Here is a 144,179-nt window from a genome sequence, read left to right on the forward strand (position 1 = left end):
GAACAGGGTCCATTCAGACTCCATGTCCCCAACCTCCTTCGGGACATGAGAAAAGCTCTCCCGGAGGTTGGAGTTGAAATCATTCCGGACAGGGGCCTCTGACAGTCGTTCCCAGCACACCCTCACTATTCACTTGGGCCTACCGGATCTGACCATCAGTCTTCCCTGCCATCTGATCCAACTCACTACCAGATGGTGATCAGTTGACAGCTCAGCACCTCTCTTCACCCTAGTGTCCAGAACATATGGTCCCAAGTCAGATGAAACGACAACAAAGTCGATCATTGACCTTTGACCCAAGGAGCTCTGGTACCATGTACACTTATGAACATCCTTGTGTTCGAACGTGGTGTTTGTTATGGACAATCCATGCCTGGCACAGAAGTCCAATAACAATTCACCATTCGGGTTTAGATCGGGCAGGCCGTTCTTCCCAATCATGCCTTTCCAGGTCTCCCAGTCATTGCCAACGTGAGCATTGAAGTCTCCCAGTAGGACTATGGAGTCTGTAGGCGGGACCCTTTCCAGAACCCTGCCCATTCACTCCAAGAAGGCAGAATACTCTGACCTGATGTTTGGTGCATAAGCACAGACAACAGTCATAGTTTTCCTCTCTGCAATTTTAATTCTCATTGAGGAGACCCTCTCGTCCACCAGGACAAACTCCAACTGCATGGTCACCATCTGGGGACTTGGGAGTATCCCCACACCCGCCCGGCGCCTCTCACCCTGTGCAACCACTGAGTAGGAGACAGACCAACCCCTATCCAGGAGTTTGGTTCCAGAGTCGACACTGTGGGTGGAGGTGAGCCCAACTATATCTAGTTGGTACCTCTCAACCTCCTGCACAAGTTCCGACTCTTTCCCCCCCAATGAAGTTACATTCCATGTACCAAGAGCTAGTTTCTGCTGCTGGGGCCTAGGACACCTAGGGCCTCCCCACAATCTCCCACTGCCAATATGGCACTGCACCGCTCCCCCATGCTGGATGGGTGGTGGGCCCACATGGCCCTGGAAGCAAAATCCAGGGCATGGGAGGAGTTTGGTGAGGCCTTGGAAAAAGACTTTCGTTCGGCCTCAAAGAGGTTCTGAACAACTGTCCGGCAACTCAGGAGTGGTATTCGGCAAGTTGTATTTGGCAAGGGTGGAGAAACTCTGACTTCGAATGAGGATATTGTCGGTCAGTGGAAAGAGCAATTTGAGGAACTTCTTAATCCGGGAGACGTGCCTCCATCACGGAAGTCAGGGCCAGAGACTTCTGGGGTGTCAAGTTCCATTTCCCTGGTGGAGGTCACTGAGGTAGTTGGTAAGCTCCTCAGTGGCAAGACACCAGGGCTGGATGAGATTCGTCCAGATATTGCTTAAGGCTCTGGATATTGTAGGGCTGTCATGGCTAACACACCTCTGCAATATTGCATGGACCTCGGGAACAGTACCCTTGGACTGGCAGACTGGGGTGGTGGTCCCTATTTTTAAAAAGGGGGACCGGAGGGTGTGTGCCAATTATCGGGGTATCACACTGCTCAGCCTCCCTGGGAAAGTCAATGCAAAGGTGCTGGAAAGGAGACTCCGACTTATAGTTGAACCTTAGATTGAGGAGGAACAATGTGGATTCCGTCCCGGCCGCAAGGGAGTTTGCCAACCCAGTCTACATGTGTTTTGTGAACTTGGAAAAGGCTTATGACCATGTTCCTCGAGATATCTTGTGGGAGGTCCTCCGGGAGTATGGGGTGCCGGGTCTACTACTCCGGGCTATCCAATCTCTGTACTCCCGGAGTGAGAGCTGTGTCTGTATACTCGGCATTAAGTCAGACTCTTTCAGTGTTAGCGTTGGACTCCGCCAGGGTAGTGCCCTGTCTCCACTCTTGTTCGTGATATTCATGCACAGAGTGTCAGGGCGTAGCTGGGGTCAGGAGGGCATTATGTGTCGGAGGGTGGCATCTCTGAATTTGCAGATGATGTTGTTCTTTTGGCAGAATCACATGGATGCCAGGTATGCGGATCAGCACCTCCAAGTCTGAGTCCATGATCTTGGCCCACTCCAGGTAAGGGGAAAGGACCTGCCCCAGGTGGAGGAGTTTAAGTATCTTGGGGTCTTGTTCACGAGTGATGGGAAGAGGGATCGTGAGATCGGCCGTAGGCTGGGACAGGCGGCAGCAGTAATGCGGTCACTGTACTGGACTGTAGTAATGAAGAGGGAGTTGAGCCAAAAGGCGAAGCTCTCTGTTTACTGGTCGATCTACATCCCAACCCTCACCTATGGTCATGAGCTGTGGGTAATGACTGAAAGAACGAGATCGCAAATACAAGTGGTGGAAATGAGCTTTCTTCATCGGGTGGCGGGCCACACGCTATGCGACAGAGTGAGGAGCTCGGTCATCCGGGAGGAGCTCAGAGTAGAGCCGCTACTCCTCTGCATTGAGAGGAGCCAGGTGAGGTGGTTCGGGCATCTGATCCTGGACTCCTCCTGGTGGGGGTGTTTCAGGCACGGCCTACCGGGACAAGACCCCGGGGTCGTCCTAGGACCCGCTGGAGGGATTATCTCTCCAAGTTGGCCTGGGAGCGCCTTGGGGTCCCCGGGAATGAGCTGGAGGAAGTTGCGGGGGACAGGGTCATCTGGGATTCTCTGCTCTCCCAACTGCTAACGCGACCCGGTCTGGACTAGCGGTCAATGATGATGGATGGATAATATTAAATGTATGAGAGACGCACATGTGAGACAAATTATTTTCAGATAGAAAACTACATTCAGGAGTGTTTTTACAAGGCTAGACTTAAGCTTCCTATTCAACACCTTAAATGGTGCAGGAGTTACAGGTGCCAGAATTTGACCACTACACCATTTAAGGTGAAAGGGGAAATCTGAAGAAGAAGCAGGCATATAGCTGACTTAAGCTTTGTATCATTGTTGCTGCAGTCAAAGAAGCTGCTGTGGGCTTCACACACACTCACCTATTATACACATCTAACTGTGTATATTGTTCATTTCTGTTTTTACTATTTCACCAAATAAAGACATTTTAGATTTACTTCAGTTGTTAAACATGATTTGTATTAAAGGTTAAAGGACATCCAGAATAATACGCCACTGTTAATCTACAAATAAGATTTACATAAGCATCCAAACATTACAGTGATGTACATTTTAGCACTACTAGTGGACTTAACGCAGAAAGGAGTATGAGGTGCAGGAAGTGGGCATATTTACAGGCAGTAATGATTACAGATTAATCAAGAAGTACTGACGTTAATACAATGTTTAAAGAATGTAATTTACACAGCCGATCAGCGTGCTCAGGTTTATCGGTTCACTAACACCAATTAGACCAATTAATGATTTTTAAAAAGTACTGAATCTGAATTAGATATCTGGTAATGTTGAAGTACAGGTCGATATCCAGTCCATAACCATCAATAAATCATCAACAATAGGCTGTACCATAGGCTGGGAATGCTGGTAGATTGGTTTGTGGCATATAGGATAGACTGGGAGTGCTGGTGGATTGATTTGTAGTGCAGGATAGATAACATGCTAGTTAGTGCATATAACTTTGGAGTCTGGTCATATTTGATGAACCCTATGTGATGCACACATAATCTGTTTACTTTATGGATTTGTGTGTTGATTTCTCATAACACTCTGTTCACCCCTAGACATGAACACACAAAATAGAGGGATAGGGCTGGGTGGTAGGGGTGAGAGATGAAATGAGATAAAAATCAGCAAGAGAAAACACACTTAAAAACACACACACACACACACACACACACACACACACACACACACACACACACACACACACACACACACTTAAACACACCAAAACAAACATAAATCACCCCAACACATACACACTCTCTCACACTGATGATCAGACTGTGTGATGTTTTCTCAGAATTCATCCTTATTATCATTATATATAATACTGAACACAGAGAGCTACATCAGCTCATAATCATCAATAACATCAATTACAGTATCGATAAGTCATCGGTGTCCCATTAATAATATCAGCTAAACCATCATCAATCAGATCATCGATAATGGCATCAATACTAGCATCAATGTCATTAGTAATGTCATCAATCATCAATACCATTGTCAATATCAGGAGTAATATCATCAATACCATCAGCAATCATACCTCCCTTAATACTGTCAATACCATCAGCAATCATACCGCCTTAATGCTGTCAATAACATCAGCAATAATATCATCAATAATATTAATATATCATCAATAAAGCATTACAAAAATTACAAAAATCAACAGGACCATTAATAAAGCATTAAAAAGCAACAAAAAAAACTCAATACATGGTCAATGTCATCAACAAAACAGTTAATATGATATCATGAATAATAATAATAATATATTAATAATCTTCTATAAATAGTGTGGTATTCACTCTGATTTTCATCCTCTGGCTCATTCATCCAGACTATTATTATTATTATTATTATGATTATTATCTGGTGATATATTCATACATTAATCATCATTATTACTTTTTTAAAACAGCGTGTTTGAATGAGCCTGTAGGTGAGGTGTGATATAATATCACACACTGAACAGGTCAGGTGGAGCTCAGAGTCATCAGTAATATCATTAATAATCAATAAGTGATCATTAAACAACTGGTTTAATAACACAGTCAGTCCAGCAGACCGAGTGACCAAAACACACACCACAACAACCCACAACCAGCACACACTCATACACACTACCAATACTATACACACTACACAGACATACACTCACTCACACACTACACACTACACACGCACTACACTGTTACTGATTAATACAGTCTGTCAATATAAACACAACCAGAGCAGCTACAACCAGAGAGAGAGAGAGAGAGAGAGAGAGAGAGAGAGAGAGTCTGAGAAATAAAGAGAGAGGTGAGGCTGGTAGAGATAAAGGGAGCGAGGTGGAGGAGAAGAAGAGCGAGAGCGTGTTTACCTTCTTTCCCTTCTTCTTCCTGTGAGTGGGTTTGGAGGAGCTCTTCTCTTTGGCTTCTTCGCTCATGATCTCTGAATCTCCTAAAATCCTCAGAACTGAAGCGCTCAACTCTCCACTCAGTCCAGCATGGAGCTACACACACTCACACACACGCACACACACACGCCCCGTACACACACACGCACACACTCCACTCCGCTCCGCTCGCAGAGCTCGCACGCCCGCGTGTGTGTGACACAGAGAGATGCTGTTAGACACACACACTCACACACACTTCAAAAACACACATACACACACTGCTTGCTTCTGCTCTCACCCAGAGAGAGAGAGAGGCGGGGGGGGGGGGGGGGGGGGGCGTGGAGAGAGAGGGGGGTGGAGGGGGGCGGAGGGGGGCGTGGAGGGAGAGAGAGAGAGAGAGAGAGAGAGAGAGAGAGAGAGAGAGAGAGAGAGAGAGAGAGAGAGAGATTTAATATTTAAAAATAAAAGAAGAGAAGCAAAAAAGAGAGAACAAGGTAAAAAAAAGGAGAAAGACAGAGAAAAATAAAGAGAGAATTTTAAAAAAGCGGATATAGAGAAAGAAGTAAAAGAAACAACGGGAAAAAGAAAGAAAGATGCAGAGAGAAAACAAAAATGAAAGGATATCAAGGAAGAAGCAAAGTCATAAGAGCTTATAAAGGAAGATGCAAAATAAAAAAGACAGAGAGAGAGAGAGAGAGAGAGAGAGAGAGAGAGAGAGAGAGATTAACTAAATCTTATATGTCTGAACCAAGAACTTAACAGGAGAAAGAAAAACCTAATAAACTCTCACCTGCATTATAAATTAGCAAGTATTAATGTGGAGAGTTAATATTTAGAGTAGGATCACTTCTATCCACCCATTCATCATGAATATTCACACAGTGTTAAAGGCAGCTGGAACCTTTACAAAATAAACAATAACAATAGCAAAGGTCTGAGGTTTGGCTATGATAGAGTGTGAGAGTAAGCTAAGAAAAGTGTGTGTGTGTGTGTGTGTTTCAGTTCCTTCCAGAAAAGGAAGTCTCCTCAGCCTGTGTGCCAACAGATCGACTTACAGTCAGAAAACACACACACACACACACACACACACACACACACACACACACACACACACACACACACACACACACACACACACAGTGTACCCCCCACCATTCTTTGCATGTACTTTCTCTCTCACACATATGCAGTTGTGAGCAGAAAACCACTCTGAGCTCCAGAGCTGTAAAGATCCAAAGTCACTCATCCTTCAGTTCACTGTGATATAGTCCCACATACAATACAGTTCCCACAATACTTACTTTGATGAGTCACCACGATGCACATCAAGACAGTACAAAACATCGCAATACAACATGTACCGCAATATATTACAATACCATGGTCTAATCTACACACACACAGTACTGTGTGAAAGTTTAAGGCATCTATATAAAAGCATTATTAATTAATATTCTAGAAATGTTGTTTATTCAAATATTAACACTTTTCTCAGCAAATAAACACAGACCACACAGATAAATAGATGTTGAAAAGATGTCTTGGGTGCCTAAGACTTTGACACAGTACTGAACATACATCTTTTAAGCCACTTATTCTTCTGGGTTGCAGAAGGAGCTGGAGTCTAACTCAGCAGTTATTGGCTAGACTACACCCTAGACAGGCCACCAGTCCATCACAGGGCACAATCTAATCTAATTGAAGTTACTTGATATAACATACTTGATACAACATACTGTATGATACACTACCATAAAGTACAATGTGCTACAATATGATACACTGTATTACAGTATATGATGCTATAAAATATAGCACAATATGATACACTAAAATATAATAAAACATGATATAATATGATACAATAAAATGTATAATTAATATAATACACTACAGTAGTGTAAGATACAATGTTATACATTTGAGACAATATAATGTAATATGACACACTACTATTCAACACAATACGACAGAATATTATATACTACAATACAACGCAGTTTAATACAGTATGGTACAATACGATATACTAGAGTATGATACAATAAAATACAACAAAATACAACACCATTTCCAAAAAAGTTGGGAGACTGCAATGATATGCAAATGATGTAAACCATATATATATATATATATATATATATATATATATATATATATACACACACACACACACACACACACACACACATATATATATATATATATATATATATATATATATATATATACACTCACACACACACACACATATATATATATATATATATAAAGGGAAATACTACAATGACAACATATCAAATATTGAAACTGAAAAATGTTTTTGTTTTTTGAAAAATATATGCCCATTTTCAATTTGATGCCAACAACACGTTCCCAAAAAGTTAGGATGAGCGCATGTTTACTACTGTGTTTCATCACCTCCTCTTTTAAAAAAACTCTGTGAGCATTTGGGAACTGAAGAGTCCAGTTAATGTAGTATTGAAAGTGGAAAGTTTTCCTGTTCTTATTTGATACAGGATTTCCGCTGCTCAACAGTTGGGGGTCATTTTTTCATTTCATAATGCGCCAAATGTTATTGGTGGGGATAGGTTTGGAATGCAGGCAGGTCAGTTTAGCACCAGGACTCTTTTAATAAGGAGCAATGCTGTTGTAATATATGCAGAATGTGGTTTGACACTTGCTGAAATAATGAAAGCCTTCCCTGAAAAAGACGTCATCTGGATGGCAGCATATGTTGCCAAAACATCATTCAGCGTTAATGGTGCCTTCACAGATGAGCATGTCACCCATGCCATGTGCACTGATGCACCCCTATACCATCATCTGGCTTTTGAACTGTACACTGATAAGTGAGTCTTTAGCCAGGAGAACACTTGTTCATGATTTCCAAAAATAATTTCAAATTTTTATTTGTCAGACCACAGAACACTTTCCCACTTCACCTCAGTCCATTTTAAATGAGCCCTGGTGGTAGGGTCTCTGGGTCCTGTTTATATGTACAGTTTTGTTGCATTTTAGAGTTTTAACTTGCATTTGTGGATGCAATGAGGGACTGTTTTCAGAGGCAGTCATTTTCAGAAGTGCGCCTGAGCGCATGCAATGATTTCCACTACAGAATCATGTCAGTTTTAATGCAGTGCTCCCTGTGGGCCCAAAGATCACAGCCAGCCTATACTGGTTTTTGCCTTTTCCCTTGCACACAGAGCTTTCTCCAAATTCTCTGAATTTTTTAATGTTATTATGTACCATGGATGACAAATAGCAAAACGTTATTCGCAAATTTTTGAATTATATGATTGTTCAGTCTTTCACAGACTGGTGAACCCCTCCTCATTTATGTAAGCTCTCTTTTTATGCCCAGTCATGTTACTGGTGGTGGCCAATTAACCAATAGGTGTTTTTTAGCATTACATGACTTTACCAGCCTTTGTTGCCCCTGTCAACTTTTTTGGAATGGCATCAAATTCAAAACGGGCAAATATTTTTCAAAAAACAATAACCTTTCTCAGTTTCAACATATGATATGTTGTCTTTGTTTTCAATTAAATATAGGGTTTAAATGCATATCATTACATTTAGTTTTTATTTACATTTTGTCCCAGCTTTTTTTTTGGAAATGGGGTTGTATAATACAACACACTATAATACAGTATGATACAAGACAACATATTTCAAGATGATACAATGCAATAAGAAAAATTTGAAATACAATATATAGTACAATATATTTCAGTATAAACTAATGCAATGGAATACAATATAACACGATACAGTATAATAAAATGTATACAGTAGAGTATCATATAATATAATATGATATACTGTACTGTAACACCCCTAGGATGGATCCCTGTCCCAGGTTGTGTGAGAGGGGGATTTTTTACTGTCTCAGACTATCTGTAAGCCTGCAGGGTTGCCAGGTTTCACAATTCATGTATAATAGCCCCCTAAAGAGATAAGCATAGTTGCCAGATATTATAAATTATAATGCATTCCTTTTCTCTCTCTCTCTCTCTCTCTCTCTCTCTCTCTCTCTCTCTCTCTCTCTCTCTCTCTCTCTCTCTGTGTCTTGCTCTCTGGCTCTCATTCCTTCTTTCTCTTTCCCATCACACACTATCTCTTTCTCACTCTCTCTCTCTCTCACTCTCTCTCTTTCTTTCTATCTATCTGTGAGGGGATTAGTGATGGAATATTTTTTAGGGAAACATCAGAGACCCCCCTCCATCTCAGAGGAGGATTTACTGTACAACTCACACACCAAACACTTCACAGACTGATACACAGCATTAGAGAGAGAGAGACACAGAGAGAGAGAGAGAGAGTGAGAAAGAGGTAGTGTGTGATGGGAAAGAGAAAGAAGGAATGAGAGCCAGAGAGCTAGAAAGAAAGAGAGCAAGACAGAAAGATAGAGAGAGAAAGAGAGAGAGAGAGAGGAATTGAAAGAGAGAGATCAGAGTGCTGGGCGTGGCCACATAGAAAAATAAAAGAAAACAACAAACTGTACAGACATATATAAATAAATACATAAGCACAGGTTGTTTATAAGCATCAGTGTGTGTGTGTGTGTGTGTGTGTGTGTGTGTGTGAAACAGAAAGAGAGACAGAGAGGGAGAGAGAGATGATGTTTATTTAGTCTGACAGACTCCACCACCATACACTATTCACACTGTCTCTGCTTGAGGGACGTGAGGGAGTACCACTCATCAATTACTCTCTCTCTCTCTCCCTCTCTCTCTCTCTCTCCCTCTCTCTCTCTCTCTCTCTCGCTGTACTGTGGTGGTCATTGTGGTTCCTCTGATCCAGTCCAGTAACAGCTCTTCTGTCCGCTTCTGTTTGAGTCTCAGTCCAAGAGAAGAGAGTAGCGTTGAGGCGTTTCGGCCCTCTTGGCAGTCACTAAAGACATCACGACTTCAGTGAGGTCTAAACGATTCTCCTCCCAGGTTATTCCGCGGTGTGTGTGGAGGGTCAAAATCCATTCTAAACCCCTCTGATGTAAACACAGTCCAATCACGGCCGATCTGAAAACAGACCAGGAGTGGCGAGACTGGGACAGGACCAAGACCAGACTGTTTTCAGAATATAAAAAAACAAACAAAAAAAACAAAAACAAATGAATTTGTAGTTTACTGTACATTCATTCTCATTCATTATATTCTGTATATATTAAAATATATTTGTATATACGAGTCTAAATGATGATGAAACTGAGATGAGATCGAGTTCAAATGATGATGAGACCTAGAGGAGACCAAGTCCAAACGATAATGAAACTGAGATGATACCGAGTCCAAATGATGAAGAGACCAAGACAAGACCAAGTCCAAATGATGTTAAGACTGAGATAAGACCAAGTCCAAATGATGATGAGACCTAGACAAGAGTAAGTCCAAATGATGTCAAGACCGAGATGAGACCGAGTCCAAATGATGATGAGACTGAGATGAGACCAAATCCAAATGATGATGAGACCTAGACAAGAGTAAGTCCAAATGATGTTAAGACCGAAATGAGACCGAGTCCAAATGATGATGAGACCTAGAGGAGACCAAGCCCAAATGATAATGAAGCTGAGATGAGACCAAGTCCAAATGATGATGAGACCTAGACAAGACCAAGTCCAAATCATGTAAAGACTGAGACGAGACCGAGTCCAGATGACGATGAGACCTAGATGATTCCGAGCCCAAACGACGTTGAGACCAAGATGAGACTGAGTCCAAATGATGATGAGACCTAGACAAGACCAAGTCCAAATGATGTTAAGACCGACATGAGACCGAGTCCAAATGATGATGAGACCTAGACAAGACCAAGTCCAAATGATGTTAAGACCAAGATGAGACCGAGTCCAAATGATGATGAAACCTAGACAAGACCAAGTCCAAATGATGTTAAGACCGAGATGAGACCGAGTCCAAATGATAATGAGACCTAGACAAAACCAAGTCCAAATGATGTAAAGACTGAGACGAGACCGAGTCCAAATGATGATGAGACCTAGACAAGACCAAGTCCAAATGATGTAAAGACTGAGACAAGACCGAGTCCAGATGTCGATGAGACCTAGATGATACCGAGCCCAAACGACGTTGAGACCAAGATGACACTGAGTCCTAATGATGATGAGACCTAGACAAGACCAAGTCCAAATGATGTAAAGACTGAGATGAGACCAAGTCCAAATGATGATGAGTCCTAGACAAGACCAAGTCCAAATCGTGTAAAGACTGAGACGAGACAGAGTCCAGATGACGATGAGACCTAGATGATACCGAGCCCAAACGACGTTGAGACCAAGATGACCTAATGATGATGAGACCTAGACGTGACCGAGTCCAAATGATGATGAGACAGAGACCCTTCATTTAACGCTTGTGAGGCTTGACTTCAGCACTTCAACACTACTACACATCTCACCGGAGATCAGTTTTGAGAAACTGCCTTTTTAAACTTGTGTAAATCTGCCGTCAGAGGAATTACAGCTCGTGGATGTTCATGTTCACAGTGAAAAGGTTGATTTGGTAACATCTATGCTGCAGGTCAGTGATTAGCTTGCTAACTCATTTCTGTTAATTTACTAAGATAATTATCTTTTTTTATCAAATTTAAGAAGTGTTCCATCACTTTCCAAATTACGGTTTACTCTCTATGGCTACTGTTTGCAGGTGCATTGTTCTTTCATATATCTAGAGTTCTGTTTAATATGCAATATGTGTAAAATGCTTCTTTAATTCATTCACAGTGAGGTATGTGTTGTTTACCTGATTAGCACAGTGAGTTGTCTGGTGTTAACATCAATTAATCTGAGTTACTGATGTGACTAGCGTGACTATGGAATGTAATTATAGCTTTTACTGCTGTTACCTGCTGAAAGCATAAAAATGCTGTGGATCTGGTTAGTCACCTGTTTCTGGCTGGGGCAGGTGTGGTGGAGCTGATCAGCAGCCAGAGCTCACCTGAACAGGTACAATGGCTAGCTAATTAACTCATGAAGAAAATGTGTTTAGCAACCCTAAACCAACACGTTAATCTTAATCCAACACTATAATCTCAAACTCTAATCCAATACTATAATCCGAAACACTAAACCAACACTGTAATCCTAACCCAACACTTTAACACTAATCCAACACTATAATTCCAAACTCTAAACAAACACTATAATCCCACACTCTAAAGCAACACCCAACCCCAAATCATTACTTTTATCCTAATTCAACACTATAGTCCTAAACTCTAAACCAACACATTGACTGTAATCCAACACTGTAATCCCAAACTCTAAACTCTACACATTGCACTGCAACCCCATTCATAATCATAGCTGAGCACTATTTGCACTTCTGATAAATGCATTTCACTGCCTTGTATTTATACTGTTGTTGTGGAACTACACAAAAAAATGCAAAAATTATGAATCACATATTTAAGAACAAATCATTTTTTTTTAACGACAAGCAAAGTTTCAGTTTAAGATTTATTTACAACTTAGTTCCAAGTTTAAGTTTAATAAAAACTTTAAACTCAGGATCACAAATGAGTTTCTGTTACTGTATTGCATCTGTAGGTCTCTGTTCACACGAAACACAAAGCAGCCCAAACTAATTTACTATAAAATGGAAGTGTTTGTATAAATTCAGAAAAAAGCCGCGTCAGTCACGACTGCATATGTGGACATATTTCAATATTGTGCTCTACTTACACAAAGTTAGGTTAGTTCATCATTTATGTTGAATAGACTCTCCCCAAATTTTACGCTGCTGCACTAATGTTGAACTGTGTGCTGCACTGGGTCGGTATGACCAACAGCTCAAAACAAGCTCAAAACAAAGTGAGCGCTGAACAAAAGAAACACTAGATTAGGCATAATGTAATGGAGTAAAAAGTAAAGTATTTGACTTTGAAATGTTGTGGAGTTAAAGTACAAAGTCGCCCAAAATGGAAACATTTCAGTAAAGTACAGGTACGCAAAAAAACTATTTAAGTACAGTAACAAATTACATTTACTTAGTTACTGTCCACCAATGGATTGTGAGATAATATAGTGATAGTTAAGATGTTTACAGTGATCAGGTACAGGATAACCTTTGCAAAAATGTCTTAAAATGAAATATAATGTTTTTGAATACAGATTTGTAACAGTACATTATATGCATTATATGCATTATAGATTTTAAATTGTATAAGAAAAATATAAGAAACTATAACCCAACACTGTAGTCCAAACCTGAACCTGCACCCTGCACCTCTAACCCGACCCCAGGGTAACTTGAGAATGTGGGCCTGTGTGCATTCAGAATGGTGTGTGAGGGTATTTAAAGCTCTGCGTTATGTGCAGCGCTTCTACAGCCGCTCAGAGAGGGGAGGCTGTTACCATGGCGGCACATCTGAGGAGAACACAGCTCAGCAGCAAGTGTGTAAGCATGTGTGTGTGTGTGGGAGGGAGATATGTTCAGCTCTCATCCAGTATGGCTGCCCAGCTCCCAGGACACTGGTCCAGCGGTTACCACGGCAACATGACTAATCTCTTACGGACTGGTCCATTTAGACTCACTCATAATAAAATGACTGACACTGAAACTGAACAGAAACAACAGATTCTTTAACTGCCACAAACTACAGCTTTTAGAAAGCTACAGACTCAAACTGAACTACACCATAAAACAACAGCAACATATCAAACTACAGATCTGAACTACAGCCTCAGACCAATCTACAGTACTGAACTACATCACCTCTCCAAACTACAGTACTGAACTACAGTCTCAGACCAAACTACAGTACTGAACTACAGTCTCAGACCAAGCTGCAGTACTGAATTACAGCCACAGACCAATCTACAGTACTGAACTAAATCACCTCTCCAAACTACAGCCTCAGACCCATCTACAGTGCTGAGCTACAGCCTCCGACCAAACTACAGTACTAACTATAGTACTGAACTACAGCCTCAGGCCAAACTATAGTATTGAACTACAGCCTCCATAATAAAATTGGAGTTATATAATAATGTATGGGTGTGTGTATGTGTGTCTGCTCTGTGATGGACTGACTGTCCAGGGTGTTTCCTTCTCTCTGCCCAGTGAGAGCTGGGATAGACTCCAGCTCCCCCCGCACCCAGGTGTAAAAAGTGGCTTAGACGAGAAATGAATACATGTATATGATAATATAACTGGAGCCGTATATGACGATTTAATTGGAGCTGTAGATGTTAATATAGTATAATGGAGATCTTGGCCTGGTCTGCTCTGTCAGACTTTACTGAGTCAGCAGGCTGAGACTGTGGAGGGAAAGCACTAATGTAATGGAATGTAACTGAATATAATGGAATTAAGTAATGAAACTGATCTGCAATCTGGCTCAGAGAACCTTTTGGTGATTTTTGGCCAAAACAAAATGTGTTAGAATTTCATATTGATTACTGTATAAAGATTAATGTTTTCCTATCTCTCTCTCTCTCTCTCTCTCTCTCTCTCTCTCTGTCGCTCTGTCTCTGGGGAGAGATGCTGATGTGCCACAGGGTCTGTATTGATTAGACCAGTGATTAGTGGGTAGTTAGACTCAGAATGTATATTGATTATGGCAGTGATTGGTTAGTGATTAGCTTTATTGATGGCAGTGATTGTTGAGGAGTGGTGTTTGTAACAGTCCTGGGATGATGTGTAATGTGTAATAACAGGATCTCCTCCCAAATACAGACTGTAGTAAACAGGTCAAAATACATAAACCATTCAGCAATAACATATTAGCAACCATGCTAATGTTAGCTCAATTACATGGCCAAAACAACTATCCCAACAGTGTGACCTTTCACATACATATGAAATAAATATCATTAGAAATGAATAACTCACTCTAGAGTCCATCACACCCTGGACATACAGCATTACGTAGCATAGCGTTATGTAGCATAGCGCTACGTAGCAGAGCACTATGACAACACTCCTATAGAGTCTGACACAGTCTGACTGTTTTTAAGCTGAAAGATAGGAGCTGAAAAAGGCTAGGCTAACTCACCATTAGCATCTGTCTGTTTTTCTAAAATCTGATCTACTGTGTCTTTCTGTGGCCTTCATATGGCTTTAATTGAATGTAGTAATGGTAAAAGCTGTGTGACGTGCTGAGAAACTGAGCAGTTCTCAGAGTCATGGAGTGCCGGCTTGCATCAACATGCTGTGTTGGAACTGGTGTGTATACCTCCATCAAAAACAAAGGGCCCAATTCTCCAATATCTTCCAATGTTCTTGAGAAAGTTCTTAAGAAAAAGTCTACGTCACATTCATGACAGGTTCTTCAGAACTGTTCTCACCTTTGTGCTCCTGAGTGTGTGTAGACTCTATTCTTACCTAAAAATACCAAATAAGTAGACATTGGTGAATGTCAGAATCTTCCTCAAAACTGCAGCTTTTAAGAAGAGATTTCTTCTTAAGAACAGTTGGTGAATGAGTTTTTTGTAGACTGTGTGGTGAGTATGGGACCTTTTTGCACTCTTGCCATTAAGAAACGTGACCAACCAACACATCTGGTCAACACATTTGGCCTGCCAAAACACAGTAAGAAGATTCACCAGTTGCCTTGAGGACCTTCCTCATATCCCAGACAGTGAAGTGGACTGACACACAACACACACCAAGTAGAATAAAGGATACAGGTTGTTCTTTGAAAATTACATTTTTATGTTTTTTAGTTAAACAATATACAGTACTTTTTTACATAAACATTATATGTAGCTCAATTACTCTCAATGTAATCCATGTTTCGTTTAATCAAGTTTTTCACCCTTGACAAATCATGGTTTTCTAACTTTTTGATTAAAAAAATGAGTGAAAAAAATGTAAACAGGGCCCATAGTGACATAAACTGTTCTACACGGTTTCTCATTAGGCTGTTCTACAGTTTCTCATTAGGTTGAATGAATAACTGGCTCTAAATGTAGGTATTGTGATATAAACTGAGTCTGTTCTACAGTTTCTTATTAGGTTGAATGAATAACAGGCTCTAAATGTAGGTATTGTGATATAAACTGAGTCTGTTCTACAGTTTCCCATTAGGTTGAATGAATAACTGGCTCTAAATGTAGGTATTGTGATATAAACTGAGTCTGTTCCACAGTTTCCCATTAGGTTGAGTAAATAACTGGCTCTAAATGTAGGTGTTGTGATATAAACTGAGTCTGTTCTACAGTTTCTCGTTATGTTGAATAGTATTGTTATCAGTGTTCTGTAAAGTCCAACTTCACAGCAGTAGCTGTGAAAGAAGATGTTTGTGGGTGGAGTCTGGGAGAACTGGGAAATCAGACAGAAGAACACATCCAGTCATACTCCTCAGTTCAGGTGTTTCTGAGTTTATTTGAAGGGAACCCTGGAGAGAATATTTCAGACTGGAGCAGCTGCCACCTCACTGCTAGAGAGAGAGAGGGGGAGGGAGGGAGGGAGAGAGAGAGGCAGAGAGAGAGGCAGAGAGAGAGGGAGAGAGAGAGAGAGAGAGAGAGAGAGAGAGAGAGAGGCAGAGAGAGAGAGAATAAAGAGAGAGAGGCAGAGGGAGCTAAAGATAGAGTGAGAGACAGAGAAAGATGAGAGAGAGACAGAGAGACAACGAAAAGGGAAAGAAAAAAGATAGAGTGAGAGACAGACAGAGAGAGAACGATTGAGAGAATGGGAGATAGTAAGAGAGAGAGAGAGGTGGAGTAAAAGAGAGACAAAAAGAGAGAAAAGAGATAAATAATGAGAGACTGTGAGAAAAGAAGAGAGAGAATAAAGAGAATAAGACAGAGAATGAGAGAGAGAGAGAGAGAGAGAGAGAAAAACACAAAAGAGTTACAGAAACACACAAAGGCTCATCAGCCACTCCTCCCACCCATCAAAAGACGTTGCCACGACGATCTCTCCTCTACCCCATCACCATGGTTACACTCTCTTCTGCCTGCTTACATGTTTCACACCATCACCAAGGAAAGGAGGGGGAGACGTATGACAGAGAGAGAGAGAGAGAGAGAGAGAGAGAGAGAGAGAGAGAGAGAGAGAGAGAGAGAGAGAGAGAGGGGTGAACAAGGGATAGATAGCACCTCCTGAAAAAGAAAGGAAAACAGTGACTGAGCTCTAGCTTTTCCAGGAATAGAGATGTCACGGTAACCGTAGCAACAAGCATCGCTAATGGAGGAAGAAAAAAACACATATATGTGCAAACACTCAGGCTGCCATGTAGAGCTAAGTATGACATCACTATGTGTAGTTACCGTAGAAACCGAGGCAACAACAGTCTGTAAACTGCTTCAACCTGATTCAGGTTCTAATCCCAGTCGCACCACATGCAGCCACTCCCTGGCCACTTTATCAGAAACCCACCTCATTGGTCAACAGAGACTATAGCTCAACAGTTGTGTTAGCCATCTTCTACCCTCTTGACAAAGATGGCTCTTCAAGAGTTCTTTAGTAAAGATAGTGGTTCTATACCGAACCATGAACACTCAAAGAACATTTGCGTGCTTCAGTGGTTCTCTGCATGGTGAAATGGTTCTTCAGATTGATGAATAATGTTTTGTATATGATTGTGTTCATATATATATATATATATATATATATATATATATATATATATATATATATATGTATATGTGTGTGTGTGTGTGTGTGTGTGTGTGTGTGTGTGACTTAATCAATCACATCATCACAGCAAACATCCCAGCAAATTTAACAGCATTCTAGAACATTTTACAGTGCTTTTGAAAAACGTCTCTGTACTCGCAGACAATCAGAAGAACACAGGAGTGAGTCCAGACTATGCCACTCTGTGAAACTGTTCTTTGATGTGCTTCCTGACTGCAGGAGCTGATTGAGTTCCGCTGTCTAACAGCACTAATGCTTTATTAAATCTCACCGCGCTGCTGAGACAGAGTCCTCTCACCAGGAGAACCGTGGAACAACTACTGCTGACCCCAGACTGCTGTGTGGAGGATAATAGAGTGGTCAGTGAGGAGCTGACCGCAGCACTGAAGAGAAAGAAGCTCATTTTTCTACAGTGACACACGCATACACAGACACACACACAGACACACACACAGACACACACACACACACACACACACAGTAAGTGAAGAAAGTGAGAGGGTAAAGGTCAGGAATGGAAACAGGAGAACGTACTAAAGGCCATTTTCAGTTTTTTGATATAACTTCATGTTCATTCAGCAGTGCTGTGTCTGTTTATAAGGATATAAAGTCATAACTGGTCCAGCAAAGGCAGTAAAACACATTTTAAACACTTTTTATTTTTTTATTACTATTTAATGTGTATTAACTGTATTGTTTTGATTTTATTTGATTTGTTGCTGTAGTGAGAATAAATGAAAGCTGAAATCTAAACGGCTGAGATTTTCCCCCCATTTTACTAGTGCCCCATCCCAAACTGCATACTAACTCACCAAATGAGTGTGTAAAAGTAGTGCATATCCCTTTAAAAATTAGGTAAATTAATGCCTTTCTTTAGGTAAATTATTGCATTTATTATTGTAGATGGTTCCTTTTGGAATGGGTCTATATAGCCCCCAAAATACTCTTCTGCTATTACAATGTCAAGCTTGTATACTATAGAAAAAACTTTTTGGTGCAGATTTCCATTTTTTCCATAATATTTGATATGAATATCATGTTTGACACAGGTTACAAAGTTAAAATGTGCAGAAGTGTGTTCCCGTACAGGCTGTGTCAATTCAACAAATACATGGAATTTGACCAGGGCGCCCAAACCCAAAATGCGTCAGCAGGTAGACAAAATTGATGTGTCTCAAAACTACGTCTCGTATCTCTCTCTCTTTTTTTGCTGACGTATTGGTGTGTATGGCAAAATGCTGCGCTACTGTAGATAGCAGTGTATGCTAAGATGTTAAAGGGGAACTCCGCCAATTTTTCGGTTTTTGAACGGTTAAAATGTAAACAGAGTGGTTCAGAGTGGTTTGGTGTGAAACGCTCCATTCTAGAGAAACATACTGAGTCAGAATAGCTCACAGTGGTGGGTGATAGGAACCAGGCGTCCACCTCTAAAAACTCCCTCACAGAAAGTCATTACATGTAATGATTATGACTTCACTGCCTGATGTCAGAGACACTGTTTTATGACAGTTTTAGAACTTTAAATCCATTCATGGTGGAGGGATAAATGCAGGATGCTGTGAGGCAAAATAGCCCCCAAAGAAAACTTGTAATTTCAGATTTTCCACTATTTTCTGAAATATGTAGGTTCAGTGGTGCTTTTGGATAGCAAATAAAATGGCTATATTTGTGTAGTAGTCATGGTGACCCCTGGTTCCTATCACCACCAAAATAGAAATCAAATAGAGTGACACTATTAGAATAAAAGTGAAAACAGTAAGACATCAAAAACAGAAAGAAAAAAGATGTCTGAACCATTTTAAACCAAACCACTCTGAATCACTCTGTTTACGTCTGTTTACAAACACTGGACTTTGCAGAAATTTTGAATAATCAGTTTAATTGCCCTTAAAGCTAGTAAGTAATTAGCAACTAGTTTATGATATGAAAGAGAAGGGAAGCAATGACCATTTCCTGCGGCATCACAGTGGAGTGAAGGAGCAGATCATCAGACTGGACAAAACAGCGGTCTGCAATATCACACAGATAAAGGTGGGTTTAATTTTAATATCTGTGATGCTGGGGGGCGTTCAGTAAGACAACCGTTGATGCATGGTTAGGGTTAGCATGATTACACTAGTGCATCCATATAATAAACAATAATAATAATATAATAATAATAACATTGAATATTAAACAATATTGCACAATTCAAACAGCCAGACTTCAGTAATGATATTATTGTAAGGTTAACATTACTAAATGCTTTATTATCAATATTATGTGTTTAATATTGTTTGTGTATGTGTGTAGCTGTGTATGCTGTGCATTGTGGCCTATAATGAGTTTATATTATGTTCAGATCTGGACTTAAAATCCATCTAATCAGGCTGAGCCTTATAATATCAAATATAACACTCAATTTTTACAACCAGACATTAAACTGCGCATGCAAAATGACCTGGAGCTGTATTACAGAACATCCTACAACGTCCTCTCTTTTTGTCTTAAGATCTGACAGGTCAAGATAAGATTTGTCACTGATTCATATTACAGAAGCAAATCTGATCTCGATTTAGAAATTTCATCTTACAGCATCTTAATTCCAGTTTAGAAATCTTCACTCACTCAATCGCATTCGACAATCGGCTGTCATGTGTGTGACCATGCGCACACATCTGAAATGTTAACATTTAAGTTAATCAAGCTTGTTAGCCAGGCAGCCAGCTACCATTACTGATGTACAAAAAAAGTCACGCAAAACTAAAGTTCAAAATTCTCGAACATTGACTTGTAACCTTTCTTTTTCACTTCAAGCCTCACTGTCCTACCGCCATGTTTGGCCACTTCATTCTAAATCTCTCCGAACACAGAGTTTTGATGAGTGTTGCTTGTAGAGAAGCATCAGCCTAAATGTTTATGAGGCCTCAGCTGCATGAAATGATGACAAATGTGGAGCTGGATTGACGGAAAAGTCTTTTGAATTCCTGTCTGGCTGTTCAGACAGAGGCTACATTAATATTACAAGCTTCATTCCTCAAATCTGATTTGTTCTGATCTCTCTGACGATTGACGATTCACACTCGTTAAGGTAAGAGATTCAAATCTATTATTAATGTAAACAAACCAGCCTCGTGAAATGACCCTGCACGAGCACGTCCTGACCAGAACAAATCTCAAGCGTCATTAACAGCAAACAAACTACCCACAGAACACTGAAGGTGAGAAGGTTGAGATGTGTTGCTTTTCCAACATAGAATAAAGTTACATGAATTCTGATTTAGACATACTCATTAAGGTTGCATAGCCACAAATTGGATATGTATCCAATCTGGGACCTCATATGAAAGTGGCTTAGGTTGGATTTAATAAGATCACATTTGTGCATCCACACAGCTCTAAAAACATCAGATCAAAATCACATTAGGGTAAAAAGAAGATTTGTGCCAAATTTACCCTGGCAATGTGAACGTAGCCTGAGTTGCACCACAGCACATCAAATATGGATCGGATCTCAGCACCATGTATGAAAGTGTGCCAGCTAAAAACATTCAAGTGTGTTTCTCTGTTCAGACTGACATACCTGTGTTACACATTAAGAAAAAGCTCAGATTTGGGCCACTTTTACCCGCTGAGTGAACGAAGCCAGCGAGAGAGAGGGAAACAAAGACAGAGAGAGACAGAGAAAGAAAGAGTGGGACAGAGAGGCAAAAGCAGAGAGAGAGAGACAGAGAAAGGTAAACGCAGAGAGAGAGACAGAGAGAGGTAAACGCAGAGAGGGGTAAACAGAGAAAGAGAGGGACTGAAGAGCATGGCTTGTATAAAGAGAAGAGCGAATGATTGCAAGGATGTTAGAGGAGGATGTTGTCTCCATGGCAACGCAACAAAAGCACATGCTTTCACCATGGCAACAGACCCAGTACAGGAATACTAATGTGGAGAGAGATAGAGAGAGAGAGCGAGAGAGAGAGAGAGAGAGAGAGCGAGAGAGAGAGAGAGAGAGAGGGATGGGTTATATAACAGTAGAGCTGTGATAAGTGAACGAAACGATAGAGTCACCTCACTACTCTTGTGTTATTATAATCAATTATTATAATAATTGCTGCACTCATTTTCAGCCAAAAATAAAATTTACAGCTTAGGTTCAAATTATGTTAAGATCCAAAAAAGCTTAATGCATTATTTAATTGTTTATAAAAATCAGTTTAGCCCCACCCATTCAGCCTACAAGAGTTTAGCCTCGCTCATTTATCCTACAAGAGTTTAGCCCTGCCATTCAGCCTACAGCAGTTTAGCCCCTCCCATTCAGTCAACAGCAGTTTAGCCCAACCCTTTTAACCTACAGCAATTTAGCCCCGCCCATTCAGCCTACAGTAGTTTAGCCGCACCCATTCAGTCTACAAGCATTTAGCCGCACCCATTCAACCTACAAGTGTTTAGCCCTGCCCGTTCAGGCTTCAGCAGTTTCAGCCCTGACTGCTTTTTAAATAATGCACAATACAGGACAGCCAATCAAAATAGAGCTCCTGATGTAAACTGTTTGATTGTAAAGGATGAAGAGACGTTAGAGGATGATCTTGTAGAAAATAATTATGACTGTTTTTGGTACATTAAACAACACAATATAAATAAATAAAATATAATTAAATGTAGGATGTGGACTCTTTAATGTCAGGTACCCTCTTTACTGCTGGCTGTTTCTGAATCTGGGTGAGAGAATCTCTAAGGTCCATTTGCCCCAAATTTAGCCCCCCTCACACACTATCCCCTCCCAGCCAAAACCCACCACTACCCCCACCCCCAACCCCCCCCCAAAAAAACCTCTGCTTCACCTTCACATCCCAGCGCACACCACTGCATCCGCACACATTTCACTACTCACTTTAATACACACACACACACACACACACACACACACAAGGAAATCTCACAGTAGACGGGCTTTAAACATCCAGTGTTACACTACACCCAATCACTTCCACAGAACATATACTGTCAAAAGACTACACTGTATAAAATGGCTCGTCAGAACTGTTTAAAAAATTACTTAATGTGGTAACAAACAATTGAACTACTTTTATTTTAACTCATCATTCATTCAAAGTATTTATTCACATTGAATAAAACTAGTTCATTTACTTGTTACTACGTGAAGTCATTTTTAAAAGTAGATCTGACTAGCCACTCTTTACAGTGCAGGCAAACTGTGACAGTGTGAATGATGCTCCACTGTTGAAAGAGGAGAACAGAGAGTTTTGCCTCATTCAGGAGCTGAAACTGTACGAGAGCTTCACTCACAGCTGGGATCTGAGCTGAGGCTAAGTTGATTTTGGAGATGCAGCTTCACATAACTAACAGACTGTAAATAAGATCCATCCATCCATCCATCCATTTTCTAAACCGCTCCTCCATCAGGGTCGCGGGCGGGTGCTGGAGCCTATCCCAGCAGTCTTCGGGTGGAAGGCAGGATACACCCTGGACAGGTCGCCAGTCCATCGCAGGGCTCGCCAGTCCATCACAGGGCTCGCCAGTCTATCGCAGGGCTAGGGTAATTGAGATCAGATTCTGTAATCACAGCTGCTCCATCAGCTTGGTTGCTGTCATACCAACAGCAAAGGCGATCGTGACTGGTCAGAGAGTTTTTGTTGCTGGACAAAGTTTTCAAAAAACAGAGGGTGAAAATAGTATTGTTGGATTTTCCCTGAAAATTGCGATTGGTGTGTACTATACTGTCAATTAAACGCCTGCTCAAATTAAATTATTGTGGCGCAAATAAATAAATCACATCTGGTGGATAAAATAATTTCTATAAAACCATTGTTATTATTCATTTTATTATTAGTAATATTACCATGTATCAACAGTATGTTATGTATCAACATGTACCAAGTTAGAGACCCTTCATTTATTGAATTTCCAGTCTTTTTCATCAAAGAACATCAGAAGGGAAAAAACTACAGTGACCTGCAAGGCAGAGAAACATTACAAGGTTTTATTACAGGATTTTTTTCAAAGAGTTTTTGGTCTGATATTGACAGACTGGCCAAACTTTCTGGTGTGAGATGAATTTATTTCTTAGGATTAGTGTCCAGAAAATCTATAAAACTCTGTGAGACAGGGACAACACAGATAAGGTTCAAGCCTACAGTGCAGTCTTTCATAAATAACACTGGCAGGGATGAACACTCTGCTGTTTCGTTGCTTATCCATTAGCTGTGAGTCTGTCCTGCATCCATTTAGCTCCCAGTGAGTAAAAGCCAGTCTGAGATTTACTGTCTGGTCTTGCTCTGTCTCTCTCTCTTTTTCTCTGATCTCCGACAGCATCTTCTTTCTTCGCAGCCTCTGCCATGATGTCCATACTGGGAATACTGAGCTGCTTCTTCTTATAGCTGCTGAGTTGTTGCTGTGTGACGCGGTGCTGTAACGCATTACACAGTTCTGACGAGAGGTTCTCATGTCGCTCCTTTAAAGTTACATAGTGCTATAGCAGGCATTCCTTGCCCGGGGGTGGCAACAACAGAGCCTCCATTCACACATAAGTCAGAGCAGCATTAACATGATGATGAAGCTGTTATTTTAAGGTAAAACTGTTACATGTTATTGCTTTAAGAAGAGTGACTAACTATGTTTCATGAAATGAACATAATTAGGCCTGTTTAATTGGATTTAATGCAACACACTAAATAAAATCACTGTACTGTAGTTGTAGCTTTATTATTATTATGAATAATAATAACAATAATAATAATAATAATAACAACAACAATAATATTATTATTATATGTGTCATCACAGGTTCTATTTTGTCCCCTCCAACGTATTAAATCTCAGATAAACCAAGTATTGTGATGCATATTGCGTATTGTGAAAATGTCTATAACACTCATTATATAATTTTTTGCAATATCGCCCACCTCTAATACAGAGTGAAGTTTAATCTGATTATGTGATTGTCTCATCTTTTAACTGGCCCTTGCTTTATCAGGAAGTGACTGTCCTCAGCCATTCAGAGTCCAGTAAATCTGCATATTAATGAGGTTTTTGTGTAAATGGTGTTTTTGCTCTGATGATGTGTTTAATTAAGCTCTGCTAATCTGAGTCTGCGAGACTGAATGAAAGCTTTTGTTCCAGAGTGAAGCAAATTGTTTGACTGTGATTATAAAAGTGCGCTGCGCTCCACCGCATCACAGTACATCCGCAGGTCAGTTAAAGACACAATGTGGCTATATGTGAATATAATTACTCTAGTTTCAGGGTTTCTGTCTTGAATTGGACCCTGCATCTCATTTATCTACCTTAGACTCACCAATGCATGTATGGAAGGGTGCAGAACTGTACATATCATAGCGTTTGTTTCATAACTTATATTACTGCACAAAAACTGTAAATTGGAATGCTGAAATACTGTTGCATATTAATATGTATATCGTATATATGCGTATATATTTAGAGACTAAAGTGTGTACATAAAAATGTGAGATGCTGTGCAAAATGCAATGATGTGCAAATCATTTAAACTCTGAATATAGTGTTGCTGCCATCAAATAAAAAATTGGCATATATTTAAAAAAAAAACAATAACCCCACCCATTCAGCCTACAGCCATTTAGCCCCACCCATTCAGCCTACAACATTTTAGCCTCACCCATTCACCTACAGCAGTCTAGTCCCACCCATAGCCTACAGCAGTCTAGCCTCACCCATTCACCTACAGCGTTCTAGCCCCACCCATTCAGCCTACAACCATTTAGTCCCACCCATTTAGCCTAAAGCTTAGCCCCTCCCATTTTGCTTACAGGAGTTCATACATAATATTTACATATATACATATATCAGTCTTAACGGTACAGTAGCAGAACCAGCCTGTTTAATCGTAAGAAACAAAGAGGGGGTGGAAAAAAAAAATTTTTTGATACATAAAACCTCATAAATGATGTAGGTGGAGCTCAGAAAATAAAATAAGTTCAGGGAAATGAAGATTATGGGCTCTTTAACTCGGAATGTAGAATGAGACACAGGATATTAAACCCACAGCAGTAACGAGTCTCTGCTGAAAGTGTTAGATGTATCTGTGCAGACTGGATTAACGCGTCTGATGATGATCTGACCGTGACCTTGACCTTCTGCCAGGATGATTCTTCATTGTTTCACAGTGAGACACACAGATTCACCATCACACCTTCAGATAAAGGAGATCAAAGGTGAAAAAGGCAGAAGATGAACCTTAGATGAGCAGAACTCTCCTCGACAAACACCGTGTGCTTTGTTTGTTTTTAATGAGCTGATAAACACGCACCAACGCTTTACAGAGGAAACAGCGCCTCTACTGACACTCCTCTGAATTACACTGCAGTCATAAACGGTGCTGCAGTGCCCCCGTGCGGTGCTCGGCGGAACTGCATAACAGTAAGTAAACACAATTTTAGAGAGCACATTCTACTCTTCTGATCATGATCAACACACCATTAATGATCCATCAGACACGTGCACAATTAAGGCTAAAAACTGCAATAAAAACAGACCAGTGCACTATAAAAAGAAGGTTCTTTAATGGTTCTTTAGTAAAGGCAGAGGGTCTGTTTACAAGTCCTATATAGAACTATATACAACACATTCTCCATCAATCTGAAGCACCACCTCACCACACAAAGAACCATTTAAGCATGCAAATGGTTCTAGATAGAACTTGTGCTTTTAAATAGAACCATACTAAAGAACGCTTGAAGAACCATCTTGTTTAGTGTGACAGTCATCTTTAGTAAAGAAATTTCCAAGCTGCTTCTGCCTCAGGGTCGCGGGGGGGTGCTGGAGCCTATCCCAGCGGTCATCGGGCAGCAAGCAGGATACACCCTGGACAGGTCGCCAGTCCATCACAGGGTAGACAGACAGACATACACAATCACACACACACTCACACCTAGGAGCAATGTAGCATGTCCAATCGGCCCAACTGCATGTCTTTGGACTGTGGGAGGAAACTGGAGAACCCGGATAGTAAAGACAATGATATAATTTTAATAAAGGTTACAGTACTTTACATTAACCATGTGCATCTGCAGTAAGACGTATTTGAAATAAACAAGATATCAAATCATAACTGCATTTTCACAGAGTATCAATACCCACAACATTTGACATTATGTTACTGGAATACAAGTTGAGAATTGAATAAAGTTATCAGACAGTAAAGTGCATTAGACAGGATTTTGGCTGTAATCATACATTTTCAAATGGATTTGATAAAAACATTTACATACATTTATTTTTCTATAGTAAATTTCTATGTGTAATAGTTCCCCTTACATTTTAATATAAATGTATTTTAAAATATATTTGGTTAATATGGGGATATATTCTGAAATACATTTTTAGTGTTTGGAATGTGTTTCATATATATATATATATATATATATATATATATATATATATATATATATATATTTTTTTTTTTTTTTTTTTTTTTTTTTTTCCATATGAGATGCTAACAGGCAAGCCTGCTAACAGTAGTTTTGCCTCATCTAAGTAATGAATTGCGTTTCAGAAACTGCAGAAAATGCACATCAAAATTTAATTTTTAACAAAATCTGTTTATTCATTATTTTCCTTTGGCTTTTCTGTAAACCAGACGATTCTGCTGACCATCAGAGTCTGGCTCCGTGAACATTGTGGAGCGCCTGCTTTTCACCATCCACGCAAATCCTGAAGACTAAAATCATATCTCGCTTACAATTATACAAATTTACATCCATTTTTATCCCTCACTGATGAAAAGGGAGCACTAGAAACCATTAGGATTAAAACATGAGGGTTTTACTTTCCAATGGAAGTTGGCTTGTTAACATTAGAGACCACTTGTTTTCTGTAGGACACCTTTAGGCCTCATTAGGAGACCATCAAGTACATATGGAATCACACCTGGTAAACCATCTGAGTTCTTTACACTGATATCAACCCATCAGTAAAACACAGAATACCATTGGCTGTTGAACAGGAACCAGAAGAGACTTTTAATTTTTTTCAGCATGGTGTTTTACCTGCAAATAATATTTTCTTGTTAGTTGCATTTTTATTGTATTTTTTATTTATACTTTTGTCTTGTGCTTCTTAACTGTGATTATTATCGTATCCCCTTTTCTGCTGTTTATGTTTATTTTAGTTTTGATTATCTTTCTTCCTCTGCTGTTTTTTTACTTTGTATTTTGAAGCACTTTGAGCTGCGTTTTTGGTGTTTGAAAGATGCTACACAAATTAAAAACAAACAAACAAACAAATAAATAAATAATAACAGCAAGGAGAAGAATTATTATTATTATTATGATTATTATTATTAATTGTGTTATACTATTGGTTTAGGTGACTTTTGCACAGCACTGTATACATAAATCCCTTTTTAAGCACTTACGAATTAAATCTATTTTAATTTTCGTGAACAAGAAGATTTTATTAAGCATCTTATCGATATGCAGTTGTGGTTGCAGTATTATATCGTCAGTATTTCCGGTTTATCGCTCAGGTCGCGCTGTAAAGCACGCAGCTCCCGCCGCAGTGCTCCCTCCTGCTGATTGGCCCGTTTGAATCCTCTCCGAGCGCTGTGATTGGTCCGTTTTGAATTGCGTCAGCGCGGTCAGTTTGAACGGCCGAAATCCTCCAACAGCAGAAAGCACACCTACATACCCTCACAGCGCTGCTGTACCGGCGGATTTACAGCGAATTTAGGTGAGTTTATTTACAGTATTGTAGATAAGTTGGATGTCTTATTTAAGTTGTTAAATGTTCTGTTTTCATCATTTCAGCTCTGCGCTGGCATTAGCACTAGCCGTAGTTCTGGCTCAGCAGTGAGGTAAACTAACGACAGTAAACTCGGCGGTAGCTTAGTGACACCTAACCTCGGAGTTTTTATGTCGTATGTTATTTTAAACGAACAGAGTAACGACTTATATCTGTAACGACTTAACTGAATTACTGAGAGCACCAACACTGCTAACTTAGAGTTTTAACTGAAACTGGTCAGCAGGACGAGTTAACTTTTAAACGGGAATTCCACGTTTTTTCCCCCCCATAAAAATTTCAATAATCCATTGTTTGAGGTCTAAACAGAGTATCCCTCCACCATGAATGCCGCTTAAGTTCTCTAAACTATCATAGAAGTGTCTCGGACATCAGGCAGTAAATTCATACCCATTTGATGTCGTAGCTTTCTATGAGGAAGCTTCTGGTGATGGACGTATGGTTCGTATCACCACGACTGTGGACAATTTTTGAAAAATACGTGGCCTTCCCCTTTAAATAAGCTGCTTAAGTTCAGTTATAGTGGCTCATGTTTGGGTGTGTCTGGAACTACAGACACTTTAGGGTGCCAACAGTGCCTTCTTGTACATAGGTTAACATAGTATAACACTTCTGGTACTGTATTGTTAAGTCTTTCACAAACATCTTTGTCCTAAATTTACTGAGCAGTTTTATTGCCCCACACCTCTGATTTGGAGCATCAAATGCGGAACAAGACAAAATGGCATCTTTTCAATTGTGTCTGTACTGTATTAATGTTAGAGTATTAAATTAAATCAATGTCATTTTTATGTGTCCACATTTGCGCATGTATACACATATAATGTACACACATATACTGCTCACTGTATTATCTTTGTTGTTGTTTTTTCATCAAAGCCAGATAAACTTACTTTTGGTTGAAACCCAAAGAGCTCATGGACCTTAAAAATGTGGAAAATCTAATTGAGGAGTCACAGAAAAGCAAAATACACAGATTTCTAAGTGTCATTCAATTCAAACGTATCTCTATAATTCAGACTCATTGTAAGTTATCTGCCAAAGCTGTTGTAACAGGACATGTGGTTTGCCAGTTGTACTGTTTTTCTAAAACTCTGGACAGCCAGAACTGCATGTATTTGCAGAAACGATGTGTATATGACCCTTTTTTGTTTGTGCAGAAGCTAGATATGTGCACAAGGTATAAAACGATGGAAGTTGTGTTGTCAGAAAGCCTTTGTCATACTAAGAATAATGATTATATTGCGCCTTCTCGTACCCAGTGTTGCCTTGCAGAAGCATCGATCAATAAGGAACAAAACTATTTCAAAGTGCAAGTCAAAAATGATTTTTTTAGGGTGTAGTAAATGTCCACAAATTAAAAAACTGAATAATTAAAGTGTTGTGCTGTGTTTCTCTCCTCAGAAGATGGACGACTACCTGAAGATAGAGAAGATCGGAGAGGGTGAGTTAACATTCCGTATTAACGTCTTAATGTTGGGAGCTAAGCTGTACAATATGCACAAAACACCAATATTGTGATTCATACTGTGATTGTGATGTGCAGCGTAATATTAAAAATGTACGTATTTGCTAATGCCAATACATAAACATTAATAATGTGTAATTTGGTACTAATCTACCTATAATTATTTTTAAAATATAGCTTATTTTCAGGCTTATAAAGTCAGTAAAAAGGAATCAAAATCAGATGTTTTAGGGCAGTAACCCACCATCACAAACATTCTGCTATCCCACAAAATCAAATTAAACAGGACTAATGATGCTTTTGTAATGAAACATGGTCGGTCAGTCAGTGAGTCTTCTTTATATGTTGATGAGGTCCACAATATACTCAGAAATGCAGGGTTGTGGTGTAATTTATCACAGTATTGATTCAAATGGTCATATTGTCCAGCCCCATTACCGTGCTTTACAAAGGACTAAGTCACGATAACAATCAACAAATAATATATTGATCAGCTCTAATAGCTATAAGCCTTGGTATACTAAATTCTTACTGTTGTTTTGTGTTCTTCTATCTCAGGAACATATGGAGTGGTGTACAAAGGCCGTCACAAGTCCACAGGTCAGGTGGTGGCCCTGAAGAAGATCCGCTTGGAAAGTGAGGAGGAGGGGGTCCCCAGCACGGCAGTCCGAGAAATCTCCCTGCTCAAAGAGCTTCAACACCCCAACGTTGTACGGTATGTGCACTCGTGTTACTGTCGAGTGACTTTGTGGATGATTACATGGTGTTTATTGCTTGTCCTCTCAAGCTTACATGCATTTAGATGTACTTCACTCATCTTTTGGATGATTGTATATCCACGTGTGATGCAAACATTCAACTAATGTAAACAGAATAGGGCTTAAATCTCAGGTATGTTTTGTAGCTCCTCCTAATGAATAAGTGCGGTTTGCACAGTTTTAGAGTTCATCGGTTGCTGTAGCTCTGCAGTTTCCTTCAGGATTAATAAGGTTTCTGTCTGCAAATGTCTCTTCCATTAAGTGCTTACTGTGTTACAATATCACTGCAGTGAATGTAGGATCTCAGATATATAATAAGTGTTTGTGGCATCTAGCAAAGTAAAATTTGGTGTGCAAAGGGAGGAAAAGCATACCGTTTTTGTCTCTTCAGGCTGCTGGATGTGCTGATGCAGGAGTCGAAACTGTACCTGGTGTTTGAGTTTCTGTCGATGGATCTGAAGAAGTACCTGGACTCCATTCCTTCAGGACAGTACATGGAGCCCATGCTTGTTAAGGTACGCTGTAGCCACGCATACACATTCTGTTCACTTTGTGTGTCTGTTTACAGTCTTGTCTTTATCGGAAATACACCTTTACAGAACCTACATAAATACCTAGATGTACCCCTGTTATTTTTTTGGTTTTATTAGTTGCATGTGTCAGCTGTTTGTATGGATTAATGCACCTGGACACACTGATTTGCCAGTTTAATAGGCCTACTGTTTACCTACACTCACGTTTTTATTGGTAGCATCTGCACTTTTTTTATTAAAGCCTGCATTGTTTACAGTTTGTCAAAGCTGGTTTCAAGTGGGGATATATAATGGCATGGAGCTGGTAAACAGCCTGTGGATGGGTGCTGTGACATCACAACCACAAGTAACAGGCAGTTTGTATGACGCTGAAGCCTAAAGCCAGAAAAAGTTATTTGCTGGTCTTCTTGGCCAAAAACAGGCCTGGATCTTTAAATTCTACAAAATGACTGCAGTTTTAACCACAATGACAGCATTCCGTAGAAAAATCTCAATATTTTGTCTGAATCGTTCGACCCTAATTGGACCTAAATTATATGTCTACTGTAAAGTTGTACAGTTACAGTTTATCTACCCCTCTTTAAGAAGCTGAAATACAAACTGTGCTACATGTGTGCTAAAAGCAAGCTACAGTTGCATGAAAGTATGTCTATTTTTAAATTTCAACACTGTTGACCTGCTAATCCTAATGTACTCTACTACTGCCAAAGCAGCTTATCTAATGTTCTAATTCCTTAATTTCCTAAAATGGACATGACATGACTTCAGTGGTCCAGTGTTTTAATTTTCAAAGGATAATCAGAACTAAGATCACAGCTCAAGTAGCATTCCTGTTATAATGGCACATATTCATATTTCATTCTTCAGAACAGCTGCTTTTGAACAGCGGGATTATCGGAGTCCAAGCATGACTCGCCATTTTTGTAGGCAGTAAAACATGAATAAAATGCAAAATTGAATCTTGTTAGAAGCGTAATAAATTTTTATGCAGCAACACTTTTTTTTTTTTTTTTTTAGTTCGTTTGGTGACATTTTTAACATAACTTTTAAACACGACTTTTTGCATAGTTGTTAAACTGAATGAAGTAAATAGTTCCGCAGCAGTTACTCCTGTATTTTAGTCTGAGATAAATTTTCTGAATGGTTCTGTCTGTAGAGTTACCTGTATCAGATCCTGGAGGGGATTCTGTTCTGTCACTGTCGCCGTGTTCTGCATCGCGACCTGAAGCCCCAGAACCTACTGATCGATAACAAAGGTGTGATCAAGCTGGCGGACTTCGGCCTGGCCCGCGCTTTCGGAGTGCCCGTCAGAGTCTACACGCACGAGGTAATGACACATGAAATGCTGCTTTTCTCCTCTATAGCTCTCTGGTTGGCTGTTGCTTAAATCACTCATCGAGTTACATCACTGACCATCTCGCACTGAAGAATTCAGGAACATTCGGGGTTGTTCCCACCAGAGCGGATTAGAAGGCCACAGTGACTCGTGTCCCCTCACAAAAACTATCCATCCATCCATCCATTTTCTAAGCCGCTTCTCCGTCAGGGTCGCGGGGGGGTGCTGGAGCCTATCCCAGCAGTCTTTGGGCGGAAGGCAGGATACACCCTGGATGGGTCGCCAGTCCATCGCAGGGCAGACAGACAGACACAGACAGTCACTCACACCTAGGGGCAATTTAGCACGTCCAATTGGCCTGACTGCATGTCTTTGGACCGTGGGAGGAAACCGGAGAACCCGGAGGAAACCCACGCAGACACGGGGAGAACATGCAAACTCCACACAGAGAGGACCCCGGTCGCCCGGCCAGGGAATCGAACCCAGGCCCTCCTCGCTGTGAGGCGACAGCGCTACCCACCACGCCACCGTGCCGCCCCCACAAAAACTAGCAGTGAGGAAACGTAGCAATTCACTGTTCATTAACTAAAAAGAAATAGAATTGCTGAGAACAAACCTTTGGGCAGGGCAGGTGTATTAAGTTTCTGTTATATAGCACTTTTCATAGACTGCAGTCAATCAAACCGCTTTACAAATGACAAAATACAGAGGTAAATCATCAAAATAAAAATGAAATTATGATAAAGTGGTGTTAGTTTGTGTTTTCAGTGAGTGAATGAAAGTCTATAGGTGGAGCTCTTTTGAGTTAGTCCTTTAATGAGAGCTGGAGCTGAGCAGAGCTCGGTCTATTAATGCATGAATTCTAATCACCACTTATCAAACATCTGCTGTTACAGCATTTATCATACTACAGGTGTGTTAAAAACCAAACAAAAAACTGTTACTGTATAGAATAACAAAATGTTAATGCAGCCTTAAGATGAACTGAAGCTAAACCAAAATCAAAGAACAAAATGGAAAAACTCAAAAAATAAAAACTTCAGATTTAAAAACCAACCATTCTGATCTACGATCAGCTCATTTGCACAGTCACTCCTTTTGGCTCGATCTCTTGACCTTGATGGTCACTTCAGATTGTGTTGAAGTCGCAGTGGGACAAATTGAGCCAAAAATGATTAAATTATTTGTAAAAGGAATTAATTTATTTGGGTTGTTTATTTTGTGAAGTACAGTTAAACTACTGTCTGTGGTAATTTACTGTCACTGCAACTGCTGCACAGCTCAAAACACGAGCTCCATTTTGAAACCTGAATTTTGTTCTTTTGTCCACAATTACAGACAAAAGAACATCATTGTTTCCTAAAGGCCATATGTCTGAATGAGGGGATGTGTAAGAAAAAAAAAAAAATTCTTTTTTTTTTTTTTAGGGCTGATACTTTGTGGAGGGATCTGTGTGAGTCTCTCCACACAAACCACAGCAGACGTTTCATCATTTTGTTCTTCTCTTAGCTTTCGGAGAAGCTGTTTTTCTCTAAAGTGGAGAAGATAAACGCTGTTTTACACTCTGTGGTTAAGAAAAACTCTCTGGATAACTGACACGTTTCAAAGATATTTATGTTTTCATCTCCCAAACCTGCTCAGACAAACCAGTGAGCTCTGTCCAGCGTAGGAGTGAAGAGACTTTAGTTGATTTAGGCTGCAGTGTGTAATTAAGATGGGAAATGCAGACTTGTTCCCTCTGCAGATTATTTTGAATGACCAATAATTTTGCTAGTGGCTTTTTTAAAAATGTACTAAAAATGACTTAACTTTCACAAAGGCCACAGCTTTATCTTGCAACATTAAGATTAAGTGACCCTTATTAGTCCCACAACGGGGAAATTTAACCCATCCGTGAAGTGAACCACCACATACACACTAGTGAGCACACACACACTAGGGGGCAGTGAGCACACTTGCCTGGAGCGGTGGGCAGCCCAATCCGCAGCGCCCGGGGAGCAGTTGGGGGTTAGGTGTCTTGCTCAAGGACACCTCAGTCATGTGCTGTCGGCACTGGGGATTGAACCGGCGACCTTCCGGTCACGAGGCTGGTTCCCTAACCTCCAGCCCATGACTGCCCCAAACATGAAGCAGTGTTTCCACTTTATATACTTTGCAGCGGCAGCCTGACTCTGCAAAATTATTGCCATCGCCGCTTCAGAATTTTCTGAAATTACAAAACTCTGCAGAGGGATTTTATTTGAAATAACAAACGGATACACTTGGCGAGACTCAAGCCAGTCATAAGGGACAGAGAAGAGAGAGAAAGGTAGATTAAACCAGATAACGTTGTTAGATTTTACACTATAAAAGAACATTCGCAATGTCTCCGTTCTCTGTTGATGCTCTTCTTCTTATTATTGATATTTTATTTTTGTTATTGTATTGCAATATAAAGTTCCAGCTTACCTAACATTAACATTAGGGAACTCAGTTAATCATAATACCGATAACATTTAAAGAGTAGCTACACCCTAAGCTCTGTTTTTCATTTACAGCTGAAATGCACTGCTCTGTAATATTAAAATATAACAGCCTTGCTTGAAATGTGAACACATCTTTCCAAACTGTAAAAATGTCATTTTTATCGTGGTCAGTTCTGCCTCTGCAGCGCCCCTCTGGTTCAACTCTGCTACAGGCATGGGTGGCGTGTCTTTGTACCATAAATCTGCCGGTGTTGCATCCGATTGACGTTTCCCTTTACAAATCAAATCCTTACTCACTGATCAGTAAGCAACGGAAAGCAACGCTGGACTATGGAAAGCAAAATGGTTCAGGAAACGTTAACTGTTAAAGGTTAAATGGCCAACTGTGTCTCTACTTTTCAACCATACAGCCTTTTTTCTAAACTTTTTTCCTGCTTTCCGTAGTTCCAGTGCTGCTTGCTGTTGATTTCTGTTCAGTGAGTGTGGCACCCGAGAGTTCGATTTATGAAGGGAAACGTAAATTTGAGTGGGAACTGAATCAGATGTAACACCAGTAAGTACCGTGTACAGCTTGTCTGTCGTAGTATGTAAGGATTTAGGGTCATTGCAGCACACCCTGTCTGACTGGTGATGCAGTCTGTGACCTTGATTTCAACAGGAACAGAGTGAAACTTTGACAGAGTTCAAAGAAATCTACCTTTTTCATTCGGAATTCAGTGCGTCTAAGAAATCTCGGATTGTATCGAGTATGGACCTGCTGGACAGATTAGAAGCTGCCTCTCAGGGTTTTGGGTAATGTTCTGCTATTCTTATGCCTCTGCTGCTCGCTGCTAATCATTTTCTGGCTCTGTGTTAACTCTTCAGCGGCTTGAAAGTGGGATGCTGTTAAGGCTCAAGACTTATTGATCAGTAAGGCACTGCCTGATCAGAAGCACCTTCCCTTGTTGAAGACCTCTCAGTCACAAAAGCGTCGTTTGATTCTGTTACACTCCATGTTTTCTGGTAGCTAACAGATGCTAGTTCTAAAAACACAGCAGCCCAACCTTCCACATTCCCTGGCAGCCCCATCTCCCCAACCTGTAGATCACTGCAGTGCCCTCCCCAGAGTGCCCTTCCCATTTTTGAGCCTTTTTCAAAGTTGAGCCAGGGGTGGAATTAGCTTAAAGTAGTGGGGTGTAGTTACTCGATGGCTTCCATCGATGTGTATATTAGTAAGGTTATCTCGGAAAAGAACAGATCACAGGTTACTAGTTACCCTGTCGTAGGTGGAGAACAATCTTAGAGGTAACGCTGAGAAAACTACAGTAGCTACAAATGCAGTATATCACCAGTATATTTTGTTAAGTTGTGTCACAGAAGATTCAGTTTCAGCTTTCTAATGATTGAGATAATGTAATGTTTGATAACACTGACCACTCCTAATTCTTGGAAATCTCCTGTCAATGAAGAACACTGAATTGCAGGTTGACTGTACCAATGTCAGTCCATGGTTTTTAACAGCAGGGGGCCATCTTTCCTTCCGTATGAAGACCTGAGTGTTCAAACTAATTTTCAATTAGAATTTGCTAGTACCAATATACTGAGACACACAAGCTGTTTTACTTTCTTAGAGCTGAAAGATCTTGTTACTTTTGGTCCACAATTTTTTGATACTGTTAGAAAGTGAATTGACCTGTGTGGTCTGTATGTTTGGATCCATGCACAGGCAGTTATAGAGAACTGTTCTCTGTGCCAGTAAGTTCATTTAGCCTGAAATTTGCAGTTAGTTGGTACTCCTAATCTGATGGCCAATTAAATCTAACTGGTAATGGCTATTCTGTAGTACAAGTGGGGGTGGTGGTGTCCAGGCCTGGTGAGATCTTCCACCCTGCACAGTTTAGCTTCAACATTAATCTGCCACACCTGCTCAGGTAATGAAGACCTTCAGGATCTTCAGAATATCAGAGCCAGGGGTGCTGGAACTGAACTCTCTAGGACCAGGACTGAGCCCTCCTACTCTAACTGTAAACCAGCGAGGGAGGTGTTTCTGATAAATAGGCCGGTGGGATGTTGACCAGTGTTGTCGTTACTGTGTGTGTAGGTGGTGACACTGTGGTACAGAGCTCCAGAGGTGCTGTTGGGAGCGTCTCGTTACTCCACTCCTGTGGACGTCTGGAGTATCGGGACCATCTTCGCGGAACTGGCCACCAAAAAACCTCTGTTCCACGGAGATTCAGAGATAGACCAGCTCTTCAGGATCTTCAGGTATACACACACACAACCCACCCTAAATCTGCACCGAGTCTCTGAGCTGCAGGTATGGGTTTAGGTCTTGGCCGGTGGAAGTTGCTTCTGCTGTTTACTTCCCTCTATATTTACCGCATATACTGGAGTTACAGACAGACTGCTGTGTTCAATATCAGGTGCTGGACTCAAGAAAGCTTAAGAAAAAACTTGCAAAGGTTCTTAAGACAAACGTTAAGAAGTTCATAAGAATGTTCGTAAATGCATTCTCAGAAACAATTAAATTCTCAAATATTCTCTTAAGGTAACCTTAATTGTTTCCTTAAGATTTTCAGATCATAGTTCAAAGTAAAGGAAAAATGCACATTTTACATTTTGTTCTTTAAGATGCTTTCATGAATCCGGCCCCATGTTCATTGAAATTGAAAGTTCAAATTTGAAATTTAAATTTTCCTACTTTTAATAACATTTCATTATTAGTAATTGTGATAAACGTTTCTTCTGCCATGGAATGTTGTTTATTTGCTGTTTGTTGCATTGGAGCGCTGAGTGAGGACAAGAGGTTCAGTTGCCCATCACCGCACACTGCAGATGTTTTATAACCTTTTTAACTTTCTTTTCTACTAAAGCAGCTCTGGCATATTTCAGTGTAATACATTCAAGTAATCATCTTTATTCTTTATATTGCAAGTTTTTGTCATAGTACGTTCTTTAATTCAAAGCATGTCATATTAAGAGTTGTGTAGCCTCTTTGCTACTTTTAGCCTGTTAGTCTAGTTCTAGTTTTAAAAAAAAAAAAAACAAAAAAAAAAACCTCTCAGTTAAAAACAGTTCACCTGTGTTTAATCCAAACTGGGTTCAGTGCAGTGCAGCCTGTGCTGAACTCTGATCTACAGGCTTTTCTCTGGGCAGCTGAATCGATGGTAGCCAGTTTCGGACAAAAGTGCCATTAAGTAATTCACAACAAAGGAGAGGATAAGTTTGGGTGATAACTTGCCATTTCATTTTGTTCAGTGGCTTAAAACTGAAATCTACCAAGTTTTTCTAAATTCCCTATAATTCATGGTTCGAGATGGTCATTCAGCTGACCTTTTGTACTGTGGTTACACAGTGATTCATACATTAAATACTTTCATTCGAAGTCTGTGATATTAAAGGAGAGATTGTTTAGCCTTTTAGCTAGCTGATCAGCCGCTCAGTTTAAACAGAAGTGTTCTAACTTCTTCACTATGCTCTGTGGTCTATGCAAGTAGCATTAGTCATTAATCTATTAAATCTCAAGTTGATGTTGTATGTGACATTACAGGACGCCATACATAAAAGAATGAATCTCAGCAACGATATGCTAGAGACTTGCAAGGTTAGCATTGTGCTGTCAACAAGGCGGCAACGCGGCCTCTGGTTGGCTCACAAGGCAGGAAGGCAGGCTGAATGGATTGCTAACAGCAATAACTCTTTCCCGCACAGAGAAATTAATGAATAATATCAGAAGATATTGTGTTGGATTTGCCAGTATGGAATTATTTTGCAAAGTCTCTAGCATGCTGTGTGCTTGAGGTCCAATGTCCTTTGGTGTCATATGCGGCATTATCAGCCTGTGAGAGTTAACCGCAGAATTCAAAGGTTTGCATACATGGAGCATTTTATGACATCTCTAACCTCAGCTTTCTAAAATCAAATTACTGCCTTCAGGTCAGTGTTTTCAGATGGATTAGTGCTGATTTGACCTTCCAGCTGTGAACACATTATTCATATAACATTTCTCTGTGTGTAGGATTCTGGGTACCCCCAATAACGAGGTATGGCCGGATGTGGAGTCGTTGCCCGATTACAAGAACACCTTCCCCAAGTGGAAGTCGGGTAGTTTGAGCAGTATGGTGAAGAACCTGGACAAGAACGGCATCGACCTGCTCGGGGTGAGCTTCACTTCTGCACCACATTAAATCAATATTCCAGCATTTCAGGCTTGTGAGATCACACTGCAACAGGCAGGTTGTGGTGTTTCTGCAGGTGAACGGTAAACACGTATGTGAACAAGGTCACCCTTCAAGTAATGTTACAATTACCAATAAATGGCCGATATAGTTCACAATTTCTCTCCTCTCTATGTAAAATGAGCATTCCTCTGACCAATCATAAGGCTGTGTCTCTGGCCCCACCCACACAACAGTTTCAGAGTCAGAGAAGCTTAGCGAGCTAAAGCTAACCCAATATAACCAAAAGCTAGCACGCTAGACCACCTGTCTGTAGCTGCCCATCGCCTGTTCACTTGTTTATCCAACACCATCGTTCACTCATTTGTTTATAAATAATACAATAACATTAATGTATTTATTATTTAATTGTCAATTACCACGTAACATTAAGTTAATCAGCTAAAATTTCATGACCGTAACAGGCCTAGTATTCCTTTCTTACAGCACCACATATGATGCTGACCCTCTTTCTCTCTCTCATTCAGAAAATGCTGACCTATGATCCTCTGAAGAGGATTTCTGCACGACAGGCCATGACCCACCCTTACTTTGACGATCTGGATAAAACCACTCTTCCTGCCAGCAACTTGAAGAGCTAAACGCTCCGTCATTCACATGTACATGCAGAGCTGACTAAACGGAAAAAACTCAGTACAGAGCACACCTGACCCCCAGCACTCTGAACACAGAGCTTCCACCCTTCTAAAACCATTATTTAACTCTAGAACCCATAATGGAAGAATCTAGAACTCTGTCTCACAATTTTGGTGAAATTCTGTGTCCTATAACTTTAATTTTACAGCTGTGCGATGTGTCATTCAAGTGTTATTGCGATGTTGGCCTTTGCAATACTGATATAACACAAGGCTGCAATATGCAAATAAGTCTTTAACCAATCACATGATTGGTTTGTTCACTGTGAGTTTCCTGGCCAATCACAGATGCAATTCTGTGGGTATTTTTAATGAATCCAGGCAGCCTAATCAGTTGAAATAATTAGCAGTAGTGCATCATTTATTTATGCCACATTTTGAGACGTAACACAGTCACAGCATGTATAGATGTCATTGCTATGTGGATGTTCAGTCTACATCATGCAGCCCTTGATGATTCTTGATGGTTCTGGCTGAGAGAGCTCTGGTTGGTCACTGCACTGATGCAGGCTTTGCAATCCGATGACGCAGCAATAACGATCCACCTCTTCGTCCTGTGTCTTTGTTTGTTTGTGTTTGTATAGTTTTGTATGTTTTCCTATACTTATACTTTGTATCTAACCTAAGAAGGCTCTGGTCTGTAAATAAACATGCAATATGTTGGAGTTGAAAAAGGCTGAGAGCAAATCTATCCTCAATAAAGTGCACTTTGTGGGATGTTTGTGTTTGGGCTTTTCATATAAAGTCACCAGATAGTTTTTATTGCTGTTTTTAGAAAGGATTTAAAACAGGAAGCGTGTCTGTGCATGCTTCCTGTCCTCCCTGTTAATGGCTGTGGCCTGGTGCAGGTCATCCTTCAAGAGAGCATGATTAATCAAGTTCAGTTCAGTGCAGCCTGAGCTGAGCTCTGAAGTGCAGTCACTGAGCAGTTCCACTGAGCATTTGTGACTAAATGTTTTTGACAAATGTGCCCTGTATCTGATGATAGTTTTGTGATTCAGAAGTCACAATACCAGCGTGATACCAATTCATTACATACATTATCTATAATATCTGTAACTCTTCTGCTGTAACATGGGTCACAACACTTAAGAAGAGCCATTTTGTCCTTTCAACAATACTCAAACCATCTTGAGAAGCTCAATGTTTTATATCCATTTTACCATCTTGACTGTAAATACGTCTTCGTATGTGCTGATGTACTAGTGTAGGCTAAAAATGTAAATGAAAATGCAGACTTTGTTCTGCTTTAAGCATCTTGGCTATAGCCGCTTTTCTCACATCTCTGGCAGGAAACTTGATTTTATTAACTTTAATAGTTTCTGTAAAATGTCTCGACATTTAATTCTTTTTTTTTTGTTTATAAAGAAGGCTGAAGGCGCTTCTCCTTCAGCTCTCCATCTTGTTCAAATTTTCACGTTCCACCTTAAATGGTGCCTGAGGGTTCATGTTCACAACTTTTTAGTTTTTCGGTTTCTCATTTCAGATAAAAATATCAGGAAACCAACAGGATGATTATGAATGCAAATGAGTCCATTCATCTTCATTTTTTTTTTCTTTGCTGTTTTGTTAGCTACTAAGCTTTGTGAGGTTGTCTGCATTGACCAGCTGCTGGTGACCAGCAGTCTGCGCTGATCTTCAGGATTAAAGAGTGAATAAGCAGCTCTACATCTAACTCCAGCGTTTAAGATGATTTATTGTTAAAACAGCTAGAATGATCAGCAAAGCTTTATTTTACTGCAAAGGAAGATTATTTTTACCTGCTGTACTGCTGAAGAGCTGCATGTTGACGCCTCCTGGTCTATAATACAGCCCCATTTCCAAAAAAGTTGGGGGGCTGTGCAAAATGTAAATAAAAACAAATTTCCATGACGTGCAGATCATTTGAACTGTATAGCTCCTTGAACATAATACAAAGACAACAAAATGTTGATACTGAGAAACTTTTTCTTTTTTTAAATATATGCCCATTTTGCATTTAATACCAACAACAACAAAAGGCTGGGAAAGTGGTGTAATGCTAAAAAAAAAACCAAGTCAGTAACATGATAGGGTATAAAAAAAAGCATCAAAGTGAGTCTTTCAGAAGTAAAGATGGGGAGGTGTTCGCCAGTCTGTGAAAGACTGCACAATCAAATACTGCAAAAATTCAAGAATAACATTTCTCAACTTACAATAGCAAAGAACTTGGGAATTGCATAATCTACAGTAAAAAATATCATTAAAGCTTCAGAGAATCTGGAGAAATCTCTTTGCAAGGAACAAGGTCAAAAAGCAGTATTTGCTGGTCATGATCTTTGGGCCCTCAAACAGCACTGCATTAAAAACAGACATGATTTTATAGTGGAAATCACTGCATGGGCTCAGAAACACTTCCACTGTCTGTGAAAACAGTATGTCACTGCATCCACAAATGCAAGTTAAAATTCTAAAATACAAAGAAGAAAGCATTTCTTAACAGGGTCCAGAAATGTTGCCACCTTTTCTGGGCCTAAGTTCATTTAAAATGGACTGACGGGAAGTGGACAAATGTCCTGTGGTCTGACAAATCAACATTTGAAATTGTTTCTGGAAATCATGGACACTGTGTCCTCTGGGCTAAAGAAAACTCAACTACATTCAGACGACGTCTTTTTCAGGGAAGACATTGATTATTTCAGCAAGACAATGTCAAACCACATCCTGTATGTGTTACAACAGCATTGCACTGTTGTCAGAATCCTGGTACTAAATTCACCTGCCTGCAGTCCAGACCTGTCATCCATTGAAAACATTTGGTGTATTATGAAATGAAATACAACAAAGGAGATCCCGAACTGTTGAGCATCTGAAAGTAAAACATTTCACTTTCAAAACTACAGCAGTGTCTAATCAGTGACCAAACACTTACATAGTGTTGTTAAAGGAAGAGGTCATGAAACACCGTGGTAAACATGCCCCCGTCCCAACTTTTTTGGAACATGTTGTTAACATCAAATTCAAAATGGACATATGAAAAAGAAAAAAAAAAACGAACATTTCTCAGTTTCAATATTTGATATGTTGTCTTTGTAGTATTTTCCTTTAAAATTATGGTTTACATAATATATATCATTGCATTCTACTTTTATTTACATTCTGCACAGCATCCCAACTTTTTTTGGAAATTGGGTTGTAACTCACTGTAACTGTAATTGAGACACAGTCATTCAGAGTGGTTTAATAGTAAATTGTTGAGATGACCCTCTGGGCCGTCTGGTTTGCTTTTCCTTGAATGTGTTGCAGATGAAATTGGGAGACGGAACTTGGAACTATTGGCTACTGGGACACAATGGTGAGCAGGTGTTTGGGTTTCTTTAAAAGACTTTCCAATGTGGAGAGCTGGAGCCTGTTTTCGTCGTCTCTCTTTACCACAGGTTCATTTTCCAGCCACCTTTGGGTTAATGATGTCAGGGATCCAGTGAGTAGGCTTTGCTGTGGTGGGCTTTAATTCAAGTTTATTTGTATAGCGCTTTTTACAACAATGTTGTCACAAAGCAGCTTTACAGAAGTTTGAAAACATACAGTTATAACATATCCCCCAGTGAGCAAGCCAGAGGCGACGGTGGCAAGGAAAAACTCCCTCAGTCTGGAGGAAGAAACCTTGGGAGGAACCAAGACTCACAAGGGGAGACCCATTCTCCTCTGGTCAAACAGTATTTACAATTTAATAAGCTAAATACCAAATAAAAGCTAAGAGGATCTCTGTTTGAACACTGGATGGTAAAGCTTTAGAAACTGCACTGGTAGAAGCAGTTTCTGACTGAGTCTTTATGAAAAGTGAGAGTGAGCTGAAACAGTCCGTCCTATCTCAATGCTGGTACATCTGGATGGCACAGTGATGTAATTGAGGGTGTTGCAGCTGGCACAAATGAACAGGAGAGCAGGTTGGTGATGGTGAGGAGGAGGCCCTGATGGTCAGTCTTCAGCAGGATGGGAGGGCAGTCATTATCTCAGGAAGAGTAAAGAGACAAAATGAGTTCTGCTCAGGAGTATGACTGTAATAAATATGATTTCCCCCAGAGTGTGGCTGGTGACTCTGGCAGATCTAATTATAACAGCATAAACTAAAAGGAGAGAACCAGAAGGAAGCACAGATATGAGAGTACCCTGAGACACTGGGATCCCCCCACTCCACTGTCAACAAACCTGTGTGATCACGTGAAGTGGTGGGTCAACAGCACCAACATCTCAGTTTACCATAAGCCTCTATGCCCATGAACCCCTGGATCTCCTGCCTTTATCTAAAGGGGAAGGCTAATTATCAAAAGCTAAACTAAACGAATATGTTTTCAGTCTAGACTTAAAGGTTGAGACTGTGTCAGAGTCCCGAACATTAACTGGGAGATTATTCCAAAATTTGGGGGCTTTGTAAAAAAAAGCTCTTCCACCCATTGAAGTCATTCCACCCATTTTAGAACCCAGCAGAAAACCAGCATCCTGGGATTTGAGTAAGCGAGGCAGTTCATAATGGGAAATAAGATCTTGCAGGTACTCCGGTGAGAGACCATGCAGGGCTTTATGTGTCAATAAGAGAATTTTATAGTTAATACGGAATTTGATAGGAAGCCAGTCTTGAAGTTATAAAGGTATGTACCAATTTTTCAGCGTCATATAGGGATAACGCAGGGAGGCCGTCAAGCTGAAGAAAGAGGCCTTTAGGGACTGGTTGGCCCGAAGGACTCCCGATTCAGCAGATAGGTACCGACGGGCAAAAAAGGTGGCAGCTGCAACGGTAGCAGAAGCAAAATCCAGAAGCAAAAAGGAGTTTGGTGAGACCTAGGAAAAAGACTTTCGTTCGGCCTCAAAGAGGTTCTGGACAACTGTCCGGCGACTCAGGAGGGGTCGGGGTGGCTGCGCCCAAGCTGTATTCGGCAAGGGTGGAGAAACTCTGACTTCGAATGAAGATATTGTCGGTTGGTGAAAGGATCACTTTGAGGAACTTCTTAATCCGGGAGAGGCTTCTGGGGTGTCAAGTTCTATTTCCCTGGTGGAGATCACTGAGGTAGTTGGTAAGCTGTGGCAAGGCACCGGGGGTGCATGAGATTCGTCCAGAAATGCTTAAGGCTCTGGATATTGTGGGGCTGTCATGGCTAACATGCCTCTGCATTGCCTCTATTGCATGGACCTCGGGAACAGTACCCTTGGACTGGCTGACTGGGGTGGTGGTGGTGATTTTTTTAAAAAAGGGGGACCAGAGGGTGTGGGCCAATTATCGGGGTATCACACTGCTCAGCCTCCCTGGGAAAGTCAATGCAAAGGTGCTGGAAAGGAGACTCCTACCTATAGTTGAACCTCAGATTGAGGAGGAACTTTTTGAGGAGCTTTTCACCTTCTCACAGATTGTTGAGGGGGCATGGGAGTTTGCCAACCCAGTCTACATGTGTTTTGTGGACTTGGAGAAGGCTTGTGACCGTGTTTCTCGAGATATCTTGTGGGAGGTCCTCCGGAAGTATGGGGTGCCGGGGCTACCAATGTCTGTACTCCCGGAGTGAGAGCTGTGTCCGTATACTTGGCATTAAGTCAGACTCTTCCAGTGTTAGCATTGGACTCCGCCAGGGTTGTGCTCTGTCTCCACTCTTGTTCATGATATTCATGGACAGAGTGTCAGGGCGTAGCCGGGGTCAGGAGGGCATTATGTGTGGAGGCCGGAGGGTGGCGTCTCTGCTATTTGCAGATGATGTTGTTCTTTTGGCGGAATCACATGGATGCCTCCAGCGCTCGCTGGAGCGGTTTGCAGCTGAGTGTGAAGCGGTTGGTATGCGGATCAGCACCTCCAAGTCTGAGTCCATGGTCTTGGCCTGGAAAAGGATGGCATGCCCACTCCAGGTAAGGGGAAAGGACCTGGTGGAGGAGTTTAAGTATCTTGGGGTCTTGTTCACGAGTGATGGGAAGAGGGATCGTGAGATCGGCCGTAGGCTGGGACAGGCGGCAGCAGTAATGCGGTCACTGTACTGGACTGTAGTAATGAAGAGGGAGTTGAGCCAAAAGGCGAAGCTCTCTGTTTACTGGTCGATCTACATCCCAACCCTCACCTATGGTCATGAGCTGTGGCTAATGACCAAAAGAACGAGATCGCGAATACAAGCGGCGGAAATGAGCTTTCTTCGTTGGGTGGCGGGCTACACGCTATGCGACAGAGTGAGGAGCCAGCTGAGGTGGTTCAGCCATCTGATCCGGATGCCCCCTGGACGCCTCCCGGTGGGGGTGTTCCAGGCATGGCCTACCGGGACAAGACCCCGGGGTCGCCCTAGGACCCACTGGAGGGATTATGTCTCCAAGTTGGCTTGGGAGTGGCTTGGGGTCCCCGGGAATGAGCTGGAGGAAGTTGCGGGGGACAGGGTCATCTGGGATTCTCTGCTCTCCCAACTGCTACCGCGACCCTGTCTGGACTAGCGGTCAACAATGATGGATGATGATGATGATAGTTTGAATGATTTGGGTACATGACATAGGCTAAGAATTAATTATTGTTAAAATTGGTTTAATTATAGCTGGTACTACTTGTTTAAATAAGTTTGTTGGAATTATGTCAAGTGTGCATGTTGCAGAATTTGAGGAAGATATTATTTTTTCTAGTTCTGACTGCTGAAGTGGACAAAATGTTTCTATAAACACATTTTGTGTTGTTTCAGCCAAACCAGATGATGGGTAGGTTACTGGTATCGGTTGAACTTTTTGTCTAATATTCTCGATTTTGTTATTAAAAGTCCAAGAATTCATTGCTGCTACAGTTGGTGGGTATTTGAAGTTCAGATCCTGCCTGGTTTTTGGGAAGCGCTAAATAAGACTCTAGGATTGTTTTTGTTGATCTCGATAAGTGAGGACAGGTATGCTGAGCGTGTTTTGATAAGTACCTTTCTGTACCTGCTAAGGCTTTCCTTCCAAGCAGAGTGAAATACTTCCAGCTTGGTTAGTCGCCATTTGCGCTTTAATTTCCATACTGTCTGTCTTAAGGTGCAGATTTCATTGTTGTACCATTGTTTAACCATTAATGGTTAGCTCACTTTGGTAGAGCTGTGTTTGTTGTTTACTTACCATTTTTAATTAGCTTAATGTGATAATAAAGACCAATTTTTGCTACAACTTCCATTCATTGTCTTCCTCAATTGTTTATGAGCTGGCTAGAGGGTTGTCTGTAACAACATAGGGGCTCATCTGGGATCTGACCCCAGGACCTCTTATCAACTTGGCCTCTTTAATAATTAATAACTTTCTTTCAAATGTTTATTTATGGCATTTTGTGTATTTTTGGCTAATCAATGCCATGTAAACTTGCATGTGGCACCAAACAATGAGTGTCATGTCCCATTCTGTGTTCTGTAGCTTCATGTGTTTTACTGTTTGTGATTACTAGTGTGTTTTTCTCTGCATGCCACTTGCTTGTTCGCTGCTACAGGTGGCCAGTAATTGTCAAAAGCCCCCCCCCCATTAACCAGCCATTATACCATATCGCAATATTTTTTTACACCTCAGGTTTCAGTCATAAGTTTATATGTTTATATTAACCCATCTTTACACATAGAGACTTTCTGTACAGTGGTGGTGATGGGAACCAGGGGTCTCAACACAAATATAGACATTTTATTTGCTCTCCAAAACCACCAGTGACCCTACACGTGTCTTCTGAGTTTTATATGAAATGTTGATGATGGAAACTAATATGCTTTCTTTGGGGATTATTTTGCTTCACAACATCAGGCCTGATAGTTTTCAGGCGCCACGCTGGAATTCCGGCGTACCGACGTGTCTGCGAGAAAAAAAAAAGGTTCACCTAGTGCAGGGGTCGGCAACCTTTTTGACTCAGAGAGCTATAAAAGCAAAATAATTGGAAATTTATTTCAGTGAGAGCCACATAATATATTAAAACGACGACGACATCTCACTCTAGCGAACGGGGGGTGGGGGGGCGGTGACAACGCCGACGCCGACATGTTAGTCAAGCTAACCGTAACTAAATACCGGACGTTTGTGATATTCCGCCCGAACATTTTTTTAAGTCTCAAAAATAATATACGTTAATTAAATTAATTATTTTCAAAAGCTGAGCCGCATCAGAGGGATCAAAGAGAGGCATGCGGCTCCGGAGCTGCGGGTTGCCGACCCCTGGCCTAGTGATCTGACCATAGGATCTGACACTTCTCTTGATCTGACATGCACAGGTTTCACTGTAACCAACACCAAGGCCGAGCCTACTAGCCATTAAGCCAACAGGGCGGGGCGGTTATTATAGTATTGTTATTGCCACCTGCTGACCGTTCTTGGTATGGCTGTAGTATCTGTAGTCTCCTATGCTATAGAAGCAATAAGGTATGTGACTAGTTAAAAACAGGTATGGATTCCTGAACAGGCCTGCTAGTCCCAAGAGTTCTGGTAATCTGCACAAGCTTCTGAAATATAGGCTTATATTGGGTTTGCTTATCTCATGTCTGAACGTTGTTCATGTATTTCAACAAAATTCAACACAATCTATCATTGAAGGGACTAATTCAAAAGCAAAAATTCTTTTACAGTAATGAAGATCAGGGTTATACATAGACGTATATCTGCGCCCAGGGGCCAACAAGTTATGTGTTAAGTGTGCCGCATACATAGCACCCCCACCCTGCTCACCTCCCGAGCAGAGAAAAAAAAGTTCAGGCTCAGGAATTTTTCCCACTATCACCCCTGCAACATCCTGCATATATCCTTCCACCAAGAATACCAAAGTCTCAAAACTCTCATTAAACGATGTCTGGGACAGCTTAGCTGTTTCATCGCACTGAAATTCTGGAGTAGATCTGTGGATTTCCCCAGAATTTTGTTCAGTAGGCAGAGATGTGCTTCTGTATGAATGGTGACAGTCTGAGTGGGAGTGGGGTTGGGGATTTTCCTGTTTCTGGGCTCCCACAGTGCCTGATTCAAGCGGTGTGAATTGTGCCCTGTGTTTGCTGTGTCAGCTGAGTCAGTTGTTTAGGTTTGGATGTTAGGTTTGTGCTGGTCAGTGTCATTTTTCTGAGTGGACAGGAGATGCCTTGACCCCCCTTCCCCCAGCACACTGACCCATTTCCTGTTTTTGTTTAAGTACTGGGAGATCATTTCTATTCATATATGTAGGGTGGTGCAAATTATAGAAACAAGAAGTCTACAGGTACTGAATACGATGTGAATGTATACATAGTGATTTTACAGTGAAAAAGAGCTAGTTGGGTGTTCATAAGGCTACATAACACTTACCTAAGGTTGTCATAACAACCTACATAAATGTTTATAAATGCTTATTCCAATAGGCACCAACTATCATAAAGGCTACTTCAATTGGCAGAACTGGCAAATGTGACCTTCATAGCAAATGACGTCTGTTGGAATAAGTATTTATAAACATTTATGAAGGGCTATGTCAGTTGTCATGACAACTGAAAATTTATAATAATGATGCTTTGGATGCTTTATGTTGGTCGGTTCATCCAGACGTTTTCAAAGTGAAATTAAAGCTGCACCATGTAAGCTTTGGGGATTTGGGGACCTCTCTGGTGGAAATGTGTAACTGTGCATGGAAGAACATTAATAAAATTGAGGACTGTAAAAAGTTTATTACTGTTAATCAGATGGAACATTGGCAGTGTTAAATAGAGCTGGACGTTATGGCAAAAATGTAACATAGTGATGCGTTAAGAAGTTTTTCGCATATTGTTTCTAACATCTATTAAGTCATAAGAGAAAAGTACACACACGCATACACATACACACACACACACACATATGGTATACACAGTACTGTGCGAAAGTTTTGGGCATCTAAGCAAATTTTTAAACAATTTACCTTAACAGTGAGTTAATCACAAAGTACATTAGAATAAAGTCATATTCATAATTCAAAATAAACATAAAAACAATAAAAAGGAACATGAATTCTTGGATCCAATTTTTCCTTGACACCTTCACAGCCACCACAGAGTCTTTTTAATATCAACAATTTACTGAACATCCATAAAATCACTAGTTTATATATATATATATATATATATATATATATATATATATATACAAAATCATTAATTAATATTCTATAAATTTTGTTTATTTTGTTTGTGTCTTGAAAGAGACTTTCACACAGTACTGTATACATATATATATATATATATATATATATATATATATATATATATATATATATATATATATATATGTACATATATATCTATATTACTGCTGTCAGAAAAGAACCTTAATTTTAGTTGTTGTTCAGTTTTTGACATCATTTCAAAAAAACCTGTTTACCCTTTACATTGTGTGTAAATGTCATGATTAATGGAACAAAAGAAATATCCTAACATTACTTGGACAAAAATTTTGTTCCATTGACTTACATTGAGTAAAGTATGTTTTTTCCTTCTCCTGTAAAGTTACCATTTTGGAGATAAAAGGTTTTGTTCAGCAGCCATGTTTGTGTATATGTTATATATATATCACGATTAATTGAATGTTTTACCTTGATTATGATTAATGAATGATTATAGTAAATGTAATGTAAATGTAAATTGTCTCAGCAGCCAGATTGGAATTAACCCGGCTTTTACATAAATCAAACGCGACATTAGTCATAATTTCACGCTGCTGAGACCTTTGGGGTGATATTTCTGTACAAAAATTAAAAGAGACTTCAAAATGGCTCCTGTGATGGTGGTGAAGATGAAACTGAAAACTCCAAGATTGACTGGCGTTCGTTCATAGTTCTGATTGTTAACCTCTGGATGAGCCATGTGAAGCAATATGCTGCTTTGCTCTTTTGCGCATGTGGCTCAGTTTAAGAGCTGATCTGTTCAGACTGATGTGGCAATGGTTTTTTGCATGGTGAAACTGTTCTTCAGATTGATGGAGAACGTGTTGTATCTGGTTTTATATACCAACTTTAAAAAAAATGGCTCTATGCTATTCTCCTTTTTGGTGCTGTAAATAAAATAAAAAATGCAAATGGTTCTTTGAGTGTTCATGGTTTTACATGGAGCCATTTTCTTTAGAAAAGAACCATTGAAGAACCATCTTTTTTTAGGAGTGCAGAGTAACACAGCACTGTAACGAGAGTAATGAGAGTCCTGTATTTCAGTCTGAGGCAGTACTGTACATCTCAAATGCCATTGCTGGAAATGCTGAATGTCAGAGCTGACAGAGACGTGCAGTATCCTATCTGAGTGTGAATGGACTGAATGCTGCTTTATCTGCAGATCTCCGTTCTGCACAGATCAGATGCTCACTGATACAAAGACCTCCTCTATTTTCACTCCACACTGTTCTATAGTCTGTGAGAATGAAGAGAACTCCTTCAAAATAGTCCTTTTTCAAAAGTCCATTTTCTCCTATTTAATAATTTTCTTAGTGTATTTAATTGACCACTTTCTCTAGAGCAGTGGTGTCCAGTCTTATTTGCAAAGTGTCGGTGTGGCCGCAGATTCAAGTAAAGTAAATGTTTATTTATGCAGCACTTTTCACAACAGGTGTTGTCACAAAGCAGCTTTAAGGAAACATCCAGGTCTGAGCCTCCGTGAGTGTCACCAAGAAAAACTCCCTAGGGGCAAGAGGAAGGAACCAAGACTCAAAAGGGGAACGCATCCTCCTCTGGTCAACACCGGATAGCAAACAATAACAGGAGAAATGAAAATAGCAGTATAAGATAGAAAAGGGAGGAGAAGCGATGTGTGATTTAAAAATGGAGCAGCGAGAGAAGAGTGACTCTTCTTGTTTGGAGTGAAAACCTGCACCCACACCAGCCCTTTGTGACTAAGACTGGACACCCCTGCTCTAGAGAGAACACACATCTGTACATTTTAACACAAAAGTACTGTTTAATTACTGAACATAACATATTAAGGACAAAATGAAAACATAAAATGCGCCCTGTGTGTGCCCCTGTGCCCCCATGAACCCTCACAGAGCAGGTACTCTCTGTGTCACCTCAGTGTCACTGCTGGACAGAGAATAGTCCACCAACCAAAAATATCCAGCCAACAGTGTCCTGTGACCACTGATGAAGGACAAGAGGATGACCAACACAAACTGTGCAGGAGCAGATGAGCTATTGTCTCTGGCTTTGCATCTACAAGGTGGACTGGCAAGGTAGGAGTGTCTAATAGAGTGGACAGTGAGTGGACGCAGTGTTTAAAAGCTCTGATCCTCTCATACCAGCACAACACACACCAACACACCACCACCACGTCAGTGTTACTGCATTACTGAGAATGATCCACCACCCAAATAGTACCTGCTCTGTGAGGGTCTATGGGGGTCCTGACCACTGAAGAACGGTAAAAGGGGGATAACAAAGTATCAGAGAAACAGATGGACTACAATCTGTAACTGTAGAACTACAAAGTGCAGCTATACAGTAAGTGGAGCTGATAAAATGGACAGTGAGCATAGAAACAAGGAGGTGGTCACATTTATGTTAAGTAATAAATAATGCACACTAAAATGATCTGAAAAATGCACTTAGATCTACTGCAACTGGTGCATCTTATTCACCACAGCAACCCACCTCCAGTGCTCTATAGCTTAAAGATGAATTCCACTAATTTTTCAAAATTTTAATATTAAGTAAAAAGTTAAAATGTAAGCAAAGTCGTTCGGAGTAGTTTGGTGTGGAACGCTCTTTTGTAGAGAAATGACCAAATCTTTTGTAAAACAACCATTCATAACCAATTCTTGTAATGACTTTCTGTGAGGAAGCTTTTAGAGGTGGACGTCATCACCACCACTGTGAACAATTCTGACTCAGTAAGTGTAACCATTCTGAACTACTACTAAAAACACTCTGTTTACATCTTATCCGGTAAATTATGCAGGAAATTTGGAAAATGGACAGGGTTCCCCTTTAAGGGTGGGATACAGTACTGGAACAGGATTTCAACTGGAGCTGTTTATTATTATTGCTTAGTAATTATAGAATTTTGGCATTTGTGGCAAATATATAAATACAAATTTGTTCATAAGTTAAGCTACAATATCTAAGCAGTTGTATGACATTAGTGACATTCAGGTTCTGTGTAAAAGGATGGAGGCTAAATTAGTTCTTCCGTCAGTGGTGGAGCTCTGTTTCCTCAGGGGGGTCTCCGGAGGGGAGTGGGTGGGTTCCTTCATTGTGTTTCAGTTCATGGATAGTGAAAGGTTTAAATCAACAGGAATTAGACACTAATGAACAGCACGTAACACTACAAAGACCATCCCCAGCGCTCTGACTCTTCCTCCTGTTATTTATCGTCACCATCATATCGCTTTTTTCTTTTACTGCATTGATAAAACTCCAGCTTTTACATTCTTTACACTCTTTTCATGATCAATGGACCGATAAAACGATATATTTTTATATACTTTAACCTCTTCATTCCGGAGACTGGACAATTTAAACAACAACTTTATAAATATGTTCTCTGCTATGCACTAAATAACATATTACTTATGTTTAATGAATAATATTTAATTTATTTATATTTAATTAAGTATAAAATTTAGCGTCCAGTCTACTGGACATTTGGACTTTTTTGGCACCTGTTAGCAACAGTGTAACACCTGAACTCAATAATTAGGGGAGGTGCCCAATGCTTTTGTATATGTAGTGTATGACATAGATTTATATGTAAGATTTTATGTAATATTATACATATTACACATATTATATAAGTATATACTCCAGTCTAGTGTCATAGACAGAAATAACTCTTGTGAAACATGGGAAATGTTTATTTTTGATTTCAAAATTTCATTAGCCTAATTCCAACGTGCAGTATAATCCTCTGAAATCACTAAAATAACACTATTATCCTCAAATCCATACATCATCATCTACATCATCTTCTACTTTTAACAAAATAAACAAAAATGCTGAACGATTATATATTTTTATGATAAATATCTACTATTTCCTTTTTCACTTTTCACAAGAGGAAGCTTCTAGAAGGACAAACACATAGAAACATTCCTGAAATAAATACAGGATATTTCATTTGATCTCGGAGGCGTCTCTCTCACTATATTTGTTTTTGCTCATGACAAGATAAAAAATACATTCTAATCATTGATCAACCATTACAAACACAGCTCTGCTGAAACAGGTTAAAGTGAATGTGGTGACATCCCTGCTTATGTAGAGCTACAGTACCTGGGCAAAATGTCCAGTACACCAGGCACTCGGAATGAGGAGGTTAAAGTTGTTTAATGAATGTTCGCCTCTCCTCTTCTTCTGAAGGTTTAGAGGGAAGCTAAATCCACATTCTGTTATTAAGAAGGTTATTCGGTAGGTTAATTGTGCTGCTGTTAAAAACTGTGAAAAGCTGGCCAATGTGTTTCACCAAAATTCTAATTTTTTTTTTATATTTAAAGTGGTCGGTCGTAATTCACTGTCACGCATGTACGCAGTACAAACCACATCACAGGGCTGATGTGGTTTGTACTGCCCACACAGCTAACCACCAAGCGAAAGCTCCCGTTTTGTGGGTTAGCAGGCTGGGAGTGTTGGGTTGAGGGCTGTCAATCATGCATACCTATTAGAATATTAAGCCATGCCAGCCAGTTCTCAGGTCTGATTAGCATTTCTAAGCTGCATTTTATTACTATTTAGTTATTCAAACATTGTTGGATGTTTAATATAACACTCACTTTTAGTATAATTTTAGTAACATTTTAATGTTTTACTTTATGCTTGTAATAAAACCTTCTGAACAGAAAGTGAACAGCCTGCTGATAAAAACAGACTGAGACAGCTGATCTTTAAGAAATACATACGCATGTATTCTTATCAGACTGGGTCACATGTGAGGGAGTTCACCACCCAACACCCTTTACATCTCTCTCTCTGTCTCTCTATCTCTCTCTCTCTGTGAAGCAGACTGTGCCTATGACTTCTTCAATGTGCTCAGAACTGACACACACATAAAAATAGAGTACCAAAGCATAAATACGCAGCCGCAGTCCTCGGGGTCCAAGCACTTCTTACCAAACCTTCCCCACTTTCAAATTTCTGCTCTGCACAATTTAATGCGTAATTAAACAGTTAAGATGTAAATGGAATCATTCAGAGTGGTTTAGTGTGAAACACGTTTTTAGAAAAAATTACAGAGTCTGAATTGTTCACAGTAGTGGTGATCGGAACCAGACGTCCACCCATAAAAGCTCCCTCACAAACTGTTATCACATGAAATGGTTATGAATTCACTGTCTGATGTCAATGTTGAGAAGTTAAACTCCATTCATGGTGTTGGATGAGAAGGCCTGGCTCGCAGTCTTCGCTCTAACTCATCCCAAAGGTGTTCTATCGGGTTGAGGTCAGGACTCTGTGCAGGCCAATCAAGTTCTTCCACACCAAACTCACTCATCCACGTCTTTATGGACCTTGCTTTGTGCACTGGTGCGCAGTCATGTTGGAACAGGAAGGGGCCATCCCCAAACTGTTCCCGCAAAGTTGGGCACATGAAATTGTCCAAAATTTCTTGGCCTGCTAAAGCATTAAGAGTTCCTTTCACTGGAGCTAAGGGGCTGAGCCGAACTCCTGAAAAACAACCCCTCCACCAAACTTTACACTTGACACAATGCAGTCAGACAAGTACCGTTCTCCTGGCAGCTGCCAAACCCAGACTTGTCCATTGGATTGCCAGATGGAGAAGCATGATTTGTTACTCCAGAGAACACGTCTCCACTGCTCTAGAGTCCAGTGGTGGCGCTTTACACCACTGAATTTGACACTTTACACTTGCACTTGGTGATGTAATGCTTGGATACAGCTGTTTGGCCTTGGAAACCCATTCCATGAAGCTCTATACGCACTGCTCTTGAGCTAATCCGAAGACCACATGAGGTTTGGAGGTTTGTAATGATTGACTCTGCAGAAAATTGCCAACCTCTGCGCACTATGTGCCTAAGCATCCGCTAACACCGCTGTGTCATTTAATGTGGCCTACCACTTCGTAGCTGACATTCCCAATCCCTTCCACTTTGCTATAATACCACTGACAGTTGACTGTAGCGAGGAAATTTCACAACTGGACTTGTTGCACAGGTGGCATCCTATTACGTTACCACGCTGGAATTCACTGAGCTCCTGAGATCGACCCATTCTTTCACAAATGTTTGTAGAAGCAGTCTGCATGCCTAGGTGCTTGGTTTTATACACCTGTTACCATGGAAGTGATTGGAACACCTGAATTCAATGATTTGGATGCGTGACTGAATACTTTTGACAATATAGTGTATAAGCATCAAAATATCATAAACATCTGAACATTTTACAATGTTTGAACAGTCTGAGCAGTTATTTTGTTTGACATCACTGATGTTTCTCTAATTTACACAGAACATGTAATATTCAAATTGTTCTTATTCGGTGTAAAGTTAAAGACCGTACATACTCAGACTCCTTTAACATACATGGACTCTGAGGTCCACCTGCCTTATATCTCCACTATGTAGCTCCATGTTACTCTAATCACAGGACTGCCGGTAGATATTAATTCTAGAAATTGTCCATTAATAAAGATCTAGATAATGACTGACGCACTGTGCATCAGCAGTTGATCTACGGCCTCTAAATGAACACTAGAAAGGTGGAGCGGCAAGAGAGGTGTTTCTGATAAAGTGAGTGTAGATATATAACCAGTTAAAAAAGAGCAAATAACACAACATTTAGTTTCATTCAAGTGGTACAAAAACAAAATACCTCCTTTAGTTCATTAGTTTTAGTTCTGGAGATATGAGGCTAATGTAGCTACCAAGTAATGGAAGCTTAGGTCTAAGCTAAGTTTGCTATTTGCTAAATGTTTAGCTAAAATCACAGAAAACATTACATCTTGCTGACACCTCCTATGAATTTGGCCTAGCTGACCTGGTTTAGTTGTTTGTTGAGTCTGTCTATCCTCCTTATATGACAATATCAGGAGCATGTCGAGTGTTGCTAAGCTAATGCTGCATTCAGGCGTACATCAGATGGTTGTGTATACAAGATGGTTGACAAATATGAGAATAACTGAGAAGAAGAGAGAACATGGAGAAGAACAGAATGGAGATCTGGAGAACACAATACTGTCTTTTTAGTTGTGCTACACAGCACAAGACGCTTGTCCCAGAGGAAACATTCTGCTACCATTTTCTCTTGTCAACTTGTCATTGTTGCTTTATGCGGTCAAGAGAGTTGCTTTCTGCCCCCTGGCTGTGTGTGCATCTCTGTGATGAGGCTTACAGAAACCTGTTTATAGATAACAGTGAGTCATACAGTGTCGGAAAGCAAATAATCTAGAATATTAGAGATACTGAACACTTCCTCAAGTCTGAGACAAGCAGGTAGCACTGGTGTATAAGCTTCCATTACCTTAGCTACATTAGCCTCATGGCTCCAGCACTGAAACTACAAAAGCAAATGTCTTAGCTGATCGACTACACTTCCAAAGTTTCCAAAGTAGTTTCCAGTAATGAGCTCTTCAAGTGTTTCCTTCCATCAAGGCGTTTGTGACCGTGATTTCGGTCTGACGTCCAGGAAGATGACCACCAGTCTGTAAAAGTTCAGAATGACCACCAGGAAATTCTTGATGGCAAAGAACACCAGCATCTGGTGAAAAACTTCAAAGTAGATAATCACGGTCAGGCGGACGACGAGGAACGGTCCATCCTGGATGAACAGGCTCTCCACGATGTTCCAGATGTCTGTACTGTGTCTCTCCAGCAGGATGTTTCTACAGCAACCTTGCTGCTCCTCCACCTGCTCCTCAGTTGATTCACCCGACTTGGAGGTCACCACTGAAGGTTCAAACACAGACTGGGTCACACTTCACCAAAATCTGACTAATCCAATTATGAGAGTGTAAGAGTTTATGAACAGATATTCGGCTGACGTACGTCTGTGCTAAACATTAGTGAAAAAAACAGAAGTGGCATGTAGAGGATTTGTATGTTAAGGCTGACTTTGTGAAATTTACAGATAATTCAGTTTTTAGCACTCATCTGGCATATTTGCCTTCATAGAGGGAGGAAACCCACACCAGCAGGAGCTCACAGATGCACAAAGGGTTGTAGTCATTAATGTAAAAAATTAAGGTATATATTTTTATAAAACATTTTTAAGCACATGCTTGGCCTGAAACATACTTCATGCAAGGACGTGAACGTCAATGGCGGCGCTTGGCTAACGTTCTCGGTCCTTCTGAACAAACTCACCATGCACTCTTGCATTGCAACGGTGGTTAAAACACTGAAGGGGCGCTAGAGGACAAATCACAGAGGGATCTACTGCTACTCCAGCAGCCTCAATGTAGACAGTAGAGGTGAGTAAACTGCTTTACCCCTTCTCTTGAAATGGAAATGCAATAATGTACTATATTTTTATGATTAAGTAAACTATATTTGTGTGAAATACATTGCCGTTACGAGACCACTTGGACAGGCTTGGCCTCAAGTTCGTGCTTGTGTTACGTTAAGAAATATGTCATGACACATTTTTTACGCAACTACATGCAAAAACACCATTCTGCATCACACGAAGCGTCTGCGTTCACGTCCTAGCATGAAATACGTTGCAGGTCTTAAGCACAATAGGATGACGTAGGACGCGTGCAAGATTAGACTTTATAAATAAGGCTCCTCTACCTGAATCAGGTGAGTTGGGAGACACCTTGGGAGATAATTGTCTTTTATATTTATATGCATCATTAATGTTTCATATAGTTTTTATGTAAATGTTTTATGTAATCTTTTGTCCTTCTGTAACTGCCAAGGAGATCCAGTTAAAAATAACTAAACTGACTAAACTGGCACATTTACAGAAATTTTTATTAGTGTGTTCTGTCCCCATACATCTAAATCAAATAAACTAAACCGTTAAACACTGAACTGATTTACAGTCACACAGGTGTGCAAACCAGCTGTCAGCAGGCAATCACACGCAAATTAAGCTAACAGCAGGACACAAACACCAGACCTTCAGCAACAACAGCACTGAACTAAAACCAGCTTTCAAATGGACCTAACTATGGACACTAAACTAACTATGAGGACTCCCAGGTTGGGACTTCGGTAGTTTCAGAAGGATTTTTTTTTTTTTTTACTTTTTTTAACGACAACGCCGTTATGATGATATAGTCTTCTCAGGGGCACAGCCAAAGTATCCCGGCCTCCCAACCAAATGGGGAGAGAATGGTATGATACAGTTTGATTTGTTTTCTGTCACTGTATTAAGGCCCATCAAAATCTACCAAGCTCTGTGTTACTTATTAAACCTCTAATCATTTAGTACTGCTTAGCAATTGTTGCTATTCGTAATTGCTTTTTAGTAAGCTAGATAGCTCTCATGACTAGCGTTAGGACCCTGTGGTCTTCTGAAGTTTCTGAAGGGTTTAATGAGATTCAGTGTGGAAAAAGTAATGAAGCTGCCCATTGAGCAGTGACTGATTCTCAGTTGACCCCTGAACAGCTGTGGCTCGGCCATAGACTGAACTGCCCGCTCTGTTCATATCTGTATGAGGCGCTACGCTGCCCTGAGTACCAGAGAATCTTTGACTTCTTAAGATGTTCAGTTCTTCAGCACACAGCTATGTGCTAACATATAACATTGCTATAGTAAAAATGATAGCGTTTATGAGCATAAATGACATATTATGCCTGGAATATGCAGACTCCATTATTCATTTTTTTATTTGGAGCATTTACAGCATTGTTAGCTGAATCATGCTTTAGTCTAACAATTAGATCCAGTAGCTGCTCAGTTCTCCATGGTAGGCTATATTACTGATCAGATGAGAAATTAAAGCTGTATTGTATAACAGACTACAACTGGCATGTGAATGTTCACTGTTAACTAGCATATTGAGGGTATAGTATCATGTAAACATTATTAAGAAATCGGAAGGCACATTAGGATTTTGTCTCACGAACTTTATGAGTAGCTGCCTTTCCCGTTACCCCAGCTTTGGTACAGACAGCCTTTTATAATGCATGTTTAATGTGTGCTTTTACAAAAATCAGTGAGGACAAAGATGCAAAAGAGACAACCAGAGAGAGAGAGCGAGAGCGAGAGCGAGAGAGAGAGAGAGAGAGAGAGAGAGAGAGCGAGAGCGAGAGCGAGAGCGAGAGAGAGAGAGAGAGAGAGAGAGGGGGGTAAATGAAATAAAATCAATTTGAAACTATCATTTGATTCAGTGTAGGATTCAAGGGTAATTTCGGCTGAAATAAACACAAATATATAAATAGTTAAATAAATTAATAAAATAAAATTAAACAGGGTAGGAAATCCAGTCGGTTTGTATCAGCAGTTCATGGAGGAATGGTGGAATGAGGAAGGAAAAGGTGCATAACAGTTATGGGTAGGTAAATAAGGAGCAATGATTCTGTTTTAAAAAATGAAGAAACCTACAGTTGGTGTAACTCATATTTGGCAGTTATTTTTATTCACTATGATATTAAGGTGACATTTTTGCAAAATGGACCTCAATAAAATTATAGTTATGGACCTAGGTGTGTGTGTGTGTGTATGTGTGTGTGTGGGTGTGGGTGTGGGTGTGGGTGTGTGTGTGTTGTACACTAACTCATAAGCCTGCAGTTAGCTTTTTACAGTTGTATGCAAAATTCGAGAGCCCCTGGCCAAAAGTCATGCTTTGTTGATTTTGTAAGTGAAGATAAGCCTGGCTACACTACAGCAGCTGTGCGAACTAACGAGATTAGGAACCAAATTGATGTTCTGATTTGAATTTTTTCATGTTTCTTCGCTCGATCAGAGCTTAACACACATTTACAGAGCTGCTTTTCTCACTGCAAAACTAAATGAAGCAGAAATACTGAGAATAAAGCATTCGTTTAAGGTTTCTCAGTGTGTGAATAAGAGTTACGAGCGTGTTTCTGTGTTTGGTCTTTGAGGAAAGCTGGAACTGAACTGAACTCAGTTTGCTGTCTTCATTTTTTTCTACTCTTATCAAACACCTGCTATCACAGCATTTATCATAAAACTAACAACTAAAACTGAAATGGAAGCTAAACTAAAACTGCTAATTCATTTCTACGGCTAACTAAAAGTAAAGTGAAATCAAAGCCAAAATGAAGAACTAAACAAAAACCACACACCAAAGAAAGATGGTTCTTCAAGAGTTCAATAGCAAAGACAGTAGTTCTGTTAAGAGCCTTGAGTTTGATATAGAACCATTTCATGCTTGAATGGTTCTTTGCATGGTGAAATGGTTCTTCAGATTGATGGAAAGTGAGTTGTATGTGGTTCTATATGGCACCAAAAAGGGTTCTGCTGTTGTATACATGTCAGTTGTTTACAGTAGAACACTTTTTGGTGCTAAATGGAACGACACGTTCTCCATCAATCTGCAGAACCATCTTTTTTAAAAGTGTGTTGAATATAAAGCTGTAATATCTGTGCTGGAGGGCCTGCAGTTACAGTCCAGCTGTTGCTCTGAGCTCCTTCGTCTCTGCAGCTCAGCTCAGACTCTCTACAGCAGGAAGTTTACAGAGTTTAAACAGATACTCAAACAGTTCCTACTTTCACTAATGTGCCGTTTAGAACAGCCTGAGGAACCAAGAACACTCACTGCTCTCCTTCCTTTAAACAGAGAGAACAGTAAACTCAGCAGAATCAACTGTTCACATATTACCATTCACAACACACGGAGTACATCACTCACAGGTCTCTCTGCACCTCTCTCTAACGGTCTCTCTCTCTCTCCACTTCTCTCTACTGCCCTCTCATAATATGGGATTACTGTAAGGTGCAGTTCTCTCTCTCTCTCTCTCTCTCTCTCTCTCTCATTGTTAATGTTTCTGCTGTGAGGCTGGACTGTTGTCCAGCTGTAGTGTCCCCTGTCTAAGGGGGTTCCTCAGAATTCCACTGAACACATCAGCTCTGAATCATTCACCCTCAGGAACTACAGTAAGACAGAAACTGCTGCGTCTGAAAAACTCTTCTCCACATTCAGACCAGAGCTGCAGGAAAAATGAGCCTCCTGACAGTCACCCTTAATCACACCATTTTACTCTGTATTCAGTAAGAAATTCAACAGTATTCAACAGAAAATCATCATCTGATTGGGTTAAATCAGTTAAAGTGACTGAAGGGAGTGATAAGTCTGAACGTCAGTGTTCTTTAACAGCACTGATGTTACTGTCGTCTGTGCAATAACTGGCTCTCTGTTCACACAAATGTTCTCTCACTTAGCTCCACCCACCAGTTGGAATTTAGGCCACACACTGAACTGATTATTGTATGTGTGTGTGTTTGTGTGTGCATGTTTGTGTGTGTGTGTGTAGGTTCCCCAGAATTGTGTAACAATGAAACACACAATCAATGATCCGTGTTCCAAGAGATTTTGAAAGAAATTTCCAAATGTGGGTGTAGGACAGTAAGATTGCAGTGTCAAAAAACAGTTAAAAGTTTAAAGAATCTGAGAACATGAACCATGTTTACAGTGGGCTTGAACACATCCTGGATGATAAGCCCAGCTGTCAGTCAGTGAAGCTTCATGATGGCTCCTGCGACACTGGCAAAGATGAATCTGAACCCTCTGGGAGTGACTGGCGTTCGTTGGCAGTCATAATTGTTTACCTCTGTACATGAAGCAACATGAAGCATTGTTCTTTTGTGCATGTAGGTCGGTTTAGGAGCTGATCTGTTCAGACTGATGTTGCATACAGATCACATTTAAAAGATATTATCAATAGCCAAACAAAAAAATCAGATTTGGTGAGAAAATCAGATTTGGGCCACTTTTACCTGCTGTGTGAACATGGCCTAACTGTTCAGCCATGTCAGCCCACATTAGCAGTCAGAGAAAACAGTGGTCAGGCTAACGGCCATTACAGCAGATGCACCATGTTCAGAAACTCCAAAGGGACCCACGGCGACGTTCGGAATCTCAGTGTACCGCTCAACACTGTCATTGCAGTAGTAAAGTAAAGATCAGAGCTACATGGCTTGATGCTTCCAGTGTAGATGAAACATAACTAAAAGATGCTTTTATCTTGGGAACTTTTTCACCAGCATCTGCTCATGTACTTATTTTCTGCCATCATACATGTTGCTAAACGGGCTCTAATGCTGAAACAGCATGTTGGTGGTAGCCGGCTATTGCACTGAAGTGTAATGGAAAATTTCTACAGACGACAGCATTCATGTTCTAGAACTCAGATCTCAGAACCTTTTGCCATTGACCACAGTGGTGAAATAAACCGGATCATGATTTTTTTGGGAGCCACACAGGCCCAACATTTCAAGTTTCAACATTTTCTCATTACAAGTCCAGGATCAAACAGAATTACACAACCAAACACTGAGGGCATAGAACATACTCCTGCCTTTCCACCTCAAATAAGGAATCTGCATTGCCATGGCTGTCGTCCAATTCATTATCCAACTGGCCAATCAAGCAGTGACCTTCTATAACATTTCAAAACCCTCAAATGACCAAAGCAAAAAGCCTAAAGAAAATAATATCTAATGAAAAATACAGTTGATTGAAATTCATTGAAATTCAAAGTTCAATTTTTAGCTGGGGTGGCCCCTTCTGGCTCCTCCCCTTTCTTTCCACAGTGCAAACAGCGTGCATCGTTCCCCACTTCATATTGTGAGTGGTTCTACCATATCATCCGCAAGCAGTACACTACACCTCCGGTGTGAACGCAGCACTGTGACTAAAATTGTCTAGAACACTACAGAAGATCTAACTTGTGCACTGTAGCTACATCAACACTGGATTTGTACCTCAAGACCTTCCAGCTCAGCTCGACTCGCCATCCTTTAGGATGCATGGACACTGCGAATTGTTCTGTTTGCCAAGATTTGGTCTGGAAATATGAGATTTATGATCTTGTTTTAAAAGTTATTTTCTAGTTTCTATCTTTGAATGAATGGTATATTCTTTAGTTGACCATGAATATCTTTTATGCCTCAGTCAGGAAATCATACAATTGAGTAACTTACTGATAAAACAAGCTACATTAGACAGAGTACTGATCTGTACCATTCACTTTCACTAAAGCATTAATTTCAGTAACAGTGGAATCATCCTTCACTAGTATTGAGTCCTTTCTGCTTAAATTACTAATTTATTTTCTTCCTCAGCCTTAATTTCTTCAATTTGTTAAAATTAAGAATGCAAAAAGTAATTATTCACTAATATTCAGTGTGTTTCACTGATTACTGAGTACTGATTGCAATGAGTCTGATCTCAAGTGATTTGATCTAAAAAGCAGCCTTTTCTACTTATTTCAAACCTGTGAACTCTTATCAGAGCTGATTATTTCTAGTATTCTAGTATTAAATAATTTTCTCCTCAAATTCAGTCTTAATTTCTTGTATTTTAGCTTATCTTTTTGCAGTGGAAGACAGCACTTAAATAAAAAAATAATCCAACTCTTACTGAAGGGCACTGTAATGCACTCATGCTGTGTTTATCCCTGTATGTTTCTAGTTATTAGCTCTGGCTCTGTTGTTTCATGGCAGTGTTTGAGTTGAAGAGCAGGTTGTTCTAGCTAGGATTTGTTTTGGACAACAAAGCCTTTTTGTAAGTCACACTGGATAACGGCGTCTGCTGAATGGTGTAAAGGTAAATGCAGAACCCAGGTGTACTCTTACCTGCCAAGTGCAGAGGAAACTGCAGCATGCTCCACGTCCACACCGCCAGGATTATATACACCAGCTGTGGACTGCTATCCCTGTAACACACACACACACACACACACACACACACACACACACACACACACACACGCACACACACAGATATCAGTATGAGGAGTGTCTACACCCATAACTTTAATCCCACCAACCAACAAAACACTCAGCATGACATGGTTTAGGTCTGTGGTAATGATGATGAGAGTAATGCGGTGGTCTTAAAAACACTACGGCCAAGTCAGGCTAATGGCTAGCTAACAGTGCTAAACTTGTCAGGAATTATTGCACTTATGTTCCTAGGGTTCTATGTTCCCAGTGTTCTATGTTCCCAGGATTCTACATTTTCAGAGCCCTATGTGCCCAGGATTCAATGCTCCTAGGGTTGGATGTTCCCACAGCCATAAGTTCCCATGGATGTACGTTTTGAGGGTCCTATATATTTTACTGTTATATGTTCACAGTGGCCTATGCTCCCAGGGTTCTATGTTTTCAATGCCCTATGTTTCCAGTGTTATACTGTATGTTTACAGGGTTCTATGCTCCCAGAGTTCTATTTTTTCAGGGCCTTGTGTTCACAGGGTTACATGCTCCCAGGGTTCTATGTTTTCAGGGCCTGGTGTTCCCAGATTTCTATGTTTTCAGGGCCCTATATTCCCAGGATTCTATGTTTTCAGGGCCTTGTGTTCCCAGAGTTCTATGTTTTCAGGGCCCTGTGTTCCCAGTGTTCTACGTTCACAGGATTTTTTGCTCCCAGGGTTCTATATTTTCAGAGCCCTGTGTTCCCAGGGTTTTGTTTTCAGGGCCCTATATTCCAGTTGTTCTATGTTCCTAGCATTCTGTGTAATTATCTTTCCATTTAGTCAGGTACATTAACGTTAAGGAGAGAAGTGAGACGTCCATCAACAGTAAAACTGATCAAGCCATACAGTATAAACGTTAACTTGCTCCCCAGCTGCTGACCCCTGACTCAGAGGACAGTAAAGTGTGTTTGTTTAGGAGAAATCGACTCTGAATCTATGTCTGAATCTGTTATTCACACAATTTAGCACTAATACAAATAAGCCCTGGAAAACTAAAATTATGGAAATGTTTTCTTTTTTTTGGATACATAAAGAGGGATTCTTGATTAAATAAGTAAAGTTAAAAGTTATTTAAATCAAATGAAATGTAATTCTCAGAGATGTCATTGAAAAAAAGCAAATACAAAAAAGATTTCAAATAGAAAAATTAATAATTTAACTCTAATTGATCTGCTAAATTATATGAGTATTAATGATCTGAAATCTTAACAGATGTGATTTAAGGCTGTTTAGTGAGAATGACCCACCTATTATTTGTTCAATCTATTAAAATATTATCATCATCATTAAAGATCAGAGACAGATTTAATTTAGTCATTTACTGCTTCACTGTTAAAGCACTTTCAGTTGCTATTTCCATGATAAATGCTCTATAACTTAATCTGGCCATTACGCAACTGAGCCAATTCCCTGAAATGGTGGTAGCTGCACTATAAGTGGAGTAGTGCACTCAGGAGGGTGTTGATTTGGGACACAGCTGTGCTCTCTTGCAGAGGAAATAGCTCTTCAGTAATTGAGGAAGTACCCACTTCACATCAGACAGCGTCTCGCTGGTGAATTCCAGGATGTCGGCGGCTGTGCCAACAAAGATCAGCAGCAGCTGAGACAGCTCGTCACGTGTCACCCCGCCTCCAAGGGGCAGGAGCCACTTCCCCACAATGAGGAGGATGAGCAGGGTCTGATGAAGAGCGAGGATCCAGTCGTTTGGACAGATGGAAGACAGGCGCCTCTCTATCGCCTGAAAGATAAACCCACATACACAAACTGTTAGACGACACTCCAGATATATTACATATACATATACATATGACCACCTCATTGTTTCTACACTCATTGTTCAGTTTATCAGCTCCACTTTCTATATAGATGCACTTTGTAGTTCTACAGTTACAGACTGTAGTCCATCTGTTTCTCTGATACTTTCTTACCCTGTTCTTCGGTGGTCAGGACCCCATGGACCCTCACAGAGCAGGTACTATTTGGGTGGTGGATCATTCTCAGCAGTAACACTGACATGGTGGTGCTTTGTTAGTGTGTGTTGTGCTGGTATGAGTGGATCAGACACAGCAGTGCTGCTGGGGTTTTTAAACACTCACTGTCCACTCTATTAAACACTCCTACCTTGTCAGTCCACCTTGTAGATATAGATCAGAGACGATAGCTCATCTGCTGCTGCACAGTTTGTTTTGGTCATCCTCTATTCTCTGTCTAGCAGTGACCACATCAGTGTTACTGTAGTGCTAAGAATAAACCACAACCCAAATAGTACCTGCTCTGTGAAAGTCCATGGGGGTCCTGACCACTGAAGAACAGGGTAAAAGGGGGATAACAAAGTATCAGAGAAACAGATGGACTACAGTCTGTAACTGTAGAACTACAAAGTGCACCTATATAGTAAGTGGAGCTGATGAAATGGACAATGAGCTATGCCTAATTGGTGTATGTAAGTAGCCATATATAATAATATGCAATATAGATGATACGTGTGATATTTTTGTTATATTTTCATTTAGAAAAAACTTCAGTTATCCAATAGAAATGGTCCAAAAAATCTTATTATATTAACTTCTATTCCAAGATAAGAGTGTACCTCATTCTCGAGTATCTTCCCAAGTTTGTTCTTAAGTGTGTTCTTGAGAAAACTCCTAAGAAAAAGTGTGCATCACATTCATGACGTGTTCTCAAAGTGCAGAACTGTTCTCACCTTTGTGCTCTTGAGTGTATATAGATTGTGCTCTTACCTAAGAACAAATCCCAATTAAGAAAACATTGGTGAATGTCAGAATCTTCATCAAAACTGTGTAAATGGAGAAAGAAGAAGAAGAAATTTCTTCTTAAGAACAGTTGGTGAATGAGGACCAGTGTTTTTTTCTTCTCCATTTTGGGGATCAGAGATGAAGAGATGCAAAGACTGACTGATTGTGGAACAGATCATGAACTTCTAATGAACAAGCAAATGCAGTCTAACTGCCAGACTTCCAAAACATGACCTGAAGAACATTCCACCTATTTACATTTACATTTACAGCATTTAGCAGACGCTCTTATCCAGAGCGACTTACAAGAAGTGCTTTGTCAATCTAGAGAAAGTATCTTTGCTAGTTACCAATAACTTAGAGAAAAAGACAGTCCTGAGCTCAGATACTGCTAGAAACAAATATGTCACTGCAGACACCAAGAGAAAAAGAAACAGAGTTCAACGCAGAACTCTGTGCCATTCAATGCAATACAATAACAAACAATACAATAAACTACAATACACAGTGAAGTACAATAAAAATAAGTGCAGCTTATAATTCAGTGCTCATTTAAGTGCTGTGTAAAGAGATGAGTCTTCAGGCTACGTTTGAAGACAGCAAGAGACCCTGCTATTCGGACAGCCAGTGGGAGTTCATTCCACCATCTGGGTGCCAGTACAGAGAACGTTCTCGACGCTTGTCTTCCGTGCACCTTGAAGGATGGCGGGTCAAGCCGAGCTGTACTCGAAGCTCAAAGGGCTTGTGGTACAGTTCGAGATTTCACCATTGCCATCAAGTAGGTAGGGGCTGGTCCATTTTTGGCTTTGTAGGCAAGCATTAGGGTTTTAAATCTGATGCGTGCAGCTACAGGAAGCCAGTGAAGGGAGAGCAGCAATGGGATGACGTGGCTGAACTTGGGCAGATTGAAGATGAGTCGTGCTGCCGCATTCTGGATGAGTTGCAGAGGCTTGATGGTCGGCATGGGAAGACCAGCCAAGAGTGACTTATCTTCAAACAATATGACAGAGAGCCAGAGGAGCTGTGGATGGAACTCAAAGAGATCAGCAATGATGAATCAGAGCAAGTAAACAAAGTCAATGATTATTCAGAGAAAACTGGGAAAAAAGAAGAAGGATAAGGATCTTCTAGGGGAACTTAAGTGTGAATTCCAGAGAGCTGCCAGGAAAGACAAGGCTCAATACTACACCAACAACATCTGTAATGATACTGACAATGGAAAAACAAGCACTGTGTTCCAGAAGATACAACACATCCAAACTAAATTTCAGCCTCATAAGAACAGATAATAACACGTGAAGCAAAAGCTGAATGAAGATGGATGGCACACACACTCATAGGAGGACCCTCAGCCCTAGAAGATGAAGTCAGGTCCTGAGATCATTGCCTGAAAATAAAGCCACAGGAAACGCTAACACTACAACAGAATCTGAACGCAACAAATCTGGAATAACACTCAGTGGCTGCATTTCCACTCAAATGTTTTGCATTCAACACAGTTACGTGAAAAACTTTAGATGTGGTAGGCCACGATTAAGCATCAAAATGAGCAAGATGGAGAGATTTAACATTTTTGCTTCAGTAGAATCATGTTTACAGCCATTTGCTGTTTTTTTATGGCTATGTTAATTGCTGGTCAGAGTTGCTGGTCAGAGACGGGAGCAGGACGAGCAGTGGCCACCTAATGAGGGCTGAAATCTCCGCACCACTCTGACAACCACCTTAAATCTGAGAACATAAACGCACCAGACAGTTCTGGAGCTCATTGTGCTGAGATGTTTTTCAAACTAGCTTTGATCAGGCACTTCAAAGATGTTGAAAGAAATCTTCGGAAAGTTCTGCACTGCGACTGGACCATCTGTAGGAATCATGGAATCATGTGACTTAGGCTTGATACGTCATCATTTATTCAATAAACACTTTTCCACCACTCTTTCGCATTTTAGCTTTGGTGATATAACTTTTCCACCTCAGCCTAGTGTTAAATTCTTTGTTGCAATATTTGGGTTTCCTTTTCAAAATTCACAAAATTGGTGGATGGAAAACCTGCTAAAGGCTAGAAGACTGGAAGTCAGTTTATATTCCAGCACCAAAGAAAGGAGACCAGAAAGAATGCAAACTATCATACAATTTCCTCAAATCACACCAGTAAAATTATGCTTATGACCATACAATATTGGCTAGAGCCTTAAATTAGATGGTTAGAACAGCAGAACATTTGAAAACTGCCAGAAGAAGCAGCGGCTCTACTCCGAGTCCCTCCCGGATGACTGAACTTCTCACCCTATCTCTAAGGGAGAGTCCAGCCACGCTGTGGAGGAAACTCATTTCGGCCGCTTGTATTCGCGATCTCGTTCTTTCGGTCATTACCCAAAGCTCATGACCATAGGTGAGGGTGGGAACGTAGATCGACCAGTAAATCGAGAGCCTTGCCTTATGGCTCAGCTCTTTCCTTTCCACAACAGACCGGTAAAGAGCCCGCATCACTGCTGACCCAGCACCAATCCGCCTGTCAATCTCCCGCTCCCACTCGTGAACAAGACCCCGAGATACTTAAACTCCTCCACTTGAGGCAAGAACTCATCCCCGACCTAGAGAGGGCTCTCCACCCTTTCCCGCGTGAGAACCATGGCCTCGGATTTGGAGGTACTGATCCTCATCCCGGCCGCTTCACACTCGGCTGCAAACCGATCCAGTGAAAGCTGAAGTTCACGGCCTGATGTCCCCAATAGGACCACATCATCTGCAAACAGCAGCGATGTGACCCTGAGGTCACCAAACCGGAAACCCTCCATCCCCTGACTGCGCCTAGAAATTTTATCCATAAAAATTATGAATAGAATTGGTGACAAAGGGCAGCCCTGACGGAGTCCAACTCTCACTGGGAAAAAGTCTGACTTACTGCCGGCCATGCGAACCAAACTCCTGCTTTGTTTGTACAGGGCCTGAATGGCTCGTAGCAAAGAGCATGTACCCCGTACTCCTGAAGCACCTCCCACAGAATACCCCGGGGAACACAGTCGAATGCCTTCTCCAAATCCACAAAGCACATGTGGACTGGTTGGGCAAACTCCCATGAACCCTCCACAATCCTGGAGAGGGTAAAGAGTTGGTCCAGTGTTCCACGACCAGGGCGGAAACCGCACTGCTCCTCCTGAATCCGAGGTTCGACTATAAGCCGGACTCTCTTCTCCAGTACCCCTGCATAGACCTTACCAGGGAGGCTGAGGAGTATGATTCCCCTGTAGTTGGAACCCTCCGGTCCCCCTTTTTAAAAATAGGCACCACCACCCCAGTCTGCCAATCCAGTGGCACCACCCCCGATGTCCACGCAATGTTGAAAAGGCGTGTCAGCCAAGACAGCCCCACAACATCCAGAGCCTTGAGGAACTCGGGACGGATCTCATGCACCCCTGGAGCCCTGCCGCCAAGGAGCTTTTTAACTACCTTAGCGACTTCGGCCTCAGTAATGGACAAGCCTATTCCCATGTCCCCAGACTCTGCCTCCTCACTGCAGAACGTGTTGGTGGGATTGAGAAGGTCCTCAAAGTATTCCTTCCACCGCCCAATGACGTCTTCAGTCGAAGTCAGCAGCACACCATCTCCACTATATACAGTGCTAGTGGCACACTGCTTTCCCCTTCTGAGACACCTGACGGTTTGCCAGAATCTTTTTGGAGCCAACTTAAAGTCACTTTCCAAGGCCTCGCTGAACTCTTCCCACACCCGGGTTTTTGCCTTGGCAACGACTGAAGCCGCAGATCGCTTGGCCTGTCGATACCTGCCAGCTGCCTCTGGTGTCCTACAGGCCAACCATGCCCGGTAGGACTCCTTCTTCAGCTTGACGGCATCTCTCACCTGGGGTGTCCACCACCGGGTTCGAGGATTACCGCCCCGGCAGGCACCAACTACCTTGCGACCACAGCTACAGTCAGCCGCTTCAACAATGGAGGAGCGGAACATGGCCCATTCTGCGTCAATGTCCCTCACCTCCTCCGATATCTGGTCAAAGTTCTGACGGAGGTGTGAGTTGAAGATCAATCTGACAGGTTCTTCTGCCAGACGTTCCCAGCAAACCCTCACTATATGTTTGGGTTTGCCTGGTCTGACCGGCATGTTCCCCCACCACCTGATCCAACTCATCACCCGGTGGTGATCAGTTGACAGCTCAGCTCCTCTCTTTACCCGAGTGTCCAAAACACATGGCCACAAGTCCGATGACACGACTACAAAGTCAATCATTGAACTGCGGCCTAGGGTGTCCTGGTGCCATGTGCACTTATGGACATCCTTGTGTTCAAACATGGTGTTCGTTATGGACAAACTGTGGTTTGCACAGAAGTCCAAAAACTGAACACCACTCGGGTTCAGATCAGAGAGGCCATTCCTCCCAATCACACCCCTCCAGGTCTTACTGTCGTTGCCCACGTGAGCGTTGAAGTCCCCCAGTAGGACAATCGAGTCTCCAGGAGGAGCACTTTCAAGCACCCCTCCCAAGGACTCTAGGAAGGGCCACCGATGGGAGGGGCAGTTGTAGGGGTGCGGTGCATTGTGGATCGGGCAGTGTCCGAAGGTGTGGGCCTTGGTGTTCTGATCCTCGGTTGCTGAAACTGGCTTTGAATATCAATAAAATTATTATTATTCATTACATTCTTTCACACAAAATAATAACTTCAGGGTGGGTGAGGGCTGAGAAGAATGTCTCTTAGGGCCAACAAATATCCTGAGAGGGTCCTGACTTCTTGGAAAAAATATACTAGAGCTGTTTCTAAAGATTCGGATGTATAGTAGAGGAGCAGTCTACTCCCCCGCAGCAAGAGGACTCAGGGCAGTGAGTCACCAAAAACATCAGGAGAACTTAGAAGCCCCTCAGTCTCTGCTGAGGCCAAAAGTCTCCTCAGAGCAGACCAGAAATCAGAAGCTTTCGGTCCAAAACCATAATTAACGTGATAGTTCAGCAAAAATACAGCCTACATCTCAAAATAAAAGCTTCTTTAGTTTTACTGCCAAAGCTGCCTCATCAGTAATAGAAGCTTATATGTTAACAATTAGTATTTTGTTTGCTGTAACCATTGCATGTTTGGGTCACACTATGTGGAGTACACAATGCAAGCAATTCTGTCTGAGCTTCTTATCTGAACTTTCTGTTCCACTATAAGTGGTACATTATGCCACCTTACCTCAGTATAAATACAAGACTGACAATATTTCACTGCTTTAATCCTATTACACTTCCACAGCAGGTCCATTTCATTAAAAATGTAGGTTTTTTATTTGAATATTTGAGTTTTCATGCCGGAGGCGCCTGAATGTAACTGTTGCACCATTTAAGGTGGAACAGAAACAGAAATGTCTCTTAGGGCCAACAAATATCCTGAGAGGGTCCTGACTTCTTGGGAAAAATACACTAGAGCTGTTTCTAAAGATTCAGATGTAGAGTAGAGGAGCGGTCTACTCCCCCGCAGCAAGAGGACTCAGGGCAGTGAGTCAACAAAAACATCAGGAGAAATTAGAAGCCCCTCAGTCTCTGCTGAGGCCAAAAGTCTCCTCAGAGCGGACCATAGTTGTGATAGTTCAGCAAAAATACAGCCTACATCTCAAACTAAAAGCTTCTTTAGTTTTACTGCCAAAGCTGCCTCATCAGTAATAGAAGCTTATATGTTGACAATTAGTAGTTTTTATTTGAATATTTGAGTTTTCATGCCGGAGGCGCCTGAATGTAACTGTTGCACCATTTTAGGTGGAACAGAAAGTTCAAATGAGAAGCTGGCCAGCAGGAAGCCACCTTCACTACCAAGACTGAGGCAAGTGTGATGATTTATGCAGTTAGCACCACGCTAATCGGTGGGGCATAATCTTATAATACTTCTTAGGTATATTAGCCATGTAGCTCTATTTCTAAAGCAAATGTCAGACACCAAACATGTCTTGGGGAAACTGGGTGAATCTGATCTTAATGTGAGTGGGATTGAGAGTACCTTCAGTGTATCAGTGTCTGGGCCCATTGTGATGTTGAAGGACTCCACCATGCTCTGGACATTCTTCCACGAGTCCAGCTTCTTACACTGAAAGACCAGAAGAGCAAACAGAGCAAAAGAAATCATAACCTGCAACACAGACAACAGCCTCACCTAGCTAGTAGCTAACAAAATGGCAAAGAGAAAGATTTAAGACAAATAACAACTTTGAGGTGAACAGACTTATTTGCATTTATAATCACTCCACCATAAAGTCATGACGCTGAAGACATGAAGTTGCTTCTCATTCATCAGCATCTTGTTCAAAGTGTCCCGTTCCACCTTAAATGGTGCAGAAGTTACATTCTGGCACCTCAGGCACCATTAAAGGAGGAATGGGAAATGCGGAACAAGAAACTGGTGATTGAAAGCCACTTCTGCGTCTTAAAAATTTGAGCATTGAGAGACATTTTTCAAGAAACTATTCTACTTTTGTGGAAAAGTTTCCTGCTGGAGAAGTGAGAAGAAAAGTGGCTATGGCTTAGCTAAAGCTTATAGCAAAGCAAAGTTTGGGTTTTTGTTTATATTTTATGTATATTTATGTATATATTTTAGTCTATATGAGTACATTACCTAGCACATATTAAGACATATGTTTAAGCCAAGATGGCAAAATGTTACATCAATAAAATGGACATAAAATTCCTCTCAGCAGGAACATTACCAGCTGCATGATGAAAAAAGGTTGAACCAGGCATGAAGGCAGAGTCACCATTTCAACATATTTCTGCGAACGTTGTCTGTGGTTTTGGTGAGAGAGCCTGATTCCCCCTTTATACTGGCAGCAGCCATCCACTCACACCCGTAGAAAGTTCTGCCCACTTTGCCAGTGGTTTTTTACAGTGATTATGTTGCAACACTTAATGTTTGCACTATTTTGAGCCTTTTTTTGAGAAAAAGGAAAAACAGTTGTGTTTCGGGTGTGTTCAACTTCACGGAAAGATCACAGGGAGAGATGTGTGTTCGGAGGGGGGTGCAAAGGGGATGAAGCAAGACTTACTCAGACAGGAACTGCAGGCATTTTGACCCTATTGACTTTTATAGTCATGCACCATGTTGGCTCACATTGTATATGATCTAGATAAGTGTCAAAAACAAAGATACAAGGTTTTCTTCCGACAACAGCTATATGCTGCTCTAACAGTACATACGACCGACATTTGCATTCTCTCCACTCACTCTGCTTATATGCACATTATAGCTATACTTGCAATATCTATATTTTTACTTCTCTATTGTCCTTAAGCCCTGCGATTGACTGGAAACCTGTCCAGGGTGTATCCTGCCTTCCGCCCAATGACCACTGGGATAGGCTTCACACCCCCCGCGACACTGAGGGAGAAGCGGCTTAGAAAATGTGTGTGTGTGTGTGTGTGTGTGTGTGTATATTGTCCTTAATCAAATTAGTACAAATTGTAAGTGTCAGATGTCGGTTACTTTCCTGCACTTCATATTTAAATAATACTGTATTTACAGTTCTGGTTAGATGTTTACTGCATTTCACTGGCTCTGTACCTGAACTCTGCACAATGACAATAAAGTTAAATCTGATCTAATCTTATTTACCTTATGTATGATCTAGATCTTGGGTTGGACTTATTTTACCCCCACCTCATTCCAGAATGTCTGCTTCATTTTACTTTTACTTGCTGTGTAAAAGCTGTTCCACTGTACACCATTACTTCAACTTTCAGGGGTTTTTAGCAGCGAGTCAATGTTTCCTGAGGCTCCAAATGTTCAAAAGATGCATCTGGGGAATCTTAAAAATGAGAGAGAGCAGAGGACGCCCATTCCAAAAGCCAAACACAAAGAAAAATGCTCAGTTCAGTTTATTGTTTGCCTTTTGTAAGTGCAGGACTGCCTACAGTGGAGTTTAACAAGTGACAGCCTCACCGTTAAAAAGGAATAAAAGAATTTAAACTCAAGGTGAGGAAGAAAGACAAACAAACCACATCACATAATCAAATCACATGAATCTGTGCTGTTATCATTATTATTATTATTATTATTATTATTATTATATTATTATTAGTATTATTATTATTATGAATAAAGCCTTGTATCTTCAACATAGTAACTACAGGAGAAGGAAAAAAACATGCTTTTAATTTTTTCCCTAAAGAACGTTTCCTTTGGTCCATTTATCACGTAATTAACACACAATGTAAAGCACAACAGGCATTATCAGATTATGTCAAAAAATAAAAAAATGGCAAATAAAATGGAGATACAAGGTTTTGTTCTGGCAGCAATGATATGCTACAACATACTGCACAACCAGGACTCACCAACCAGTGAAGTGTAAGTGCATTAACTGGTTGAGTGTGTGCTGCTCTGTGATAAAAGCTCTTATTAAGTTTACTAGACCAGCTCAAGAGCTCTGAGATCCTGAACGCTTGCACTGCCACACAAGACCATCACCCATTTAAAGAGCTTCATTAATGTCTTTTTCACTGGGTTAAATGCTGTGATTGTTGTGGTGGATGCTTGCAGGCGTTTCATTGATCGTTGGTGGTCTGATGTGGTTTTGAGTGTGGTTAATTCAGTTTAATTGATTAATTTCTTACGTTTAAACCAAATCAATGTGTAAATCATAACTATTAAAGAGTAATGAGTTAAAGCCATGATTTGAGGGTATGGTTTGGATATTATTCAGAGGCAAATAGCTTACTGTATTAAATAATCATTAATTTTTCTTTGATGGCTGACTGAAAATGAGCATTTGAGTATGATGCATCGTTAACATTTATGAATACATTTCCAGTCACTTACAATTTAAGGCCAACTAAAATTATATTCTGTTATGTATATTTGATGTTTTTGTAGTGTATTTGTTTGTACAGAGCCTCTTTAGCGGTCATTATGATGTTCAGAGCCCACAGACGTCTAATACTTCCACATTTTACCCCAATTTAGTTTTAGTTTCCTGATGCCGTCTGGAACTGTTTATAAATGTCTTCATTCTGCTGCCTGTCAGCATTTACACTCTGCACATGAGCACAAGCGCAATCTTAGAGAAGATTCAATAACATTTATTGTACAGATCAGAAAATATGTATTGGAATATGTATAATATGGATAATGATATATGTGTTGGAATATGTATAATATATATATAATATTGGCTCGCTGCTGTCTTTATGTAAGCATAAATATGTATATCTATCTATCTATCTATCTATCTATCTATCTATCTATAAAGATATATATATATATATATATATATATATATATATATATATATATATATATATATATATATATATCCATATATTATGGATAATGATACATATGTTGAAACATAGGAAGAAAGCATGTTTGGAGACTGTATTCTTTGGCTCACTGCTGTCTTTATGTAAGTAGGGCAGGTCAACAAAGTCTATACGGGCAGACTGGATGAGAAAATAATGACAGCATTAATATAAGCACTGCAGGTGTCTTTCTCTGTATCCTGCTTAGATGGATAATGATATATATGTTGGAATATCTATATAAATATGTATATCTATCTATCTATCTATCTATCTATCTATCTATCTATCTATAAAGATATATATATATATATATATATATATATATATATATATATATATATATATATATGTATATATATCCATATATTATGGATAATGATACATATGTTGAAACATAGGAAGAAAGCATGTTTGGAGACTGTATTCTTTGGCTCACTGCTGTCTTTATGTAAGTAGGGCAGGTCAACAAAGTCTATACGGGCAGACTGGATGAGAAAATAATGACAGCGTTAATATAAGCACTGCAGGTGTCTTTCTCTGTAACTTGCTTAGATGGATCTCTGAATTTATTGGCTTTATGGTTTCGTTTTAAATGTCATTTTAAATAGACAACAAATATGATTAATTTAACAAGTAACACTGCAAAAAATTAGGACATGTAAGGAGGAGGGTTTCTAGAACCAGGTTTTCTTGGCCAGTCAGTCGAACCGAATTGGAAGAGAGCATGTTTTAAACTGCAGACGTGTGTGTGGTGTCAGGGGAGAGTGGAGAGAGATAATGATACGTTTTGATGACCTGTATATAGTTTTGTTTGACACCAGATTCCAGAGTAAACAGTGTGGTTGGAATATTGAATAATGTTTTCCATAAGAAAGAAAACAGACACTGCCCCTGCATTGCGGTCAGTCAGCAAAGATTATATGTAACCTGTTAAGATATTATGAAAAAATTCCAGTATTTACCACGAAAATGAGGGAGCCAGGTAGGAGCCCGCCAAGCATTTGTGCCCAGGGGCTGAAAACCAGACCTGTCGCTATGGAAAGGACTATTATTGATCAGTATCATCAGAGTAATGATAATGATTATATTAACAATTCATATTCAGGTTTACTAGATCAAGTTTGTGAGTCTTTGAAGGTTCAGCTTTGATTAGATCAAGAACTTTACAGCTCAAAACAAAGGCAGCAACAGAAATGAGAGGGAAAGTATTTAAACTCTCTAAGGTCTGAGATCATTCTCTCTTGATTTGTTCATATCTTCCTAAATTCTTCATTAAAAGCTCTTCATATAACCTGATGCTCATATGTTTCATATCAAAATGCTCTATGTTCATCACTACTTTCCAAAACTGCTGCAGCAACTTCAGCAGCTGTAAAGTCTCTGTATGTCATTTCACACTTGTCTCCGATGTGGATTGAATGAAGAATGAAGGGTTTCTGGCGTGATGGGTCAGTCCTTAGTGATTTCCTGAGTGTCCATTGGTCAGTTTCACACAGAATGTAGATGGACACACGAATCCACCAGTTCCACATATTGAGAGGCAGACGTGTATCTCAGCTTCTCTTCATAGTCTCATAATTCTGGATGTGTCACGTATGACCTTGTGATAAGGTGGAATGGACAGGGTGACTCTACAGATTCAGGAAGTGTTTGAACTGGATTTCTGTGCTGGATCATCAAAAGATACACAATCACTGATTTGATGTGTGGTGAGTTTGTGAACCCCAGAGTATTAAACAGCAGAGAGAGCTGCTTAACTCAGAAAGCTCTGTGATATGTGTGTGGTGGTCACCTGAGGGTTGCTGGACTTGTTCTCTTGATGATGGAGCTCCAGGATCCAGATGGAGGGAATAATGCTGATCAGAAAGAAGAGGATCACTGGAGAGAACCTGAACAAACACACAGAGACGTGCTGTGAGTGCCTTACTCTTACACAACACTCTCGTTGAGAGTGATTGAAATTGTATTAAAAACAGCTGGATGTGCTCCTACACACGCTGAGAGAGTACTGCTCTCAGTTTCTTCACTCTGACTGCACAGGATCAACAGATTCTCCTCATAAACATGACTTGAATGAAATCTGATCAGAGTATTCTTTGAAACTGCACTACATAAGATTTGAGGATTTGGATTCTCTGGTGGAAGTGTGTAACTGCATGCAGAGTACAGAAGAACAGTAATGTGGGTTGTGCTTCTTCCCTAAGTGGATGAATCTGCTAATTGAAAGAGAATTCAAAGTGAACCAGGAGAAGATCGCGTCTTCTGAGTGAATTATCTACTGTCATCATATCTTCATCAGTATAATGTGAATTTTAGTAACATTAAATGGGGCAGTCATGGGCTGGAGGTTAGGGAACCAGCCCTGCAACCAGAAGGTTGCCGGCTTGATCCCCTGAGCTGACAGGATGCGACTGAGGTGCCCTTGAGCAAAGCACCTAACCCCCAACTGCCCCCCAGGTGCTCTGGATAGGGCTGCCCACTGCTCCGGGCAAGTGCACTCACCTAGTGTGTGTCTTCACTAGTGTGTATGTGGTGTTTCACTGCATGGACAAGGGTCACTTAATCTTAAACATCAAGTCAGACCTTCTTTTTGAGTCTGCGTTTGATGTTAATACATAAAGACGTGGTGTGAAAACTTATTTCAGGCTTTACAGGTGAGTCACAGCAGCGTGCAATCACCACATTTTAGTGTGTTTTTATTCACTCAGTCACGGCACAGTAAGTGCAGGTTTAAACTCACAGAAAACGGAACAGCTGTGTTTCAGTACAAGGCCTTCCTTAGCCCCTTTATAAGACTGTAGCTATTAAACAACACTACTGATGGTATAAATCCCCCTTATGACATCATTAACCCATTCCTGTCTATAATGAGGTTTTATATTTCCTTAATTACAGAGGTTTGTCATACAACAGGGATAAAGAGTCAGATACAGGCAGAGTCAAAACCAGTGCAAAAACACAGACCAGAACTCAAGTATAAACACACCAAAGCAGAAAGTCTTTTATACACAAAATGGCAGCTGATTAGAGACAAGTCTCGAATTCTAGCGAGAGTGACCTCTGTAGGCCAGGAGAGGAACTAAAGACGTGACATGGTTCTTATAGCAAATTTTACACACACACACACACACACACACACACACACACACACACACACACACACACACACACACACACACACACACACACACACACACACACACACACACACACACACACACACACACACACGTGTGGTGCAAGGGGAATCCAGTACATTTTAATTTGAAGCCAGAACTACAGCAACTACAGCAATTTGATGTTTCAGCTCTACATTATGTTTGTTTTGAGCCATTTCTTTTGGTCCATTAATCATAAAATTTACACAGTGTGAAGAGCAATAAGATTTTTTTTCTCATCAAATTACTGAAAAATTGAGAATAGAAAGAATGAACATAAGTTGTGCTCTAAACTGTGCCATAGTTAAGGATATTATCACTTATTTCCTTAAATATGAGAGGGGAGGAGTGAATGTTAGATGGATGTGCGTTACACTGCACGTGGTCCATGACTGTTCTGTAACTGTGACAGGTTCTAATGAACACTAAAACAACCATTTGTATGCTTAAATGGTTTCCTGCATGGTGAAATGGTTCTTCAGATTGATGAATAGCAGGAAAGAGTTTTATTGTTATAATGTCAAGCGTCTAACCGTCGGAGAACACTTTTTGGTGCTATATAGAACCATTTCACCACACAGAGAACCACTGAAACATGGAGAGTGCCCCTGGTTCTCCACAGAATCATTGTCCTTACTTAAGAACCATGGAAGAACCATCTTTTAGAGCGTAGAGGACGAGTTAACTTATTTCACATTGAATTTGAGCAGGGGCGCCCAAACTTTTGCATACAAGTGTGTTCTCCTCTCACACAGTCCCAACAATGGAAGCAGGATGTGGGGGAGGGGAACCAGGGGGGCTGCGGGAGAGCCGGGAGAACGGGCAGGGGGAAAGTGAACGCAAAGGGGTTCCAGCAAATAACACAAACACGGCACAAACAAACAAACAAACAAACAGACAAATAAATAGATAGCTAAATTAATACAGTAGAGTATTACAGTAGTGTGTGAAGCCTCTGCAGCTCTAAAGAGCTCAATGTAAAGCACAGAGAGCAACTTAAACCAGACTTATCTGACCTGATATCTAATACCAGATATCTAATACCAGATATCTAATACCACATTACAACTCAGTAAAGTCATAACAGCCTTAATTGAACCAGCAGTTTAATCATGGTCACTTTTACTTTTAAACAGCAGGTTTAAGCAGCGTGTTCAGACTGAATGGTGTCCGTGTTGGACACAGGGCTGTTTAATCACAGATTAGCTGTCTCTCGCTGATCACTCCTCACTTCTTCACAGTTTAACACAGTCTGAAGTTTATGTAAATATTGACAACTCACACTGTACAAACAGTGCTTTTAGGAAAACAGTAGCCTGCTTTAAAAACTAGTGAACAGAACTTTTACATTAGAGTTAGAACTTAAACTTTTTAAATTGATTGCAGGGTTTAGTTAGTTTAATAGCAGCTCTTCACGTCGCTTCATAAAGGTGAAAAATTAAAATAACAAGAACACAATGAAAAGTCTCGTCAGTGAACACAGTGTGATTTATAGCCACTGTGAAAAATTCACACGGACTATATACAGTTTATATAGATGAATGACTTTATTACAATACATTTGTTTATCTTAATTCATTACACATGGAAAAGGGTGTTTCTTTAAGGGTTCTTTATGCAGAGCAATTACAACTGCAACAAAATAAAAAAAGGATTAAGATATTTTGTGATGAGATTTGTGTGTAAAACTGGTTCTAAAGTGTTCAGCATATCATGAATTTGTTGAATTTGCTATCAAGTTCACTTCAAGTCTCATCACAAAATATATTAACCCTTTAAGTCTATTTTATTTTATCACAGTTATAATTATTCTATATGTGCGTCTTGAGCCTGAGTCACTGCTCACTTAGAGCAGCAGAAGAGGGGACTGGCGGTCCGGCAGCTCCTGACCGTTTGAGTTCTAACTCTGTTTCAGGTCAGTGTGTCAGCGACGGTGGTTGAGCTCTCACCATTTGTATTCGTGTCCTCTCCTCCTCTTCAGCGTGATGATGGTCTCCAGCAGCAGAGGGACGTACAGGATGGTCAGCAGCCAGAACCACCAGTCATTCTTCACTGAGATCACCCTCCACACGGCACTCAGAGAGAGCAGCAGGAACAGAATACGGGTCACCACCGCACACACAAACTTCAAAAACTGCATCCTGACTGCTCACAGTGTCCACTGTGCCCACTCTGTCCACTCTGATCACTCAGTGTTCACTCTGCTCTGAGCTCTTACACTGAGAGAGAAACTCTCAAAGCTAAAGGGTGTACTGGGGGGGCGGGGTTACAGAGGGGAAGGACTGATTGTTGGCCCAACAGACACAGTGGAGTTTACACACTTAAAAATGTTTCTCAAGGGTTCTTTAGTAAAGAAAATGGTTCTAAATAGAACCATGAACACTCCAAGAACCATTTGCATGTTTAAATGGTTCTCTGCATGGCGAAATGATTCTTCAGATTAATGGAGAATGTTCTGTAGATGGTTCTATATAGCGCCTTTTTGGAAAGGGTTCTGCTATTGTTAAAATGTCAGGCTTGTTACGATATATAGAACCATCTACAGCACATTCTCCATCAATCTTTCACAATGCAAAGAACCCTTTAATCAAGCAAAGGGTTCTTTGAATGTTCATGGTTCTATATAGAACCATTTTCTTTACTAAAGAACCCTTGAAGAACCATCATTTTCAAGTGTGTGCAGCAGAACATCTAATAATAATAACAATAACAATAATGTTATGCTGCAAAAATGGTGTCTTGGCCTTTTTACTTGATAGTGATTTTAGTCAGTCAAATTGTCTCACTATTTCAGCGTACAATTGTGCTTGCTTTAGAAAATATGCTTAGAACTGATCTGTCAATATACTGAGACTATTTGACTGAAAAAAGAAGGAAAAATGTCTATAAATATGTTATAACAGTCTCAACATGAGAAATATTAGATATTTCAATTAGACTTAAGATCATTTCACTTGCAAGGACACATTTTTTGCAGTGACTCACGCAGAGCACAGAAACACAGTAACAGAACATATTAATGTATTAGAGATATTAAATATGAATGCATTGAGGATATTAATGCACTAGTTACAATACAAGTTACAATTACTAGTTACAATTTCTCTAATATGGTTCTGACCGTGTGTTTGGGTGAAGCTTATTCACAAAAACACATCCTGAAAAGAATCCCATCCCATAGTTAATAACACATGTAATAACAAAACTCTCCATTTATGGAACACAAATGTGTAAAAAGAGGAGCACTCTGACTGCGCACTCTTTACACACACCCACTCAGAGAGGGAAAACACACAGCAAAAGTTTGGGCACCTCTGATCAGATTACATCTTGATTTTCCAACTGAAACAACCTCTATAACTAAAATATGACATTCTTCTGCACATTTTAATGCACAATGTCTATTTATTTATTGAAGAAAAATAAGACATAAAACAATGAATGCGCCATAAGTTTTGCACAGGCTACATTCTGTTTTTTTCTCTTATTCCAATATATTAAATATCCACAAATAAACAGTAATTAAACTGTGCAGAACTGTGTTTCTGCAGAGGACGAGTTCACTTATTCACAACTTCATATTAACGGGCACCCAAAGTTTTTCATATCACTGCACAGCCTGTATATTATTATTATTATTATTATTATTATTATATTCAATGTCATTACTTGCACTACAAACTGTAGAACTTACAAATAATATATTTTGTGTTAATGCGAAAACCTTCAGCTATAAGTATTAAAGATGATGAGTCCAATTAGAACATATTAGGATCCATTATCCAGTGTGCAGAACTCTGACTGTCTACTAAAATAAATAAAAGTCTGTTGTTCCAGCATTACAGATCTAATGTTTCATCTGCTGAGTGTAATTCCAGAATACGTACATTAATATCTCTTATACATTAATATTTCATCTCTAATACACTCTGTAAAATGTTGTACTGTGTGGTTCTGTGATGCTGGTTCTATAAGACCCAGATAGTAAAATACACATATAGAATCACTCTTTTCAATAATGACAAGTCCTGTTTCAGATAAATGTGCAAAGTGTTTATAATCTGCTCACAGTTTCCAGATCATCTGTCGACTTTAGAACACTGTAAATAAAAAAACTAGAAATATTAGAACTGGCCAGAATCATGAAAAGAGCTGGAGAAGATTTTTGAGCAGTATGAAAAAAATTCAAATTCATGGATACTTCAAAAGTGGTAATCAAACTGGAGGAAAACTATCCTAAATTTTCCTAAAAATGATCCTAAATAAAAAATAACATCCAAGTAGAGTTTTAGAAATTGTTCTTTTCCCCCAAAATACTTGAAATGTTCATTCTACTTTATAAGACATGACTGGATATACAACCCCAATTCAAATGAAGTTGGGATGTTGTGTAAAACATAAATAAAAACAGAATACGATGATTTGCAAATCCCTTCCAACCTATATTCAACTGACTACACTACAAAGACAAGAAATTTAATGTTCATACGGATAAACTTTAATTTTTTTGCAAATACTTACTCATTTTGAATTTGATGCCTGCAACACGTTCCAAAGAAGTTGGGACAGGGGCGTGTTTACCGCTGTGTTACATCACCTTTCCTTTTAACAACACTCAATAAGCGTTTGGGAACTGAGGACACAAATTTTTGAAGCTTTGTAGGTGGAATTCTTTCCCATTCTTGCTTGATGTACAACTTCAGATGCTCAACAGTCCGGGGTCTCCATTGTCGTATTTTGCACTTCATAATGTGCCACACTTTTTAAAGGGAGACAGGTCTGGACTGCAGGCAAGCCAGTCTAGTACCCGCACTCTTTTACTACGAAGCCACACTGTTGTAACATGTGCAGAATGTGGCTTGGCATTGTCCTACTGAAATAAGCAGGGATGTCCCTGAAAGAGACGTTGCTTGGATGGCAGCATATGTTGCTCCAAAACCTGTATGTACCTTTCAGCATTAATGGTGCCTTCACAGATGTGCAAGTTACCCATGCCATGGGCACTAACACACCCCCATACCATCAAAGATGCTGTCTTTTGAACTTTGCACTGATAACAATCCGGACAGTCCTTTTCCTCTTTGGCCCGGAGGACACGACATCCATGATTTCCAAAAACAATTTGAAATGTGGACTCATCAGACCACAGGACACTTTTCCAGTTTGCGCCAGTCCATCTCAGATGAGCTCGGGCCCAGAGAAGCCGGCGGTGTTTCTGGGTGTTGTTGATATATGGCTTTCGCTTTGCATGACAGAGTTTTAACTTGCACTTGTAGATGGAGTGATGAACTGTGTTCACTGACAGTGGTTTTCTGAAGTGTTCCTGAGCCCATGTGGTAATATCCGTTACAGAATGGTGTCGGTTTTCAATGCAGTGCTGCCTGAGGGATCGAAGGTCACAGGCATTCAATGTTGGTTTTCTGCCTTGCCGCTTACTTGCAGAGATTTCTCCAGATTCTCTGAATCTTTTGATGATATCATGGACTGTAGATGAGGAAATCCCTAAATTTGCTCACGCAGTTGTTCACTTGTTCAAAGTGGTGAACCTCACCCCATTCTTGCTTGTGAACGACTGAGCCTTTCAGGGATGCTCCCTTTATACCCAATCATGACACTCACCTGTTTCCAATTAACCTGTTCACCTGTGGAATGTTCCAAACAGGTGTTTTTTTGAGCATTCCTCAACTTTCCCAGTCTTTTGTTACCCCTGTCCCAACTTCTTTGGATCGTGTTAACAAATTCAAAATGAGTGAATATTTGCAAAAAACAATAATATTTATCCATTTGAACATTAAATATCTTGTCTTTGTAGTGTATTAAATTGAACATAGGCTGAAAAGGATTTGCAAATCATTGTATTCTGGTTTTATTTATGTTTTACACAACGTCCCAACTTCATTGGAATTGGGGTTGTAAAACGAGAACCTAATATGATGAGTAATTCAAACATTCTGAATGTTAGTATATATTGGACATCAAGAATTCTCTTCTTTGGCAGTTATTAATGTAATTAAACTATTAAAGTTATTAATCTGCAGATTAATCTGATTAACGCTACATTAACTGAACGTCCTCTGTCTCTCTATAACACCAGTAGAGGGCAGCATTGTATTTGTATTGATGCTTTAACTATCTGCTGGTGGAGCTGTAGAAGGTTTCAGCTCCAGTCTGTGCAGGAAACAAACAAACCACATTTGAGACACATTTTTCTATAACATAGTTGGCTAGACTCAGATTTTAGAAATGCTTTAAAGCAATATATCAGTCTTCATTATGTAGTCTGCGTATTGCTTGCATGTTTTATATATTGTATATTGTGTATTGACTGTAAATTATCTGTACATTGCTTGTATTGCATTTAATACTAAAGAGACGCCAACGACTAGAACCAAATTCTTTGTTTGCGTCAACATACTTGGCAAAAAAAACCTGATTCTGATGAATTAGCAGCTCAAAAACCTACTTACACACAAGAACTTCTCACAACACCAAGAATCTATCAGCTTAAGAACTACAAAACAGAGACTGCTTTATTATTCAAATGTTCTGTTCCACCTTAAAAGGTGCAGCTGCACCCTGGGGCTTTGCAAATAATCCATATAGGAGTTTGTGGATCCTTTTGGTCTAAAATAAAACACTAAAGAGAGGAGATCAACAGTAGAACAGAACAGGAGCTGAACCAGCACAGCAGCATGAAATTCAGCTCTAAAAGACATGGCTAGGCTAGCCTTAGCGAGCTAATTAGCTAGCTAATCATGGAAGCTTCAAAAACGAAACACTTCTTTGAGAACTCAGAACATAACCTACCTTATTTTTTTAATAAGGTCTGTCTGGCTGGAAGCTTTAATATAGAACCCTTTTTTATGCTTTAATACTTGTTGTTAGCTTTGTAGCCTATAGCTTACTAGCTAGGAGGCTAACAGAGTAAACAGAGAAATCACAGAGAACAAAACCCTGAAGTCCAGGAAGATCTGCTCTTGAATCAGTGACTGTTTATATAACAGGAATTCAGTCAACAGGCTGAAGCACAAATGTACCCAAATAGCAATTTTGGGGATTTTTTTCTTATCTAACTGAAAAAACAGTGGTATTCAAACAGTTGAGGACTTTTAATAAACACTGCATTTCTTTATTGTTCATATGTAAAACCAGGTTGTCTCCTGTGTCCTCATAAGAATAAATAATGTAAAAAGTAGTAAAAATGTTTTTAAAAAGTACAAAAAAGGGAGAAAAAAGCCCAACATATACACATACAGGTCTGAGTAACATCAACAAACTCAGAGATTACAGTACAGAGATAAACAGCTCATTCTGTGTCTATAAAGTCTCTTTGGCATTCTGTAAGATAAACTGTATGTAACACACAAATTTACATACATTTGGGAATCACGTATGTACGTTAATGAGATTTTACTCAGAACCTTTACCTATACAGAACCTTTAATGAATACTCAGTTTCTTCGACTACTGGTAAGTTTTATGTAAAGCACTTTGAGCTGCAACTGGCATGAAAGGTGCTATACAAACAAACATTATTGTTATTATTATCAGCACAGTTTCACAGAACGTCAAATAAAAACAAGCCTTTCAGTGAGAAATAACAACTCACAAAGTGTCAGTCATCAGCTACAGCTGTGGTTACATGAGGCTGCTGAACATCTCTGCTGTCTCTGTTCAGGTGATGGACTTCAGCTGCCAGTTCCTCGTTGCCCAGCACCTCAACATCCCCATCACCATGACTATAACGACAGCTATAACACTGATGATTGTCATTGTCCTTCCTCCACGTTCAGCCTCTTCAAGTGGACCTGGAGATGAATCAGAGTAAGACGTGTTGAATGAAGATGTTCTGGTGAGTATGCAAAAAGCTACAGGTGGACTGATGTACCTGTAGATGGAGGGAACACCTGTATAAAGAGGACACTGACAGTGTGCTGTGTTTCTCTCTCCATCACTGAAAATGTTCCAGAATCTTCCATGGAGAGCTTCCTCAGCTCCAGGGAGTGCTGCTGTAGATCTATACGGTGTGAATAAGCTGCTCCACACTCCATCTGCTCTTTCTCCACCTCACACACTCGTACAGAACCGTTCCCTCCATCAGGCAGGAAGCTCACAATCACTGGAGATACAGTGTGGAGGGGGAGGAGCACCGAGGAACCAAACCCCACCTCCAACCGGGCCATGATATCTGACAGACAGAAGAACAGAGAATAGAGACAAAACAGCATTAACAAGACTTCCTTGCTGAAAAAAATTCATAAAAACCATTAAGTGTGTCTGTTGGTTCCTGATGGTTTTGTAATGTGTTTTGTTTGTTAACGTGTTAATATTACTTAAACATCAATGTCTTAAAACCTACACAAACAATTCAGAAGTTAAAAGTTTGTTACTTTCATAGATTTGTATGATGTGGCATTGAAAAATTAATGTTGTGTGATTTGTGGTGTAATCAGCAGTGCATGTTTACTTGTCACAGTGAGGTTAATCTGTGTGCCCAGCCTGAAGATTTGGTCCTTCACAAATGAGCACTCGTAACTGCCCTGGTCAGCATGGCTTATGTTCTTCAGCACGAGACACATGTTATTTTGGTAGATTTTCTCTTTGGGCAGTGACACTCTACCTTTAAACTGAGAACCTACAATCTGAGAACCTTTTTCCCACTGCAGAACAATATGATCCTTCATTTTCCACTGCACAAACTCAGCCTCTGTACCAAACCAGTCCACACGGCCAAAACACAACAGATCCACCTCCTCACCTGCTTTAACAACCACAGTGCTAGGAGAGTGGGGGGCTAAATGGAGAGAGAGAGAGAGAGAGAGAGAGAGAGACAGAGAAATACATATGTGAATATTATTCGTAAGAAATAGCCAAGTAATGTTTTCTTTGGGATTTCATTCTCTCACTCTGGATAGTGCCATTATAGTTCTCACACTTAGTAGTGTCAGTGTTTAGGGTTCTGGAGCTCTGAATCTTGGTAGTGGCCATCTTTTGGGCTCTGAATCTTGGTAGTACTGGTTTTTAGGCCTCTGAATCATAGTATTATCAGTCTTTAGAGCTCTGAGTCTTGGTAATATTGGTCTTTAGGCCTTTAGAGTCTTGGTATTACCAGTCTGAATCTTAGTAGTACTTTTAGTAGTACTTAGTACCTAGTAGTACCTTGGTAGGGCCAGACTTCAGGGCTCCGAGTCTTGGTAGGGCCAGGCTTTAGGGCTCCGCCTTGGTAGAGAGCTCTAAGCCTCTTTAAGCCTCCTTGTTGTGCTCTTTAAGCCTCCATCTTTAAGCTCTTTAAGCTCATTTGTCATGCTTTACATGTTGGTACTGCCAGTCTTTAGGCTTTGTACTCATGGTGCTATTTTGTTCTTTTTTGTTATGTACGAAATTAACCTTATTTGAAATACTAAAGTTGAAAATGTTTTACCTAATAAATCTTAGTTTATTATACAATATGAATACAAAATTATACAACCCCAATTCCAATGAAGTTGGGACGTGGTGTAAAACAAATAAAAACAGAATGCGATGATTTGCAAATCCTTTTCAACCTATATTCAATTAAATAAACTACAAAGACAAGATATTTAATGCTCAAACGGATAAACTTTATTGTTTTTTGCAAATATTCACTTTGAATTTGATGCCTGCAACACGTTCCAAAGAAGCTGGGACAGGGCCAACAAAAGACTGGGAAAGTTCAGGAATGCTCAAAAAACCTGTTTGGAACATTCCACAGGTGAACAGGTTAATTGGAAACAGATGAGCGTCATGATTGGGTATAACACTAGTCCTCCTGAGATTTCAAGATCCTCAGGACATCACCCCTCCTTCTTGCCAGCAATTAGCAGGACCATACATCACCCTTTATTATGTTAATTCACAGAGGAGGACTGAGACAGCAGCTCTGTGGTGCACACAGAAAGTCTAATACTACTACTAATATCCTCTGCAAATATATAATATTCTGCTAAATGTTTGTTGTATATCAGATTATTTTTTTTTGTATCTGATTTGATCAGAATAATGTTGTTTAGCACCACATGTATTTGTTTATTCCTCCTATTGCCTTTATTGAGTATATTCTGTCTAGAGTAGCTTCAAACTGTAGTTTATTTTGTTATTTAGTGGGACTCATTAGTGAAATAGTCGTCTGTACGTCATCTGCTACGTGCAATTGAATTAGATAGATAGATAGATAGATAGATAGATAGATAGATAGATAGATAGATAGATAGATAGATAGATAGATAGATAGATAGATAGAGAGAGAGATTCAATTGTTCTTTTCAGCTAGAGGTATGGAGCCACAGATTTTCTTGTTTATGCATGTCATTAGCACCACACATTTACATCGGTGGACCATTATCACGGGTCCATATTATTACCTTTCATATTGTTCCGTGTATGCATGTCATTAGCGCAGTATTGGCGTTATGTATGAAGCGCCACGGATTTACATTAGTATGAGCTGCTGTGGGCGTGTTCTTCAGAGTTATGATAAAAGCAGAAACACAAATGCAGGTGAATTACATTTTCCCTACTATCCTGTGTGGAGAAGACTGCGGCATACACAGTGCGCGCAGGAACACTCCGGTGGCCAGTTGCAGTCTTCTACAACCTACTTGACCTGGCAGCGATGAACGCGCATGTTTTGTACACGGCATGCACGGGGTCCACAGAGAGTAGGAGAGTCTTTCTATGTGCACTTGCTGAGGAACTTCGTCATCGTTACAAAGAGCGAGATTCAAACTGTAGGTTTTTTTTATTGTTTAGCGGGATTCATTAGTGAAACAGTCGTCTCTACGTCTGCTGCTACGTGCGCTTGAACTTTAACTTTTGAAACACGGGTCTACAAATTTTCTGCCGCTTGTTGTAGGATCGGTAACATATACAGTCCACTTGTAACTTCAAGTTTACCTTGAAGTTGTATCACGTTCGTTGCTTTGGGAGTTGTATGAGCTCGAGGTGGGCATGGGGGGTTTCCACTTCCACCGCACTCCATATCATTACCAAGACAATGGGCGTTAATCGCTTCACAGTAGGGGAGTGGGCTACATGATCGCTGGTTTCCCTTACGAAAATTTTCGTAGGTTTCGGAAGATTAGTGATAAAGGGAGCATCTCTGAAAGGCTCAGTCGTTCACAAGCGAGGAAGGGGCGAGGTTCACCACTTTGTAAACAACTGTGTGAGCAAATAGTCCAACAGTTTAAGAACAACGTTTCTCAATGTGGAATTGCAAGGAATTTAGGGATTTCATCATCTACAGTCCATGATATCATCAAAAGATTCAGAGAATCTGGAGAAATCTCTGCAACGCTGCTGGCTTCTCTGGGCCCGAGCTCATCTGAGATGGACTGACACAAAGTGGAAAAGTGTCCTGTGGTCTGATGAGTCCACATTTCAAATTGTTTTTGGAAATCATGGATGTCGTGTCCTCCGGGCCAAAGAGGAAAAGGACTGTCCGGATTGTTATCAGTGCAAAGTTCAAAAGACAGCATCTCTGATGGTGTGGGGGTGTGTTAGTGCCCATGGCATGGGTAACTTGCACATCTGTGAAGGCACCATTAATGCTGAAATGTACATACAGGTTTTGGAGCAACATATGCTGCCATCCAAGCAACGTCTCTTTCAGGGACATCCCTGCTTATTTCAGCAAGACAATGCCAAGCCACATTCTGCACGCGTTACAACAGCGTGGCTTCGTAATAAAAGAGTGCAGGTACTAGACTGGCTTGCCTGCAGTCCAGACCTGTCTCCCACTGAAAACGTGTGGCGCATTATGAAACGCAAAATACGACCACAGAGACCCCGGAGTGTTGAGCAACTGAAGTTGTACATCAAGCAAGAATGGGATAGAATTCCACCTACAAACCTTCAACAATTCGTGTCCTCAGTTCCCAAACGCTTATTGAGTGTTGTTAAAAGGAAAGGTGATGTAACACAGTGGTAAACATGCCCCTGTCCCAACTTCTTTGGAACGTGTTGCAGGCATCAAATTCAAAATGAGTGACTATTTGCTAAAAACAATAAAGTTTATCCGTTTGAACATTAAATATCTTGTCTTTGTAGTGTATTCAACCAAATATAGGTTGAAAAGGATTTGCAAATCATGGTACTCAGCTTTTATTTATGTTTTACACAACTTAATTGGAATTGGGGTTATATTTTTGTATTTAAAGAAAAATGCTAGGTTTTCAGACCTGTACACAATATTGTACAGATGATTTTTATGACATCATAGAGGGACACCTCCTCCCTTAATATTTACTTTCACCATCAGTTATTGTAGATGTATGTATTTACCTGTCAAAGTGAGATTAATGCGTGTGGCAAGTCTGATGTCTTCATCCTTCATGAATAGGTAAAGACCCTGATGTTCATCGTTAGTGTTTTTCAGCACAAGAGAGATGTTTTCTTGCAGGATTCTCTCTTGGCTCAGGGATGCCATACCAGTGTAAGCTTTTTCTGAATGCAGCAATGTCTGATACTTTATCTTCCACTGCACAAACTCAGCTTCTGAATCCACCACCTCCAGACGACCAACACATGGAGAAACTTCCTCCTCTCCTATTGTAAGCATAGAAATGCTGGGAGAATGGGGATCTAAACAGCAGGCGGCAAAGAGAGAGAAAGGGAGTACTCATCCCCAGTAGTGCAGTGCTTAAGCATTTAGTACATCCTTAGTGTTGTGCAGCTGAGTTGTTACATGGGGAAATGATGTGCTATTACTGCAAATGACTTATGCATGCTCTGCCTTTAAATGCCACAGACTCACTCTATAGGTAGTGCCAGTCTTTAGGGCTCTTACTCTTGATAGTGTCAGTCTTTAGGATACTCACTTGTGGTTGTATCAATCTTTAGGGCTCTTAATCTTGTTAGTCTCAGTCTTTAGGGGCCCTTTCTTTGGCAGTGCCAGGGCTCTTTACTGCTCTTACACTTAGTAGTGCAAGTCTTTATGAGTCTTCCTTTCCTGAATTTCTTACCTTTCTCTCTGAGATCAACTTCTCCAAGTGTAACCTCCTTATCCTCTCTCATGAACAGGTATTGACCCACTGTAGTGAGAGAAGCCAAACTGACAAAGCAGTACCCAAACAATGTTGTGATTTTTACCCTTTCATTCATTCTGAACACATTTTATTCATAAAAATGCAGTTAAAATTGTATGCACAACAAACTTCAGAAATCTGAAGTGTCCACAGCTGCTACACAGGTGTCTTCATAGTTACGAGTAAGCACATATAATCATGCTGTGATTGCATTTGAAAAGTGAACATTGCCAAAATGCAGAATTGATGACATGCATGATGTTTATTTGTTTTGTTATTCACACTCACCTGTGAGTGTGTACAGTATGCCAATTAACACAACTGCCACAACCAGGGTACCTTTGAAAGAAAAAGTCATTTAATTCAGATTAACCCATAAATTTAAAGCATTTATGAACCTTTTTTTGCTGTTTTTTTTTAAAGAGATGCATGTGTCCAAGTAATTAAATGGAGTGTAACTGTGATTCAGTAAACAGGTTGTTGTTTTTTTGTAAGGCAGGCTGTTCAATTACCAGTGAACAAGTTACTGATGGTAAGCTCAGATCGATTCAGGTGACTGGCTTCACATTTGTGTTCCTGAGAAAGTCGTATCTTCCTCAACTTGTTCATCACAGCGGCCAAGCAGATTGCCAGACACAGTGTAATGGGTGCCATTATTAATGCCATCCCTGGGTTTTCAGGTTCCATGTCTGTAGCTACCAAAGAAACAAGAAGAGAAATACTGAGACCATTATTCAGGTTCAGTTAAAGGTGACCCAGCACATTACAGTTTTAATACAGGATATATTTTCTTTGTTATTTTCATAAAATTCCAAGGAACATCTTAAAGTTTCAACATAAAAACCAGAGAAAGAAAGAAGCAAATAAACTGAGATACACTATGTTCTCACACCAAGTACAATACAACAGAAAGTGATTTGATGTCATGTAGGCCCAAGCCAATAATAATAATTATTATTATAATAAAAGCTATAAAAATAATAATGGTGAAAATGATCTCAAAAACATGTTATGGTAGGACAATCCTAATAAGCCCCTTTTCTAAAAATGGGAAGCAAAAGTTATTATTAATATTAAATCATTAGGCTAAAATGTGTTAAATATACATATACAAGTTTCCAAAACTCTGTTCGTACCGTTTTTTGAAATGGTGAGTTTTGGAAAAGATTACTTCTCAAATAAAGGTGCTATTAATCATATACTGCATGTGTAAAGTTCACTCTCAACAATATATTGTGAAAAAAATCTTTGAAAGTGGTCTATAATGTGTTTTAAAGTGACATATATGTATAATAAATAGTGATTTTATGGATGTTTAACCATTTTCAAACCTCTCCTCGAGGAAGCCCAGTATTATATGTAGTTAAAAAGCAGCTCCTGGTTTGACCAATCAGTGCTTCATTAAATTGAACTCATGATGTAACTGATGATAATAACAAGTCTCTGTGGTGGCTGTGAAGGTGTCAAGGAAAAATATGGACCCAAGAAATTCTTGTTACTTTTTATTGTTTTTATGTTTACTTGAATTATGAATCACTTTATTCTAATGTATATTGTGATAAACTCACTGCTGAGGTCAATTGTTAAAAATATTTAGCTTAGATGCCTAAACCTTGCGCACAGTACTGGGTGTGTGTGTGTGTGTGTGTGTGAGAGAGAGATATTTTATATATATATATTGTACAGAAGCATTGTCAATTAACAGATTCACAGCAGCTCTGAGAAAAAAGGTAGAAATGATTCTTGTTTTGAGCAGTAAAAAGCCTGTCCTGTGTAAAATTCAGAAGAAAAACAAGAAACCATTTGACTGATAGCAGCAGTGAGAGTTTTATATCCATTACTCCAGATTACATATTAATTCTTGTCACTCTGTAATGAGCTATAATAAGTCAAATCTGTAAACATCTAAGAGCTAATAAGCTTACACACAGAAGAACAGAGGTGAATCATTATGAACATATGTCCTCACCCTCTGTGCTCACTCTGCTGTGCTCTGGATCTTCCTGCTTTGTGTTCAGTTAAACGAGGAGTTATTTAAATGCTCCAGGTTACCTTGGAGCACGTCCAAAATTTCACCTGGACACGTTACTGAAGAGGGCTGATTTTTTTCCTCTGATGACGTGCTTTAGCCTGTATAGGGGTGGAGTCCTTCACCTGCACCAGGAAGACAACCGCCCAGGAACATCAGAGGACTGCAATGAAGAGGGCATACCTATGATGATGCCATTCTCCTGTTCCCTCAGGAACGTGCCTTATCCTCAGGCAGGATAGACAGATATACATTATAGTTAGACATATAGATAGACATATCTGGGTAGATAGATAGACATTATAGTTAAGCATGAGACGTTTGTCATCCATTTATAACATCAGCATAAAAGCAAGATGAGTGAAAGAGGAGATGGCAGCAGAGAAAATAGACATGTTGAGTGTTTTACAAGTGAGAGAGGATAAACAGCTGTGAAAGAACCAACAGGTGGACAATCACAGAACATCGAACAGTAATCTCTGCAATAATCTCCAGTGATCAGAAATGTGTATCTGTAAGTGTGATCTCTGTCTGGTTCCTCCACATTGTTCCTGTAGTTCTCGTTCAGTGTAGCATCATTGAACAAAGACATGCTCCATTCATTAGAAAGAGCAACAGGCTGGAACACAAACAAACGTTGGCTCTGATCTACAGTTGGTTCTACGGTGGTGCAGAAGCATGCATTTCCCCTTCAGTATTATTTTTTCGTACACTCACTTGATCTTTGGGGAACAGGCATGTAGACAGGCTGTCTTAGAGCAGACCTGCACACTGTAAAAAAACACAGCCACCTGAAACATATGAGTGCTGCTGCTCCACACTGAAAGAATGCCTATAGTCAGGGGTGCTTTAACTGCAGGTGGGCCCTGGAGCTACAGGTGGTCAGTGGGCCCTATGGGTATAGTTATAATCCCTCCTGACTGACATGGTCAAACTACACAGGCTTAATCAGCATGTAAGGAAGAAGTCGCATAGCTAACAATCAGCAGAACCCATGCGTTGTTATAGCATGCTAAACTAGATGTAGGCGGGGGTTTCCGCCTCCGCCCAGTAGGGGATAACTTTACAATACTTCAACTAGGAAGACCGAGTAAGTGACAGGATCTGTGTCCCCACCCCCGATGCTTTGAGTCTCAGTACTCACCTTAGCAAGTATGCCCTGGATAATCAGAGTGAATGCTCGAGATGTGGTGAGGTGGGCTTCAGGACATGTGTGTGTGTGTCTCTGTGTGTCTCTCTCTCTCTCTCTCTCTCTCTCTCTCCCTCCCCGCCACCTGGCTCCCGTTCTGAACCTGCGGCCACGCCCACGAAGGACGAGAAGCGTTTGGCTCTGATAGGTTAGAAACATCTAGAACGCACCTGAACAGTTTCAAAATAAAAGACTTGTATATTTCCATCCTCTACGCAGAGATCTGCATGGAACTGATTTTCAGTCCCACTTCTGCAGAAAATCGGAATCGTTTGTCCTGCTCCCACCTGCCACTGTCCTGAGGAGCAAATTAACAATTGTTAGCCATCCAGCTAGGTTAGTGGTTAGTTTGTCTTGAAATAAAAATGATCAAACGTTGCCTACTAAGAACAGCATGCTGCACAATGCAGAGAAGCATTAAAATATCATTATCTGTAAATGTGTAAATTACTTGCAAATTTGTAAGGATATCCATTGTAATGTAGCTAATCTGTGTAATGTGTTTGCTATTGTGAGTTTAGCTTAGAAAGTTTAGCTCTCTCTAACTTCTTTAATCCATTAGAAAAAAAAATTTATTATTTCTCATTAAAGTTAAGTTAAACTGAGACAATTAAGATATAACAGCATGTCATTAAAAAGTAAAATCTTTACTGCCATGAGTCCATCATCATCATCATCATCATTTGTGTGGTCCTGACTCCATGATGATGATGATGATCATCATCATCATGTGTATAGTCCATCATCATCATCATCATGTGTAGTCCTGAGTCCATCATCATCATCATCATTATCATCATCATCATCATCATCATCATCATCTGTGTAGTCTTGAGTCCATCATCATCATCATCAGGCATGGAGTCCTGAGTTCATCATCATCATGATCATGTGTGATGAAATGTGGGATTTCAGCTGCTCAACAGTTTGGGGGTCTCCTTTGTCACATCTTTCATTTTATAATGTGCTGAATGTTATCAGTGGTGACAGGTCTGGACTGTAGGCAGGTCAATTTATTTATTTCGGAGCAATGCTCTTGTAATACATGCAGAATGTGGTTTGACATTGTCTTGCTGAAATAATCAAGGCTTTCCACGAAAAAGACATTGTCTTTATGACAGCACATGTTGCCAAAACATGTATATATCATTCAGCATTAATGGTGCCTTCACAGATGCATGGGTGCACGTCACTTAAACCACAAATGACCCCCCTATACCATCATGAATACTGGCTTTTGAACTGTGCACTGATAACAAGCTGAGTGGTCTTTAGCCCAGAGACACAGTGTCCGTGGTTTCCAAAAATAATTTAAATTTTTTATTTGATGGACCACAGAACACTTTTCCACCCAGTCTGTTTTTGGGCCCAGAGAAGGTGGCAGCATTTCTGGACCCTGTTCATATATGGTTTCTTCTTTGTGTTTTATAGTTTTAATTAGCATGTGTGGATGCAGCGATGAACTGTTTTCACAGACAGTAGTTTTCAGAAGTTTTGCTGAGCCCATGCTGTGATTTCTACCACAGAATTATGTCTGTTTTTAGTGCAGGGCCACCTGAGGACCCAAAGATCTCAGCCAGCAAATACTGGCTTTTGGTCTTGTACCTTCCATACTTTCTCCATATTCTCTGAATCTTTTAATGATATTATGTACCGTAGATGATGAAACCCAAAAGTTCTTTGCTATTTTATGTTGAGAAACGTTATTCTTGAATTGTTGTACTACTTACCCACACTACTGTCTTTCACAGAGTAATGAACCCCTCCTCATCTGTAGTTCTGAAAGACTCAGCCTCTCTCAGACGCTCTTTTTAATACCCAATCATGTTACTGACCTGTTGCCAATCAACCACCAGGTGTTTTTTAGCCTTACACAAATTTACTAGCCTTTTGTGGCCCCATCCCAACTTTTTTGTGTCATTGAGATCAAATTTACATTCTGCACAGCGTCCCAAAGCTTTTGGAAATGGGGTTGTATTTCATGTCTCTAACACACTCTGTAAAATGCTGTACTGTGTGGTTCTGTGCTGCTGGTTCTGTAATACCCAGCTAGTAAAATATACATCTAGAATCACTCTTTTCAATAATGACAAATCCTGTTTCAGACAAATGGACAAAATGTACATAATCTGCTCTCAGCTTTCAGATCATCTGTCGAATCTAGAACACTGTAAATAAAACTGTAGAAATGTTAGAAGTATCTAGAATGATGAACAGAGCTGGAGAACATTCAAGAACTGTAAGAATAAAGTTCAAACATAAAGCAGATAACCCAAAAAAATATCCTTAATAAAAAGTATATTAAATTATCATGAATAATTCATAATTTGTTCTCAACATGTTAATTCTTCTGTATTAGTTATGAATGGACATACAATAATAATAACTACAGTCATGGCCAAAAGTTTTGAGAATGATACAAATATTAATTTTTACAAAGTCTACTGCTTCAGTTTTTATAATGGCAATTTGCATATACTCCAGAATGTTAAAAAGAGTGATCAGCTTAACAGCAATTAATTGCAAAGTCAATATTTGCCTAGAAAATGAACTTTATCCCCCAAAACACATTTCAACTTCATTGCAGCCCTGCCTTAAAAGGACCAGCTAACATCGTTTCAGTGATTGCTCCATTAACACAGGTGTGGGTGTTGATGAGGACAGGGCTGGAGATCAATCTGTCATGATTAAGTAAGAATGACACCACTGGACACTTTAAAAGGAGGCTGGTGCTTGGCATCATTGTTTCTCTTCTGTTAACCATGGTTATCTCTAAAGAAACACGTGAAGTCATCATTGCACTGCACAAAAATGGCCTAACAGGGAAGAGTATCGCAGCTAGAAAGATTGCACCTCAGTCAACAATGTATCGCATCATCAAGAACTTCAAGGAGAGAGGTTCCATTGTTGCCAAAAAGGCTCAAGGGCGCCCAAGAAAGACCAGCAAGCGCCAGGACCGTCTCTTAAAAGTGTTTCAGCTATGGGATCGGGCTACCAGCAGTGCAGAGCTTGCTCAGGAATGGCAGCAGGCAGGTGTGAGTGCATCTGCACGCACAGTGAGGCGGAGACTCTTGGAGCAAGGCCTGGTCTCAAGGAGGGCAGCAAAGAAGCCACTTCTCTCCAGAAAAAAACATCAGGGACAGACTGATATTCTGCAAAAGGTACAGGGAGTGGACTGCTGAGGACTGGGGTAAAGTCATTTTCTCTGATGAATCCCCTTTCCGATTGTTTGGGACATCTGGAAAACAGCTTGTTCGGAGAAGACGAGGTGAGCGCTACCACCAGTCTTGTCTCATGCCAACTGTAAAGCATCCTGAAACCATTCATGTGTGGGGTTGCTTCTCAGCCAAGGGAATCGGCTCTCTCGCAGTCTTGCCTAAAAACACAGCCATGAATAAAGAATGGTACCAGAATGTCCTCCGAGAGCAACTTCTCCCAACCGTCCAAGAGCAGTTTGGTGATCAACAATGCCTTTTCCAGCATGATGGAGCACCTTGCCATAAAGGAAAGGTGATAACTAAATGGCTCAGGGAACAAAACATAGAGATTTTGGGTCCATGGCCTGGAAACTCCCCAGATCTTAGTCCCATTGAGAACTTGTGGTCAATCAAGAGACGGGTGGACAAACAAAAACCTACAAATTCTCACAAAATGCAAGCATTGATTGTGCAAGAATGGATTGCTATCAGTCAGGATTTGGTCCAGAAGTTGATTGAGAGCATGCCAGGGAGAATTGCAGAGGTCCTGAATAAGAAGGGTCAACACTGCAAATATTGACTTGCTGCATTAACTCATTCTAACTGTCAATAAAAGCTTTTGTTACTCATAATATGATTGCAATTATATTTCTGTATGTGATAAAAACATCTGACAAACACACATAAAAACCAGAGGGCAGCACATCATGTGAAAATATAATATTTGTGTCATTCTCAAAACTTTTGGCCATGACTGTAAATATGATGAGTAGCAACCATTTTAAATGGTACTGTATACTGGGCATCAGTATACATAACTCTCTGCTGCTGGTGGAGCTGTAGAAGGTTTTAGCTCTAGTCGGTGCAGGAAACAAACTAAAAAATAAAAATAAATATATAAAAAAACAAACAAATAAACAATTCAACTTTGAGACACAATTTTCTGTAGCATAGTGGGCTAATGGTTGGAAATGTTTTGAAGCCCAGGCTGATGTGTACTCAGAGGTAAGGAGAGAGTTATAGTCTAGAGATATTTAGGGGTTTTCCAGGTGGTTGTAATGGAGAAGGTCGGATGAGACTCTCCTGAACTCATTCTCCAGTATAAAAATTCTGGCAAACAATCAAAAGTAAAATTGTCTTTGCAAAAAATGTACAAAATGATTTATCTACAAAATAATTTGTAAATAATATGCACATTGTCTATATCACTCTTCCATATGTAGTCTGCATATTGCTTGCATACTGTGTATATTGTATATTGACTGTAAATTACCTGTACATTGCTTGTATTGCATTTAACACCAAAGAGCCACCAATATACTTGGCCAATAAACCTGATTCTGATAAATTAGCAGCTCAAAAACCTACTTACACAGAAGAACTTCTCACAACACCCAGAATCTATCAGCATAAGAACTACAAAACAGAGACTGCTTTATTATTCAAATGTTCTGTTCCACCTTAAAAGGTGCAGCTGCACCCTGGGGCCTTGCAAATAATCCATATAGGAGTTTGTGGATCCTTTTGGTCTAAAATAAAACACTAAAGAGAGGAGATCAACAGTAGAGCAGAACAGGAGCTGAACCAGCACAGCAGCATGAAATTCAGCTCTAAAAGACATGGCTAGGCTAGCCTTAGCGAGCTAATTAGCTAGCTAATCATGGAAGCTTCAAAAACGAAACACTTCTTTGAGAACTCAGAACATAACCTACCTTATTTTTTGAATAAGGTCTGTCTGGCTGGAAGCTTTAATATAGAACCCTTTTTATGCTTTAATACTTGTTGTTAGCTTTGTAGCCTATAGCTTACTAGCTAGGAGGCTAACAGAGTAAACAGAGAAATCACAGAGAACAAAACCCTGAACTCCAGGAAGATCTGCTCTGGAATCAGTGACTGTTTATATAACAGGAATACAGTCAACAGGCTGAAGCACAAATTTACCCAAATAGCAATTTTGGGTATTTTTTTCTTATCTAACTGAAAAAACAGTGGTGTTCAAACAGTTGAGGACTTTTAATAAACACTGTATTACTTTATTGTTCATATGTAAATACCAGTGTCTTTTATGTCTTCATAATAATGAATAATATAAAAATAATAGTAAACATTATTTGAAAAATGCAAAAAGGGAGACAAAAAGCCCAACATATACACATACAGGTCTGAGTAACACAAACTCAAAGTTTACAGTACAGAGAAAAACTGCTCTATTCTGTTTCTATAAAGTCTCTGGGCTTCATTACGATGAACTGTATGTAATACAGCAATTTACATACATTTAAGAATCAAATATGTACAGTAGTGAATTTTTACTAATATAGAAACATTTATACACTTTCTGCCTGTGGGTGTGTTGTTATATTCGTAACTGGCGCATCAGCTTAAACATGCAGTTTATAAACTTTAAATGCGGTTTTTCACATGGAAAAATACCTGAATATACTTCTTACAGTGGCCAACAACACTGAGCACACAAACACTGCAAATTCAGAGCTATGCCACTTTCATTAACATGACTACACGTTATCATTATTATTATGCAGAATGTGCTGCAGTATGTACTCACAGTGTTAGTGTGATCAACTGCAGCTTTAGTAAATCTAACATTCAGATGCTCTGTGAACAGATACCTGTGGGTTTCATCTAGTGCTCTGCACCCTCAGGGCCTTAATGTTTTATATATATAAAACATTGTATATATATAAATAAATATAACATATATATAAATATATATTGTATATATCTCACCCACAGGGCCTTAATGTTTCACAGTGGGAGTTGCCGTTCTTACACTTTCAGTTAAGACTGAACATCTGTATAAAACACTTCCCTTTCCATTTTCATCTCTAGTGGTGGAACTGGCCAAGCTTCACTGGGAACCACTTCTTTTTAAATTAGATCATTAAAATATATCTTACAGTTTTTTAGATCAATCAATTAATGTATAAATCTATTGCTTTTTTGCGCTCAAACTCATGGGAAACACACAAACTGATGAGGGCGAAGCCTTCTACTCAAGAGGAACTACTCACTTGGATTGCTTAAGTCTCAGTCAGCTTCTCTAAGCATGAGACCATTCCTGTTTCTTTTTTGCCTGGACACTTTCTTGAACTCTTCAAGACAAATTCCACTGATTTTTCCAAAAATTCTGAATAATTAAGTGTAACATGGAAACAGGGTCACTCAGAGTGGTTTGATGTGAAATGTTTCAGATGTCTTTACAGTGGTGGTGATAGGAACTGGGGGTCACTATGACTACAACACAAATATAGACATTGTATTTACTATTTTAAACCACCTGTGAACCTACACTTGTCTTCTGAGATTTATATGGAATGTTGATGAAAAAAATTGGAATATCTAAGATAATAATTTTTCTTTACTTATTTGCCTCACAGCACCCTGCATATTATGTATCCCTCTCTTGTGAATGAAGTTTGAGGCCAAAATCTTCTCAAAACTATCATAAAACAGTGTCTCAGACATCAGGCAGTGAATTCACAACCATTTCATGTAATAACTTTCTGTGAGGGAGCTTTTAGAGGAGGAAGTCTGGTTCCTATCACCACCACTGTGAACAATTCTGACTGTAAGTTTCTCAACAACGGAGCATTTCACACCAAACCACTCTGAATGACTTTGTTTACATCTTAAACAGTTCATTTTGCTGATAAAGCTTCTCTTTTTATAGGTTCTTTGATTGGCATGTGCAGAGTTTGAGTTTAGCCAATTACCAGCTCGATTTCACAGAACATCAAATAAAAACAGCCATTTAGTGAGAAATCATAATCACAAAGTGTTTCTGATCATGTTGGCTATGCTGGACATCTCTGCTGTCTCTGTTCAGGTGATGGACTTTATCTTCCTATTCCTCGGAGAGCTCTCTGTCTCCACCACCTCATCACTGTCACCACAATGGCCAAAAAATCAGCACAAACAGTATAATTATTACTATCAGTGCTGTTGCAGCATCCTTGGTTACACCTGTACCTGGAAATGAGAGGAATCAGAAAGTTAGATGTGCTGAATGAAGATGTTCTGCTGGGTGTGTAAAATGCTACAGTTGGACTGATGTACCTCTAGATGGAGGAACCACATGTATGAAAAGAACACTGACAGTGTACTGTGTTTCTCTCTCCATCACTGAGAACGTTCCAGAATCCTCCATGGAGATCTTCCTCAGCTCCAATGAGCGCTGCTGTAGATCTATACTGTGTGAATAAGCTGCTCCACACGCCATCTGCTCTTTCTCCACCTCACAAACTTATACAGAACCGTTCCCTCCATCAGGCAGGAAGCTCACAATCACTGGAGATTTGGTGTGGAGGGGAAGGAGCACCGAGGAACCAAACCCTGCCTCCAACCGGGTCATGTGATCTTATTAACAGATAAACAGAGAACGGATCTGATAATACCATATCTATTCATTATTAATTTAAGTAGCACTGAGATGTTGTATTTATCTTGAGATTATTATATACCAATATAATTGGAGGACAGAATTTTCTCTGCCAATATTTTAGGAGGATTTCATTGTTCCTACCAATATTTTGGGAGGACAGAATTGTCTGTACCAATATTTTTCTGGGACATAAATGTCCTTATAGGACAGAATTGTTCCTGCCAATATTTTGGGAAGACAGAATTGTCCCTACTAATATCACACTTACTGCCTTACGCTAGCACTGCCGCAGGACACTACAGCGACTTAAAAGTTATTTACCAGATAAAATGATACTTGGCTACTACTGTTACTACAAGGGTCATACATCAGAAGACAGAAGATATGAGATTCCACAAAACCAGCAAAATGGGTCGAAAAAGACTCGCTAGCTAGTCACGCTAATTTAAAACTGGCTAACGTTAGCGTTACTTAGCGATAGCTGGTTTGGTTGAGCGAGTTTTCAAAAACGTAAACAATACAATGTTAAAAAAAATCGGGTGTATAATTTTACATGTAATCTTACACATTATGAATGTGTATTGCATTAAACTTTTTTTTTTTTTTGCCTGTCTTGTCTGGCAGATTTGCAATCAGAATTATGGTCAGACTGCGTTACTGTGCCAAACAAATTTACTTTTCCAAAATGAGCACTATAGATTATAGGCTCATCTTGTCAGTGTTTCTTTCTTTATTTATTTTTTAATGATTTAATTTCATTTTGTTTATACATTTGATATTTTAATGAAATGTGTCAACATTATGCCAGACTTGACAGGCCAGGGGAATCTGTAGGGAGAGGAGAGATAAAGGGGGGGGGGGGTAAAAAAGGGAAATAACAAAAGGGCAGAAAAAAAAACAGCGCAAATGCCACGGCGATGGTTCACCAACTGCTGCTCCTGAGAAAAGAGAAGAAAGTGTACCGGAGACGTACAGCACTTGGAAATACTGCACAAATGACTGTGATGTATGTGTATGTGGGTGAGGGTGTGGGTGTGTGTGTTTGTGAGTGCAGTACAGTATAAATTTGTCACAAGTTGCACTCAATAGCGAGGACAGAAAGCTGCGACAACATCTCCCCGGAGGCCAGAGGAAGGCAGAGAAAGACCAGGGAATCCCGCCCGCCGCGGCCCCCCCAGGAGCAGTGGAGACCCTGGGCCGCATCTCCCAGTGACCCCTGCGTGCCCACCCCAACGGAAGGGAGAGGGGGACTCCGGACAACACCCCCCCCAGCCACGGAGCGCAGGTCCGGGGGAACCAGAGGAACAAGAGGCGCCCCCAGGATGCCCCCCCCCCATCACGAGGCAGCATCGGAGACCCAGCGCCTCATACGCCCGAGAGCTACCCACCACCCAGCAGGGCCCCATCCCCGCCGAGGGGCCCTGAGACGCCCAGGAACCCAACCACCCAGGGGAGCGGGCCAACCGTCACGCTGGAGTACCAGGCCAGGCCCTGAAGCCCCAAGGCACCCCCATCCGGGGGGGGAAGTAGCAACCACAGGGGAGCAGCCAGGAGAGGACCGGGGACAACAATCCCCCGACCCAGAACCAGCTGTCCTCACATACACTAAACCTCATATATACATCCTGGACCATATATACACCTACATACTTTCACTCCTATATATTCATCCATCCCTATATATACACCTACGCACACATACCTCCACACCTATACACACTCCTACATACATACATACACACACATATATACATACACATATCACCCCAATATGTACACACACACACCCATATATACACCCCCCGGTCCCCCCTAGATTCTTTCCGAGTCGCGGTGCAAAAATGGCGCCTGAAAAAAACAGTGCGGTCTGGAAATGACGTGGACGTCATGGCATTAACATCATGATATCAGACGCACAAAAGAAACTTAATTGACCCACTTTCACTGAAATAAGAATCGCAGGTTGGGGTAACATGGTGTCATTTTTAAGTTGATACAATCCACAAAAGTAGACTACCATCACTAAAGCAGGAAGCTGAATAACACTAACTCAAAAAATTACATTACTTCAACTACTGCTCAAATACACTTTTTACAGTGCAGTACTACCTTAAAAGAAGTTCCACCTTAAAATTCAATGCTACCTAAGTGCAATTCCACCTTAAAAGCATTTCCACCTTAAAAAATCATTATGTGTGCTAGTAAGGCTGAGTATATTAGGCTGGGAGCAGGTGAGACATTGTGCTCCATGCGTGAATTTAGATTTTCGGCTCCTACACGGAATCCGTGCATCCGATCAAAAAGATGAAAACAAGCACGCATCACATAGTCAGGCTGGACAATTTGGAGTTGGAACAGCGTCAATATCTTGAAAACTGCGGGACTAGTTAAAATCCGGCAGAAAAATAATAATAATAAGAAGAAGAATATAAATCGGATAACATAAACATAATGCTGAGGCTACGTGATACAAATATCAACTTAGAGGTGCAAGATGGTTTACAGATGGTTTAAATTCAACTTTACTGTCATTGCTCAGTACAAGTACAGGGCAACAAAACTATATGAACAATATATACACAATTACAAATATCTATGAATGATATATACATGTATATATAAACACATAATACTATAAATACCATATATATAGTAGATTTTGCATTGTTAGTGTAGACAATTATGTGTTGTATTCTATATACAGTCTATTGTATGGAAATGCAAGGGATGGTAAATAATGATAAATATTGTGTGCAACATACAGTTTTACAAGATTAGTGAATCAGGGTGATGGTGGAGGGAAAGAAACTGGACCGGAGCTGGCAGGTTCTGGTCTGAAACTTCTGTATCTCCTCCCAGATAGGCGGAGGTTTAACAGTGTGTGGCTGGGGTGGGAGGAGTCCTTCTACGCACACATTGCTGGTTGCGAATGTCTGATGGCAGGGAGCTGTGTGCCAGTGATACACTCAGCGGTCCTCATCACTTTTTGGAGGGCCTTCCTGTCGGCCTCAGTGGAGCTGCCATACCACACAGTCACACAGTTGGCCAGTATGCTTTCAGTGGTGCAGCACTAGAGGTTTATGAGAATCTGAGGAGACACATGCTCCTTCTCTAGTCTCCTCAGGAAGTAGAGCCTGAGCCTGAGCCTTAGTCAAATGTGAAGTGCTGAGTGTCCATGAAAGGTCTTGGGACATGCTCTACCTCAGAACTGTTGTTTCGGACAGAAGAGTGCATGCAGCTTTTGTTTTTCCTGTAGCTTACCATGAGCTCCTTGATTTTGTCTGTGTAAAAGGAGAGATTGTTGGTGGTACACCAGGTAGCCAGGTGCTGGGTCTCCTCCCTGCTTTCAAATGACTGAGAACCAGTTTCTCAAAGCATTTCATCACAATGGGTGTGAGTGCGACGGGGCAGAAGTCGTTCAGACAGACTGCAGATATATAACTTTAACATATGTCATATTCAATGGGAGGGCTTCAGATATAAGACCTAAATTGAGATTTAAGAGTCCAGTGTTGGCTTGAAACCACGGAAACCGAGAAACCCACACTACTTCCTTTGTTTCCAAAAGTTACAAAAGAAGCTTTGTGATATGGGAACATGAACGCAGTGTAGATGGACAGCTTCAAATTAAATGTGTTAGTTTTTTGAGTGATGTATCAATAGTGACCTCACTAATGGGCATAAATTTAAGGGGTGGGGGGAGAGAGTCAGAAGTGGGTCACAGATCATTGATGCTGACATGTTGGCATTATGTGCTGAAAATAAACAGCCTGTAAACCATCCAGTAATAATCAAAAAGATGATCTAAGCTGGTTTACCTGGTCACCTAGCATGGTCATGATTGTTGGCCAGCATACCAGCATCCAAAACATATCATACGCTGTTTTTAGGTGATCAGTCTTGCTGCTCTATGCTGGTTTTTCTAGCAGGGTTGGTTTAGCATCAGAACATGTTTAGACATGCACGTTGTTATTATTAACAAGTATGATGAATGATGAATGACATGTGGCATATGACATGTAAATGAGAGTAATTTTCACTCGTAGTAAACAGTTGTTTAAATGGTGCTGTTGGCAAGCTGCAGATTATTAATGCTGGACAATGTACTGCTGGTGACATCAATGTTGTTGAGACGATGACCTTCAGTGCCTTTTTCCTTAGTTAGACGTGTCCTCTTCCGCTGCTTCAGCACAATCATAAACATGATGAGCACCAGCACCAGCAGTAAAATGGGTACCATTATTATCAGCACTGCTAGTGAGTCTGTTTGTAGCACAGCATTACCTGGAAATGAGAGGAATCAGAGAGTTAGACGTGTTGAATAAAGATGTTCTGCTAGGTGTATAAAAGATCACATGAGGACTGATGTACCTGCAGGCAAGACATGTATGAAGTGAACACTGACAGTGCGCTGTGTTTCCCTCATGATAACTGAGAACGTTCCAGAGTCGTTCATGGACAGGTTCTTCAGCTCCAGGGAGTGGTTCTTGAGAACCATGCAATGGGTGTATTGAGCTGTTTCACACTTCATCTGCTCTTTCTCCACCTCACACACTTGTACAGAACCTTTTCCTCCATCAGGCAGGAACCTCACAATCACTGGAGATAGAGTGTAGAGGGGGAGGAGCACCGAGGTACCAGACCCTGCCTCCAACCAGGTCATATGATCTAACAGACAGACATGGAACTAGTAATGCACAGTTCTCAGTTGTCCAGAGTCAACTGTACTTAACCATCTCATTCAAAAATTATACATCCAGATTTTTAAAGATGTTTTTTTTATTGCTAGTAAAAAAAGTTACAGAACTGCTTTAAACAAGTGAAATATCTGTAAAGAGCATAACTGATTTACATGGTATTTCTAGGCCTGACGCACTCCATCCCAACATGCCCTCCTTGTCTACTCCATCCCAAAATGCCCTCCTGGTCTGCTACATTCCAACATGCCCTCCTGGTCTACACCATCCCAACATGCCACTCCTGTCCCACTCCATTCCACCATACCCCATCTGTCCCACTCCATTCCACCACACCCCCCCCCTGTCCCACTCCATCTCAGCATGCCCTTCCTGTCTCACTCCATACCAATATGCCCCTCCTGTCCCACTCCATCCCATCCTGCTCCTCCTCCTGTACCACTCCATCCCACTGTGCCATCGTCTTTCCCATCTCCTGTCTTACTCTTACTCACCCTTGAACCACTCCAGTCCAACATTGTATACTTCTCTGTCCCACCCCATTCCACCTCCTGTCCTGACCTGTCCTTCATCTCATTCCCCTCATCTCACCTCTTGTCCCACCCTGTCACACTCTGTCACACTTCCTCTGATGTTATTTGAATCTCCCATCCTTGTAATTAAGTGAGCATGCTTACCTGTAACAGTGAGATTAATCTGGGCAGCAAGTCTGATATCTTTGCCCTTCCTGAAGAAGCACATGTAAAGTCCCTGGTCTTCATGGTGAGTGTTCTTCAGCACAAGAGAGAGGTTATCCTGCAGGATTCTGTCTTTGGGCAGTGATGCTCTGTCTGTAAACTGAGGATCTACATATTGAGAACCCTGTGCCCACTCTAGAATTGTCCAGCCCCTCTTCCACTGCACAAACTCAGCTTCTGAATCCATCCAGTCCACACGACCAAAACATGGAAGAACCACTTCATGTCCTACTTTGACAAACAGAGCACTGGGACAATGGGGGACTGGGGATGGGGGTGAGAGAGAGTGATAGATATGAATATTCTATATGTATAGAATAGAATTTACAACCATTTGTCACTGTGTTTGCACACTGTGAAATTAGACCTCTGCATTTAACCCATCCGTGCAGTGAAACACCCACATACATGCACACTACTGAACACATACACTAGTGAGCAGTGAGCACACTTGCCCGGAGCAGTGGACAGCCCCATCCATGGTGCCCGGGGAGCAATTAGGGGTTAGGTGCCTTGCTCAAGGGCACTTCAGTCGACTGTCAGCCAAGTGGATTGAACCAGCAACCTTACGGCCACAGGGATGGTTCTCTAACCTCCAGCCCACGACTGCCCCATATTTTACACTTTTTGTGATGATTTCAGCTTCATAAAACAGTGAAAGGAATATGGGCCATGGAGGTACTGAGGGTGCATCAGCACTCCTACATTTCAGCAACTGCTAAAAGCAAGAACAAAAAAAATCGGAAAAGACAGAATTTTTAAAATATTTCAAGCGTAGCAGAGGCACGTGTGATTTTTGAGCAGGGGAGTTTATATTTTTATTTTGTGTTGTTGATTGGATTGGTCAGCTCCCCCAAGATCTGACTCCCTGAATGATTAATGGTTTTCTCATGCAATTAGTAAATTCTCCATGGCCCCCGTTAAATGGTGGCAGTTCAGGAGGCAGTCTATTCCACATGCTTCCATCCATCCATCCATCCATTTTCTAAGCCGCTTCTCCATCAGGGTCGCGGGGGGATCATGCTTCCAACACAATTAAAATTTTTTTTTTTTACTTTTTCAGTTCAATCAACTGTAAACTTACATTTAATATTCTTGTCTTACCTTCCACTGAGAGCTGAAGTTCTGCAAGTTTGAGCTCCTGCTCCTCTTTGAAGATTACACATCGATACACTCCGCTGTCTCCATGCTGTGTGTGTGTGATGGTCAGTGAGAAATCTCCATGGCGGGTGCCCCCTGCTGGTAGTTCAGTCCTGTTCCTGTAGCTGATGCTGTAGATGATTTGGTCTCGGTTCAGTCTGATGACCAGATGTTCACCCAGCAGCCAGCGCACATCCAGCTGCTCCACAGGTGGGTCTTCAAGGAGTTTACAGGGGAGAGTAACAGAGTCCCCTGGCTTAATGTCAGGTAAAGTAAACAAAGCTGCTGTCAGTACCCCTAGTGGCAGAGTAGAGGATCACATTAAACAGGAATGTGCAGGTGTGCAGGCTTCACATTGTTGTGCTTTTTCTTATCGAGAATGCCTAATTCAACTCGTTAGCTAATTGAGAAACACCTTGCTGGCTGGGTCAGGTGTGTAGAGCAGTGGTCTCCAACCCTGGTCCTGGAGTTCTACCTTCCTGCAGACCTTCATTCCAAACACAGTCTGCCGCATTGCTCCAGCTGATTAATGAGATTTTTGATTGACTGGAGGCTGTAGTGTGAGGCAAGGGGGGGTAGTATGTTTGATGCAGGTTGGAACTAAACTCTGTAGGAAAACAGTTCTCCAGGAGGAGGGTTAGTGACCACTGGTGTAGAGTAAAATTGTGCAGGTCACCAGGAATGGAAATGGGAGCCCCTGTTCTAGCACACATTGAGGTTTATGCTGTGATTCTTAACTTAATCCATTATCAGTTAATGTCATACTGAAATAGAACACAGGCACAAGAAGGGAAAATATCTAACATTCTCACCTGAGACTGCATACAGTATGCTGAGTGATGCAGCCATCGTGATGTACAGTGTACCTTTAGAAAGAACACATATGTGATTATATTATGGATATCGTGCAGTACAAAAGAAACCCAGTGTTTAAAGTCAGGCAGAGACACTTTACCTCTGTCCTACAATCTGGACTGACTAGTAACAGTAGCACAGTCATGTTCGCACAAGCAAAAACGAAACACATTCAAGTTTTATTCAGAACCTCCATTCACAACCATTCAGATGAGTTTGGTCATGAATGAAGGTTTTGAGTAAAACTTGAATTTTATTAATTAATGATCATTTTAATGATTGACTTTTTTACTTATTTATTTATATAATGATGCTGCAAATATCCCCCCAGTACTGTGTAGGAACTGGAATCAGTACTGGCACAGTAACTGGTGGTATGAAAACATATGTTTTCATTTCACACCTACATCTTTGGAAATATATATAAAATAATAAATTAGTAAAATAGTAAATTATTAATTAATGAACATGAAGCACATGTTATTATAATCTACTCTTCCCCATTTTCTAACTTACAAAAAGGTAACTACTACAGGAGTCCCGCTCCATGGATCACCACCTTATCGTGGTGGAGGGGTTTGCATGCTTGAATGATCCTAGGAGCTATGTTGTCTGGAGCAAAAGCTCCTGGTAGGGTCTCCCATGGCAAACTGGCCCTAGGTGCCAGGTCAGATAAAGTGTGATCCATAATTACCCTTATGAAAATAAGAAGAAAACAGGACTTGTGTACCCTGCCCAGATCAGGGTTACTGGAGCCCCACCCTGGAGCCAGGCCTGGGGGAGGGGCTCGCCAGCAAGTGTCTGGTGACCGGCATTTACTCATGGTGCCCAGCCGGGCCCAGCCCGAAGGAGTTACATGAGTCCCCCCTCCCATCGACCCACCACCGATGGAAGGGGCAGTAGTAGGGGTTCAGTGCTTTGTGGATCGGGCAGTGTCCAAAGGCGTGGGCCTTGGCATTCTGATCCTCGGTTGCTGAAACTGGCTTTTGGAACTTGGAATGTTACCTCACTGGCGGGGAAAGAGCCTGAGTTGGTGCATGAGGTTGAGAGACACCAGCTAGATATAGTCAGGCTCACCTCAACACACAGCTTGGGCTCTGGGTCCAATCTCCTTGAGAGGGACTGGACTTTATTCTTTTCTGGAGTTGCCCATGGTGAGAGACGGCAGACAGATTTGGGCTGTCTCATAGCCCCTTGACTCTGTGCCTGTATGTTAGGGTTTTCTCAGATGGATGAGAGGGTAGCTTCCCTATGCCTTCGGGTTGGGGAACGGGTCCTGACTGCTGTCTGTGCTGTTCAGAGTACCCAGCCTTCTTAGAGTCCTTGGGAAGGGTGTTGGAGACTCTATTGTTATACTGGGGGACTTCAACGCTCACTTCGGCAATGACAGTGAGACCTGGAGGGGTGTGATTGGGAGGCCTCTCTGATCTGAACCCGAGTGGTGTTCAGTTTTTGGACTTCTGTGCAAACCACAGTTTGTCCATCACAAACACCATGTTTGAACACGAGGATGTCCATAAGTGCACATGGCACCAGGACACCCTAGGCCGCAGTTCAATGATTGACTTTGTAGTCATGTCATCGGACTTGCAGCCATGTGTTTTGGACACTTGGGTAAAGAGAGGAGCTGAGCTGTCTACTGATTACCACCTGGTGGTGAGTTGGATCAGGTGGTGGGGAAGATGCCGGTCAGACCAGGCAAACCCAAACGTATAGTGAGGGTTTGCTGGGAACGTCTGGCAGAAGAACTTGTCAGATTGATCTTCAACTCACACCTCTGTCAGAAGTTTGACCAGATATCGGGGGAGGTGAGGGACATTGACTCAGAATAGGCCATGTTCCATTCCTCCATTGTTCAAGTGGCTGACTGTAGCTGTGGCCGCAAGGTTGGTGGCTAGGCTCCAGGGGTGGATGAGATACATTCGGAGTTCCTCAAAGCTCTGGATGTTGTGGGGCTGTCTTGGCTGACACGACTTTTCAACATTGCGTGGACATCGGGGGCAGTGCCACTGGCTTGGCAGACTGGGGTGGTGGTGCCTCTTTTTAAAAAGGGGGACCGGAGGGTGTGTTCCAACTACAGGGGAATCACACTCCTCAGCCTCCCTGGTAAGGTCTATGCAGGGGTACTGGAGAAGAGAGTCCAGCTTATAGTCAAACCTTGGATTCAGGAGGAGCAGTGCGGGTTCCGCCCCGGTCGTGGAACACTCGATCAACTCTTCACCCTCTCCAGTTCATGGGAGTTTGCCCAACCAGTCCACATGTGCTTTGTAGATTTGGAGAAGGCATTTGACTGTGTTCCCCAGGGTACTCTGTGGGAGGTGCTTCGGGAGTACAGGGTACATGGCTCTTTGCTACGAGCCATTCAGGCCCTTACAAACAAAGCAGGAGTTTGGTTCGCATGGCCGGCAGTAAGTCGGACTCGTTCCCAGTGAGAGTTGGACTCTGTCACGGCTGCCCTTTGTCACCGATTCTATTCATAATTTTCATGGATAGAATTTCTAGGCACAGTCAGGGGATGGAGGGTGTCCAGTTTGGTGACCTCAAGGTCACATCGCTACTGTTTGCAGATGATGTGGTCCTATTGGAGACATCAGGCCGTGAACTTCAGCTTTCGCTGGATCAGTTTGCAGCCGAGTGTGAAGCGGCCGGGATGAGAATCAGTACCTCCAAAGGGTGGGAAATGGAAAAAGATGGAAAAGGGTGGAGAGCCCTCTCTGGGTCTGGGATAAGATCTTGCCTCAAGTGGGGGAGTTTAAGTATCTTGGGGTCTTGTTCACGAGTGATGGTAAAAGGGAGCGGGAGATTGACAGGCGGATTGGTGCTGGGTAAGCAGTGATGCAGACTCTTTACCGGTCTCTTGTGGCAAAGAAAGAGCTGAGCCATAAGGCAAGGCTCTCGATTTACCGGTCGATCTACATTCCCACCCTCACCTATGGTCATGAGCTTTGGGTAATGACTGAAAGAATGAGGTTGCGAATACAAGCGGCCGAAATGAGTTTCCTCCGCAGGGTGTCTGGACTCTCCCTTAGAGATAGGGTGAGAAGTTCGATCATCCGGGAGGGACTCAGAGTAGAGCCGCTGCTTCTCCACGTCAAGAGGAGCCAGCTGAGGTGGTTCAGGCATCTGGTTAGGATGCCTCCTGGACACCTCCCGAGGGAGCTAGTGGAAGTGGCTGGGGAAAGGGAGGTCTGGGCCTCATTGCTTAGGATGCTGCCCCCGTGACCTGAACCCCGAAGAAGTGGAAGGTAATGGATAGATGGATGGACTACAGGATTCCTATAAGAATCTTATAGTAAACTCAGATTATTATAGAAGTATTGCACACTTATAGAAATTGCACACTTTAGATTACCCTAAATGCTTCTACTTAAACACAACAGGATATGTTGTTTTATGGACTGACAATATTCATATTGTCACGTCGTTCATATGTAAGAATATGAGGTATGTGTATAATAAAACGTGATAAATTGTGAATAATAATTTTAGACAATAAGCAGTTAAAGACTGCTGTTTGCTAACATTCCTGCTGATGTCAAACATGCAAAAAAGGAACTGTCATTATACATATTGTATAGTGAGATTTAGTGTTTATAATATGAGCTTGAAGAGATTAATTTCTGCAGTAAGTAATGGTGCACTGTAAATGGAATCCAGTGAGAACACTGTACTGCCTGCAGTAAGGGCTGATACAATAACACAGACGGTTGAGAGGAAATGTGAGTCTACAGGAAATACAGCCTAAGCAGTTTCATCTGTATTATTTGTGTAAAGCCTATATTACATTTGTGTGTGTGAGGCATTAAAGAACAGCATCTAAAGGAGAACCTGAAAATATAACTAGATAACTTGGAGACACAGGAGGTCATTTAACATAATCATACCCCAAAATTGTATTTATAGATTTATAAAAAGCTGCTTCCTGTTTTTTAAGAGACTATAAAGACTTACTGTAATGTAGGTTAGGGTTATATGTAATGTAGCTATGGCTTTTAAGAATAAGTAGAAGTGGATAAATAATCATAACCATAATAAAGCCTCATTTGTAAATGCTTTTGTTGTCATATTGCATAAACTGTGAAAGTGTACCACGCAGGAAAGTGTAGTCTGCTGATTTGCCCTTTAACAAGACAGCGTCAACAGCAATGGAAAATAAACAGTGAACAGTAATTAATTTGCTGGATGTCTGGGTTTGTATAATATGAAATGAGAATAAGAAACGTGAATGCTCTGGAGCTTGTTGATCTTTCAGGACTTAAAAAAATCATAATTTAAAGAAGTTTGGTATGAAAAGGTTCCACACTGCTATAACACACTACTGGGTTAAATTAGTTCTGAGGAAGCAGCGATGTGATACCAAACTTCTGATTGTGATGATTTATGTCACTCAGCAAAGTCAAACAGAGTAAAAGCTATAACCTTTCTACTGCAGACAGCAGGTTTACACACAGAGACCAAGAATAAAGAGCAAAACACCTCAGTGAGTCATCATTATAAGCAGCTATTGAAAGATAAGAAATAGAAAGTTCTTACATATCGTCCTAAACCTGTGCTGGTGGTTTGGATCCTGCTCCGCTAAGTTTGATCAGATGTTCTGACGAAACAAAGAGCTCTTTAAGTTTTTCACTCTGTTTACTTCCTCCTTGTCTCAAGTTATGCAAGAGGCTTGGCTTTTTTTTGGTTGGCGGAAACACATCCATATCAGGTGAGATCCAGATCTTAGGGGAAGTCCACCCATTTTTAAAATTTTTGATCTTGACACCAATAAATGGTGCGACACTACGTAAGTCTACGCTTACCTGGACAAGAATGCCAGTACTGTCAGGGTTTTTTACTTTTCCAGTGCATCTAACACTGTTTGGCCTGCTGTTCTGGGTGATAATCTGACAGTGATGCAAGTAGATGCCCCCCTTGTGTCTGCAGCACTTTTCACCCTCTACACCACGGACATCAGTTACTGCACAGAGACTTGCCACCTTCAGAAGTTTTCTGATGACTACAATAGTTGGATGTATCAGCAGACGAGTACAGAGTGACAGTGAAAGACTTTGTCGCATGGTGCGAGCTGAACCATCTACAGCTCAACGTGACGAAGACAAAGGAACTGGTGGTGGACCTGAGGAGGGACAAGGCCCTGGCTGGTGACCCCTGTGTCCATCAGGGAGGTCAGTGTAGACACTGTGGAGGATTACAAATATCTGGGAGTATATATTGACAGTAAACTGGACTGGGCTAAGAAGTTGTACTTGTATACTTGTATACTTGTAGTGTATTCAATTGAAAAGGATTTGCAGATCATTGTATTCTGTTTTTATTTATGTTTTATACAACGTCCCAACTTCATTGGAATTGGGGTTGTGTATATATATATATATATATATATATATATACACACACACATTATATTAATGTGGGAGGAGTCTCAGTAGGTCTGTTTAGTTAAGAGGGCTGCCCCTTAGATCAGCTTCATACTCAGGACAGGACGATGGGATATCTTACTACAGCTATCCACATGATATTCTGATCTACTTGTTAGCCAATTAGTACTCAGCTGTATCAAAGCCAGCCCATCAGCACTCAGTAGCAGTAATGTTAGCCAATTAGCACTCAGTAGCAGTAAAGCCAGTCAATCAGTGTTCAGTAGCATTATTGCTAACAAACAGGTTAGGGTGACATAAGATCCTATGGCAGTGAGTGTCCATACATCATATGTTACAGCTGTCCTACCCATTGAATTCAGTGATTTTTTGGTCTCGTTGAAGAGAGTAGGGGGGTTGCTGCGTCAGTAAAATATGTTTGAGACAGGATGCTGTATCTCAGGTCCAAAGTGGGCAGCATAGCATATGGATGACATAAAACAGACCCTAATCCTTGGCCATAAAAATTGGGACAGAGTTTGTCATTCACTTCCAATTTGGGTGGAAGCTTTGACTTTGCTTGCTTGAACATTTGGAGTTGAATGGACTTTGCATTTATAAGCACTCCAGTTCGTTTCCTGATACATTAAATCTGCAATCAGATACTGTCAAACACTAAAACGTTGTGAAGATTTCGGCTTCTCTTTTGATTTTTCCAGTTCCACCTTAAATGGTGCTGAGTTCACGTTCTGTTGCCTCAGGCAGAATTTTAGGAATTTTATTTTAAATTCAAAGCTGCAAGGCGATTAAGAAGCTGACTTCAGCCTCATAAAACAGTCAAATGTTGAGAGACATTTTATAAGAAACTACTCAATGTTTGGGGAGAATTTTCCTGTTGGAAAGGGGAGGAAAGTGGCTATAGCTAAAGCTTAAAGCAGAGCAAAGTAAGTCTGAGTTTTTGTTTATATTGTTTGGCCTATGCTAGTACATTAATTGTTATGGCCCCCAAGGTGGATTGATTTTTGTTGAAAGGACAAAATGACTTTAGACTCCTGACCTAACCAGGCTTTTAATGCAGAGGGTACTGGTCGGGTTTCCTGCTCATCCAGTTGTTTTTGTTATGCACAATCACAGACTGTCCGAGCGCTGCACTTCCGCATAAAATCTGTATTGCACTTATGAACATATTGCACAATGAAGCATTTTTACATTCTGAATGTGTGCATGGTCTACTGGGAGCAGTGTTGGTTGAACAGTTTCACAGCAGCAGGAAGGAAGGACCTGCGATAGAGCTCCTTCACACACTTGGTTGCATTTTGCAATCAAACAACTCTTTGAAATGCACAGAAACCTGCAAAACCACACAGACGCTGTCAGACACACCCTGCAAAAAAAAAGAAAAAAAATGTATGCTTCTTCAGTAATACCATTTTTGAAGTCCTCTGCACATTTTCTTACCTCACTGTTACACTCAGAGAACCTGAAATATTGAAACAGCCAGTTTACATTTTTAGGTTATTATGATTATTATGATATCTGAGTGGAGCAGATTTGCCTTTTTTCACAGAGATCTCTCTCTTTCTCTCTTTTGCCCACTCACTCTCATGAGCCCCTTGCATGTCACTATTTGTATCAGCCAAGACTATTAATCCTCGTTATGCCTATATGGGGAACTCTGAGTCTAAGCTCCATTTCTCTATGGCCAGAATGAATAGGGTTTTTCAAAAATCGCTTCTGTCACACACTGTGTTAAATAAAAATGCTCAGAACCTGATATGTTTTGCCCTGTCGACATTCCTCTCCCGAATATCTCTGGATCCTCTGAATTACATGGTCGTTTAAGAGCCTTAATACTAATATTGCAACATGCAAGCTAAAGCTACTGAGCATCAATCTGATGTCACTAAGCTGCATGTAACTAGGGCTATGGCGGTGCTCTGACGAGCAATGCTACCTGTGAAAATGCTTAAGTCTGTGATCTACTTTGTTGTCATGGCAACTTCAGTTAAGACTGAAGTTAGGACAGAAGCCATTACACAATAATAGTTAAATCTATAATCTTATCTTATTTTCAGAAAATGGTATTACAGAAACATGTCTAACTAACTTGATTACTTGTTTACGGTTCAGCTGTGCACATATGGCCAGTTGCTAGACACAACAGTTCATTGTCGTCTTCAGTCAAGTAAGTTAAAATTTCCTAACTTGAGAAATCTATTCATATCATGCCTTTCAACCCTCCATCCTAGTTAGCAAAATTGATCTATACAATCTTTTAGTTTAATTCTGTTCCAGTTCTGACTGGGTCCCAGGCCCGTATCTGGCCCATATACTGTAAAGTGAGTAGAACTAACAGATGTGGCCCAGATGTGACCCACATACTGTAAAGTGAGTAGAACCAAGAGATCTGGCCCAGCTCTGACCTACAAACTGCAATATGTGGTGTGGTCCATCACTCACCTACTGAGCCAGCTAATGTTGTAATGCTGTTTGTACTAAGCTGATGTTGTTGAGAAACTAAACAGTTTAGTAGCATTGTTGTTGTCCACTTGTTTAGCAATTGTGACAGGATAGCCGAGCACTCATCACCAGATAACTAAAAGTAATCTGTTTCCTTTCTTTCAAAAACTGTGCCCGTGCTTTTCCAGCTGGTAAAAACAGCTCACCAGAAACTTTCTCCCACTATCCCACGACAGATTTGTGAAATGTTCCATTGTTTGGCGAGTGTTTGTCATGTTCCAACAACCATAAAGGATGGTTTAAAACAGCAATTAACTGGAGCTTCTGGATAATACGAGTTATCAAGCCATCTCTCAGCTCGAGCAGCTTGTAGGAATCCTGCAGATGTAAGTTAGATAAAAAAAAATCTTACCAGCATGCACTCTACCAAGCCAGATGGCTATAGGTCTACACAGTGCCGGATTAATTTGAACACGCCTATTTATACAGCACTGAGCTCTCACTGGATGCATTGTAATGGTACTCTGTTAGCAGTGGCTAAGCTATGCCAGAGATTATATTTATACTTTTTCAGGGTCATGATTCCTCTCTGGTTATGCAAAGCTGCTCAAAATATGTTCCTTTATCATCATCATCATCATTAACCACTTAGTCCAGGTAAGGTCACGGTAGCAGTTGGGAGAGCGGAGAATCCCAGACAACCCTGTCCTCCATGACTTCCTCCAGCTCATTCTGGGGGACCCCAAGCTGCTCCCAGGCCAACTTGGAGATATCTGCTTAATATCTAATAGGAAAATAGAAACTTGAGCTATGTTAATGAATAAATACATAAAAATGAAAGACCTCAAATGCAGATATTGCATCCATCCATCCATCCATCCATTATCTTCCGCTTCTCCGGGGTTCGGGTCGCGGGGGCAGCATCCTAAGCAATGAAGCCCAGACCTCCCTTTCCCCAGCCACTTCCACCAGCTCTCCAAGGGGGATTCCGAGGCGCTCCCAGGCCAGCTGGGCGATATAGTCGCGCCAGCGTGTCCTGGGTCTTCCCCGGGGTCTCCTCCCAGGTGGACTCGCCTGTGACACCTCCCGAGGGAGGCGTCCAGGAGGCATCCTAACCAGATGCCCGAACCACCTCAGCTGGCTCCTCTCGACGTGAAGAAGCAGCGGCTCTACTCCGAGTCCCTCCCGGATGACTGAACTTCTCACCCTATCTCTAAGGGAGAGTCCAGACACCCTGCGGAGGAAACTCATCTGAACTCATCGGCCGCTTGTATTCGCGATCTTATTCTTTCGGTCATTACCCAAAGCTCATGACCATAGGTGAGGGTGGGAACGTAGATCGACCAGTAAATCGAGAGCCTTGCATTAATGCTCAGCTCTTTCTTTACCACAACAGACCGGTAAAGAGCCCGCATCACTGCTGACCCAGCACCAATCCGCCTGTCAATCTCCCGCTCCCTTGTACCATCACTCGTGAACAAGACCCCGAGATACTTGAACTCCTCCACTTGAGGCAAGAGCCTATCCCCGACCCAGAGAGGGCTGTCCACCCTTTTCCGCCTGAGAACCATGGTCTCGGATTTAGAGGTACTGATTCTCATCCCAGCCGCTTCACACTCAGCTGCAAACCGATCCAGCGAAAGCTGAAGTTCGCGGCCTGATGTCCCCAATAGGACCACATCATCTGCAAACAGTAGCGATGTGACCCTGAGGTCACCAAACCGGACACCCTCCATCCCTTGACTGCGCCTAGAAATTCTATCCATAAAAATTATGAATAGAATCGGTGACAAAGGGCAGCCCTGACGGAGTCCAACTCTCACTGGGAATGAGTCTGACTTACTGCCGGCCATGCGAACCAAACTCCTGCTTTGTTTGTACAGGGCCTGAATGGCTCGTAGCAAAGAGCCATGTACCCCGTACTCCCAAAGCACCTCCCACAGAATACCCCGGGGAACACAGTCGAATGCCTTCTCCAGATCCACAAAGCACATGTGGACTGGTTGGGTAAACTCCCATGAACCCTCCAGAATCCTGGAGAGGGTGAAGAGTTGGTCCAGTGTTCCACGACCAGGGCGGAACCCGCACTGTTCTTCCTGGATCCGAGGTTCGACTATAAGCCAGACTCTCTTCTCCAGTACCCCTGCATAGACCTTGCCAGGGAGGCTGAGGAGTGTGATTCCCCTGTAGTTGGAACACACCCTCCGGTCCCCTTTTTTAAAAAGAGGCACCACCACCCCAGTCTGCCAATCCAGTGGCACCACCCCCGATGTCCACGCAATGTTGAAAAGGCGTGTCAGCCAAGACAGCCCCACAACATCCAGAGCCTTGAGGAACTCAGGGCGGATCTCATCCACCCCTGGAGCCTTGCCACCAAGGAGCTTCTTAACTACCTTAGCGACTTCGGCCTCAGTAATGGACAAGCCTATTCCCATGTCCCCAGACTCAGCCTCTTCACTGGAGAACGTGTCGGTGGGATTGAGAAGGCCTTCAAAGTATTCCTTCCACCGCCCAATGACGTCTTCAGTCGAGGTCAGCAGCACACCATCTCCACTATATACAGTGCTAGTGGCACACTGCTTTCCCCTTCTGAGTTGCCTGACGGTTTGCCAGAATCTTTTCGGAGCCGACTTAAAATCACTTTCCAAGGCCTCACCAAACTCCTCCCATACACGGGTGTTTGCCTTGGCGACAACTGAAGCCGCAGATCGCTTGGCCTGTCGATACCTGCTAGCTGCCTCTGGTGTCCCACAGGCCAACCATGCTAGTAGGACTCCTTCTTCAGCTTGACGGCATCTCTCACCTGGGGTGTCCACCACCGGGTTCGAGGATTACCGCCCCGACAGGCACCAACTACCTTACGGCCACAGCTACAGTCAGCCGCTTCAGCAATGGAGGAACGGAACATGGCCCATTCTGAGTCAATGTCCCCCACCTCCCCCGATATCTGGTCAAAGTTCTGACGGAGGTGTGAGTTGAAGATCAATCTGACAGGTTCTTCTGCTAGACGTTCCCAGCAAACCCTCACTATACGTTTGGGCTTGCCTGGTCTGACCGGCATCTTCCCCCACCACCTGATCCAACTCACCACCAGGTGGTGATCAGTTGACAGCTCAGCTCCTCTCTTTACCCGAGTGTCCAAAACACATGGCCGCAAGTACGATGACACGACTACAAAGTCAATCATTGAACTGCGGCCTAGGGTGTCCTGGTGCCATGTGCACTTATGGACATCCTTGTGTTCAAACATGGTGTTCGTGATGGACAAACTGTGGTTTGCGCAGAAGTCCAAAAACTGAACACCACTCGGGTTCAGATCAGAGAGGCCTTTCCTCCCAATCACACCCGTCCAGGTCTCACTGTCATTGCCCACGTGAGCGTTGAAGTCCCCCAGTAGGACAATAGAGTCTCCAGGAGGAGCACTTTCAAGCACCCTTCCCAAGGACTCTAAGAAGGCCGGGTACTCTGAACTGCTGTTCGGTGCATAAGCACAGACAACAGTCAGGACCCGTTCCCCAACCCAAAGGCGTAGGGAAGCTACCCTCTCATCCACCGGAGAAAACCCCAACATACAGGCACCGAGTCGAGGGGCTATGAGAAAGCCCACACCTGCCCGCCGCCTCTCACCATGGGCAACTCCAGAAAAGAATAAAGTCCAGCCCCTCTCAAGGAGATTGGACCCAGAGCCCAAGCTGTGTGTTGAGGTGAGCCAGACTATATCTAGCCGGTATCTCTCAACCTCGCGCACCAACTCAGGCTCCTTCCCCGCCAGTGAGGTAACGTTCCAAGTTCCAAAAGCCAGTTTCAGCAACCGAGGATCAGAACGCCAAGGCCCACACCTTCGGACACTGCCCGATCCACAACGCACCGAACCCCTACTACTGCCCCTCCCATTGGTGGTGGGTCGATGGGAGGGGGGACTCATGTAACTCCTTCGGGCTGGGCCCGGCCTGGCGCCATGAGTAAATGCCCGGCCACCAGACGCTCGCTGGCGAGCCCCTCCCCCAGGCCTGGCTCCAGGGTGGGGCCCCGGTAACCCTGTACCGGGCAGGGTACACAAGTCCCGTTTTTGTGTCTTCATAGGGGTTATTATGGATCACACTTTGTCTGACCTGTCACCTAGGACCAGTTTGCCATGGGAGACCCTACCAGGAGCTTTTGCTCCAGACAACATAGCTCCTAAGATCATTCAAGCATGCAAACCCCTCCACCACGATAAGGTGGTGATCCAAGGAGAGGGCAGATATTGCAGAACATAATAAAGACTACTTGACTTATAAATTCAGATGTAGTGCAACTGTAAGTTCTTGAGCTATAGAGCAGCTGTGGTAATTCCTGTGTATAACCGAGTGAGCAGTACTGTTGTACTTGAAGTACTGTTAGAGTATGGAGTAAGTTAATCATGATGAGTGTTATTAATCTTATTAATCCAGTCCAGTAGCTGGGGGTCCGTACAGCCCCTGTTGTAAGGTGCCTGTTATACAGTCTGATCACAGCGCATGTTCTGCAGTCTGTTACTGAATCAGCTCCTTTGGGTGTCTTCTAATGAACTTTTTTCTTGCTCAGTTTTATAATCTGATCCAGACTGTGCACCTTGTCTGACTTTAAACTCTCACGTTTGTCTTCTACTGCACATGCTAATATGAAATAAATCTTTTATTTGCCAAAGGTACCTTTTAATCATGTTGACTGCTCATCTACACTGGATTAGCATACTGTACCCACTCTCAGGTAAGAAAATCTATCTTAAATCTGTATTAAAATAATTAGGTTGTATTCAGTTTGTGATTTATATATGATGTTGCTAAATGAAGCTAATAATCATGCACATTTAATTGATAACAGTTGCATGAAGGCTAAAATTAACATATTTATATACCAACTACTGAAACTGCAGCCTAAAACTGCTCAAGCCGCTGGACAAAGCCAGCTGGTCTGTGTGGGGCATTGTGGTAAGTTCAGTTCAGTGCACAGCAGTGTTAGCTTGTAGACTCACAGGCCTGATCTGGTCTTGTAACAGGAAATGTTTTGGTGCTGAATTGTGTTGAAATTCACTGCTAACAAGGGAACACCTCCTCTAAATTCCTCTATTCCTCGTTATTTTAAAGATATCTGCACTCATAAATGTGTGGTTTTAAAGGTTAACTGCTCTTGGATGGCTTATTATGGAGAGACTGATGCTTGATCAAATGTGTTACTAGTGCAGAGTTTATCCCATTGAAAACACAGACTATGAAGCTCCAATCTATCATGGTCCAAAATGTTAAAGTATGGTAAGTAGAGGATGTGCTGTAAGAGGTCAGCATCTGAGTCCGAAGTTCCAACAAGAGCCGTGGGAAGCAGCATAAATCTCTACTGCAGATGCCAATCCAGTTTCACCACAGCAGAGGTCCAGTGCAGCTCACTAAAGCTCTAGTTTAAAGGATAAAGGCTCCAATCTGAGTCAGATAAACCTGTTAGCTTAAGCTACTTTTAGTTTATACTCTTGTTGGCACCACAGGCTAACGTGACCACCAGTAGGTATGGGTCACTGTTGCTGGACTGAGGTGGGTTTAGAAGACAAAGATGCAAATCTTAGTAAATGAAGTCCAGTGACAGAAAGACAGACGCTAATTGTTGAAGCAATAGCTCTATTGTTAGTAGTTTTCATTAATATTAACAAAATAGCTATCACTATATAGCTATAACTATTGTTAATAGTTAGTTTAGTTCGTTAATTCAGTGCCACAAGAAAACTGAGTTAGCTAGTCCTGTGTTATTTGTTTGAAAGAAATATAAATTTTGCCTCATAGTCCACAAGGGGACCTACAAGAGACCTCTGCTACATCTGCCCAATCCCAGATAATCACATCAGGCTGTACAAGATTAGCAGTGCTCCTGTTCTGACTGCTTAATGGCCTCACCCTGTGCCTGATTCACTCAGGATTTCCATCTTTAATAGGTGTGAAATCACCAGATTGCACTGATCTAAAGTCCTCCAGTTATACACACCTGCATTAAGAACACTCAACACCTGCTGCAGTGTGGACCATCAGGACTGAGTTTAGATACAATGTAATAGATATTGTACTTTACCTTAACTCTCCTACTGATGTGTTCCTCTACTCTGCCAAAGGGGTGCTGTCTGCAGTTGTGGTTAAGATTGTTAATCTGGGGGGGCTCCATCACCCTCCCCTGTAAACTCCTTGATGACTCACCTGTGGAGCAGCTGGATGTGCGCTGGCTGCTGGCCGAACATCTGGTCATCAGACTGAACCGAGACCAGATCATCTACAGCATCAGCTACAGGAACAGGACTGAACTACTAGCAGGGGGCACCAGCCGTGGAGATTTCTCCCTGACCATCACACACACACAGCTAGGAGAAAGCAGAGTGTATCGATGTGTGATTTTCAGAGAAGAGCAGGATCTGACACTCACAGAGCTTCAGCTCTCAGTATAAGGTACTGAATAAACACACTGATATTTAACACACAGCAGCTCAGAGTGTGTGTACAGTCTGAAGAGGAATAACCTGCATATAGTCTCTCTCTCTCTCTCTCTCTCTCTCTCTCTCTCTCTCTCTCTCTCTCTCTCTCTCCCTTCTTCTCTAGCTCCTCACTCTCCCAGTGCTGTTTTCAGAGCTGGTGGTGAGGTGGTTCTGCTGTGTTTTGGTTGTGTGGACTGGATGGATTCAGAAGCTGAATTTGTTCAATGGAAGAGGGGCTGGATAGTTCTAGTGTGGGTACAGGGATCTCTACATGGGCATCCTCAGTTTACAGACAGACTGTCTCTGCCTAAAGAGATAGTCCTACAGGATAACATCTCTCTGGAGTTAGGGAGTTTACAAGTGCTCATTTGTGAAGAACAAAGCCTTCAGACTCACTGCAGGGGACCAGGGACTTTACCTGTGCTTCTTTGTGAAGGATGAAGCCGTCAGACTGGCTGCACAGATTAATCTCAGCATTACAGGTAAACATGCACACCTGATCACAGAGATAAGGGAGCTGGGAGAGTATATCAATATTTAAAGAGCTCTGACCAGCTGCATATTTCATAACAGAAAGTTTTTAAAGTGATAAATCTCAGAAAATTACATATGCTGGTGCGTGCATACTGTGCATTCTGAAAATGTATTGAAATATTATAATAGTATATTTTGCTTTATAGGCAATAATAGCGTGTCATCAACCAAATATTACTGTAAGAGCACAGATTCCTTTAGTTTGCACTGCCTTTCTCTCATAACATCAGTCTTCTGTTTATCTGTTTATTAGATCATATGACCTGGTTTGAGGCAGGGTTTGGTTCCTCTTTGCTGCTCCCCCTCCACACTGTATCTCCAGTGATTGTGAGCTTCCTGCCTGATGGAGGGAACAGTTCTGTATGAGTGTGTGAGGTGGAGAAAGAGCAGATGGAGTGTAAAGCATCTTATTCACACCGTACAGATCTACAGCAGCACTTCCTGGAGCTAAGGAAGCTCTCTATGGAGGATTCTGGAATGCTCTCAGTGATGGAGAGAGAAACACAGCACACTGTCAGTGTCCTCTTTATACAGGTGTTCCCTCCATCTACAGGTACATCAGTCCACCTGTAGCCTTTTACACATCCAGCAGAACATCTTCGTTCAGCACATCTAACTCTCTGACTCCTCTCATCTCCAGGTCACACTGTGGAACAAGCAGATTCACTATCGGTGCTGATTTTCATTGCACCCCTTTCACTGTTACTGCTGGGTTCCATGTTCACCATAATCTCGCAGATGGTGTGGAGACAGAGGTGTCTCGCAGGAAGCTGAATCCCAGCACTTAAACCACACTAATTCCACCAGCAGTAAACATTCAGATTCCACTGAGATTGTCATAATTAGGTCATGACAACCCCCCTTCCTAAATGACCTTAACAAATGATATTTTATTTCAGATTTCTGTATTTCTCTTGTTATACAGGCTTTAAAACATTTTGTTAAACTCTGAAAAGCTGATATTTTCAAGACTCTAAATGAGTGGATTATTGCCATGAAATCTGGTCAGTTTACAGTGGTTTACTTCAGTTTAATTTCCTTTCTCTGTGTCATTTAGTTTTTTTTTAGGTGATTGTGAGTAGGATCTTCAGTCATTTGCTTCTTTCTTAAAGGGGTGATTCACTGCTGTTCTCACCTACACAACCTCAATATTTCAGTATTTCTGCTCACTTAGAGCTGTTCTGGCTGAAATCAGATCTGAAGCAGTGAAGATATTTAATAGTTTAGTAAAGCTTGATTAAATATGTGTGCATAACAAAAAAAGAAAGAAAGGAAGGAAAAAATCTTATGTTCAGATGTGTTGAAATGTTTTGTTACATCTTTATTTTTATATGAAGTGATATTGTATTAATCTAGTCTGTCTTAAACGGTCAAACTACTGTGACTGTAAGAATTGAAGTGAGTCTTATTACCGTAACTGTAATTTCAGTGTTATTACAGTAATATTCCTGTCTAGATGGAGAATCAGACCGTCACTGTCCTGCTGTTCAGATGATGATGTTTCTTTAAACTAATAAATGAGTTTAAAAGTAGTTTGACTTTCTCTCTTCATTGTTCTTCCCAGTGTGGCTATTATACTTAATACACTGACTCATGGTCAAAGAATGTGTTCTCAAACAAACAGAGAAGCACAAACAAGCATACATCAAACAAGCACCCCCCGTGGTAAAAGATGTCCTCCTTTTCCCACTGGATCATAATAAGTGCTGGTTATGGTGTCAGCATGTTAGACGCATGTTGGAACTGAACTCTCCAGGAGGAAGGCTGGTGACCACTGCTGTATGCTGGTTTTCAACAACTGCTTTGAGTCTTTCTAAGGCACTAAGTGCCTCTATAACTTACAATACCTGAAAGATAAGAAAAGATAGTCCTTTATTTGTCCCACAACGGGGACATTTACAGCGCTAAAGCTCTGTGTAACCTGTGAATGTAGATCTGAGACAGGCTGTAACTGAGTTACATGATAGCGAGGAAAAGCAGGAAAAGCCAAGGGCAGAGTTCACACATTAGACTTTGTACAAAACAGTCATTTGATCCTTCATTTCATGAGATTTCATTTATAAAGTATTCTTATTATAAAGGAGGTCATGGTACATAAACTGTTATCTCTAAAGACCCTGTGCCACCTGAAATAATGAAGAAGCATTTTTCATCTTCCACAAACTTATCATCTAAAGACTCTTTCCTTTTTGAGAACTTAGACTTAAAAAAAGTGTTTAGCTAGTATTAAAAGATTTCTTTTTGATTCATAATATTATGTTGGACGCCTGGGGTTGAAGGGAATAGCTATTAGTCCCGACAGTATATTGGGGCAGTATTTTAAATCTGTGCAAACTTAATCCTTAGAAGTTTAGAGTTATCACTCTCGTTTTACTTTATAATTGAAAAATTCTGCATAATGTAACACTTATGGGTTCTCCTCCCTTGCCTAACAAGCTCAAGGACTCCATTTCCCAGAATTCCTATCATCATGGCATCACACCTTCCGCCAATCACAGGCCTCTGCCCCATTCACAGTCACCTGATTACTACATTTATTATTACTTACACACGTGGACAAAATTGTTGGTACCCCTCGATTAATGAAAGAAAAACCCACAATAGTAACAAGAATAACTTTAATTTGACAAAAGTAATAATAAATAAAAATTCTATGAAAATGAACAAATGAAAATCAGATATTGCTTTTCAACCATGCTTCAACAGAATTATTTAAAAAAATAAACTCATGAAATAGGCCTGGACAGAAATGATGGTACCCTTAATTTAATATTTTGTTGCACAACTTTTTGAGGCAATCACTGCAATCAAGCGATTCCTGTATCTGTCAGTGAGACTTCTGCACCTCTCAGCAGGTATTTTGGCCCACTCCTCATGAGCAAACTGCTTCAGTTGTCTCAGGTTTGAAGGGTGCCTTTTCCAGACGGCATGTTTCAGCTTCTTCCAAAGATGCTCAATAGGATTTAGGTCAGGGCTCATAGAAGGCCACTTCAGAATAGTCCAGTGTTTTCCTCTTAGCCATTCTTGGGTGTTTTTAGATGTGTGTTTTGGGTCATTATCCTGTTGCAAGACCCATGACCTGCGACTGAGACCAAGCTTTCTGACACTAGGCAGCACATTTCTCTCTAGAATTCCTTGATAGTCTTGAGATTTCATTGTACCCTGCACAGATTCAAGACACCCTGTGCCAGATGCAGCAAAGCAGCCCCAGAACATAACAGAGCCTCCTCCATGTTTCACAGTAGGGACAGTGTTCTTTTCTTGATATGCTTCATTTTCCCGTCTATGAACATAGAGCTGATGTGCCTTGCCAAAAAGTTCCATTTTTGTCTCATCTGTCCATAGGACATTCTCCCAGAAGCTTTGTGGCTTGTCAACATGTAGTTTGGCAAATTCCAGTCTGGCTTTTTTATGTTTTGTTTTCAACAATGGTGTCCTCCTTGGTCGTCTCCCATTAAGGCCACTTTGGCTCAAACATTGACAGATGGTACGATCTGATGTTCCTTGAGCTTGAAGTTCACCTTTAATCTCTTTAGAAGTTGTTCTTGGCTCTTTTGTTACCATTCGTATTATCCGTCTTTTTGATTTGTCATCAATTTTCCTCCTGCGTCCACGTCCAGGGAGGTTGGCTACAGTCCCATGGATCTTAAATTTCTGAATAATATATGCAACTGTAGTCACAGGAACATCAAGCTGCTTGGAGATGGTCTTATAACCTTTACCTTTAACATGCTTGTCTATAATTTTCTTTCTAATGTCCTGAGACAACTCTTTCCTTTGCTTCCTCTGGTCCATATTGAGTGTGGTACACACCTTGTCACCAAACAGTACAGTGACTACCTGTAGCCCTATATATAGGCCCACTGACTGATTACAAGATTGTAGACACCTGTGATGCTAATTAGTGAACACACCTTGATTTAACGTGTCCGTTTGGTCACATATTTCAGGGGTACCATCATTTCTGTCCAGGCCTGTTTCATGAGTTTATTTTTTAAAATAATTCTGTTGAAGCATGTTTGAAAAGCAATATCTGACTTTCATTTGTTCATTTTCATAGAATTTTTATTTTTTATTACTTTTGTCAAATTAAAGTTATTTTTGTTACTATTGTGGGTTTTTCTTTCATTAATCGAGGGGTATCAACAATTTTGTCCATGTGTGTATTATTATATTTGCTTCAGACTTTAAAAGGATCCTGGTTTGTTCTCCTCATTGCGAGGTATTGCTACTGTACTGGTTTACTGAGCGTTCCTCGTCTGATTTCCTAACTAGTGTACTGAACCCACTGCCTGTTTTTTGAATGATACTCTTTTGGATTTGCCCTTTTGCTCTGGTTGCTTGTGTTTTTCTATTTTCTGATTTTTTTACTTTTTCTGATTCAGATTTTTGATTTGCCCTGACTCTGTCCTTTCTCCCAAGTGTTCTCTCATTAAACCAACGTTTAATGTTCAGCACTACAATAAGTTACATTTTCACTCCGTTTATGTTCTATATCAACATATACAAACCTGCACTGTTGACATTTTTACATTTGTTTGAATCTTCAAAAATGACCCATGTAGAAAACATGTAAAGCAAAGGTTTTCTTTCTGTGTAACAAGACACACTATACCATTTCTCCAGCTAAGATTATAATAAAAATCTCCATTGTGTTACAAATGAGGAATTACTTAATGAAGCAAGAAGCCGCGAGAAGATGTGTGTCACTGTCACGGTTGGCTCCTCCCACTAATCCATGTGCTCCTTTGTTTTGATCTTCCATGCGTGTTTGTTTTGGTGTTCTAGTCCTGCCCCTTGTTTGGTTACTCCTCCCCTGAATGTCTCCACCTGTTTTGCACCTGTCCCTCGTTATCCCTGCTGTATTTAAGCCCTGCGGTTGTACTTGGTCTTTGCTGGTCTTTGTTGTTTGTGTTTGATCGTGCTATCTGTTTGAACCATTTATTATTTGTCTTCATGTCTGTAAATCGTTCTCTCTGTATTGGCTCTATGACCCTGGACTGTCTTGACCCTGATTTTGGCTTTTCCCTCAATAAAAGTCGCTTACCTCCGCACATGCGTCTGCTCCCCGTCACAGTCACTATAATTTCATCACAGGGAAAGGTGTTCTTAGGCACGACATAAAGCAAAGAACAAAAATTAGGTGACTTTTTGGTCACCTAATTTTCACCACAATTATTATTTAACACCAATCCAGTAGTGCCTCTCTCTGGGGCTGAATCTCAAATGGCTCTCTGCTCCCTACATAGTGCACTATGAAGGAGTTTAAATACTGACTCCTGCAGCTCAACAGCTAAGAAGTAGTCATTTGGGACACATCCACACTTGATAAATGGTGCGCTATTCGATCGACGGGCTCACAGAGTGTATCACGGACTACATTGACTTCTGTGTGGACTCCACTGTCCCAACAAGGACTGTTAAATGTTACCCAAACAACAAGCCGTGGGTAACAAAGGACATTAAAGCTCTCCTCAACAAGAAGAAGAGGGCCTTCAGAGCTGGAGACAGAGTGGAGGTGAGAACGATCCAGAGGGAACTGAAGACAGCTATCAAGGAGGCGAAGAACAAATATAGGAGGAAGCTGGAGTGGAAACTCCAGCAGAACAACATGAGGGAAGTTTGGAATGGAATGAGGACCATCACCAGCTTCAGGTCCAGTAACAACAGAGGAGTAGAGGGCAGTGTGGATGGGGCCAACAAGCTAAATCTGTTCTTTAACAGATTTGATACTGCAGGCTCTGTCCTCCCCCACCCTGACTCCTCTGTTGCCGGTCCTCAGCAGCCCATTCCACTCACCCCCTCCCCCTCCTGATAGCCTGCCCCCCCTCCTGTGACTGTCCATCTCACACCTCCATCCCTCCCCCACCCATCACCTCTACAGTGAGTCTCACTGCTGACCAGGCGAGAAGACAACTGAAGAGACTCCACCCAAACAAGGCTGCAAGCCCTGATGGGGTCCCCCCCAGGGTGCTTAACACTAGTCCTCCTGAGATTTCAAGATCCTCAGGACATCACCCCTCCTTCTTGCCAGCAATTAGCAGGACCATACATCACCCTTTATTATGTTAATTCACAGAGGAGGACTGAGACAGCAGCTCTGTGTGTGAACCTTGTTTGCTGGCTAGTTCACTTCGACCTTGCCAACAGTATGAAGGACTGACTGAACAAACTAACGAAACGAAATTAAACTCGTACAAGGAAATGTTGAAATTATGTTAAACTGAAACAAGGAAATACTAGGAGTGTGTTTTATTTACACAATGAACAACGGAAATGCACAAGTAATTTCACCAAGTAAACGCCAAGAAATGGGTTGCAGTTTGTCTTTTGACGTAAATGGGTAAAAATAGCTGTCAATCAAAACAGGATTCAGCCTTTCGTCTGATCCTTCAATCATTTTGCAGAAGCTCCGCATCCAGGCCCGCCCACAGCTCCATTCACCACAGAGACGCTCTGCGTTCGGGGGCGGGACAAAATCGTGGCATTTATCCAATGACCGGCGAGTTTCGAAGCAATGAAAAAAACGTCCCGTTTGAATGAGCGGTCCTGTCACTCAGCTTTTAATGCATTTGTAGTGAATGAAATGTTAACACAACTGAACATATTTGACATTTTAGGGCAAGCTGAGCTTCCCTTGCAGTCTTAGAGAAATCGCCACTGCTCCGTCCGTCGCTACTACGCGCCCTTGAATTATAACTTTTGAAACACGATTCTACAGATTCTCCGTCGCGCTGTCGGATCGGTAACATATACACTCGGGTTGTAACTTGAAGTTCACCTTCAAGTTGTGTCATGTTAGGTGCTTTGGGAGCTGTAGGAGCTTTCTGTGGGCATGGGGGGTTTCCACTTCCACCGCACTCCATATCATTACCAAGACAATGGGCGTTAATTGCTTCACAGCAGGGGAGTGGGCTACATGGTCGCTGGTTTCCCTTACGAAAATTTTCGTAGCTCGCGGAAGATTAGTGTTAAAGCCTGTGCCTCCCAGCTTTGTGGAGTACTGCAACATGTCTTCAATATGAACCTGAGTCTCCAGAGGGTCCCTATGATGTGGAAGATGTCCTGCATTGCTCCTGTTCCAAAGACGCCATGACCCAGTGACGCCAAGGACTACAGGCCAGTGGCACTGACGTCCCATGTCATGAAGACGTCGTCTTGAATCAGCTCTGACCCATAGTCCAGCCTTTTCTGGACCCACTCCAGTTTGCCTATCAGCCCAGCCTGGGAGTTGAAGACCTGCTCAACCGAGTATACGCTCACCTGGATAAGCCAGCCAGCACTGTGAGGGTCATGTTTTTTGACTTCTCCAGCGTATTTAACTCCATCTGGCCTGCTCTTCTGGGTGATAAGCTCACATAGATGCAAGTAGAAGACCCCCTCGTGACCTGGATTGTTGACTACCTGACTGGCAGACCACAGTATGTACACCTGCAGCACTGTGTGTCGGACAGAGTGGTTAGCAACACTGGAGTTCCACAAGGAACTGTCCTCTCTCCCTTCCTCTTCACCCTCTACACCACAGACTTTAGCTACTGCACAGAGACTTGCCACCTTCAGAAGTTTTCTGATGACTCGGCAATAGTTGGATATATTAGCAAGGGCAATGAGGATGAGTACAGGGCGACGGTGAAGGACTTTGTCACATGATGTGAGTGGAACAACCTACAGCTCATTGTGACAAAGACAAAGGAATTGGTGGTGGATCTGAGGAGGGACAAGGCAGGAGGATTACAGATATCTGGGTGTGTATGTTGACAATAAACTGGAGTGGGCTATGAACACTGATGCCCTCTAAAGGAAGGGCCAAAGTTGTCTCTATTTTCTGAGGTGCCTGAGGTCCTTCAACACTCTATGACACGGTGATGAGACACAGGAGCTCATTCAGTGCAAGACTCATTCTACCAAAATGCACCATAGAGTGCCACAGGAAGTCATTCTTACCTGTGGCCATCAAACTCTATAACTCCTCCCTCAGTGTACAGTATGATTCACAAAGTGTGGTTCATCTGCAAAACTCAATACCTAACAGTACTGTTCATATGTGTAATAATAATAATTGTGTGTAATAACTGAGAGGTACAATAATTTTGAACTGCTTTATACTAGATGTTTAATATTTATTATCACAGTCACCACCACTTTACTGTATTCATAAGAACTTAAATCTTGTGTACATATTGCAAATTTCTCTTTATCTTTGTTTTAAATTATTAAAGTGTTTACTCTTTTACATAAATGGTTGCAACTGTAACAACTGCAATTTCCCTCTGGGATCAATAAAGGATTCAGATTTCTGATTTGGCTGTAAAAGTTAGAATATCTAAACTTTCATAGATAGCACACTATTTAGGGAGTACAGAGCTGTTTGAGACTCAATCTGGGTTTGATCTGACTTCTGAAACTCAAAAATTTGAAGCATGTAAGACATTCAGGTAACTTTTTTTGCAGTTTTACAGTGATTCATACTGTAAGTGCTTCAATTCAAGCCTGTGATATTAATGATGGAGCTGTTTAGCATGTTTGCTATCTTTTAGCCTCTTAGCTAGCTAACCAGCCCATTTCTAGTTAAGAACATAAGCTGTCAGCCCCTCAGTTTAAACAGAACTGGATTCTTTCTTCATCAATACACTCAGTGCTCCATGTGAGCAGCATTAGAGTCATTATTCATTAAAAACAAAAGGCTCTTTTGTGCTCAGTGATACAGAGCTCAGTTGCTGTGAGGTGGACATAAGTGTATATATATTGTGGATTTTACAACGGCTTTGAACAAGGCTCAGCCAATCAGATTTTAGGACTGGAACTGTTTCATAAATATAGTTAGAACATGTTTTATTGCCTGTGACACGCCTTAAGACCAAATGTAAGTCTGAGTGACTGTCCCTGACAGAAAGAAGATAAATCTTAAATCATCATTTAAACTTTTTTTTCTGAAGTGATAAATGATGCTGGTGTGCTGTTCACTGTGGTCATATGGGTTTGGGCTGGGCTTGCTGTTCTGGTCTTCCTTAACTGCTTCCTGAGCTGGCCAGTGGAGTCCATTTCTTCACCTGAAGAGATGGAGACGTCACTGTAAACAGCTCGCATAAGAGTATTATTATCTCTCTCTCTCTCTCTCTCTCTAACGAGGAGCGATGTAGAGGTGAATGCATGTGCTGAGAAAAGCAAGATTTATTACAGGCAAATCCAAAATCAGGGTCGAGACAGTCCATAGTCAAGGAGCCAACACAGAGAGATCGGGGAACAGACCACAAAACAGCGAAACAGACTAGAACACAGAAAACAATACATCTAGCACAAAGACCAACAACCACAAGGGGCAAACACAGGGCTTAAATACAAGAGGGCTAACAAGGGATAACAAGACACAGGTTGAAACACAGATGGGAACAATCGGGGCGGGGCCTGAAAACAAGGGGGCCAAACTGGGAGGATAAACACAATAAATGCACGTGGAAGATCAAAACACAACACGAACACATGGACAGGACTGGGAGGGGCCAATACCGAGCCTCACCAAACAAAACAGAACAAAACCAAACAGACACAAGAGACCAAAAACAGAGACAGAATTAAACAAGGACAAGAGCCAGGGTAAAAAGAGTAGGGACAGGACACAGGACAGGATGAAGACTGAACAGAAGCAGGAACAGAAGCAGGAATGGGAGCAGGAACAGAAGCAGGAACGGGAATGAGGGATGACAGAAGGCACAACAGGATGAGGAATAGAAGAACGTAAGGTCAGACCACACAAAAGACAGGGGAACAGGAACCAAAACAGACACTGGGACAGAAACAGACACACAGACAGATACCAGCACAGAAACAGAAGGAGAGACAGGGATGGGAACCACCACAGGAATGGGAATGGGTACAGACACAACAGAAACTTTCAACTTCTGATGTTCTCAGAGCGGTTCATGAATTTCAGCTGACTGTTCCTCAATGAATTGTTTCTGCCTCCGCAGCATGATCACTGTGGTCACCACGACTATAACAACAGCTATAACAGTGATGATTATCTTTCTTCCACATTCAGCCTCCTCAGGTGGACCTGGAGATGAGAGGAGTCAGAGAGTTAGATGTGCTGAAAGAAAGATGTTCTGCTGGGTGTGTAAAAGGCTACAGGTGGACTGATGTACCTGTAGATGGAGGCAACACATGTATGAAGAGAATACTGACAGTGTGCTGTGTTTCTCTCTCCATCACTGAGAACGTTCAAGAATCCTCCATGGAAAGCTTCCTCAGCTCCAGGGAGTGCTGCTGTAGATCTGTACGGTGTGAATAAGCTGCTCCACACTCCATCTGCTCTTTCTCCACCTCACACACTTGTACAGAACCGTTCCCTCCATCAGGCAGGAAGCTCACAATCACTGGAGATACAGTGTGGAGGGGGAGGAGCACAGAGGAACCAAACCCCACCTCCAACTGGGCCATGTTATCTGACAATTAGAGAAGCAGAACTAATGTTGTGAGAGAAAGACAGTGTAACTAATAAGAATCTGCTCTTACAGTAATATGTGGTTTATAACACTGTATGACACACTGTTATTAACAATAATGACAGCATGTCCTCATATTACCCAACCAGTGCATCAGCAGTGCTATTTCTCCTGTTATGTATGAAATTAAGCTTATGTTAAATTCAAACACTGAAAATGTTTTGTCATTGAGGAGGGAATATAAAGTTCCTTTGGTTGATTCGCATGATGGGAACACTTCCCCTCCTGTGATTTGAGTCCCTCATTCCTGTAGGTGAGCATGTTTACCTGTAACAGTGAGATTAATCTGTGCAGTGAGTCTGAAGGCTTTGTTTTTTTACGAATGAGCACTTGTAAACTCCCTGGTCTTCATGGTGAGTGTCCTTCAGCTCCAGAGAGATTCTTCAGCTGTCTTTAGGCAGCAACAGTCTGCCTTTAAATCGAGGACCCACAAACAGAGAACCATGTACCCACTCTAGAACCAATAAGTCTGGTCTCTTCCACTGAACCATCTCACCTTCTGAATCCAGCCAGTCCACACGACCAAAACATGGCAGGACCACCTCATCACCAGTTCTAACAAACAAAGCACTGGGAGAGTGAGGAGCTAGAGGCAGAGAGAAAGAGAGAGAGAGAGAGAGAGAGAGAGAGAGAGAAGCTCTATACAGTGCAGGTTGTTCCTCTTCACACTGTACAGACACTCTGAGGTGCTGTGTGTTAAATATTATCAGTGTGTTTATTCAGTAGCTTCCACTGAGAGCTGAAGCTCTGCAAGTTTGAGCTCCTGCTCCTCTGAAGATTACACATCGATACACTCCGCTGTCTCCTTGCTGTGTGCGCATGATGGTCAGGGAGAAAGCTCCACGGCCGGCGCCCCCTGCTGGTAGTTTGGTCCTGTTCCTGTAGCTGATGCTGTAGATGATCTGGTCTCGGTTCAGTCTGATGACCAGATGTTCAGCCAGCAGCCAGCGCACGTCCAGCTGCTCCACAGGTGAGTCTTCAAGTAGTTTACAGGGGAGGGTGATGGAGCCCCCCAGATTACCAATCTTAACCATGACTGCAGACAGAGCTCCTAATGGTATAGCAGAGGAGCATATCAATAGAAGTGTTAGAATGACATACAACATATTCTCCTCACAGTGTATCTAAACTCAGTCCTGATGGTCCACCAGCTAGTTCAGTTTTGTCCAGCTTCACTACACCTGCAGTGCTGGAGGACTTTAGGTGTGTAATGGGTGACCCATTCAGAGGGAAGTTCAACCCGGGAAATGCAGAACTAAGGCTCAGGACATTTAACAAGTTAGTCTTGTTATGGAAGGCTCATGCGCTACAGCTGCACTACCAGAAGGAAGAACTATGGCAGCCAAAAATGAAATTAAAATTAAAAGAATAAAATGTAGATGCAAAACTCTTTTTGCCTTTTATTTTTCCAAATATCTGTGCAAATATCCAGCCAAAATGAAAAAGAAATTAAATACCTACATTTGCATTTTAATTTTTCACATAAGCATGAGTAATCTGTGACAAAAATAAAAATAAATTTAAAAGTATTACTTGTCATTTCATTTTAGTTGTTACTCTGATATTTCATGGCCAAATCTGAAATGAAAAAGCTAATAGAGAGAAGAAAATCCAATCTTCACTTTGACTTTGCTTCATGAAATGCAGAATATGTGTCAAAACCAAAATCAAAATGCAATGTTTATGTTCTTATTTGTTTTTCATAGTAATAGGCTACATATCTGACAATATTAAAATGAAAATGCAAAATGGATAAATCTTTGTGATTCAGTTTTCGGCATGGACATGCTTTAATTGTCAGAATATAAAGGCAAATGCAAATGAACATCAGTGCTACCTGCTGGTGATTTACTTTTCATTTCCTTCTTTTCTTTTTCATTTTCAAATTGACGAACATGCAAATATGCGTTAATTAGCACTAGCCGGGACTACAGGATACATTTTAGGACATCCTCAGACCTCAGAGTCAGAACAGCATCATTCCTCATGCTAAATGACTTCAAGTCTTGAGAAAAGCCATCGCCATGTCTCAGATCTAGTGTAACTGAACATCAGACCAAACATTGTCAGACCAAACGGCCGGCCTCAGAAAAAAATGTTAAAATGTTATACTGGCATTTATATCAAGGATACACAAAAGTTTTCGAACGAACCAGTATATGCTTGACCAGGTTTGCGTTTGGCCTGTTACCGTTCCTCTGAGACCGTTTGGTCTGACGGTGTTTGGTCTGATGTTCACTACAGAATGACACTGACCTCAGAGCTCTACAATCTGGTTTGGAGTAGTGAGACTGAGAAACACTTCAGACACTTGTAGGTTCATGAAATGATTATTAACACATTAAATATTCAGTGACATCATATCTAAATCTGAATATAGCCATATATTTAGCCATATATAGCATTTTTATGAGTTATTCTTACCCGAGAGAGTGTACAGTACATTAATTCAGTGAAGTTGAGTGGACACCAAGAATCTTTGGCAAAAACAAATTTAATTCACATTAACATGTGCAGGACGAGACAAACATTTAAAGAGTTTAAATTCAGACAGTCTGGATCAGATTATGAAACGACTCCTTTAGTTTAACTGAGAAAGAGAAATGAAAATTGGTATTGGCCAGAGAGAAGTAACAGGGTAATATGGAGTGGTCAGAGTTTAACTTTGTAATAGTAACTATGTTATTGCTCAAGACCTCAGAATTAAACCTGTGTTCTTGGTGTTCTCCTTATAATACTCATCATTATGACTGCTGTATTCCAGCTCTCTGGCTCTTTCTCATGCACATCAGACAGTTAGAGGATATCTGGCCACTGTTGGCAAAGCTTGTCTCCCACTGGTAGTTAAGCAGAGTGCTGCTATAAATTAGTTTTAAAAAATCATTTCAACAGTGGAATCATAAATAAAGCCAGTTATAGCTGTAACTAATCTAGCACAGTGTCAGCTCAACATTTACTACAATATCACACACAGAGCATGTATACATACACAATCCCATTTCCAAAAAAGTTGGGATGCTGTGCAGAATGTAAATAAAAATAGAGTGCAATGCAAATCATGTAAACCATATTTTAAAAGTAAAATACTACAAAGTCAACATATCAACTTTTTGAAAGAATTTTTAAAAATATATGCCCATTTTAAATTTTATGCCTTTGAATTTGATGCAGTGCTATTGTAAGATATACAGGGTGTTGTTTGACATTGTCTTGCTGAAATAAGCAAGGTCTTCCCTGAAAAAAGACGTATGGATGCAGCATATGTTGGCAAAACATGTATATATTGTTCAGCATTAATACTGCCTTCACAGATGTGCACATCACCCATGAGCACTAATGCACCCCTATACCATCATGAATACTGATTTTATACTGTGCACTGATAACAAACTGAGTGGTCTTTAGCCCAGAGGACACAGTGTTCAAGATTTGCAATAAGAATTTCAAATGTTGATTTGTTGGATCACAGGACACTTTTCCACTTCAGTCCATTTTAACAGTGTTGTGCGTGAACGAGTTCAAAAGAACGCGTTCATTGAACTCGCTCATTTTTTCGTGAACGTTGAACTGAACGCAACACATTTTTAAATAAAGAACTTGAACGTGAATTAGTTCACATTATGTGTCATGAACGGCAGACATCACTGTAAATGAACGTTGGAATTAGTTTTCCATTGAAAACTGAGTGACATCTGTTTTCTCTTTTGAAACGCAATGAGAGAAAGTTCCACCCTCCTGTATTCTCGCTGGTGCCGCTTAAATCATGCATCACCAGACAGAAATGGTTTTGACGTTGTGTGCGCAATGCATTGCGGGAAACGTAGTGTCCGGCTGAGAATAGTTAACATACTGGCTAGTTAATAACATACTGGCTTGCGCACGACGTTACCCGTGATGAATTGCAGCAGAGCGGGGTAGGCATAGCCACGCCGCGTAGCAGGCAATGACGAGAGCGCGGAGGGCTGGAGGAGCGAGAGAGAGAGAGAGAGAGAGAGAGAGAGAGAGAGCTGCAATAAAAAAAAAATGGCTAGTGGGAGTGATGGCACGGAGACAGACACCGATTCTCCTTATGAACGTTTAAAACAATTTTACACTCTGTACTGCTGCAAGTATCATCACCTGGTAAGAAACCCACAATTGCAGTGTCATGAGCAAATGTCTACAATGAGCAGTTTCAAAGAGCGTATAGTGATTTCTAGCTTGTAGTGTGAAAAAAGTATTTATTTGAATATCTCACGAAAAAAGTTAAATGAACTGAACTTTGAACTAGTTCAGAATTAAAATTGTGAACTTTGAACATGAACTGTTCACTTTGAGCATGTATGAACTGAACTTGAACTAGTTCAGAAAAGCTGTGAACTGGCACAACACTGCATTTTAAATAAGCTTGGGCCCAGAGAAGGTGGCAGCATTTCTGGATCCTGTTTATGCACAGTTTCTTCTTTATGTTTTAGAGCTTTAATTAGCATTTGTGGATGCAATGCCAAACTGTGCTCACAGACATTTGTTTTCAGAAGTGTTTCTGAGACCATGCATTGATTTCCACTACAGATTTATATCTGTTTTTAATGCAGTGCTGTCTGAGGGCCAAAAGATCACGACCCGCAAATACTGTTTTTGGCCCTCAGACAGCAGACGTCTCTTCCCTCTCTGAATCTTTTAATGTTATTATGTACTGTAGATGATAAAAAGCAAAAGTTCTTTCTTATTTTGCTTTGAGAAACATTATGCTTGAATTGTTGCACTATTTAATCATACAGTCTTTTACAGAGTGGTGAACCTCTCCTCATCTTTATTTCTGAAAGACTCTCTGTGATGCTCTTTTTAATACCCAATCATGTTACTGTTAAAGTAGCCACAACTCTTTCTTGAAAAGTAACTAAATTGGAGCTAGCTTCAAATCTTGGAAAAGTAGCTAGTAGCTTTGTAGCTAACTACTAATTTTTCAGTAGCTATCTCAACCAGTTTGTGCTAAACAGATAAGCAGGGTTGGGATAGCTACTGAAAAATTAGCTCCAATTTAGCTACTTTTCAAGAAAGAGTTGTGGCTACTTTTTAGCTACTTTCAAAGTGTGATTGTCAGAATGTTTGCGAATCTGCCAGAAAGAAACATACAAATGAAAAGCTGCAAATATACAAAAAGATCAAATGTGTGATATCCAACAAAAATTTAGACTAAAGTCAATCATTCCAGGATTTTCCTAACAAAAATCAACAAAATAACTTAATACAGACCAATTTATAAAAGCATTGTCAACTGTTAAAATAAAACTGTGTTGTCGATGAGGGGCCAGATTAAAGGATCGCGACAAAAAGCAGTGGGAAAAGGGAAAAAGAACTATTTTAATATATAATAACTATGTACACATACAGAAATTCAAATACATTTTGTTCAGTGTTTGCTCAGTGCTTGCCAGAAACGTCTCTTCGGTCACCTCAAAGCTGGTCGTTTATTCCTCTGACAAATACAGCCAGGTGAGCAGTATCATTCACGTCTGTACTCTCATCAAGCGCTAGTGAATATGCACCTTTCTCCTTGCATATCAGACAAGCGGCGGTCGCGTTAAACTCAACAAATAAATAATCGATCGTCCAGCTCTCTCGAAACAGTCTGTGCTCCAAGTCAACTTTTCTTTTATTTTCTGAGAGTTTCGAAAGAGACATTCTGGCTAACAGAATGTTTTTGCCGGGAATCTTGAGCACGCATGTGTAGAGACGTGCAGCCCACGAGTGGACGCAGCGTTGCCTGGTGCTAATCACACACACACACACACACACACACACACACACACACACACACACACACACACACACACACACCAAAATACAACAAGATAAAATATAAAAATTAACATAATAAAGCATAAATAATTAAATTGAATTGCGGGCCAGATTTATGCTTATTGTGTTAACCCTTGAGGGGCCGTATGAAACTGCATCACAGGCCGGGTGTGGCTCGCGGGCCGGCACTTTGAGACCCCTGCTGTAAAGTCATTATAACACACAGTTCTACCACAGTTTTCACAATAAATGGTCTTAAACGCTGGAGGTAATCTAGAACTGGTAAATTACCCTTTAACGCTGAAGACTGACACGCAGACTGCTGGACGCAATGCAGATAAAGAAAAGGCAAAGAGAGAGATTTAAGATGAACATCGTTAATTTGGAGATTGATGGACTTATTTGCATTTATAATGTTTCAGCTGGTTTCCTGATACTTTTAATCTGCAGCAACTCACAAAGCTGAATTCTCTTCTCTTTCTCCAGTTTCTTGCTCAAATTGTCCTGTTCCACCTAAAATGGAGAAGCAGTACAATCTGAAACTTCAGGCACCATTTAAGGTGGAATGGGAGAATTTGAATGAGAAGCAGGAGAATGAGAAGCAACTTCAGCCTTGTGAAAAGTCAAACATTGAGAGACATTTTACAAGAAACGAGTGGAGAAGTTTCCTGAGGTTAAGTGATACTTATTAGTCCCACAATGGGGAAATTTCACCTCTGCATTTAAACCATCCATGAAGTGAAACACCACATACACACCAGTGAGCACACACACACTAAGGAGCAATGAACACACTGGTGAGCACAACCCTATCCATGGCGCCTGGGGAGCAGTGGGGGTTAGGTGTCTTACTCAAGGACACCTCAGTCATGTACTGTTGGCGCTGGGGATCGAACCAGCAACCTTCCAGTCACACAGCCAGTCCCCTAACCTCCAGCCCACAACTGTGCGAGAAAAACAGCAGTAGTTGAACTAAAGCTTAAAGCAGAGCAAAGTAAGTCTGCGTTTTTTTTTTTTAATTTTTAGCTTGTACTACATCAGCATATACTGAGATATACTTACAGCCAAAAAAGACATAAAATGTTGTGGCTCCCAAGGTGGTTTCATTTTTGTTGAAATGTCAAAATGGCTCTTCTTAACATTTCGGTTGTCAACCCTGAGCTAAGCCTACTAGTAAGGCATGATCAGTGCATGCCTATTTGCTCAAACTGTCTGTGGCTTAGTCAGGATTGCACAGTTAACCTTGGTAGTTCACCTTTTGTGCGTATTGCCTGAAGCCTTTAGTGTAATTTTAGTGAAATTTATCCCTATAGCTACACAAAAAATGTGTAGGTGCTACAGCTACTAGCTACAAAAAGTAATGCGCTTTAAGTAGCTAGTAAGTAGCTACCCGCCCATCCCTGCAGATAAAGTGTACCAGATGGTATAATTCAGATGGTGGTCATAATGGATTTTGGGTCAAATGCTGAAACATGCTTGGTCTCCTAAAAGGTTTTGGTTATTTTAGCGCTGTTTTCTAGTTTTATAGAGTCACAGTGAGTGAGACATTCCCATGGTAGATGATGGAATTGTGACAGATTAGCCCATGCCAGGTCTTCAAACTCTAGTTATGAAGGTTGGCAGTAAATAAGAATAATCTCTATTTTTGTAATTTTCAGTTCTTGACATAGTTTGAAAATGACCTAAAATGACCTAAAATGACTTGAGTGCTATTGAGTTTAAAAAGTTAAGTAGGTTCTTCTCCTGTAAAGTTACCATTTTGCAGATGACATGGTTTCTTCTGACAACAGCGATTTGATACTTACATGGATATGTACACAGCATTTATATACATATGTTTTAAAATACATGATTGATCCTTTATGATATGTTTATGTATGATGAGACCCAAACAGGGCATAATATTTAATAAAGTCTGGGATTCAGTCACAGGTTCCCAGTTCCACCCCAACTAGCCAGAATGCACTAACTCACATGGTGCACTGTAAAGGGGGTTGTTAGAGATCCAGCCTGACTGTTTACAGGAGTCAACACATGGCCCTTCACTGCTCTCTGCCTGAGTGGGTGTAGCTATGCTGCTGTCTGACTGGCTGTTGAACAGTAGTGTAACAAC

At 41.1% G+C, this 144,179-nt stretch overlaps 4 protein-coding genes and 1 long non-coding RNA gene across 12 annotated transcripts; 2 read left to right on the forward strand and 3 right to left on the reverse strand.

Moving 5' to 3' along the window:
- Positions 1 to 28,133: 28,133 nt before the first annotated feature.
- Positions 28,134 to 40,489, forward strand: cdk1 (cyclin-dependent kinase 1). The gene is made up of 8 exons (XM_017708788.2): positions 28,134 to 28,288; positions 29,765 to 29,804; positions 30,387 to 30,543; positions 30,978 to 31,101; positions 32,276 to 32,446; positions 37,001 to 37,164; positions 38,918 to 39,059; positions 39,605 to 40,489. Exons 2-8 carry the CDS (start codon positions 29,768 to 29,770, stop codon positions 39,716 to 39,718), a joined length of 909 nt encoding a protein of 302 aa, XP_017564277.1. The 5' UTR covers positions 28,134 to 28,288; positions 29,765 to 29,767; the 3' UTR covers positions 39,719 to 40,489.
- Positions 40,490 to 55,986: 15,497 nt separating this feature from the next.
- Positions 55,987 to 81,880, reverse strand: tmem26a (transmembrane protein 26a). The gene is made up of 6 exons (XM_017708844.1): positions 81,624 to 81,880; positions 78,309 to 78,405; positions 73,224 to 73,310; positions 66,019 to 66,227; positions 64,368 to 64,447; positions 55,987 to 57,544 (listed from the first exon to the last, which is right to left on the reverse strand). The coding sequence occupies exons 1-6, from the start codon at positions 81,812 to 81,814 to the stop codon at positions 57,246 to 57,248; spliced, it is 963 nt and encodes a 320-aa protein (XP_017564333.1). The 5' UTR covers positions 81,815 to 81,880; the 3' UTR covers positions 55,987 to 57,245.
- Positions 81,881 to 86,857: 4,977 nt separating this feature from the next.
- On the reverse strand, positions 86,858 to 96,004 carry LOC108433950. 7 transcript variants are annotated; one of them, XM_017708840.2, is made up of 9 exons: positions 95,891 to 96,004; positions 94,687 to 94,871; positions 93,230 to 93,412; positions 93,006 to 93,056; positions 92,655 to 92,723; positions 91,975 to 92,274; positions 88,142 to 88,468; positions 87,563 to 87,862; positions 86,858 to 87,482 (listed from the first exon to the last, which is right to left on the reverse strand). In XM_017708840.2, exons 3-9 carry the CDS (start codon positions 93,402 to 93,404, stop codon positions 87,349 to 87,351), a joined length of 1,356 nt encoding a protein of 451 aa, XP_017564329.1. In that variant the 5' UTR covers positions 93,405 to 93,412; positions 94,687 to 94,871; positions 95,891 to 96,004; the 3' UTR covers positions 86,858 to 87,348. The 7 variants fall into 7 exon arrangements, with proteins under 7 accessions (XP_017564329.1, XP_017564331.1, XP_017564325.1 ...); XM_017708842.2 differs by having other exon boundaries at positions 88,295 to 88,468; positions 94,687 to 94,909; XM_017708836.2 differs by having other exon boundaries at positions 94,687 to 94,909.
- Positions 96,005 to 106,029: 10,025 nt separating this feature from the next.
- On the reverse strand, positions 106,030 to 115,596 carry LOC108433949 (butyrophilin subfamily 1 member A1-like). 2 transcript variants are annotated; one of them, XM_017708835.1, is made up of 6 exons: positions 115,497 to 115,596; positions 110,921 to 110,974; positions 110,073 to 110,364; positions 108,909 to 109,232; positions 107,906 to 108,202; positions 106,030 to 107,818 (listed from the first exon to the last, which is right to left on the reverse strand). In XM_017708835.1, exons 2-6 carry the CDS (start codon positions 110,930 to 110,932, stop codon positions 107,592 to 107,594), a joined length of 1,152 nt encoding a protein of 383 aa, XP_017564324.1. In that variant the 5' UTR covers positions 110,933 to 110,974; positions 115,497 to 115,596; the 3' UTR covers positions 106,030 to 107,591. The 2 variants fall into 2 exon arrangements, with proteins under 2 accessions (XP_017564324.1, XP_017564323.1); XM_017708834.1 differs by having other exon boundaries at positions 110,073 to 110,405.
- Positions 115,597 to 124,970: 9,374 nt separating this feature from the next.
- Positions 124,971 to 127,315, forward strand: LOC108433918. Its single transcript, XR_001858327.2, has 4 exons — positions 124,971 to 125,223; positions 125,374 to 125,731; positions 126,037 to 126,336; positions 126,424 to 127,315. It is a non-coding gene; the product is annotated as an uncharacterized LOC108433918 (long non-coding RNA).
- The last annotated feature ends 16,864 nt before the right edge of the window (positions 127,316 to 144,179 follow it).

The sequence above is a fragment of the Pygocentrus nattereri genome, chromosome 10 (genome assembly GCF_015220715.1).
Source record: "Pygocentrus nattereri isolate fPygNat1 chromosome 10, fPygNat1.pri, whole genome shotgun sequence".
Classification (NCBI taxonomy): Eukaryota; Metazoa; Chordata; class Actinopteri; order Characiformes; family Serrasalmidae; genus Pygocentrus; species Pygocentrus nattereri.

Coding starts and splice junctions, on each gene's coding strand:
- cdk1 (XM_017708788.2), top strand. CDS start 29,768: ATGGACGACTACCTGAAGATAGAGAAGATCGGAGAGG. Junction 29,805..30,386: donor GATAGAGAAGATCGGAGAGG/GTGAGTTAACAT, acceptor CTTCTATCTCAG/GAACATATGGAGTGGTGTAC. Junction 39,060..39,604: donor ACGGCATCGACCTGCTCGGG/GTGAGCTTCACT, acceptor TCTCTCATTCAG/AAAATGCTGACCTATGATCC.
- tmem26a (XM_017708844.1), bottom strand. CDS start 81,814: ATGCAGTTTTTGAAGTTTGTGTGTGCGGTGGTGACCCGTATTCTGTTC. Junction 73,311..78,308: donor ACAAGTCCAGCAACCCTCAG/GTGACCACCACA, acceptor CTGGTCTTTCAG/TGTAAGAAGCTGGACTCGTG. Junction 57,545..64,367: donor GTTTCCTCTGCACTTGGCAG/GTAAGAGTACAC, acceptor TTGAACCTTCAG/TGGTGACCTCCAAGTCGGGT.
- LOC108433950 (XM_017708840.2), bottom strand. CDS start 93,404: ATGGAACCTGAAAACCCAGGGATGGCATTAATAATGGCACCCATTACA. Junction 92,275..92,654: donor AGTTGATCTCAGAGAGAAAG/GTAAGAAATTCA, acceptor CCTGCTGTTTAG/ATCCCCATTCTCCCAGCATT. Junction 87,483..87,562: donor GGTGTTCCCTCCATCTACAG/GTACATCAGTCC, acceptor ATTCATCTCCAG/GTCCACTTGAAGAGGCTGAA.
- LOC108433949 (XM_017708834.1), bottom strand. CDS start 110,957: ATGGCTGCATCACTCAGCATACTGTATGCAGTCTCAG. Junction 108,203..108,908: donor GATTAATCTCACTGTTACAG/GTAAGCATGCTC, acceptor TCTGTCTGTTAG/ATCATATGACCTGGTTGGAG. Junction 107,819..107,905: donor CATACATGTCTTGCCTGCAG/GTACATCAGTCC, acceptor TCTCATTTCCAG/GTAATGCTGTGCTACAAACA.